This window comes from Grammomys surdaster, unplaced genomic scaffold, assembly GCF_004785775.1.
Source record: "Grammomys surdaster isolate TR1022 unplaced genomic scaffold, NIH_TR_1.0 126531, whole genome shotgun sequence".
Taxonomy (NCBI): Eukaryota; Metazoa; Chordata; class Mammalia; order Rodentia; family Muridae; genus Grammomys; species Grammomys surdaster.
Genome location: NW_021621323.1, coordinates 10189328 through 10315711, shown reverse-complemented (window position 1 = coordinate 10315711; position 126384 = coordinate 10189328). Strand labels below are relative to the sequence as shown.

The window sequence follows — 126384 nt, the reverse complement described above, 5'->3', positions numbered from 1 at the left end:
CACACACACACACACACACACACACACACACACACACACACACACACTCAAAATGGAAGGGGAGGGTAGGGTCTGGTTAGGTAGACCTTGGTGTCAAAACCTCCTTTTTCAGTTCTCCAAGTGATGGAATTATAGGTATGAGATAGCACGTCTGGCTGAAGATTCTCTCTCTTTTTGCTGGAGATTATTACTATAGTTTGGATGAGTGGAAGTCTTGGTCCTCAGCTGGGGTATTTCTGAGAGAGGATGAAAACTTAGGGTGTGGAGAGTTGGGTTGGGTGAAGGGTTGGGTACTTGGGGTATTTCCTTCACAGCCCCTTGCTCTTACTCTGCTCCTGGTGACCACAAACCTTTGCTCCATTATGTGCTTTTGTACCATGATGACCAGATTCACTTCAGGCTGCAGGTCTGGGGGCCATTTGATGTGGGCTGAGTCCTCTAAAACTGGAGTCACAACAAATAACTAAGTTATTTACTTTGACCAGGCAATAACAAACAAACTGTCTTTGGGTGCTGAGAAGAGATACCATGATCAAGGCACTTTTATAAAGGACAGCATTTAATTGGGGCTGGCTTACAGGTTCAGAGGTTCAGTCCATTATCATCAAGGTGCATAGCAGCATCCAGGCAGGCATGGGGCTGGGGGAACTGAGAGTTCTTCACCTTGTCCCAAGAGCAAACAGGAGGAGACTATCTTCCAGGCAGCTAGGATGAGGGTCTCAAAGTCCACCCCGCAATGAAACACTTCCTGTAGCAAGGCCACACCTGCTCCAACAAAGCCACGCCTCCTAACAGTGCCACTCCCTGGGCCAAGCATATTCAAACCACCACACAAAACAACACAATTATCTCAGACATTCTTATTTCAGAGAAACTTAAGAATCTGTTAGAGAAACATAAGTTATGCTTATAATTTAATTGGAATTCTATTCCAATCATTTTGAGAGAACTGGATGACATTTTTAGTACTTTTTTTTTCTTTTTAATTAGGCTTCCACGGCCATGAACAAAACATTTCTCACATGAGTATCTTACAATAACATTTCACTGCTGTTATTAATTTTTTTTATTAGATGCATTTTTAGATAATCTACTTCTGAGCTATTTAAATGGGGTCACTATTTAAATTATGCCTTATATGTCATTACATCGGAGAAATGTGTAGAGCTTATTACATTTTTTTTTTTGAAATGCAACTGAATTTTGTGTATCAACTTTATGGGCAACATGTCTATTCCTTAAGGTTAGGATATTTATATGAGCTATCATCTCCAAGTGAAATAATACCATTCTTGTAGGACATGGTGGTATAAGCCTTTGATCCCAACACTTAGGAGGCAGACCTGGTCTACACAGACAGACCTTGCCTCCAAAAACAACAGAAAGTTCTGTTTCTTTCCAAGCTTTTGTCTTTGTTCTACTCTTTTCTTGTCTTTAAAAGCAAACCTGATATTTTTAAAAAATTTTCTCCCAAATATTACATCCTGATTATACTTTCCTGTCTCTCTACTCCTCCCACTCCCCTCCCTCCTCCCCTCTCCCCCAGATCCTCCTCTGTTTCCCTTAAAAAAAAAAAGAGCAGGCCTCCCAGGGATATCAACTGAACATGACATAACAAATTACAGTAAGACTAGGATCAAACCTTCATATCAAGGTTGAACAGGGTAACCCAGTAGGAAGAAAAGAATCCTAAGAAGAGGCAAAAGAGTCAGAAACAGCCCTAGTCCCACTGTTGGGAGTCCCACAAAAACACCCAGCAACACAACCATAATGCAGAGGACCTAGTTCAGACCCATACAGTATGGGACTGGGACACAAACCCAACCACAAAACTTTCGACCTACAATCTGTCTGGCCTGTAAGATATGCTGGGGTAAGAGTGGCTCAAATCTAGTGAGAGTAGTCAACCAGTGACTGGTCCAGCTTTAGGCCTATACCATGAGAGAAAGGGAGCCCATGCCTGACACTGTCTAGATGGCCAGGAACCAGAGGCTGGACAGGCCAGAGACCCAGAATAGAACCAAAAGTGACTAGGGGAAAAATCGAAATGATTGCTAATGCTGTTCTGCTATACTCACAGATCAGTGTCTAGTCCAGTTGTCCTCAGAGAGGCTTCATCCAGCAACTGATGGGAACGGATGCAGAGAACCATAGCCAAACACTAGACAGAGCCAGGGAATCCTGCAGAAGATGGAGAAGAAGGATTATAGGAGCCAGCAGCCTAGGCCACCACAAGGACACACCCACAGAATCAACTAAGGGCGGGGGGCAGGGAGCTATAGGGACTCACAGAGACTGAAGTACCCTTTTATTATTTTAATTGATTAAGTTATTTATTTACGTCACAATCACAGCTTCCCTTCTCTCCTCACCTCCACTGGTGGAAAAGGGGAGGCCTTCCAGGGATATTAACCAGGCTTGGCGTATCAAGTTGCAGAAAGACTAGGCACATCTTCTATTGAGGCTAGACAAGGCAGCCCAGTTAGGGGAAAGGGATCTGAAGGCAGGCAATGTCATCAGAGGCAGTCCCTGTTCCTGCTGTTAGGAACATGGGACCAAGCTGCACATCTGTTACATACATGCAAAGGGCCTAGGTCTGTCCTATGCATGTTCTCTGGTTGGCAGTTCAGTCTCTATGTGCCTCTATGGACCTAGGTTAGTTAATTCTGTAGGTTTTCTTGTGGTGTCCTTGACCCCTCTGGCTCCTTCAGTCCTTCCTCTTCACCCCCTTTTGTAGGATTTCCTAAGGTCCATTTAATTTTTGGCTCTGGGTCTCTGCATCAGTTTCCACAGTTGCTGGATGAAGCCTCTCTGATGACAGATACACTAGGCTCCTGTCTGCAAGCATAGCAGAATATCATTAATAGTGTCAGCAGTGGGCTCCCTCTCTTGGCATGGGTCTCAAGCTGGGTCAACTGTTGGCCCATCCCTCAAAGTCTGCTCCATCTTTACCCCTGCACATATTGTAGGCAAGACAAATTGTGGGTTGAAGGTTTTGTGACTGGGGTGGTTTCCAAATCCTTCCATTGGTAGTCTTGCCTGGTTACAGGAGATGGCTGGTTCAGGCTCCATAGCCCCCATTGCTAGGAGTCTTAGTTAAGGTCACCCTCATAGAGTCCTGGGAGTTTCTATTGTCCTAGGTTTCTAGCTCTTCCAAGACATGCTCACCACAATCCAGTTGTCTCTCTCAATAATCTCTCTCTCTGTCCTCCCCGCACTTCAACCTTCTTGTTCCCACCCACTGCCACCCCCTCTTCCACCCTGTCCCTTCCATCCATCCACCCCTGGTGTCTAATCTCTTTCCATTTCTCAGTGAGATTGAAGCACCTCTCCTCTTCCAGCCTTAGGCCCTCCATGTTAGTTAGCTTCTATGGGTCTGTGGTTTGTAGTCTGTTTATCCTGTACTTTATGACTAATACCCACTTATAAGTGAGTACATAGTATGTTTGTCTTTCTGGGGCTGGATTACCTCACTCATGATGTTCTTTTTTCTAGTTCCATCCATTTGACTGCAAATATCATGATGTCATTGTTTTTTAATGGCTGAGTAATATGTCATGTATAAATGTACTATTCTTTAATCCATTCTTCGGTTGAGAGACATCTAGGTTGTTTTCAGTTTCTGGCTATTGTGAATAAAGCTGCTATAAACATAGTTGAGTAAGTGTCCTTGTGGTATGGTCGAGCTTCTTTTGGGTATATGTCCAGGAGTGATATAGCTGGGCCTTAAGGTAAAACTAGTCCCAATTTTCTGAGTAACTGCCAGATTGATTTCCAAAGTGGCTGTATAAGTTTGCATTCCCAGCAGCAATGGAGGAGTGTTCCCTTTGCTCTACACCCTTGCCAACATGAGCTGCTCCTTGAGATTTGATCTTAGTCATTCTGATGGGTGTAAAATGAAATCTCAGAGTTGCATTTGATTTGCATTTCCCTGGTGAGTAAGGAAGTGCTTGTCAGACATTAGAAATTCCTCCATCCAGAATTCTGTTTAGATCTGTACCCCATATTTCACTTGGGTTATTTGGTTTGTTGATGCCTAGTTTTTTGAATATATTTTAGATATCAGCCCTCTGTCAGAAGGAGGGTTGGTGAAAATATTTTCCAATTCTGTAGGCTGGTATTTTGTCCTTTGCCTTATAGAAGCTTTTCTGTTTCATGAGGTCCCATTTATTAATTGTTGATCTCTGTGCCTGAGCTATTGGTGTTCTGTTCAGGAAGCTGTCTCCTGTACCAATGCATTTAAGGTTATTCTTCACTTTTTCTTCAATTAGATTCAATGTATCTGGCTTTATGTTGCAGTCTTGGACTGATCCACTTGGACTTGAGTTTTGTGCAGGGAGATAATATAGTTCTACTTACATTCTTCTACATGGAGGCATCTAGTTAGACCAACACCATTTGTTGAAGATGCTTTCTTTTTTTCTGTTGCATAGTTTTGGCTTCTTTGTCAACAATCAAATGTCCATAGATATGTGTATTTACTTTTTGTTCTTCAATTCTGTTTCTCTGATCAACCTGTCTGCTTTTATACCAGTACCGTGTAGTTTTATGACTATTGTTCCATAGTACAGCTTGAAATCAGGGATGATGATACCTCCAAAAGTTCTTTTATTGTACAGATTGTTTCTAGCTATCTTGTTATTTTGTTTGTTTGTTTTTATTTTTCCATATGAAGTTGAGTATTGTTCTTTCAAGGTCTGTAAAGAATTGTGTTGGAATTTTGATGAGAATTTCATTAAAACTGTAGATTGCTTTTGGTAGTGTGGTGGTTTGAACATGCTTGGTCCAGGGAGTGCCATTAATAGGAGGTGTGGCCTTGTTGGAGTAGGTGTAGGGGTGGGCTTTGAGACCCTTCTAGCTACCTGGAAACCAGTCTCCTCCTGATTTCCTTTGGATGAAGACGGAGAACTCTCAGCTCCTTAATCGCCATGCCTGTCTGGATGCTGCTGTGCTTCCTGCCATGATGATACTGGACTGAACCTCTGAACCTGTAAGCTAGTTCCAATTAAGTGTTTGCCTTGGTCATGTTGTCTCTTCATAGCGATGGAAACCCTAAGACAGAGGTTGGTATCAGGGACTGGGGTATTGCTATGATAGGCCTGACCATGTTTTTGTGTAGAAGAATGTGGATTTTGGTACTTTGGATTTGGAAAGGAGTAGACTGCTTCAAGTGGGGCTTAATGGATCATTCCCGTCGGAATATGGAAGACATTGGTGCTAAGGTTGATTTGAACTGTGGAAGCCTGGGTCTAGAGGTTTCAGGGGAGAATAACTTTAGTATATGCCTAGAGATGGGTTTTGTAATATTTTGGTGAAAAATATGGCTGCTTTTTGTCCTTATCTGCCTGAGGCTAAGGTGAAGAGACACCATGACCAAGGCAGCTTTTATAAGGCAAACATTTAATTGGGGCTGGCTTATAGTTCATATCGGAAACTCTTTGCTTTAACTGTCATAAAATATATTTTCTTTAATTGATTACATGTTTACTATGAATTAAATGCCAGGTGACAGTTTACTTTCCTAAGAAAAGTAGACAGAAGACTCAGAACCGTGATTTTATTACTTCATTATTTGCTGATACAGGGTCTTACTACCTAGCCTAGGTTGGCCTTGCTCTGATGTCCTTCTGTCTCAGCCTCTAGAGGTCTGCAATTAAAGATGTGTGTGCTTAGAATAATTATGTCTCAAAGAAGTATCCCACTTTATTTTCTACTCACTGTGTTCAAGTTCTTGTAGTCTAATAGATTAAATTAGGATAAGCATATCTTTTGCCTCTTATGTTATATGATTTCACTTCTGTACCTCTGTGATTTCAAATTAAAAAGGTTTAGTTATTTCTAAACATCCTAAATCTATTTAAAGGGCCATGAATTACATTTACTTTAAGAAAAAGTCAGAAAATATTTAAGTATGAAAATTAATGATCATGCAAAATATAAGAAGAATTTACTTTTGAGAATGAAGCACTGTAGGGTTCCTTTGTAGGCTAGTCAAAAATTTGATTTGATTTTTTTTTCTAGGTTTGGTGGGCTACACTTGTAATCCTTGCACTTGGAAGTCTGAGGTGGGAGAATTGCTGTGAGTTCAATGACAACTTGGTTTATACCATGAGCTCCAGACTAGCCTGTGCTATACACCAGTGAGCTCCAGACTAGCCTGTGGTGCTATACACCAGTGAGCTCTAGACCAGCCCCTGTTACCCACAGAGAGAAAACCTTGTCTCAAAAAAATCATTTAATTTTTAAGAAACAACATAAAAAGGCTTAACAGCCTACATAGTCACACATTTTTATACACCACCAGAACAAAAAACAAAGCACAAATGAGCCATTCCCATAGGAAACCTAAACAGTCAGCATTTGCCACTATCAGACACCAAGTCCCAGGAAAGAGTGTAGTTTACAGACATTGCCATCTAGCGTCCAGCTTTAGAACTCACTCTGTAAAATTCCTGTAACCTAAACTGATTATTTCAAAACAGGTAGAATCTTGATTGAAATTTGAATTCAGAACCAGAGACCAAGAGTTTCTTTCTGCCGGGTGGTGGTGGTGCACGCCTTTAATCCCAGCACTTGGGAGGCAGAGGTAGGTGGATTTCTGAGTTCGAGGCCAGCCTGGTCTACAGAGTGAGTTCCAGGACAGCCAGGGCTATACAGAGAAACCCTGTCTTGAAAAAAACAAAACAAAACAAAACAAAACAAAACAAAACAAAACAAAAAAAGTTTCTTTCCTTCCTTGACACTTCCTCCTTTAATCTCTCCTCCCTCTCCCCCCCTCTCCCTACCTCTTTTCTCTTCTTCCTCCATATTTTGGCCTCCCATTTCTCCTCCCCCTACCCCCTCTGTAACTTACCTCCTGCCTTTCTGGAGAAGGACCTGGCTCTGTAGACCAGACCGACCTCAGGCTGTGACATCCCTGCCACATTCTTACTAACGTTGGAATTACAGGCGTGCAATACCATGCTTAGGTAAAGACAGAAACTATCAAGGAAACTGAGCCATGTTTTTAAAATTAAGAAAAGAAAATAACAGGTTACTAAAGATGTATGTTTTTAATATATAGGATGACTAGAGAAAATGCCAATTTTCCAGAATGGCTTGAGGATGAACACATAGCATGAAGACTCAATCTTTCATTTTTAACTCGTGTGTGTGTGTGTGTGTGTGTCTGTGTGTGATTGTGGACACTTGTTCATGCTGCTACATGTGTACGCTTGTGTAACATGGATGTGGAAAGCAGAGATTAATATCAATGTCTTCCTTAGTCACTGACATGTTATCTTTTGAGACAGTGTCTCTTGATGAACTCAGAGCTCATTATTGCTGGCTATCAAGCTCTAGGGATCCTCCTGTCTCTGCCTCCTTTACACAGAGGTTACAGATATGGAGCTGCACTCAGCTTCTAAATGGGCACTGGGGATTTGAACCCAGGTCCTTATGGTTGTGTGGCAAACACTGTACTAACATTCATTTCCCCAGCACCAGGAATCAAGTCCGTAAAATGATGCAAAAATAGCTTTGGTCACTTGAGTGTTTAGAGTGAGAGAAAAAAAACCCTACATTAAACGTTCATCCCTTTTAAAGAATGAGTTTGTTTACTGACCTCTAACAATTGTTTGTTGAGCATTTAGTGAGCTTACACTAAATGTAAGGTGCCTGCTTCTCTTAGCAGCCAGCAGTGAGCACGCCTGTGAGGTAGTGACCACAAAGAGAGGGAAGAGTTGCAGAGAAGGAATCCACCATTGCTACTTGAGAAGCTGATGCTTACCCTCTGCAGAGGAGAGCAGCGGGCTGCAGCAGGTCTTGAATGTGTAGCGAGGATTCTCAGAGCAAAACCTGTATGCGCTTCTGCAGAGAATGTGAGTCAAAGAGAAAAAGAAATAACTGGTGGATGTTTTTCAGGTCATGATAATAAAAATAATAATCAAATAAAAAATGATAGTAATACAATTTACTTGGATAATTGTCTAAACTTTATTACTATTAGCACATGTATGTATGTATGTATGTATGTATGTATGTATGTATGTATGTATTTTAGGGTCAAACTGCTTATTAATGTATATTCAAAGTGTCCTGTCCTTTATTTTCAGTTTGAACTTTGTACAGAACCTGAGCACGTTTGTTACTCTTTTATTCTTTTGTGAATGTCCTCTGTTATTTTGAGCTAGGGAGGGTCAAACTGTGTCTAATACCTTTCCTTCTCCTCTCTTTTAAGATTAAAAATATATATATATATTTTAAGGTATATGTGTGTATGAGTGTGTATAGTTGTGTAGGTATGTGTAAGTGTATGTGTAGGTGTGCACGTGTGTGAGTGTATGTGTGTATGTAGGCATGTGAGTATATATGTGTGTGTAGGTATGTAGGTGTGTGTGAAGGTGTGTGTGTAAGTATGTGCATGTGTGTCATGAGAGAGGGAAGGACACTTTAGTTTGGTGCCCATGTAGTCTGGAAGAAGGTTCTGGATCTGTTGAAGCTGGTGATGCAGGAGCTTGTGAGAAGCCTGTAGTGGTGCTAGAAACCAAACTGTGGTCACCTAGAAAAGCAGCTAACAACTTTACTGGCTGAGTCATCTTTCCAACCATGTATTGACATTAATTAAAGTGTGTTGATTGTGATTCCTTAGCTGAATTTCCATGCATTTCACACTCAAGGCCCAGAGGCCCCTGACCTAAATGCCTCCTCTCTGAGCACTAGCTCTTAAGATACCAGAAGGCAGCATGCACACTTCCAAAGGAAGGAAGCAACCAATGGTCTTACCCAACTATAACATCTATGAACCACATCAACCACCAGCATGACACGGTAACTGTAAGGGTACAGTCACATGCATAGCTTGGTAGTAACCAACAGCTGTTTAGTTGGGCTTAAGACCTGATTAACAAGTAGGAAATCATGTCTGATAATGGAAATTTTACTACCTTCCCAGGGTTAGTGAATTCGTGAATATTGGAGAAGTGACAACTGCTACTTCACTAAACCTGCACAATCGCTAACTACATTCTAAATATTTGTCCTTATGCCCACAGATAAATCTATCCTCTCTTCTCATCAAGGAAACTTCTTTTTGCAACAGACAGAGGCAGTTACAGAAAGCCACAACCAATCAAAATGCAGAGTTGTGGAGCTTAGTCCCAACGGCTACATCTACAACACATCTCTAGCACTTAAGGCTCAGGAGTCCCTCCAGGAGAGATGGGGCAAAGATTGTAAGAGCCAGAGGAAAAGGGAGTTTGATGTGAGATTGTACCTCCTAAGAACATCATGTCACAAGCTGCACCCATAAAGTCTCAATAACATGGCTGCCTGAACATGAGATGGACAAGGATAGCATCAATGGACAGGCTAATAAGGAAAGAAGAAAGCCCAGGAGGCCTCAACCTACACAAAGAACCATAAACAGCTAAGGAATGCTGAGATTTGTACAAATAGCCTTCCCTAGGGAAGAACATAACAATTGTCTCTGTAGTACAAAATGGTCAGCTCTGAAAACATACGTACAATATTCTACAGACTAAGCAGGTTGTATTTATGTGTTTTAGAATACACACAACACAACATACACACACACATACACACAAACATATAACAACAATTAATGAAAAAATACAATATATCTAGGAGAGATATATGGAAGAGTTTGAAGGGAATGTGATGGTTTGAATATGCTTGGCCCAGAGAGTGGTACTATTAGGAGGTGTGGCCTTGTTGAAGTAGGTGTGGTCTTGTTGGAGGAAGTATGTCACTCAGGGGGTGGGCTTTGAAACCCTCCACCTAGCTGCCTGGAAGACAGACTCCTGTTTGCCTTCAGATGAAGATGTAGAACTCTCAGTTCCTCCAGGACCATGCCTACCTGAACACTGCCATGCTTCCTGCCATGATGATAATGTACTGAACCTCAGAACCTATGAGCCAGCCCCAATCAAATGTTGTTGCTTATAAGAGTTGCCTTGGTCATGATGTCTCTTCACAGCAGTGAAACCCTAACTAAGACAGTAGTTGGTATCAGAAGTGGGGGATTGCTGTGATAGGCCTGACCATGTTTTTTGTTTGGAGGAATGTGGATTTGGAGTCTTTGGATTTGGGAAGCAGTGTAATGCTTTAAGTGGAGATTAATGGGCCATCCTAGTAGGAATATGGAAGCCATTGGTGCCGAGGGTGATTTGAACTGTGGGGACTGAGCTCAAGTAGTTTCAGAGGAGAAGAATTTCAGTATGTGGCCTAGAGACTGTTCTTGTGATATTTTGGTGAAGAGAGTAGCTGCTTTTTGCCCTTGTCTGAAGAGTCTGCCTGAGGCTAAGGCTAGGTAGAGAATTAGATTAATTGCATTGAAGTCTCAGAAAAGTCCAGCATGGACTTTGTCCTCTGGTTTACTCTCATAAAGTGTGTTTTGATAAAGTGTAGCAAGCTTAAAAAGAAAAAAAATACAAAATGTATGGTTAAAGTATTAAAGAGGCATCAGGAAGTGAAATAGAGCTAAATCCTGTGTTCAAGGAAATAAACAGATTAAAAGAATGGTGACCTTGGGGCAAGATCCACCTAGCTAAGCTTATTGTTTATGTGTCTGTAGTTGAACCAGGATAGTTATGTCACATTAGGTGTTATTACCTAGTTATTGTTTTTATTTGGACTTTTAATCTGGAATGAACTACAATCCAGAAATGGAAGGTATGCCTGCGATCCAGATCTTGAGACAGGCTTTTGATCTGGATCTTGAGAAATAGTGGCCATTCAAAGCCTCGGCCAAAGCTTGCTAGTAGATACCTTTAATCTCAGGAGACAAAGGCAAGCAGATTGCTGAGTTCAAGGCCAGACTTGGACAGGACAAGTTCTAGGTGAAAAAAAAAAAAAAAGCTTAAGTACACACCTTTGACCCCAGTATTCAGGAGAAAGAGCCATGAAGATCTCTGAGTTCAAGATCAATATACAAAGCAAGTTTCAGGACAGCCAAGCTTAGGCAATGAAGAAGTTGGAAAGCAGAAAGCTGATGATAATGTAATAGAACAAGACGACCATGGTCCAGCCCCAGCAAGCAGTAGAACTCAGTAGCTTTGGCCGTGTGGCTCTGGCTTTAGAGTCAAGAATAGAAGGGACTACTGGGACAATTGATGCTGGTTAGCCAGAGCTAAGAAATTAATGGTGATTAAGAAGAGACCAGCATTATTGAAGTGAAATTTTCTGGGAAGTGTTTTCTCAGAGCATTTAAGGAGCTGTGTTCCAGAGATAACCAAGGCTGTACCTCATGCTTGACTTGGTAATGTGTAAGAATCACCCACACAGTACTGGTTTTGAAGGCATGAAAGAGTCATGCAGACCAGAAGCTTGGCACTGTGAGGGGCCAGGGAAAGCCACTGGTAAAGGTGCAGCCTCAGTTGATGGCCCAGGACTGAAGGAGTCATGTACCACGAAGAGAGCCTATAAGAGGTTGTTGATGAAGTCTAGTTGCAGCAGAAGACTCCATCAAATTGGAGATGCTAGTACTATGGGATGATGACCAAGAACAGCAGCAGCAGTAGAGCAGAGTCAACCAGAAGTTAGAGTGCTACAGAGGGCAGAGCTGGAGAAGTGAACCAAGCTCCCTTTGGAGGAGCCCAGAAGATCATGTGTGGATCCCAGACATTGGATAAAGAAACTGAAAGTTGAAGTTGCTTTGGAGACCCCAAGATCTTAGAGATGCCAGAGCCCTGGGATACCTGCTGAGAAAGCTGCTAACAGGGAGTAGAAATAACCAAAGAGAAAGACGTGTGTTGCTGCTGAATGCCGGATCTGCTAACAGTAGACAAGCACGAAAGGAGTTGGAGATCTGAAGAACTCTTTGACGTTGGTCATGGAGCTTGGTTTTTGGTCTTGCTTTGATCCAGTATTTCCTTGCTATGATGTCTGTATGTCCTGTGCTGGAAGTATATGATCTGGAAGTATGTTGGAAGTATATGATCTGCTTTGTTTATTTTGATTTTATAGAAGATTACAGTTAAAAGATTCATGAACCTCAGAAAAGACTTTGAACTTTGGACTTTGAAATGGTGATGAGACTGTGATAGACTATGGGAATTTTAAAAGTTAGACTAAATATACTTTGCATTATTCTATAGACAGGTATGGCCCCCATAGACTCATGTGTTTGAACAAGCCAATGGGAGCCAGCGAGTGGAATGTGCTGGTTTGAATATGCTTGTCCCAGGGAGTGGCACAATTAAGAGGTGTGGTCTTGTTGAAGGAAGTGTGTCACTGTTGGGGTAGGCTTTGAGACCCTCCTCCTAGCTGTCTGGAAGACAGTCTCCTCCTGCTCTCAGTTCCTCTAGTGCCATGCCTGCCTGAATACTGCCATGCTTCCTGCTATGATGATAATGGACTGAACTTCTGAACCTGTCAGCCAGCCCCAACTAAATATTGTTGCTTATAAGAATTGCCTTGGTCATGGTGTCTCTTCACATCAGTGAAACCCTAACTAAGACAAGGAGGAAAGAGAAAAGGAGGAAATGATATATTATAATCTCAACAAATAAAGAAATGATTAAAACCCAAACCAAGCCCTCCAAACATATATTTTTTCATTATTTTAAATTGTGTATATATGTGTGTGCCTGTGGGTGTAGGTATGTGCAGAAAGAAGATGCTGGGTCCTCTGGAGTAGTTAGCTACAGATGGTCGTTAGCTGCCTGGATGTGGATGCTAAGAACTTGGAACCTCTGGAAGAGCAGCAAGGGCTCTTAACTGCAGAGCCATCTGATGATTTCTTATTGTGTTCTAGCATCCTGTCTATTTCATTACCTTATTCTGTTGTTTTTGGTTTTCTTTATTTCATTTTTGGGTCTTGTCTCTGTAGCCTTCTCTGGAGTGTGCTAACTTCTGAGTTTTCCGGTGTTTTTGATGGCCTTGAGAATTCTGAGGATTATTTGTTAGGGATTTTGTGGCGTAGCCTACTATTTGGATATGATTTATTATTATAAATATTATATTAATGGTATAATAATTCTGAAAACTTGCTTTGATCCCAGAGGATGGAGTCATAGGGAAGCGTCATTTCCCTCTACTGTATGAAGGCTGTCTACCAGCAACCGCATTGTTCACTTGCCCTACAGAACATTCTGCCTGTTTTATAACAGTCAAGTCGCCCTTTCCTGTTTTGCTTCTGTACCCCACTCTAAGGGGGAAGCATGCACAGCCCACATTAAGGGCTGGAGGGCTGTGCTCCGGCACCTTCAGATGCTCTACAACATCAACTATTTAGAATTCTGCATGGGAGGTTTCTCCCTTCCCATTTGCTACTCAAATGTTCTCAACTTTGGCCACTGGGATTTCTCTCAGTTGACACCTGTGTTCCTTAGATAGATCCTTGAAAGATGGTGGATTTATTTACTTAAATATTCTTCTCTTTCACTCTTTTCCTCTCCCATGCCTTCTCTTTCTTTCTTCCTGACAACATTTCATGTACCCCAGGCTGATTTAAAACTCACCATTTAGCTAAGAGTGACTTTGAATTTCTGATTCTCCTGCCTCCCCGTCCTGCATGCTGGGTTTTCTTTTATTTTCTTTTCTTTCCTTTTCTTTTTTTTTTTCAGTATAGCACCCAATTTACAAATGGCTGGGATTGAATTTAGGGCTAGTTGAGTACTCTGCCCACTGAAATCTATCCCCAGTCCTGCATTTTCTTATTTTCTAAGTGAAATCTGCTCTAGCTCATCCTATATGGTTTCTTCTGTATTCCCAGAACCAGCCATTTTCCCATGGATCCCTGGATCTTTTTTATTGGAAACAAGATTAGAAAGCATCTTCTTGTTTGTAACCACTGTAGCACGGGAAATCCAGTATCTTCGTGTTAGGTACTTGTTCTGGTGGATGCTACTTCTCCTGAGCCCCTCTCAGCTGACAGCCGAAGAGACACATTTTCGTATCATCCTGCATAACACACTTCCGTTTCCTCTCACCTTGCCTAACTTTCAGTTTATGGGCAGTGTCATCCACCTATTTACTTACTGTTCAATTCTGTCACACTAACGTCACAATGTGAGAACTGTTATCTGGCACTCCTGTGGTGAGTGATTTCATCACCCAGCTCCTTTCGTTTTAGTTTTGCTTCTTAAGATAAGATCATGCTATGTAACCAGGGCTAGGCCGGAACTTAATAGAGACTAAGTTGCATTGTTTAGGGAAGAATTTATGATGGTAGAATTTAAGAGTTAAAATGACTGTTATTACTATAAAGGGGCGCACAAAAAAGAAACACCCATAATAAATTTTAAAAGCAACTTTTGTTTCTATGCTTTTTCACCTGAGACAGCTAGGAGAACCCAACAAAGATAAGAAACAGTTTTTCCAGTGTGGGTAGCAGGCAGGATGGAGCGGTAATATCAGATAGTGAACACTCGTTAGAAGCCACTTTTGCTAAAAGGAATGAGCTTCCTGCCTGGTTTTACAGGGCAACTAAATTCAGGATGAAAGCTTAGCATATCTGTTTTTACTTTGTGTCTGTCCCCTTCACTGTTTAGCCAGTTTAATTTCTGCCTGTAGCTCTGTTAATCATTCCAGGAATGTCTATTTAAAACCCTCTGAGATCTAATCTACCTCATTTTCCTTCAAGGCTGAAGTTGAGAAGGGTTAGGAGTCACGGTCCTAATCCTGAAGTCATCTAACAGTAGTGCATCAAAGGATAGGTCACATCCCACATGCAAAGAAATATCTATGATGTGTAGGCACTACCCTGAGGCAGAGGAATCTTCAGGCAGCGAGAAGTGACTCTGCTCCCCTTGCAGAAGCAGCATTGAGATAATGATCACCTAAGCACTCTTCTCCTCTGCCTCCAACCTAAAGCTCGACTTAACCAATTCCCCCTCTACCTAAAGCAGCTCATATCACTGCCTGTGAGATAAAACTTGATGTCACTGTAACCTTTTATATGTTCCCCTCCCCAACATGCCACACTGATTTAATCGGCCGTGACTTTTCAGCACTATTTAAATTGGTGTACTGTGGCAGGTGATTCAGATACCCTGCTGTGGCTATAGGAGCCAGAGTCTTTCTTTTAGGTTTTTCTTTTTTCTTTCTTCCTTCCTTTCTTTCCTTCTTTCTTTCTTTCTTTCTTTCTTTCTTTCTTTCTTTCTTTCTTTCTTTCTTTTTTGGTTTGGGTTTTTGAGACAGGGTTTCTCTGTGTAGCCCTGGCTGTCCTGGAACTCACTCTGTAGACCAGGCTGGCCTCGAACTCTCCAACTCATAAATCCGCCTGCCTCTGCCTCCCAAGTGCTGGGATTAAAGGCATGCGCCACCACCGCCCGGCGTCTAAATACTATTTTTTTTTCTTTTTGGATTTTCTTTTTAGAGTCTTTCTTTTAAAACTCCAGTAACAATGGAAAAATAAATGAAGTCCTATAATTGTCCCAGCCTATTAGTTTCCCAGACCATTGTCCTGGGAGGAGGAGCCAGGGCAGAGATTAACTTTACCTGAACTTAAAGAGATGGAACTGGGGATGAAAGGTAGGGCAGAACAGCAGAGATGGAGGGAGAGAGATGAGCAAAGAGAGCTCGGAGACCACAAAGACCACCTGAGCAAGAGCAAGGGGAAGGAGCCTAATCTAGTCAGGGAACTGCCGCTTGGAAGTGTCCGAGGAGAAATGACCCAGAAAGAATTTGTACTCTCACCAGTCCAAGTGAAAAAACCTTGGTATCATCAAAATCTTCACAGGGGGCTCTGAATAGCTGGGAAGAATTAAGGTCAGGTTAATTTATAAGCACAAAGAAAAACTTCCACTCAGGTGTCTTTTTGGTTAAGAGGGAAAATATGGCATAACCTCTCTTGGAAGAGGTTTCCATAAAATGGATTTGAAATTCTATTAGGAAGCAGGACTCGACTACTGCCTGGGACATGAGTTTGAGTCATCTCCCCCCTTATACAGGTATCTGTAATGACCACGATGATTTGACAGTTATATTATGCTCAGTGGCTCAACTTAGGTGTGAAGAATTTATCTGGGTCTTGCTTTATGGACACTCAGACGGTACACCACCATACTGTTGGAAAAGCACTCATACAACTAAAAGTAAAATGTTGGCTCAACAGCATCTCTCAGGGATAATTCGTTCTTAAATTATATTTATAAACACCGGGATGTAGACACACTCGGTAGTCCCTTTTATTTTGTGGTTGTCCCTTTAGTCATCTAATTGTGGCATTTTTGATGTGCAAAAGCTTCAGCAGAGTTTAGAGGTAAGGTCCAACTCACAGTCAATGAATACTCCCAACGCTCAAGTTGTATCTAAGCACCATCTCCCTCAAACAGGAATGGAGAGCCTCTGAGGAATGGCTGGCTCCAGGTGGCACTCCCTCTCCCGCCCTTAGTCTGAAGCTTGGAATCTTTTAAAAAGAAAACAATTATTTTTTTAGGTGACTATAAACGAATAGGCCTCTTTATGATATTTTCGTAAATAACAGCCATTGACCTTTGCCCACACTTTCTTGTTTATTGTTGTCCTTATTTTTAGTCTTTTGGTCTCATTCTTGTGACTGTTATTAGCAGAATTTAGAAGTGTATTGAAACTCAGTCCTATATACTCTTAGATTAAGAATCCTTTAGCTAGAGCTATTTAGATGGGGCATGACTTTAATCCCAGCACTCAGGAGTCAGAGGCAGGTGGATCTCTGAGTTTGAGGCCAGCTTGGTCAACAGAGTGAATTTCAGGACAGTCAGGGCTATACAAAGACACCTTGACTCAAGAACACAAAAACAAACAAATGAGAAAACAAGAAAGAAATAAAAAGAAAGGAAGGAAGGAAGATAGAAAGAAAGAAAGAAAGAAAGAAAGAAAGAAAGAAAGAAAACAAGCAAGCAACCAAGACATTTTAAGCGGTGGAGGAATAAGATCAGATTTGCGTTATAGAAGTACCCGTCTGACACTATTGAGAATGAAGAGAGTGGCAGGGAAGTAGAGGGCAGTACATGTTTCGAGCATCTGTGCATGCATGTTATCTGTGTGTAATGACTCCAGTTAGATGTGGAGGAGGGAGACTGATTTGAGATCTTGTCAGTGGAGTAAGTAGGAACTGACTTGCTAGCAGTACGCTAGGCAAGCAAGCCTCAAGTGTTGAGGTTTGGTGTGTGTGTATGGGAGGCGGTGCTGGCAGTCATCAGTAGCGGTGTAAGCAGCTAAATTTTGTGAGACCGTGGATGATTATAGTTATGGTGAGCTTAAGATTATGGGGATGAGCAAGAAGGGTTCTAACTTCCAGAGGAGGCCTCCCGCTCCCAACCCCATCCTTTCATGAACTGGTCTTGGAATATATGTGGTTTCTTTTTAGGTGACATTCCGCCTTGCTTACCAGGGGACTTGGATTTCAGTCCTCTATGGGAAGCAAGTACTAGAGAAGCCCCTTTGTGGCTAGTCAGTGGTGACAAACACTGCATAGAAATTTCCTGACATAAAATGGCTCTCCAAGTGGGAAAGGAGTCACCTTATAAATACTTCCTGATCCTAGATGAGATACAGTTGATGTCAAAAATACTGTGCACTGAGTAGGATTGTAAAGCGATGAGCAACATGTAAATGAGCTGTTCACTAAAGTAATTTTTCCTTTTGCAGGGCTGGGAAACATTTCTCCAAGTCGGCCTAGTTGAAAAGTGCACAAATCGAGTCTGTGGAAGTCCGTAGGCTGGCTAGCGGAAGAAAAGCTAGAGAGCCGCAGGAGCCCACGTCAGCTTCCTCCCCTAACAGCCTCAGCTCTGGGGAGCATCTCCCACGCCCAGCTCTGCAGGCCTGGCTCCGGCTCTCTCATTGCGCATGCTCAGCATCTGGAGGCCTTCTCCAACAAACCCTCAGACCACGCCCCTCTTCCTGGGTCAAGGCGGAGCTTCAAGCATCGCTCCTGGTGATTGGATGTTGAGGTCTCGACCCCGCGCCTCTCGCTTCGCCCCGCCCTCCACACCGCCCAGACGCCAAGCTCTAGCAAAGGCGATCACTAGCTGGAGCGCACGTCAGCGCGCGCCTGGGCCCCGGGTGCAGGCCCCGCCCCTTCTCCCTGCTCCGCCCCGCCCCCGGCCTCTCTCCTACTGCTCGGCACCCGGGGGCTCAGCAGCTGGGCATCCGCGCTCCGCGGCCATGGAGATTCCTGGGAGTCTGTGCAAGAAAGTCAAGCTGAGCAATAACGCGCAGAACTGGGTGAGTGGTGGCCTCAGGCCAGAGCGTGGGCGGCTGTGGGCACCGCGGACTGCCGGTGCATCCTGCGGGAGCCGGGGGCGGGGACCCGGGCGGCGGCGGCCCGTGAAGGCGAGCTCAGGCCCGGAGCTGTCCCCTAGGCAGGAGAGGCGGAGGGCTGCGGTGGAGGCGGACGACGGCGGCGTCTCTGCACGTTCCTTGTTTTCCTTGGCTTTGCCGATGTGCTTGGCCCAGGTTTGGGTCGGTCCCCCAGTCTTTACATTTCTGAGTTGCAGTGTACTGAGAGGATAACAATGTGGCCATTCATGGATCGGGACTGCAGAACTGAGGTTCTTTGTGTCTCTGTTTTAAATTGGAATGTCTGACACAGACATACTTTTAAAGACTTGATTCCTGATGACAGTTAGGTGTGGAAAGATTAATAGTTTTTAACATTGAGCAGCGAGTGCCAGTTGGCCTCCTTGGCCAAGTACTGTGCCTTCAGAGGGTTGTTTCCTTCTGCAGTTATTCTTTAGGGGCAGCCAGCTCAGATGATATGCGCGAAGGTGGAGACCATCCAACTTTGGAGGCTGCAAAGGCCCTGGTCTTAGGTTTAGATGGATTTTTTTTTTTTATTCCGCAGCAAACAGGATCATGATGTTTAATTACAATCTTGTAAATCATTGCTTATCCTTGGCGAGTCAGGAGGAAGAAAAAATGCAGTTTCAGGCTAATGTTCCTTTGAAGTCATTAATTTACCACTCCTGCTGTCAGGTTCAAGAATTCTCCCTGTCTTCTTTCATCCTTTCCCTTAACTTCTTAGAAGGTGAGAGGGACGGTGAGATTAAAGGGAGATTAGGATGTTGGAAGGAGACAGACTCCTGGCATGGGATGGGCTCTAGTCCCGGCCTTCCCATTTGTAAATTGGATGAACTTGAGGACAGTCACTCCACTTTGAATCTCAGGTGACTGAGGGAGTAACAATGTGTCCTTCACAGGATTGCCTTTATAAGTAGAGAAGATAATGAATGTTAAAGAGCAGTGAAACCATTGCTCTGAAACCTTGGTTTTGTAACACTATTGTTGCCAACAGGTATTTTATGGGTAGGGAGGTAAGGTGACGAAATTGGAGTATTTAAAAGAAGTTTCAGTAATACTGTCTGTCTATAAGTCATTTATTTAAAAATTATTTTGTGAGTCTGAGTACTTTGCCTGCATGTATGTATATGCACTATGTGTGTGCCTGATTCCAGAAGGGCGTGTTGGATCCCCTCGCGGGCAGGAGTTACAGGTAGTTATGAGCCACCATGTGAGTGCTCTTAACTGCTGAGCCAACTCTTCTGCCCTAACTCATTTATATATCACGTTATTTGCTATGTAGAGACCCATACTAGACAGTTATTAAAAAAATGGGGCTCAGTGCTTGCTTTGCAGTTGCCCCTGGCATCTGATTATAAGGGCATATGCTTTTATGGGCCACGGTGAGTGGCCTAAGATAGGCATTTTATTGCAGTTTAGAGGCAAGGTTAGTTTGGCCCCAGAGATTTTTATGAGTTTATGGAGGACCTCATATTTCTGAAGTGGGTGGAGCCATTACATCCCTGAGTGGAGACTTGTTTGACTACTGAAGGGAGTTTTTGTTGGGGAGCAGATAAAGGTGGGGTGGAGCAGGGTTGCGTAATGTAAATGTTTGGCTAGAGTTAGGGTGATTTTTTAGGAGATTTGGAATGGAGCTAGAATTTTTAATTTTCTGAACTTTTCTTTCTTCTCTCTAAAAGAATGACCTCCCCTAACTCACTTAACTCAACCTATGGGTGTGAGTGTAAAGAATCTATGCGCTATTAATGTTAACGGTCCCATTTCATAAAACCGGCAATCCAGGAAGACTGGTTTGCAGAAGAAATGCAGGCACCGACTGTGCCATAGTGAGGATTGAGTTGGCAGACTAGAAGCATGGTTGACGTAGCCACACTGCTTAAGGTGTTCTTGTTGTTGTTTGATCCAGTGTGAACAGTTGAATGGCTAGCTAAAAGCAGCAAAGAACTGACAGGGAAGACCAGACTGGACTGAGGTGATGACCAGGAGAGAGACATTAAAAGATGGCCCTGAAGTTTTGATCTGAGAAGTTGGGAGATAAGCTGTAATCTTGTATCTAAATTAACTTGTTGAGTTTTTTGTGGTGTTTCTGTGGGTGGGGTTTAAAAACCAGGACCTTGAATGTGTACATCTGCTATTCCGGAACTCTGAGTTACCACATGTAGGGTCTCCATTTTGTAAATGAGGAAACTGAGGGACAGAGTTGTTAAGGTGACAACTGGAATAGTAAGCCTTTATCTGAAGGACAGGCTTAGTTGAAATTGTAATTTGGTGTTAAGAGAAATTGAATGACCTGTATAACTTAAAAAGAAGAAGACATTAAAATAAGTGAAAAAATATAAATTAAATGTCAATAATATGGTTTGTTTAGCTTAATATGGCCCAAATATTTTCATTTAATTTATATTTTTTAATATACATACAAGCTCAGTGCTATTTGTAATCATTTTAAATTTCTGATGCTTTGCCTTTTTTTGTACATAGAAGTCTGGAAGGTGTTTTATATTTATCACACATCTTAGTTCAGGGTAGGCATTTCACACCTGGTCTCTGGGACCTGTGCACATTGTTACAGGTATTAAATTAGGCTAGGCTAGGAGTAAAAACATAGTAGCTGATTTGAGCAGGATATAGAAAGAATGTTAATTAACATATTGAGAGAAGATTCTAAGCTTTAGACACTGTCTTCTGCTAAGGAGCAGGAAAAAGAAATGGCTTCATGGATGTCAGTAAGTAAGAGATAAGAAAATGTATTGGCGTGACCGGAGGAAGCACTTTGTTCAGCTGTTACCATATACCAACAGGTATATGATACCTGTAGAGAAAAGCCAAGAGTCCATTTTCCACAGGAGCCTCCTTTGATGTCAGTCTGAAATGTAACAAATGTCCTTCTCTAGCTGATTCAATCTTTCTTGCATTGGGGGGTCAGTTTCCATCTGCCCTTTGTAAGAGACTCCGGTGTCACCCTTTGGTAGAATCCTATCCAGCTGAACCCTCTGCTTATGTGAGCTTTATGCTGGACTGGGTTTTGTTAGGATTTGTTACTGTTCTTCCCTCAGAGAAGTCTGGAATGGAGCAGGAGATTCTGAAGCAAACATAGATAGCCTCATTCTGGTTTCCTGTTTCCCTCTCCTACCGTTCCCCATATCCTGGAAGCTCAGCATATCTTTCTTTTTACACATTATATCCTTAGGATTTTATATGTCCTGCTGCCTGGGCCGCCTGGACAGCCCCTTAATGAGGGGGCTTCAGAGCTTTGGGCTATTTGACCTTAAAGTATGTCGCCATGTGGACCTTTTCCATATTCCCTTGCTCCTGGATTGAACTGCTTGTACAGCTCTGTATGTAGTGATGCTATCCTGTATGTGTATACATATTTCCTTAGAGATGTTTTGTATCTACTGAACTCCCATGTGGCAGGAAGGCCAGAAGGGTAGAACGTGGAGTAGCCTGGGTGCTCTTGAGAACATAAATCCTTAGTCTGTTTAAGTAAGGGAATAATGGCATATAGGGAAGGGTTTAGATTGAAGTTCTGTCCTTTAACCATCTGTACGGTCATGGGCACTATCCCTGAGCTCATCCGTGCTTCAGCCCTCTGATCTGTAATAAGGACCAAACAACCATCATAGCCAGGCTAAGTTACACATGTGTCAAGGGTACAGAGCATGCATAGGTTGAAAGTTAAAGGCTCTGAGGTCCTCAGCACTGTTGAGTACTGTTCCTGCTACTATTTAATAATTAAACAACTATTGAATACCCGCTTTGTTTTTGCCTCTATTTCTGATCCTGGGCATGCAGAGGAAGAGGGCCAAAAGGAATTCTGCTCTGGTGGATCTCACCTAGAACTTGAGAGACAATCAAATCAGTGATTCAGATGATTCTTCTTTTCACTAATTTTACATTTGTCGGTCTGTTCTGTACTGCTTTGGTCCTCTCTTAGAAGGCCAGCATCCCGTTCTGGAGGTGGAAGAGGACCAAGATGGTACAGAATGACTCAGGCTTAGGTAGGACACAGAAAACATTGTCCTCCATCTAGGCTGGGACAGTTATTGGTCATCTTAAGTCTTACAGTTTGGGAGCTGATGCTACAGGAAGTGCCTAGAGGAAAGGGAAAGCTCCAATTCTACCAAGAAGCATACTTCAATGCTGACTAACGTGGTTTGCATAAATATCCTTCAGAGGCCCGTGTGTCAAAGGCTGGTTGCCAGCCTATATGCTATTGGTAGGTGGTAGAACCTTTAAAAGGTTCGGTGGGAGGAAGTCTGGTCTTTGGGAGGGCGTTCCTGAAGGGGCGGTTGGAATCCTGCCCACTTCCTGTCACTTCCCAGCTGCCATGTGGTGGGCATTTTGTTTCTCATGTCATCATCAGTACCCAGAGCAGTGGGTTCAGGAACCACGGCCCGAAGCTCCTGAATCCACGAGACTGTATTGATTTCTGTTACAAGAATGGAAAGCTGACCAATGTTTGAAAAGATGACGGTAATGTCTGGAAGGGTCTTTGTTGTATAGTATGGTAGCCACTAACCACACGTGGCAACTTCATTACAGAAAAAAAAAACCCCAGTTCCTTACTTGTACTGACCACATAACTTGTGCTGTAAGTGTAGCTAATGATCATTGCAGCCTAGAACTTTCCATCTGTGGGAGGTCTAAGTCTAGCCTTGGATTCACTGCTCTTTCTTTTCTTTTATTCTACTTCCCTATGTATTTGTGTCTTCTTACTTTCTTCCCAGGGCAAGGCATTTCCAGAGACAGTTGCTATTCTGCAGTTTTGCTTTTGGGTAGAGTGGCATAGGGTGTCTCGCTGTGTTGGCTTTTCTTTTAGTATCATAGCTTTTGTAACCTTTGAGGTGTCTCACATGTTTCTACCACAGTGAATTTTGAGGCAGATTCTCTTCTCAGTCATTGTCAACTGGGTGAGATTTTTGCCACCTTTAGGGTGGTTAGCAATTCTCCCCCTCCCCCTCCCCCTCCTCCCTCCTCTTCCCCTCCCCCTCCCTCCCCCCTCCCTTCTTCTCTCTCTTTATTAGTTTTCTCTTTCGTTTTTTGTAGCATTGAGGGGATGATGCTTCTGACATCTGTTGGATAGAGGCCAAGGCTGCTACTAAATATTTACCATCACAGGCAACTTTCAAAAATCAAGAATTACTAGCTCTCAAAAGTCATTGATGCTGAAATTGAGACTCCATGGGTGATTATGGAATTCCTGTAGCAGAGCAGTGGATTTTGCAGTGGCTGGAGGTTGCCATGTATGTTGAGTACTGAGTACTGGTTGTAGCTGTGTCTCTGGTAGTCAGGAGGAGTGCTGGGGCCGTGTCCATGTGCCTTACAGGGTTAGATATTGCTAGCATCGGGGATCTCCAGTGATGGGAATTGTGGACACAGAAGGCATGTCTCTAAGCTCTTCGAGGAGCAACACTAGTAGTAACAGTGGTAGTTGCATAGGTCTCGCACCCCCAGGTACAAGATCCTTAGTTCTTCAGGTCTTAGCAGTGGCACGTCATGCTGTGGGCCACCTGCCCCACTCCGGTACAGGGAAGGAACTACATGAACTTGTGTTCTGAGGTCACAAGTACACCGCTGGGTTAGTGAGGTTGCAGTCTTCTGTATGAGTGTGGTAGCATATTGGTGGACCACTCATTTGCTCCTAGCAGAAGGCATTCTAGAGACACCTGTGCACCTCCCCCTTGACTGTCAGACTCTAAGTCAGTGCACCTCAAGGGATTGGGGTTGACCAAGGAACCCCATGCTGCGGAATCAGAAAAACAAGGTGGTGCCAACAAGAGGAAGAACTCCTCTTTCAGGAACAGATTTTGCACAGTTCTGATGCTGTACCAGAATGCATTGTGGGAAAGACTGGAGCCAGACAGTAATAAGTGAGGGATGGACTGCACCACATCTTGACCAGGACCTGTTAGATTGTATGTACCTCCTGCCCTTTGTTTAATCCCAGATGTCCTATTAGTGTCCAGAAGATGGACTCAGGGGTCCCTGGGCCTTTCATTCCTCTTCCCATCATGGCCACACTGAGTAAATGTCCTCACTCTTCTCTAGCTGTATTGATGGTAAGTGATGGAACCTAGCGCGCTAGGGTTCCCAGACTCACACTTTCATTTAGAGACTCCAGTAACACCAGGGATGGCGAGATGTAGAAAACTTCTGTACCCAGTACAGGATGGACTTCAGCAGTGGCTCCTTTTCAGCCTGGCAGCAGGCAGTAGTGGTTCTGGAGGTGGGTTGGGCAGACAGTGTTAGGGTCTTTTCTAAAGCAGAGATTTACTGTGGACTTCAGGCAGCCCTTCTAGCTAGGTTCAAACCTGCGATGACCGAGGTACTGCTCTGTGGCTGGAATGTTGGTGTCTTGATGGTGGGGTCTGTTGGACTCTCTCATTATCTTCTCCCTGGCTCCAGGGCCAGGTTTACCTTAGGCCTTGTTCTTTGTCCTGTACACCAGGTCTTTGTCTTCCTGGGTTCCCACTTCTGCCTTGATGAATGCTTGGGTCCCTCCTTAGTCACTTAGAGTGAACTTGGAGCTATTCATTTGTTTATGATCTTGGTTCTTCCTTGTAGATAAGGTGAGCAATGACCATCTTTACTTGGCTACCTTGGACTTCTCCAAATTCAGATTTGTTTATGTTAATAGTTCCTTACTTATCAGTGTCCTTGTTTTGATAAGTCTGATATAGCCCTTGCTGGCCTCAAACTTGCTGTGCAACTGAGGCTTGCCTTAAACTCCTAACTACTTGCCTCCACCTTCCCAGGCTTGGATTACAGGTGTGCGAACTGCCACTCCTGGCTTCAGATTTATTTTTAAATGTGAAAAGTATCAATTATATGTAAACAAAAAGTTTCTTATACCCAGACTACGTTGGTTTTCTTCCAGAATCATCCTCAGTGTAGTAGACAAGAAACTACCAGCTCACTTTCTTTTTAGTGATGAGTGAGCTAGTCTCTAGCTTGTATTTTCCCTCATCTACAACTTCAGCAGTTTATAGTTTGTTAGGGAAATTTTTATGTGGTTGACCTCAAGTTTAATAAGAAAAAGCAGGAAATATTTCATTAGAACAAAACACATTGGATACAGGTTTCTTCTTGTCTAGGAGCAAAATGACTTAGAAACATCCCAAAACAAAATAGGCAAGTCAAACAGGTTTGGCAAATGGAGGACGTTTGCCTTGAAGTACCCTCTTCATTCCTTTCCAGCAGACACCTCGCTCCTTTCTGGGCAGCACTGATGGGAACTCATGATAGAGAGGTTCTCTGCTTTTCACGAAAGGCCTCGAGGCCGGTATCTGTGTCTGGAAGCTTTCAGGCTTGACATGCACAGCTGCCAAGCTTTGTTTCTTTCAGAAATACATCCAGTTTCCCATAGAGATTTTCATAAGTAATTATTATGTGGTATAATATAATATACTAATATATATAGTATAATTTTATTGGAGGTATAGCTACTAGTCAAGATAGTGGAAGAGGGGTGTAGTTCTTGTGGAATGCTCATGAAAGGAATTTTCAAATAGGTCCCTTGACCTCTGGAGGTTTTCTACCTCAGGGCAATGAGCAGTGAAAGTCAGTTGGGCAGGAGATGCTTTTCCTGTGCACATTGACATGCCTTTCCTGTGCGTGATTATGAAAGGGAAAGTGGGAAGACAGCCTTACCTTCAGGCACTTTTATAAGCGAGCAGCTGGAGAAGAGTGCATAGATGATCTGGATGGAAATTGCTTCTTTAAATACAGTCTGGAGAGATGGCTTAGCTATTAAGAGAGCTCAGTTCTCCCAAAGGACTCAGGTTTGGTTCCCAGCACCCACATTGGCTGGGTTACAGCTGCCTGTGACTCCAGCTCCGTGGGATCTAACGTCATCTTGTCTCTGCAGGTCTTTGCACACACAGGTACACTCACATAATACATAAATAAAAATTGAAAGAGAGTGATGGCTTCTGTCTATTCTGTCAGCTTTGGGGAGGTAGAGGTGGGGGGTATCAGGAGTTCAAGGCCATCCTTGGCTACCTAGTGAGTTCAGAGCCAGTCTGGTGTCCATGAGACTTTGTCTCAGAAAGATAAGAAATGGAATTATTGGTAGACATCAGCAAGATGGCAGGAATTTCAAGTGCTTGTTCTCTGGTAAAAGATTAACAACACCATACACAGAATGACCTTCAAGAACCACAGAAGTCACGTGAGGTATCATAGCATGTGAGCATAGCATAGAAATAAGGAAAGAGAAATGCAGTAAGGCAGGGGGATGATTTTGTATTCTGTGCACACTCCTGATTCAGGCAGCCCAGCTTGGAGAGAGATACCGTCCGTCTGCTTGGGACAAGGAGAAGCAGTGAACATCTGACTTAGTCTAAATTAACACTGCACTCATACAAGTAAAATCCAGCACCCGTTAAATTCCTGCAGCCCCAGTCTCCAGGTTGGTACCTGTCGTTGGCCTCCATGCCTAAGCTAGCACCACTGTAGAATTTTGCAGCCTAGATTCCAAGCTTGCCATCTTGTTAGGCTGACCGTAGCAGCTTTTGTTACTATATATGCACCAAACATTTATGGGCTCACAGTTTTATAAACACTGATGGGCATAGTCAGATTGGTGTTGATAGAGTAATAGTGTGTGATTTCAGTTCCCCTCCACTCTCATCTTCAGACAGGGATTTCTGATGGCTAATCAAGAAGATCTGATCACCTTTAAGCAGCCCCTTAGCAGTCGGTGACTTAAAGCAGTAATAAAAAAACCCTCCCAACGAAGACTAGGTCTAGATGCAGTTACCGATGGACCTTTACGGAAGAGCTAACCAGTGCTCCACAAACCGTTTCCTAAAACAGAAGGGTATGGGACACTGCCACTGTCACTCTGTGACTCCTGTGTTACCCTGAATCTAAGCTCAGAAGGAACTGAACTGTAACTAATAGTATTATTAGAAATGTAAGCAGGAACTTGGTATGGCAGCACTTTTTCTTAACCCCAGCTAGTTCCGAAATAATGACTGAGAGACTAAGATTTATTTACAACTTAAAAGCACAATAACTAGGTATTATAATTCTGTTCTAATCCTCTAATCTAATTTTGCTACCTCCCGTCTAAAATCCCCATAAAACTCTAACTTAGGACCTAGAATAAAGATAATTCTTAGGACCTAGAATCAGAATAAATGGTGGACACTGTCTATACAGGCTTGAGACATGAGATTCTTAATATAAGCATTACAATGCCATGTCTGCATGAAACCAGATAGTAGGATCGAAAAATCAGCATTTGAGAAATACAAGGAAAATCTCTACACAATGAACAAAAAACATTTGCCTATTCACAACCAAGAAAGAAATTGTAGTCCAATTTTTATCCGATAAGCAGATGAAAAAATTCTCAGTGAAATTCTTAACCAAATCCAGTGGAAGAGTATACGAAGACATTCATACTCTGTGACCAGATTGGTTTCAGTTTGGAGATGCAGCTTCTTATACAAATCAGAAAGTGCAATCAGCACATAGACTTGAGAACCTAAATTACATGATCCTCTCAATCAGTAAGGAAAAGGCCCTTTCACTAAGAGCAGCATGCCTTCATTATAGACAGCTTCAAATTAGGAAGGGAGGGATTACATAATAAACCTAGAGACAGCATTCTACTGAGTGGAGAAAAACTGAGAACATTTCCTGTAAAATCTGCAATGGGACAGAGGTACCCATTCTCTCCAGTCTTACCCAGTACTTTGAAATCTTATTAGTTAGAGCACTTAGCCAAGAAAAATCAAAAGGATACAAATAGGAAAGAAGTCAAATTATCCCAAAACAACGGTAAGGTAAACCTAACTAAGGTGGTGAAAATCCTCAACAATGAAACTCAAGAAAGAAATTGAAGAAGACACTAGAAGGTGGAATACCTCCCTTGCTCATAGATAGACAGAATTAGTTCCATGAAAATGGCTCTATTAGTGAAAGCCATGGATGTCCTTATCAGAATCTCAGAACTAGAGAAAACAATCATAAAACTCACAGGGAGGCTCAAAACGTCCAGAACTAGCTGAAGTCATGCTTAGAGAAAAGAGTAATGCTGGAGGTATCAACAGCTGATCTCATATTGTATTACAGAGCCATAGTAACAGTATATCCACTGACACAGAACAGATCAGGACAGCAGTGGAATAGAATTGGAGACCCAGATAGGAACCCAGGCACAGCACCTAACTTTTCACAAAACTGTGGGAAACATACTTTGGGGAAAAAGATATCCTGGACAAATATTTCTGGGAAACCTGAATTTCCACACAAGAACAACTGAAACTAGATATTTCTCTGACCCCGCACAAAGGTAAATGAAAAAGGGATCAGAGAGAACTTAATATAACACCTAGAACTTTGACACTGCTAGAGGAAACTTAGACTCTGTTTCCAGATAAGGTACAAACAGGTGTTTCCTTAATTCTGGTGGCATAGGAAATGATCACAAGAATTGACAAACTGGGTTATATTAATAAGATTCTGTAGCTGCCAAGATGGCTCAGTGGTTGGGTAAAGGAATTTGGTGCCAAGCCTGATGCCCTGAGTTCTATTGATCCCTGGAACCCACACAATGGAAGAAGAGAACCATATCTTTTGACTTCCACATGTGCACTGTGTCATGTGTGTGCACCCTCATATACACGAGTAAATACATGTAAAAAAAAAAAGAAGATTCTTTATAGCCAAGAAAACATCATTGGAGTGAAGAAACAGCCTACAGAACAGTCTTTGCCAGCTATGCGTCTGATGAGCTGCTGGTGCACACCTTTAATTCCAGCACTTGGGAAGCAGAGGCAGGTGAATGAATCTCTGAATTCGAGACCAACCAGGTGTATACAGTGGAACCATGATAGAACCATCCCAGATGTTCTTCAGCAGATGAATGGATGAAGAAAGCGTGGTCCATATATACAGGCCATTCAGGGCTACATAGTAAGACCCTGTCTCAAAAAGAAAAAAACGCTCCAATTTCCCACCCCCACCCCGTCTCCCCCGCCCAAATAACAAAAGAAACCAAGTGAGAGCAGTGATGGCAGGGACTCCATGGAGAGGAACCCTGGTTGACCACTAGAGGCAATGTTAACACATGTGACCGCTATGGAAGTCAGTACAGAGGTTCCTCAGCATTCTGAAAATAACTACCACATGGTGCTGCTGTACTACTTGTAGTTAGGTTTCTCTCTGCTCTGATGAAACACCATGACCAGAAGCAACTTGGGGAGGTAAGGGTATCCATGCCATCATTGAACTCAAACAGGGTAGGGATTTGGAGGCAGGAGCTGATGCAGAAGCCATGGAGGTGTGCTGTGTACTGGTTTGCTTAGCCTGCTTTCTTATAGAACCCTGGGCCACCATCCCACAGTGGTACTCAACTACTAATTAAAAAAGTGCTCTACAGGTGTGGATGCTGTCTGGTCTTATGGGAAGGCAGTTCTTCAGTTGAGGCTCCCCTCTTAAATGACTAGGTTTTGTCAGGTTGACATAATACTAGCCAACACACCACTCTTGGTTATAGAGTTTTAGACACCGAGTCAAGACATTTCATAGACATTGGGCATCATCGTTTGTGTGTGTGTGTGTGTGTGTGTGTGTATGTTGACTAGTCACAATAAGTCAGGAAATGGAACCATCCCAGATGTTCATCAGCAAATAAATGGATGAAGAAAGTGTGGTCTATAAGTACAATAGGGCTTTATACAGCCATAAGGAAAAAAATATAACTCTTACATTTGCATAAAATAGATGAAATTGATAATCATTATCTTAAGTAAAATAAGCCAGCTTCACACAAACACTGTATTTTCTCTTGCACCTAAATTTAAAATTGTAAGCACATTTCTTTGTATGTATATATTTATATATATATATATGCCTTTATTCATAGTTTACAAAACTAGAAAGTAGATCATAAAAGCGATCTTAAGGGAGGTAGAGAATAGTGAGGATTCCCGGCTAAAGGAAAGCAGAGGTGATGCTAATTGGGGGAAGAGAGAGAACTAGCTGAAGGGGCGTGTTGGAGGGTAGGTGGGGAGGGATTGAGAGCCGAGCATCATTTACGCATAGGTGTGAAGATGCCATTGAAGGTGCGGTGGTGGTGGTGGTGGTGGTGGTGGTGGTGGTGAGGAGTTGAAGGGGATATGAGGGGAGGGTGGGGACTTAGTTAGGCTTTTACTGCTGTGAAGAGGCACATGACAAAGGCAACTCTTATAAGGACAACATTCAACTGGGGCTGGCTTACAGTTTCAGAGGTTCAATCCATTATCATCAAGGTGGGAGCAGAGCAGTGGCCAGGCACACTTGGTACTGGAGGAGCTGAGAGTTCTACATCTTGATCTGAAGGCTGCCAGAAGACTGTCTTTTTGGTTTTTTTTTTGTTTTTTTTTAATAAATAATTTATTTTTTCTCAAAGCGTAATTCATTCACACAGGGGTTATAAACACAGAAAGACAGGATGTGGGGAAGGGAATGACACTGGAGTGTGGGTGTTCATGGGGAATACAGATATCTTTCAGAACCAGGTATCGGCTGGGTGAAGGTTTAGGGGACAAGTCACTATGACTCTGCCTATGACTCGCTTGTCCTTATCTAAGTTGGTATTGTCTGCCAAGGCTACCTATTTACAAGGTCTATGACTACTCAGGCTTGTAAATTTCCACAAAAGCTACCTGTTTACATTAGCTTATAGCCATCTGTTTCAATGTTTTTCCACAGAGACCCACGACTTGGTGTTAGTATACATGTATGTCAGGCCTATTGCTGATTTTAGGCCTATGGCTGATTTTAGGCCTTCAGTGTGTAAGCAGGGCTACCCCTGACATCTCCTCCCTTCTCTAAGTATAGAAGGGCTGTGGCAATTCTAAACTTGTGAAGGCGGGGATAGAGGCCTGACCTCCAGCATTTCAAGGGGACCTTGTAATGGCTCCAGTCCTTCTGTCGTTGTCCAGTGAGGCATGAGGGCCATACCCATCCCGATGTCTTTTTCCTGGAGAGGGGATACTTTTGACATCAACCCCTATGCAGTCAGGCTTGTCCCTCAGGGAACCCAGAGAGATATTTTTATCTTTTATTTATATTCCCTTGCAGTACTTAGCCTCGAAGCATAAGCAAGAATTCAGATCACCAGTCAGAGGGGGTTCTGGGTGGTCCCTCTCTGCTTGGTCTAGGGGCAGAAGTCCCCCCTTTTAGGTTGAGTGGAGATGGGTTTTGGAAACACCCTGTATAAAGTAACAACCTCATCTTGAGTCTCATGGCCCTCCATAGCTAACTTATGATAATGTATCTGAATAGGTTTTGCTACCAAATTATTTATCTGTTGTATCAGAGTTAGTCCACCTATTTGAGGGCCAGGGACCAGCAGAAAAAAGCAAAAAGAACCCAAATAATGGTCCCAAGATGGGAGGAAATAGGGTTGACAACCTTAGAGAGGCTGAATTCTTATACCAGCATTCATCTATCTCTTTCTCTCTCTGATTTTTCTTGGGGCCTTCACTGACCTATTTCATGCTCTCTTTAACCCTCCTTGTCTTGTCTATGTAAAGGCAACATTCTTCTTTAAGGGCTATACACAGTCAAGAGCTGTACACAGCTTTTTCTATTGTAACAGAGTAAATCAAGTCCAATAAGAATCCAGAAGACTGTTTTTCAAGGCAGCCAGGAGGAAACCTTTTACACTGGGCAGAACCTGAATACTAGGAGCCCTTAAAGCCCACCCCACAGTGACACACTTCCTCCAACAAGGCCACACCTTCTCTAACACAGCCACACCTCAATAGTGCCACTCCCCATGGGCCAAGCATATTCAAACCACTATAGGTAGATATGCTATAAATACATTATATCCATGCATGTATGAGATTACTAAAAAACAATTAAAAAATTATTCTGATTAAAAAATATCCAGTAACCCTCTCTCCACAGAATTAGAAAAACCAATCAGATAACTGGTAAAGGACTTCAGAAAGTCTTAGATAATCAAAGCTGTCTTACCAGAAGAAAACCGAGCGGGAAGTATCCCCCCCTTGACTATAAGGGTATAGTGATCCAGACACACATTAAACCACAGGGCAGAGTAGAGATTCCAGAATTAAGCCCACACACAGTTAGTTGAGTTTTGACAGAGGTGCCAAGAGTACACAATGCTAGAAAGATTGTTTCTTTCATTTAGTGCAGTTGGGAAACCTGATATCCCCATGCAGGTGAGCGAGCCTTGCAGGCCTGCCTTTAGGAGCTGCTATCTTTACCATTCTGATGAAGGAGACACTCCTTCTACACTCCCCCTTTCTCGCCTACTCTGTTTTCTTTTTAGTGTGGTGTGGTTGACTTCCCAGTTAAATATAAGGTCATTCAGGGTGGAAACTTTATTTACTTGACATCCTAGACAGACCTCAGTAATTTCTGGTTGAATGAATGAATGACTGAATAAGTGTGTGAGTCTGGAATATCCCAGATTCTACTCCTGGTTATGAGATGTTGAGCAAATTATTTAATAACTTTTCTCAAGTTTTTCTCAAGTTCTATAAAACTACAGTAACCAGAGTACTCATGTCACTGGGTTGCTCTGAGAATCCAATTGGCTGTAAATGTAAGATGCCAAACATTATGGAAGTGCGTTGAAGAAAATGAAAGCGATTTTAGCTTTTCCTTGCATTTAGCATCTTATATGGAGTACTGATTATGTGTTTACAAGGAACATGTGTTGACCTTTTAAAGGACCCGGGTGATCTACAATTCTTGTTTTCCCTTCCTTCTTTTTCTAGGGGATGCAGAGAGCAACCAACGTCACCTATCAAGCCCACCATGTCAGCAGGAATAAGAGAGGCCAGGTGGTGGGGACCAGAGGTGGCTTCCGTGGTTGCACAGTCTGGCTGACAGGTATGGTCAAGAGAGCAATCAGTGGGTGTGGTGGCACGGGCCTAGAATCCCAGGAGTGAGTTCAGGATCAGCCTGGACCATGTAAGTAGCAAGATTGTACCAAAGCAACAGCAATGACAAGACTAGAAGATGACCTCAGTGGGTGACTTGAGGTGGAACAGGGCCACGGGTACATAGGTGCCAGCGGGCACAAAGGAATCAGTGAAGGGACATGTAGTGGCAGGAACCATGAGGTAGGGGAACCAGACACAAGCTGCACCTTCCATGGGAACTGTGGCTCTCCGTATTCCCATGAGGTGCACAGGTGCATTGCTTGGATTTTCTAGGAAACCTGAAGTCCGAATTCCATTTACGATTTCTTCTGGCATCTCCCTCAAACATTGTGGCAGGTGGAGGGGGTCCTCCTCCCCAAATTCCATAAACCCCTGTGTAAGAGCAAATCAGCAGTGGCTGGTGGATGTTTATCCCCATACCAGGATGTCACAGTACTCTCTACAAGAGCACAAGTGCTACGTGGCCATCCTAAACCAAATTGAAACTATACACTTCCACATTCATTTCTTGTCTTATGGTTCTCCTGACTCTGATATGCAATCTCCAGGGTGGTGAAGTGTTTGTGTATAGATGTTTGCTTTTTCCTAGTCAGGAGAGTTGAGTGAATGGAAATTAGAACTTCCTGGTCAGATTAATTATATTATGAATTGACTCCCCAGTGGTTTATCATGGCTTATAAGATCCTGGAACATGGAGGAGGTAACTTTGCATTCACTTTTCATCTTTCTTTCCCTTTCCTTGTTATATGTAATTTGGCATTCGACTGTAAAAATGTGGCATGTGGCCAATATGTGAATATATCTACCCAACCATGACACTAGAATTGGTTAATAATTTTTGGAACTTATTGGTGATTTCTGGGTTATGAAAGATAGATGCTTAAGAACAATATCCCCCAGACCCCACCCCCTCAAATCATAAAGAAACCCTAGGTGCTTGTAGATATTTTGAGTAGATAAAAGGTCAATCTTAAAGAAATCCTGGGTAAGATGTTTCTGAGACCCTGGTGCTGAGAATAACGAATGCAGTCGCTTGTCCTTAGACTCTCAGTTCTAACCGCTCATAGAATTTGTTCGGACTGTTCGCTCTAGGATTGTCCGGAGCAGGGAAGACGACTGTGAGCATGGCCCTGGAGGAGTACCTGGTGTGCCACGGCATTCCGTGCTACACGTTGGATGGTGACAACATCCGTCAGGGTCTCAATAAGAACCTCGGCTTCAGTCCCGAGGACAGAGAAGAGAATGTCCGCCGCATAGCAGAGGTGGCGAAGCTGTTTGCAGACGCTGGCTTAGTGTGCATCACGAGCTTTATATCGCCTTACACGCAGGTGCGGGGCCTTTGTGCCATCAGGTGCTGCTTATGATATTGAAAGTGATTATGTTAGTAATAAGAAGTTTAAACATTGGCCTGTGTTTTGAGGCTAAATTCAACTTTTTAAAAGTTTCCCTGAAATACAGATAACTTAAAAAAATTACGTGCTGTGATTCTTTTCTGAGTAAATCCAGTTTGGGTAAAACTTGCTGTTAAAACACCCTGAGGTATAGCAAAGTTCTTGAGATGAAGCCATTGACCGAATTATTTCAAGCTTAACACACACGCTCGCATGCACACACACACAGACACACACAGACACACACACACACACAAACACATACATTTGCAAATACACATACACATATAGACAAACTGAGGCACAGAGTCCCTTTCATCCTTGTTGTCAGGACATCCAACTTTTTATCAATCATGTTTTATTGATCACTTACTGTTTCTGTGATTGTCTTCTTTTCTTCTCTTCAGGATCGCAACAACGCAAGGCAGATTCACGAGGGGGCGAGCTTACCCTTCTTTGAAGTTTTTGTCGACGCTCCTCTGCATGTTTGTGAACAGAGGGACGTCAAAGGACTCTACAAGAAAGCACGGGCCGGAGAAATAAAAGGCAAGGAATGTTTTCTTCAGTTTCCCATTGTCTAGATATGTCTTGCTTTTGTGTGTACATCTGATACCCTTTTCTTTTAAATTAGATTTTTATTTGTGTGTACGTGTCTGTATATGTCAGTGCAGGTGCCTGTGGAGGCTGGAGGCATTTGATCCTCTGGAGCTGAAATAGGTGCTGGGAACTGAACATTCTATGCTCTTAGTCACTGATCTGTCTCTCCAGCCCCCAGAACTGATAACTCTTGCCTAAGAAATTGGGAGTGAGAAATGACGTGAGCTGGTTGACAGAGCTGGGACTTGGAGATGTTGTGCTGAAAACCCACTTTATATAATTAGGTATCTAGAATTAGGTTGCCAGCCATCACCACCTCTGCTGTCTCTGTTACACCATGCAAGTGCAAGGTGGCCCACGCCTGTTGGGAAATCGCCTGAAGTGGAAGGCTCTTGATGTAAGGAGAATGTCCTGTTTTTATGTCGTAGTGCTTGGTAAGGCTCTTTACTCAGCCTCTCTAAGATTCTTAAATTTGAATTTACCTATTTCTGATTCTATGTTTAGGTTTCGTGGCCTGTTCACAGTTTCAGTGTGTGACACATTAGGCATCGAAGGGGAAATGTAGAGTCCATCTTTGCTGTTGTGTTTGATACTGTGTTAATTCTGTCAGCATTCGTAGAAACGGCATACTGGCCTTATAAAGCACTGGAGGTAGATTACACAGTAAACATTCTGTAGCGGTGACTCATGCAGGTGACCTGCTTGCCTTCCCGACAAGATCCAATAGCCTGGGACCATTGCAGAAGTTTTGAATTCTAGATTTGGGTATTTGGTTTTTGGCTCAGGAAAGATAAAAGGAAATTGAGGAGGAGAACATTTGCTATCCATTTCTTCTCTGTATTTGGGCCTGGGAATAAGCAGCTGAGGGAAATTTTGCCTGCCCTGGTGATGTCTAGTCTTACAAGCAAAGCTGATGGGGAACCTTGCTGCCTGGGGCTCGGTTCATTAGTGAGGCCACTGGCTGTGGTCACTCTCATGCCGATTCTCATGAGATTAAGCTGCCACCTTCTTTTTTTTTTTAATTGGATATTTCATTTATTTACATTTTAGATATCCCCTTTCCCCATTTCCCCTCCCTAGAACCCCCTATCCCATCCTCTCCTCCTCCTTTTTGCTTTTATACCATTTTAATTATATGCATATATTAAGGTCATTTTTTGGTTGAGGGACTAGCAATACAATAGATGCAAATAGTCAAGGAACAAGCAAGACGATAAACACAAATAGTCAAAGAACAAGCAAGGCAATAAACCAAATTCCATGAACACTCCTGTGATCACTGTTTCTAAGGGCTTATCAGGATGACCAAAGTATCTGAGTCTACTTCCCTGTCCTAGCCCAAAGTCATTGTCATGTCTGAAGCCTATTTCCTTGTCCTTGGCCAATGTCAGATTCTTGCCAAGCAGCCCCAAAGGCTCTCCGCCTGTCCCCAAGCTGCCACCTTCTTGACGAAGAAGGAACAGGCGGCCTGCTTGGAGTAACTATTGGTGGTGGGCACGATGGCAGATTGGTCGTTTTACATTTGCACATAGTTTCTGGGTGGTGGAGTTAAAATGACTCCCAGTGTTGAGAATGCTGTGTAGCATTTCTGTTCTGTAGTTCAGTTATCTCTCATCTGGCATGTGTGCGTAGGCCAGAGGACAACTGTAGGATTGATTGGCTTTCTCTTTCCACATTGCGGGTCCTGGGAGTGAACTCAGGTTGTTAGGCCCCATTCCTCACTGAGCCGTCTTCCTGGCCCTGTAGTACCTTACTTTCATTGCAGCTGAGCTGGCCTGTGGCTGTGAGGTCAGGGTAAGTGAACCAATGTGTTGAATAAGCTGCCTTCAGACAGAAACGCACATGGCACCGAGGCTGGTGGGAACCTGACCTCATGTTTCACCAAGGAGGCATGAACCAGTGTTCACTTCATTAGTATTTTTGATGACCTTATTGAACGTTACTACAGTGAGTAATGAGAATTGACTGATGTGTAGAGAAGAAATAAAGTTTAATTAGGTCTCTCTCAAGAAAGCCATCGGTACCATAATGCCGTGGCAGGGTAGCGCTTAGTAAGCCTTCACTTCAATGCAGATTGGTACAGATGAAATAAACTCTACATTTCTGTCTCCGCCTGTTGTCTGCTGACCTTTAAAGGCTTCACTGGGATCGATTCTGAGTATGAGAAACCAGAGGCCCCGGAGCTGGTGCTGAAAACGGATTCCTGTGATGTCAATGACTGCGTCCAGCAGGTTGTGGAGCTTCTGCAGGAACGGGTGAGAGAAAGAGAACAGAGAAAAAAACTGCCTGATAACTTGGCCCCTAAAAACAACCTGACTGAGTAGTGTGTACTTCAGGTCTATAAAAACCAGTAACTTCTGTATGCTACTATTTTAGCATTTTGGGGCATATACAATACATAAATATTGTTATTTATATATGTCAGTTATTATAAATGTCAGAAAGGTTGCGAGTCATAGGACCTTTTATCATTAATTTTACTACACTTACTCTGCAGTGTGACTTGATACTAGGCTGTTTAGTGGAGGCACACAGTGTTGTTAAATTCCCTTAGGTATTTGACAAGTACCCACCTGCCTCAACTTGGTGATACACTTCCCGATAGATTTTTAAGAAAGATCCGGCAGAGAGAGGGTTCCTGGTTTTAAGTACCTCTCCCTGGCTGCTGGGCATACGGAAGCATAAGAGGCACTGGGACTGAATAACAGATACATGATTCCCATGGATTTTTTCGCTTTTAGAAGTAGTTTTTCTTTCCTCTAAATTGCCTTTTACCTCTTCTCTGAGTCCATTGTCCCATAGTTCACTTTAGCTGGCTGGCCCAGAACTCACCATGTAGACCAGGCTGGCCTCCAACTTGCCTCTGCTTTCCCAATGCGCACACTGCCTGAGTTCCACTCCATCCTATGAATCAGTTATTTTATAGTTTGAGTCACCATTTAAAGTCCTGATTGATGGTTGAACTCCTGATAGGTCATTTCTGGATCTAGCTTTGGTGGTGTTGGCACTTGACTGTAGTTGGTTATCTTATAACTTTATCATAGCAAAGATTGAGATGGTTTTTTTCTTAATTAATTATGTTTATTCATTTATTATTATTTGTATGTATGTATGTATGTATGTATGTATGTATGTATGAATGTGTAGGTGTGTGTGCCATGGAACACTTGTCGAAGTCAGTAGGCAGTTTTCTGTATTTGGTTCTCTCCTTCTACAATGTGGGTTCTGGAGCTTGAACTCAGGCAGTCAGGCTTAGCAGCAATCGCCTGAATCTGCAGAGCCATCCCACTGGCTGAGATAATAGGTTTTTGTTTCTCTCTGTTTGTTTCTTGAGGAAAGATTGACCTGGTGTTCATGCTGCCATTTTACTGTCTACAGAACTGAGGATGGCCCTGAAACTTTTTTCTTCTGTCTCTTGAGCACCGTGCTTGCAGGTGTGCACCACCACCATGCCTGGTGTATGTGGTCCTGGGACTGAACCCAGTGTTTTGTGCATGGTAGTCACTCACTCTGCCCAAAGGAGCTACCCCACCAAGCTATGCCCCCCTCCCCCTTTTAATTTTGAAAGGGAAGACCAGGTTTGTTCAGTCTGTGGTCCAGGGTAGCTGTGAGTGTGACCCAACATAAAAGGACCCTCTGTAAAACTGTTACGATTCTTGTGATTTTTAGTACTATGTTTTTATCTGTCTCATTATTTGGTGGCATGGCTCTCACAGGTGAACTTGGCGGATAGCAACATGTGGGAGTGCTAAAGACCAGACGTGCTTATGCTGTGGATGTTTCTTGATGTATCTGTCATGCGGTTGGTGGAGAGGGTTGAGTTTAGTTAGTAATTACCAGCTTCTCCAGGGCCAGCTATTCCTCAGTGCTCAGTATGGGATGTGCTTGTATTTGTCTACATTGAGCTTATGCTGTTTTACTTGAATCTTGTCAGCTGAAAGTTAAATGTTGTATGTAGTCTCATTATAACTTTTATCATTTGTGTCTAACCAGCAGGTGTTGAATGTTTTATAGACTCCTAGGAAACTGCACGGATACTCCTATGTGGTCCACAGACACTGTGAGAGGCCATTTATGGGGATTGCCCAGTGCTGGTGCTCCCCTCTGTCCTCCTTTCTTTGACTTCTTCCTCACTTAGAATAGCATTCTTCAGAGTTCGTGCTTTGCCTGCATAAATCGGCCTCGTGCCTCTGCTGCTGCGTGACCCCCAGCCTCCTCTTCCTCAAGGAGGAAGATGATTATGTTGTTCCTTAAATGTCTGTTCTGTGGAGATACTGCAGTTCCAAGCCTGGGAATGGCAGAGTCCCACACACTATTCAGCCAAATACCAGGTATACTGTGTGAAGTTTTCCACTAGTGTCCTTTCTTATCCCTCATCCAGTGCTAGCCACATACTGTATCCAGATTACTCGGCCTTGCACTGTAGTTCTGAAAGGTGAGACACAGACTTACGTGTCACCTGTAATGAATGCATGTGACTTACACACTGTTTTCTGCTACTGCTCAGAGGACAGGGTCAGTGCCACTGTGATTTTGTGACCACGCCTTTTACTCTGTGCCTTTTATTTCATGATAGGTCATCTTTCTGGTTTAGTCTAAGTATTTTCTTTTTCTATATTGACAGTTTTTTCTTACTTAATTACATGTATTCATTCATTTATTATTATTATATGTATGCATATGGGTAGGTTTTTTTTCTTCATAGAATTAAGGTGGTTTGTGTTGAGAATTCCTCACAGTTTGGTTCTGAGAGGCATGCCTTTGTATGACCTGCCCTTATGTATTCTACCAAGGCATGCACTTCCTCCTCTTCCCTTCACTTTCTTCTACCTTAGTCTCTGTAGTCAGTTCATGCCTTCTTCCTAATTATGTCATCCTAATTAGAGGTTGTACTAATTATCCTTTTTATATGCATTATACTTGCCAGAAAAAGGGTGCTGACTGGACATGTTCACCTGATGTCTCACAGAAGCATAGAACAGACTCTGACATTGGCTGCATGTTATAAAGGGCACACATGTAGTGCTTTATGTCTATGAAAGTGAGTTTTTTTCTGAACTCCAGGGGGAAGTGGTCCATTTTCTCTCTCAGCTTATCTTTTTTTTTTTTTTTTTTTTTTTTTGGTTTTTCGAGACAGGGTTTCCCTGGAACTCACTCTGTAGACCAGGCTGGCCTTGAACTTAGAAATCCGCCTGCCTCTGCCTCCCAAGTGCTGGGATTAAAGGCGTGTGCCACCACCGCCCGGCCTCAGCTTAGCTTATAATGCCTTCTTTCTTGTATTTTTTTTAAATTAAAGATTTGCTTGTTTTTATTTTATGTGTATGGGTGTTTTGCTTGCACATATACCTGCACCATATCTGTGCAATGTCAATGCTCTTGGATGCTAGAATTCCCCCAGAACTAGAGTTACAGACAGTATTAGCTTCTATTAACATTGGGTGCTAGGATTCAAACCCAGGTCCTTTGGAAAAACATCCAGTGCTCTTAACATTTGAGTTTCCCTCCTCACCACTCAGTTTCTGGACATCTTCGTAAGCTATCTTTGCCCTCAGTTCTTTTTGTGTGCTATCTCATTTCACCTACACAATATCTTGGTAGTACTTCACAGAAATTGTGAGATTTGCTTATGGCTGTGTTGGATTATGCATCTGGGGATTTCACATTGATTTTTATGTACCTCTGTCCTTATTTTTAGGGGTCTTCTCATTATACTCAAAACTTCTCATCACACTGTGTCTAGAAAGTGATCTGGTTGTATGGATTTAGAACAGAAGTTTTCTCTTTTTTTATCATGAAGTAGGGTGACCACGGAGAAGAAATCCAAACGGCCTGTTACTATAATTACGCTCTCTTGGCATCAGCCTTGTTTGGGAAAAAAGACCTCAGTTATATGCTTTCCTAAGCAGATGACATCCCTGACAGCACGGGAGTATCGCTCTGCTGTGCATGGTGAATCTTGTTAACTGGAGAACACTCAGTGCCATGTATGGTGCACACTGCAACAAACACTGGGGTGTGGCGGCCAGCCAAGCAGTACTGTTGCTTTATGGACCTGCATGTTTGGTCTCCGCCACTCTTACTTAGTTTATAGTGTGTAAACAGGATGGCCATGCATAAATGAGTTCATGTTTCTTCTTTTGTAGCATGTTGTAGAACTTAAAATTACAACCAGAGGAAGAAGATACACTTGGACAAAACTCCATCTGTTCTGACATGAATTCTCTTTGATTGTTTTCTAGTAAAGTTGAATCTCAGATAAGCTTTAGGGCACATGGAGAAGTCAGTGAACACACTTCTCAGTTGGCTGGATGCACACTATTTTTCCATGGACAGGCGACTTTGGTATAATGCACACCCTGTCCAACCATCCAGCCAGGTATAGTACATGCAATTCACCTTCAGTATTACTGCAGAGAAGCTTGTGAGATTTTCTACAGGTGCTTAGAGGAGATCACATGGTGGGATCTCAAATAGATAGAGGGTGGAGGGGCTGAGCCTGTGAAGTGCAGCGGTGACTCAGAGCAGAGGAAATCAGCCTAACCAGCTCTCAATTGGCTCAACACCCCAGGCAGTGACTAGTGACCGGTGAGGCTGCAAGTTATCAACTTGCAATCAAGGTAATCCTTCTGGTGACAAATCCCAATCCTGAACTGTCCAGGAGACATCAACCATGCACTTAGGAGATTCAAAGCTCTGTGCTAGGAACTGGGGACAAAGACCAAATATATAATGGATTTCCCGTTGTGCTTTGGGTAGAGAGAAGAAGCTAGCACCACCTGGGACTTTTGAGAGAATGAGGAGCTTGAGAAGGCTGTGTTCGTGGGCACAGTAGTGGCAGATGGTTAGTTTTTGTTTTAATCAGCTTTACTCTGGGGAGACTCATTCTGAAGTGAATTCTATTTGTTTTATTTTATTTTCAGTTTTTTGAGACAAAGTTTTTCTTTTTCTTTCTTTTTTTTCCCCCCGAGACAGGGTTTCTCTGTGTAGCCCTGGCTGTCCTAGAACTCACTCTGTAGACCAGGCTAGCCTCGAACTCTCAAACTCAGAAATCTGCCTGCCTCTGCCTGAGACAAAGTTTTTCTGTGTAGCTCTGGCTGTGCTGGAACTTACTCTGTAGCCCAGGCTGGCCTCCAACTCATAGAGACCCACCAGCCTGTGCCTCCCGAGCGAGCGCTGGGATTAAAAGTGGGTGCCACCACCGCCTGGCTTTAACTAGTATTCTTCACTTACTGTCATCAAGGAAGATAAATATTTATTTTGCATGTTCTGGAAAAATGGATATTATAGCCATGAGGTCTTTTGTTATGTGAGTACTTTAGATTCTAATTTCTCTTCCAGTCTGGTTTTGTGATATAGTCACTCATAAAAATATATGTCTTACCATTTAATCAGAGGACCGTTGTGTTCTTCACTTGATTCATTTGCATACATCTTTTCAAGAACGTAGAAGACAAGCCAGCAGGAGGCTTTGTCTTTTCTTTCCACTACCCCTTGAGTGGTCACTAGATGGCCTGCTAGTATTGCATTTTAACTGGGCCTGGTAGAGCACAAGGGAGTAGGCTTCTTGCCGCTGGTTTTAATCTAAAGTGATATTTTAAATGCTGGTTTTTAAATCTACCAGGAACTCTGGATTTACTAGTGCTATAAATTATTTAGAGGTTTGTCTTCTTACAAAATGGTGGGTTAGTGCTCTAAATGGATTTTATACTGCACATAAAAAAACCAGACTTTGCAGCTCAGTTTTAAAGTGTTGCCAGAATGTCTTTTGCTCGTGCTTTGGATGCATGTAGTGGAGATAATAGAAACTTAACAGTTGCATGAAAATGTGAACGAGCCCCAGCATTCAGTCTGCTGAGCAGATCTGCCTCCAGAAGAAAGTACAGCAGATACATAGAGAAAAGCCTTACAGTATGGAAGCGCTGTCTGTTAACACACTCAGGCTTCTACAGGAAGATTCCAATGAGAGGACCAGAATCTAGTTTTGGGTGATGAGTGAGCGTCATGTTCACCAGTTTCTAAGCAGAAAACTGTTGCCCAAACAAGGATGCGGGTGTAGCATCCTTCAGTCATAGATAGCAATTAAAAAAAAAGGGGGGGCATCCATCTTTTAAATTGAATAAGTATTTAAAATTCATAGGCTCCAATATTTCTATACTTGGAGGTATGAAACGCAGTCCTCATTAAGGGTAATGTGGGAACTGGTCACTGAGCTCTGCTTGGGACACTTAGGCAGCCCGAGTCTCTGTTACTCTCACACTGGAACATGGGGGCCTCTCAGATGCCAGAGGTGCCTAGGTAAAGACTTTCTCTGTCCTGGCTAGTGATCTGTTTTCTGTTTAAAAGGAAATTTGCTGAAATAAAGTGCAGTATATGATCGTTAACACTGGCACAGTGTCTGATAGTAGGTGTGTCTGCGGAAACCCTAAGGAATCCCAGATAAAACAATCAATTCATGTGGCAGGGACTCCGCATTCTGCTCCTTAGGTAGCAAGTCTCACTTTGAGCTGGTGTCAGTCCTTTTGGGTGCTTAGTGCTGGTTTTAGAAACTGAGGGTTGGATTAGAATGTGGTAGAAACTGGCTCTGTCTCCATTTAAAATTAAAAAACCATATATATATGGGTGTTTTGTCTGCAACTCTGTCTGTGCACCATGTGTGTGCCTTGTGCCTGCAGAGACCAGAAGACGGCATTGGATCCCCTGAAACTGGAGGTACAGATGGCTGTGAGCTGCCATGTGGGTGCTGGGAATTGAATCCAGATCCACTGGAAGAGCAGCCAGTGCTCTTAGCCACGGAGCCATCTCTCCAGCCCTGTGTCTGCATTTTTAGGGTTCAATTTGTATTTCTGTTAAGTAGTTGCCTCATTGCTACACAGACTCTTCATAGACCTCATCTCCACCGATGCTTCCTGTTCCCCTTCACTCATTCCCCTTGGCTCATGGTGGCTGTGTTAGTTCCAGAAATACTAACTTTATCTTTTCAGAAGAAAACAGAAGCAAACTCTTGATCTTTTATTTAGCATTGGTTATCTGCCATTAGAAATGCATACCACATTGTAAGGCTAAAAATTCATTTAAAATACTGTTAGATATGAAACTGGAAAAGGAAGAATTTTGTTGAATGTGTGTGATGAAAAATTACTTTGGCTTAAAAATAAAATATTTTCTTGCTTGATTTTGAAAACATAATTATAGCCTCCATGTTGATGTTTGAAAGCAGCGTATGACTAAACTTGCCTATATGCTGGAACACAGTGTTAGTGAACGAATTCCTTCCCAACATTATATGGGGTCGCTTGCGTTACCTCTGCCTCTCACTAGTCACCCTGAAGGCACTCAGTTTTCCCCACAGATCATTAGTGTATATGTGGGCTGATGTGGTCTGGTCAGAAGGAGACTTTTATTTGTAGAAACATTGGCTCCTTTGCAAGATCTTGGTCTGTTCAGGGCAAACGGAGTCAGATGGCTGGGTTTCTAAGGAGGGCTTGCTCCTATTGAAGAGAGAGCCCACTCCGACAGCTTCAGCCTTGTGCTTGGAACTTTGCAGTGGGCTGGTCACACTGCTGTGAATCATCCATTTTTAGGAGTTGCATCTTGGGTTTCTGGCAGAGGAAACCAGCTAGAAATTAAAAGTATTTTGTTGTACCAGATGGAGTCGAAAAGACTTACTGAGTGCCTTTCTTCTGACCTCTCTAGATTGTTGACAGTTATCCACCAGTAAATGTGGGAGAAGGGGAGAGTTCCAGTCCCCACCACCACAAAGTGCCCTCCCCAACCCTTCCACTGTATAACACAGCAAAGAAAGAAAGGGCAAAGCAAGCAACTAGACAGTGGTTCTTCCCAGGGTGAGGCTGAGACTGGCTTTGTGGGCACCCCATGGCATTAATTCCCACACGGTGTACTCTGATCTTCAAAATGCTAAGAACTCCAAGGCGATGGAAGCCGCCACCTATCAATTGATCTTTTATGGTCTTGGAGAAACAACCTTGTTTCTGGCCTCATTTCTTAATTAGTGATAGTCATTAGTAATAGTACCTACCTTGGAGGATACTGCAAATTCTGTGAGCTAATGGACTGGTGTGAGGGGGTAAGGGTGGACCCTAGCATGTACGAGCAGCTAAGGCTGGACCCCAGCATGTACAAGTAGCTAAGGCTGGACCCCAGCATGTAGCAAGCACAGAGAGTATTAAACCATCATCATTTATTACTGGCGTGCTAAGTGCACTGCACTGCAAAGAATACAGTGGGCATTTGCTAATGTCTCTGGCCATAGAGCCCTCACTTGTAGAGGAACAGACAGACAGTGATAGTTTCTCATGCTTTCATAGGTAGGAATCAGGACAAGTGAACAAGTCCATGTGAAGCCTCTCGTCGGGCAGTGTGGATCCCTGTAAAGGTTAGCCTCTCTGTTCAGGCACCGTGCCACTTCGTTCTTACAACAGCCCTGGAGAGTGTGTGTCTGGATCCTTTTTAAGTGGTCGAGGACTAGAGGCACCAGGCTGTGAGGTGAGGAAGCCCGCCCAAGGCTGTGCATTTAGAATTGGAGCACAGATCACAGATCACAGATTGTTAGGTAAAGAATGTTCATATCATTTTCTCTTCTATCACTACAGTAGCAGTAAGAGCATCAGGAACAACTGACGTATAGTTTCCTGCTACCATCCATCTCCTTTTGGTTTGAACATGTGTCCCTTGAATTTCGTGACTAGTTTACTGACTTCTGTGTCCTTTCTGTGAACCTTACTGTAGTTTTCCTTACAGAAGCCTAATGAGTACCTGGCCTTTTATGTAATTGATACTTTCAGCGTTTATTTCCAAGCGTAGAGGATGTTGGTCTTTACGTTGCAGCTGCCAAGAATATGTATGACTTAATGTGACTTTGGGGGCTTGTGTATCCAACTGAACATGTGGAGTGTGTTTAGCTGATTGAGGTGTGTCCTGCTGTCCCTCTGGGACAGGGGTTTCTGGACTTTCACAGGCTTGGTTGAGATTGCCAACAGGCCATTCACCCTGCAGTGCACCCAAGGAAGAGAACAGTTAAACAGTGTAATAGGCAGATGACACAGAAGGGTTTAGGGTGTTTCACTGTGCCTATTCCCAACTCCTACCATCTACTCTTCACACTGAAAGTCCACATGAAGAGCAGTGGCTACGCTGCTTATCTGACTTTAAAGAGGCATCTTTTTCTTTCCTGTTGTATGTGAGTTCCCTTCTTAGGTATATTCTTGAAGTCAGGCGTTCCATATAAACTGCTGACTCGAAGCTTCTCCCCACCCCCAAATGCTCACTTGATTGTCAGAAGTAGCTCACCTTATGAGTGTATGGTTGCATGTGAAATCCACCAAGTCACCCTAGACGCAGCTGAATGAGCTGGGCAGGCTTGGCTCACTTTTTTTTTTCTTTAATGACCTGATATAATATTCCTCCTCAGTAAATACAAATGATAACTTTCTACTGGAAAATATGGAAAGTCTGAGAGATTTATGGAGAGTAGCTGGGCGGTTTGTGCCTCACACACATGCTTCCTGCTTTCCTCCTTGATTAGTGGGATGCCCGAGGGACAGGAGCCTCTGAGAAATGCTGCTGTGTTCCAGGAGTGGTGCTGTGGGCCGGGCTGGCTGTTGTAGCTGGCTGTGGTTTCAGATTTTGTTACTTCTTTTCCTGTATGTGTAGTCTTAGTCTTGGGTTTATTATGAGAGGGTCAGAGGCTTCCTTGAATATAACCATAGGAGGAGTCAGGTTTTGTCACTTGATTGAACTGGATTGTGTTTCCCTCTCTTGTACCATTGTAAGAGCAGAGTATCTGAGAAGATAATGCTGTAAGCCACTAATACTCTCTAGATTCTCATACCCCATAGGGATTGCTTAAACTGGTACACCCTGTCTTCATGTGCTCTTTTAGCATAGATAGAATAATGATGATGAATATATATATATATATATATATATAATATTAAGGTCAAAGTCCTCCATTACCCAGGTAGCCTTCGGAGCTCAGTGCAATATGGAGGACTCCCTTCATTGGAAGGGCTTCCCTTGACCTTTTTGACCTTGTTTGGGGAGTTCAACTACTCTTGCCGGTCTCTCCCTGCAGAATGCCATTGTAGCCTTGGTTAAGATTACAGGTTCACCTTCCTTTCTCCCAGTAAGAACTCATTCAGCCAGCACCTGAGATTCCGGGAATGCTTCCCCATGCTAATGAGGCATTTAGGTACCACCAATAGTCTTCAGCCAAATGACCTTTGCCTGTCCCGGACATTCTGACCTCCATCCCCAAAGTTACATAAGCCTCGAATCACCCCAAATAAAGTAGGTCAGCCTGCCTGCAGCTGGTCCTGGTATCTTTATACCGTATGGACTCACAGGGCTTCCAGCTCCCCACCTCTGCCTCCCATCCCTGGGCGCAGGGAGGGTTGTAGGCTTAGATTTTTTAAAACCTACTTTAGGGTTTTTAAATGCTTCAACCTCCCTTCTAACCCACTGACCAGAGGTAGGGGAGAAAGAAGGTTGATATGAAATGGGTGTGGTGGACCTGTGACGAGTAGTTCCTTTGGGAAATTCCACTCTTTGCTGTCAGGATACCAGCAGTCCAGTTCAATAGCAAATGCCAAACACGAATCAGTAGGAATCAGTGGCGGTGGCACAATCTAGCAGAAAGGGCAAGGCTCCACCAAACAGGCAAGAGTCAGAGGAAGCAGCCAGAATCAGCTGGAATACCACTAGAAGTTCTTTGGAGTGTTTTTCTCTGAAGTGGAAACCAATGAAGACTAGTAAAGACCAGTGAAGCATTGCAAGGTGTAGCAATGAAAGAGCGTCCTCTCACTGTCTGTGGGCTTCCGTTTATATTCTTTCTAACCATCCTGTGACCTTTCAAGTATCTGTTTTCAGCACAACAACACATGCCCTCTCAGAAGACAGCTTCCAGAAAACATCATGTGATACAACTGAGTTGTTAAAGAAACCAGAACTTTCCACTTTAGAGGGTCACTGTTATTATTATCATTATTATTGTTATCGTTATTTTCTTTTGCTGTAGAGCCAAATACAGTCAGGTGCCACTTTGAGCTCATCCCTTAGATGAGTCGTGCTCTGAGAAATGTGTTGAAGTGGTTTTGTGGCTGTACAGTCACTAGGCTACAGATACTTATGGCACTGCTGTCATACACCAGTCCCCCATTAGCTGAGGTGCTGTGTGGCATGTGCTGTATAAGCAGGGTAGGTCCATAAAGTGTTGATTCTCGGGCTGTTGGAAAAGTGCTTGCTACTCAAGCATGAAGATCTAGGTGTAGACCTCCAGCTCCTACATAAAAAACCAGGCACAAGAACACAGGCCTGTAATGCTAAGACTCCGGAAGCAGAAACAGAAGGGTCTTGGGTGGTATCTCACAGGCAGTCTAGTCAGAATGGTGAGCTTCCTGTTCAGTGAGAGATCCTGTCTCAGAAAATAAGGTGGGAGTGATAGAAGATATGCAGTGTGGACCTCAGCACACTCACATAGACACACACACGCACACGCACACACGTGTGCACACACACACACACACACATACAAGATGAAGAGTGGCTGAGGAAGACACTTGATGTTGGTCTCTGGTTTTCATGTATACTCTCACACATACATACACGCATTAACATGCACACACATACATATGCCCACAAAGAGAATCTGATTCTTTCGTTAATATTTTGGTTTGAGTTATTTTGATGATTGTTGCTTTCTGCTTTAAAAAAGAACACACTTCTTTTAATAGAAGTGCTAGCTTCCTGATAACATTGATGCTGTATAGTTATACATCATGCCTTTGCAGGCTGACTTCTTTCATTCGGTCAGTTGTAAGGGAATCCCCTCCATCTCTTGCCCTGGCTTGATGTGTGCTGACATCATAGGTTCTGTGCCTCTGTGTTCTCACTGGCCATGGGTATAAGTCCCTGCCCGGTCCTCCTCACCAGGGCTTAGTACCATCCTGTGCGGTGTATCTGTTCCTTGTAGTAGGGACAGTGTGATTCCAAGCATCTTCATAGGATTACTTGGTGTCTGTGAATCTTCAGTGAGGCTTTCTCTCTGGCTGCTGGTGATGGTTTTAGGTTTGTTTTCCTACCTCTGTCAAGCATGTCAGTGGTGCTCTAGGGACTGTATTGGCTCTGTAAGTTGCTTTGGAAAGGATGTCCATTTAAACAACCTTCTTTGAACTGATGAATACAGGTTTTGATTTTCTTGTGTCTTCTTTGCTTATTTTGGAGAACAGACTTCTGTTTGTTTGTTTGTTGTTTTTTTCAGAACCTTTTTCCTAGGTGATGTCTGTGTCCTCTAGTTCTCCCGAGAATTGCTTTCTTTTGAATAACACAGCATTGCTTGGGTACATGTATGAAAAGCCCACAGTTGGTTCTGTCTTGTGTGCTAATAGAGATGCCCTGACAGACTTGGTATTAAAGAGTTGAAGTGGTCAAACCTATTTAGAATTCTTTAGAGGACAGTAATGTGTTGGGAGCAAGCCTTGTAAAAGATCTCCTGGTAGCAGTATCTGAGGTTATGTTGTAGTATGCACATACTCTATGTGCCTGCGAACAAACACTTCTCCTGCTCTGTGCTTACATGCATAGATCTCCTGCTCTGTGCTTACATGCATAGTTCATGGAGGATGAGCAGGAAGAAAGCCTGGCTCTGTGTCATAGGTGGGTACTTAGAACTTTGAGTAAGTCCAGACTATTTCATGCGGGATCAAAAAGTACTAGTTTTCAATGATTCCGAGAGGGATTTGACACATTCTGGAATATTAATTTTATGAATAAAATGGTGTTTTAGTGACACTAAGGACAAAGGTACACATGGAAAAATGGAATGAAATGACGTCTTATATGGTTGTTTTGTGTTTGAAATCTTTGCTGCATTGTATCTCAGATCAGCTCTAGTTACAGTTGCCTGTTCTGACACAGAGTAGATTCTAGGAATTTATTCCTTCCCACTAGGTAATGGAACCTGATGCTGACCTCTTGAGTGAGGGTGTTACTTGGGGGTAGACCAACTAATATTAGGGAGGTTGAAGAGGGAACGTGGCCCTAAAGCTTCTTTTCCATTGGAGATGCTCATTTTTCTTGGTCTCTTACCTGCACTGTTGGATGAAATGTCTAATTGCCCCTTGTTGCTGCTGCAGGACATCGTCCCTGTGGATGCTTCCTATGAGGTGAAGGAGCTGTATGTTCCAGAGAATAAACTGCACTTGGCCAAAACTGATGCAGAATCCTTACCAGCCCTGAAAATCAATAAAGTAAGTTCTCTGCTGCTTTTCAAAGCAAGCAATGCAACCTTCCACAGAGCTGTTAGTGTGATGGATGTGGGGCTTAGCAGTGTGTTTGAAGCCAGGGTAGCAGTTGCAGGGTTAGGGTGTTGTGGTGTATATCACAGTTCCTAAGGATGGGCAGTGTGTTTAATGGGGTACAGTATTCCCACATTACCGTGACTTTGATTTGCCTTTAGTCACATTTGTTTAGTTTGAAATATCAAAGGACAAAGATTATGTGAGATTTGGAGGCCTAAGAGAAAGGATTGTTTCTAAAGCATTAAGAAATGCTAATCCATAATAATTAAAATGAACTTTTACTCTTTTAAAACATGTTTCCCAATTTCCTGTCCAACACTTGACTCTCCCTTATATTAAGAAAAATGGACACATTAGGAATGGTTCTGTTGTACATCTCTGCCTAATGCTATCATTAGGTGCCTTTCTTAAATAACTACTGCTGGAAAACACTGGACAGGGTGGGAGAGGAAACTGTGACAGGCTCACATCTCAGGAAACTTTAAGTTGTATAATTTCTACATATTTTAAAAACAGATATAAAAGAAAAAACAAGGAAAAGCCCACAGAGGTAAGGAATAAGAATGGAGTAGCAATTGGCTTTTCCTTCAGCCCTTCTTTTTTAATAGCAAGATTCTAGAATATTTAAGGAAGTGTCGCCTCTCAGTACTGAGGATGGAGAACTGAACTTAGCCTGGACAGAGACTCACTCCTCCATGGTGTTCAGATCTTTGGTAGGGGTCCATCTTGATGGGCTTTGTGTGGTTGAGTCTCAGATGAGTGTCAGAGATGATGGTGTAAGGCAGAACTATTCCAGCCAGCTGTGGTGGAGGAAGCAGAGTTTGTATAGACAGAGGGAAGGAGAGATCTATCTGCGGGTGTATTGGACTGCAGAAGCCTAATGCAAACTTCCTTCAGTCCAGGAATTCACAGATCTGTTCTGTTTACAGTACCCATAAGACTTGCTACCTGTCTACACTTCCTCACTCTTTGGTCATTGAAGGCTAAGGCTTCAACATAAGACATTTGCAGGAATACAGGCATTTAGCTCCTAACAGATGCCAGCTAGAGTTCAGACAAGCAATAACCACTGTCATAGGCTTTAGAGAACTTGAAAGTGGAAAAATAGTCTCCACAAACAGTTTCTCCTATGACTTGAGGCTGTATAATTCCTTGTGTCTCCTTGCACACACTGGCCATCATGCTTTGGGAGTAAATGTGAGACTCCATTTTATTGCACACCATTGGCCATGTGCTCAGCCTTCTCTCATTTGGGATCCATTGCTGACTATCATATGGAGTTAACGAGTTCTTTAGTGTTCTGAGAGGATGTACCACAAACCCAGAGGTTAAAGCAGTAATGATCTTTGTAAGATGAAGGCACTGGGAAAGAGACTTTTGGGTAAATATTTTGTTTAAGTATTTTTTTGATTTAGGATAGTGACTATATATATGGAGTTTCCAGATCTTCACTGTCTGCAGTTCTGGGAACTTCGCAGAATTGTAAAATTTCTCTTGCCTTGGAAATTAAATGTGATCCAGTCTGTGTTTGTTTGTTTGCTTTGAAACGGGCTCTTACCATATAGCCTGACTGACCAGAAACTTGCCGTATACACCAGGCTGCACTTAAAATCACAGAGACCTGCCTGGCTCTCCGTGTTTGCACTCCCAAGCCCATCTAGCAGTCTGTGTTGTCACACCTGTCTCAGAAGCTGTCTGACACACGCTGATGTTTGAGATCCTCTGGCTTAGGCGAGGCTGTCCCTTGTAGAAGTGTGTGTGTGTGTGTGTGTGTGTTGATGTGGTATAGACATGCTAGAGCTCCTTCTCCCAGAGTTCTTATTCTTCCATCTGTAGGACCCACAACCATTAGTGATATGTCTGTTTCCATTACTTTACTAATTTTTCTAATTTACTAATTTACTAATTACTAATTAGTTTTCTAATTTACTAGGTGGATATGCAGTGGGTGCAGGTTTTGGCAGAAGGTTGGGCAACTCCTCTGAACGGCTTCATGAGAGAGAGGGAATACTTGCAGTGCCTTCATTTCGATTGTCTTCTGGATGGTAAGACGGTCCTCATCTAAAGTTGAGTTGTGTGCAGAGGAAGTTGGGTGCGGCAGGCTTTCAGGTGTTTGTCACGTTTCATGAAGGTAGTCATGACCTCTCTCTCAGTAGAGTAGTCATGAAGACTAAGCTATTTTCGTTCTGAACATTTTTTAAGGGATCTCATTTCCGCTTTCCCTTCCCGTGAGTGTTATTCACTGTGGGGAAGAAGGACAGTGGGTGATCAGGTCAGAAAGTGAATCATGAAAGCACATTGTTTCCTTTTGCCAGGCCAGCCTGCCCACCGTGGTGAGCTGCCCCCTCAGGGCACACATCCCGAACCATTGCTCTCCGATATTCCTAGTAATTTCATAATTTTTAGGAATTTTATAATTCCTAGTAATTTTAGCAGTGCATATAGATTCATTCACAGCTGACAACTTTTGTCCAAATATTTTTTGTCCATGATTTTTGTTACACAGTATAATTACTTCAATATATGAATTCAAATAGGAATCTAACAGTACATTTTATCATATGTTATAGTGACTTGAACACACACACACACACACATACACATGCACAGATGAACACGGGGACACGTCACATACCTTTAATCCTAGCATAGGCCAAGAAAAGTGGATTTCTGTGAGTTTGAAGCTAACCTTATATATACAGCCAGTTCCAGGACTTCAGGGCTTAGTAAAGAGACTCTGTCTTAAAAGTCATAAACAAAACAAAACAAACAACAACAAAAAAAACTAAAGTAAAACCAAACATACACAGCCTCACAGGCTGGGAATGGAGCCTGTGCCTTGGGCTCACTGGCAACACAGTTAAGATTCATTGGAGCCACTGATTACTGCTTTTGTTTCTTGGCCAGTGACAGCTGACATTGGTTTGACTCTGACTGTATTAAGAATGTAATTAAAAAGGGCAGGGCTGGGTAAGTGGCTCTGCACTCACTGTGAAAGCAGGGACCTGAGTCCAGATTGCTACCACCTTGTAAAAGCTGGGCGTGGCTGTGTGTGCCTGTGATCTCAGGATCACGGAGTGGAAAGAGACAGATCCTGGGAGCGTGGTGGCCAGCCAGCTCTCCTGAAATGCCAGTTCAGTGAGAGACTGTGTCTCAAGGGAACAAGGTGGAGAGCGATAGAGGAGGACACACAGAGACCACCCTGGGGTTAAGCATTCACCTACTCACATGCACACAACACACACACTAAGTCAGTAAGTAATTAAGAAGGAAGTAAATGTGGGTATCTCTGTCATGTAAGTATACTCAGGGATACATACAGTTATTTAAATCTGTACAATAAAGACTAAGTTTTTCTTGGAAAGGTCAAAAAATAGTTTCTGGTCTCATTCATTTAATGGGATGTACAAATTATTTTTGATAGTGACAGCCACTTGATGCTTCCTTCCTTTGTAAATTGCTTCTTTTACATTTATAATTCTGTATGAATTTTTTTTCTCAAGGACAGTTGGATGACTTGTAAGAATTGGTATATGACATAGTATTGGTTCTTTTTGCTGTTTTTTTTTTTTTTTTTTTTTTTGACAGCATTTCTCAATGTAGCCCTGGCTGGCCCCCACTCTGTAGACCAGGCTTGCCTTGAACTCACAGAGATCCACTTGCCTCTGCCTTCCCAGTGCTGGGATAAAAGGCCTGTACCACCACACCCCAGCTTTGCTGTTTTCTTTTATTCTTTCTCCTCTACCATTCCCTCCTCCTTCATGTCTCCTCCCCTACTTCCTCCTCGCTCCCTTCCTTCTTTCCCTGTCCCCCTTTCCCTCCTCCATCTTCTCCCTCATTTCCTCCTTTTCTCTTCTTTCTCCTTTTCTTCTCTCTTTTAACTTTCTGAAATTAGTGCTCTTCTGACTGGTTAGTGCTGGGTACTCGGTGACAGTGCAGTAGTTCTTGAACATTTGCTACATTACACAATTCATAATTAACTGTGTGTGTGTTGATCTGTGCATCTGCAGTTGTTCATGCCTCAGACATGTGGTGGGAACAGAAGACAACCTGTGCCTGTCAGTTCATTCCTTCTACCATGTGGGTTCCAGGGACAGAGCTCTGCCCGGTTTGGTGGCAAGTGCCCTTAATTGCTGAGATATGTCATTGACGCTGATTCTTAAAAAAGAAAAACTGGTGTTGTTCTTTGAGTTGTGTCATTGAAGACAAGGTGACTGTACTAAGACCCAATGAGTGAGCTGTGCACGTGTGTATCCTGCAGGAGGTGTCATCAACTTATCAGTGCCGATAGTTCTGACAGCCACGCACGAGGACAAAGAGAGGCTGGACGGCTGCACAGCGTTCGCCCTGCTCTATGAGGGCCGCCGTGTGGCTATCCTCCGGAATCCTGAATTTTTTGAGCACCGGAAAGAGGAGCGTTGTGCCAGACAGTGGGGAACAACATGCAAGAACCACCCCTACATCAAGGTCTCATCTGACAGTAACGTTTGTGTTGAAATGTGGCCATTGTCTGTGTGTTAATTGTTCCTCTGGGGTGTGAAGTTTTGCAGAATTGAGACTGGATCTTAGATGAGTGTTATGAGCAGATGGTCTTGTCATTTAGGTTCATGTAAATATTTACTCAGTGACTCTTTGTAGTCTTTTAAAACCCTTGATGCTGGGGATTAAATCCAGAGCCCTTAGCATGCTAAACCTGTGCTTAGCTCTGTGTATATACCAGTGTGTTAAAATGTTTACACACAGTTAAAATACACACAGTTAAAATGCTTACTGTGTTCTCTTGTGGTCTAGTGGTAGGGAAAGATTTTTGTTGTTTGTTTTGTTTTTTTTTTCTAGACAGGGTTTTTCTGTGTAGCCCTAGCTGTCTTGTAACTCACTCTGTAGACAGGCTGGCCTTGAACTCACAGAGATCCACCTGCCTCTACCTTCTGAGCACTGAAATTAAAGGCATACACCTCCACTGCTTAGCTGGTAGGGAGAGATAGTAGTTGTGTTCTCACAAGGAAGATTTGAAGGCAGGCTGCAGTGGGAGCCTATACCAGGGCAGCTTAATAGTTTTTACCCTTTAACATTGTATTCTTGTAGAAAATCGGACACATGCTTCATCTCCCCAAAATTCCTCATTTGTTCACTGATGTGGACATGTCATCACGGAAGGCAAATATCTGCCCACTGTTTAGTGTTTTAAAGTAGACTCTGAGCTTTAGAAGAAGCGAAGTGCATGTAGGCGTCAGGCAGTGCAGTGTAGGCAAGGGCAGTTCAGCTGAGTCCTCTAAGTGTGGATCCTGTGGGCTCAGACTTCCAGATGCAGGGCCAGGTGAGTGAGGGGAGATAGAACTCGAGGAATTATGCACGAATTTGTCTGTGAGCTTGACAGATTTGCATGCACTTGATTGTCAGTGATCATTAGTGTCCAATGTTTGAGATAGGAAGACACACAAGACGGATGCCCATAGGTTACACATCACTGTCAACCAGCGCCTAGTAACAGTGAGAAAAAAAAAATGCTTTTTTTTTTTTAAAAAAAAAAACAACTTTTTTTTTTTAACTGAGAAAGTTAATAGTCATTCACTTTTTTTTTTTGTTGCTTTTCAGAAATCCATCCAAACATTATGTCACAAGTATTTTAAGAAATTACAACATTCTATTTCTTCAGCGTCTTTAATTCCCGTGGCGTTCCTAAGCCTAGCTTGGCCTTTAAGATGGAGACCAGCTTTCGGAAGCTGTGCTTAGCTTGCATAACAGTCATGTTCTTATTTCTACTGTAGCCAAAGATTTCCTATTGTTTCCTGTTAGATGGTTCTGGAACAAGGGGATTGGCTGATTGGAGGAGATCTTCAAGTCCTGGACCGGATTTACTGGAACGACGGTCTTGATCAGTATCGTCTCACCCCTACGGAGCTCAAGCAGAAGTTTAAAGATATGAATGCTGGTAAGATGAGAGAGATTATTTGGAGAGAAAGTTCCAGGAGTTTTTTTCCTAATGCTATTTCAAATATAAATAACAGGATAATGGCCATAGAAATATGAGGCAATGAAATATATAAAGAAAAGCACAGTCAAGCCTGGCCCTCTGTGGTTTAGTTTTCCTACATTCTTAGAATTTTATCTGACATTTTGCATAGGTGTGGAAGATGGATGTGAATTGGATGTTTATTATAAAACTCACACATTAAAGCTAAGTAGAACTATAGAAGAGACTTTATCAGAGCTGTTCCCTCACGCCGCTGGTGTACCTCACAGAACCCGTGTTGGAGCGATGCCACCTTACTGTGTGTAGTCCGTTACCCTGCATGTGCTGTTCACCTTTGTCTGCTCATGTGCCAAGTGCCGAGGTTTCAAAGATAAACACAGGAAGCGGCTTTATGGGTAAAGCAGACACTGAGTGGCAACAGGAAGACGTTGCTTCAAGAACAGCCACCTCACAGTGCTCTCATCATTTGCGTTTGGGACACGGTGGGACAGTGTGCTCGGAAAGGCCAAGGTGTGTTCTCTGCAGCTTTGCACTCACAAGTGCTCCAGGATTTTCTCATCAAGCATGCTACATGGGTGTTGGAAAACGATGTGCTTTGTGTCCAACGGTATCTCTTCCATGCTCAGAAGGTGCATTGTTGAGAAAAGCATTCCCTGCATTCGAGGCCGGACTGTTAGAGGCCCCAGTGTTCTGCCATTGTTACTGTATTCTGTCAAGTAGCTGGCAGAGCCCTAAGCCTCAGGACCACTCCTTGATGTGTTCTGTGGGGAACTCTGGGTGTGGCCTGGAAGAGGCAGGTGAATGTGGTTGCCAATTTGGAACCTAGTTGATCACTAACCTGTACTGAGAGGCTGCAGCCTCTGTCGCAGTGATGACAGAGCAGTGGAGGCAGGAAAGCCATGACCCCCAGCAGTCGTCATGTTGTGTAGAGTCCTGAGTGTGCATGGTGTCCTGCCTTACCATTTGGGAGTTTTCTACCTCATTTTCCTCTGTAAGGCTCAGTGACAGTTGACGAGAGCACTTATGGAACCGAATGCATAGGGTTTTATCTTAATTAATTAATCAATTAATTAGAAACAAGGTCTCATTGTAGCTCTGGCTACCCTAGAACTCACTATGTAGACCAGGCTGGTTTCAAATGCACAATGATTTACCTGCCCCTGCCTCCCAAGTGCCACCATGCCTGGTGTAGGGTTTTATTTTAGAAATCGAAATGAGGTAAGACATCTCACTGTGAGCAGCACCTGGCACACCGTACGAGAGTAAGTTATCTGGATTTCTGTAGGAGCTGAAGTTGGTCATAGAGCTTCATGACGCTGTATTGGTGTAGAGATTAGAGAAGGAATCTGTGTTACTCCTGAGCCTGCTGTATGTGGCTGGAATTTGGAGTCATATGACCGTAAGTTAGTGTAGACCTAGAGGCTTCTGATGGGCCGCACACCGCAGTGCTCAGTGGCTTCTCTTCAGCCTGCACTGGTCATTGCTCAGGCACATTTCCTGCTTGGCTCCTGCAGTTGCAGGGTAGGACCCCTCTTTGCCTTTTGAACTTTCTCTGTGAATTTGAAGCATATACTTGGCATATTAATCAGGATCCTCTAGAGGAATAAAACTCAGAATGAATCAGTCAGTATCTATCTATCTATCTATCTATCTATCTATCTATCTATCTATCTATCTATCTATCTAAAGGGGTTTATTAGAATGGCATATGGGCTGTGGTCCAGGTAGTTCAACAATGGCTGCCTGCCAGTGTAAGGTCCAAGAACTCAGTAGTTGTTTCCACAAGGGTTTTAGTTAATTCTAGATCTAGGCAAGTTGGCAAACAAGAGTACCCATCACACATGGCTTACATCCACTGATTTCTGAGTGCTACATATAATGGTAGGCTAAGTATAGCTTCCGCTCCTGCTTTCAAACACACTGGGGCTCATTTGACAGGTCAGTAATGACTGGTATTGGGCAGTAATCTGCAATTACCTTATATCCCTATAAGATTTAAGGACCTCATGACAGTTGCTTCTGGCCATTGAACTATAAAGGAAAGAGATAGCTTCTAGAAAAAATAAAGTCCTCCTTGACAAGAAACTGCATTATGATCAATAAATAAACAAACAAACAAAGAAACAGTTTAGCCTGTCCTTTCCCCCATCTGGGTGCTGTCAGTGAGGATAGCTATTTGGAGTTCTTGAAGCCATTCTATGTTCATGAGAATCCCAAACATGTGTTCAGTGTTGAGTTTCTGTCATCTGTCTCCAGACTTCATGCTTAAAGAGATATTACATGTTTAAATTATTTAAGACATTTCTAGATGGATTTTCTACTTACATTCGGCAGTAACAGATACTTCATTTCATGTATTCCCTCCCCTCTCCTCCCCTCCCCTCCCCTTCCCTCCTCTCCCTTCCTTTTCCTTCCGTTTTTCTGGTGGTGAACAGAGACACATTCAGGACTTGTTGAGACCTCCTCCTTAGTTTGTTTTCTTTTTTTGCCAAAATCTGAATTCATTTCTTGGATCAATGTTAGTCAATTATTGGCACTGTCTTATCGAGGAATTATTGTTTATAATTAGAGCCTTTCCTCTTCCGTCTGTTTTGTGCTCTTTGTGAGCCAAGCATTTCAAGTCATTTAGGGAACTTGTTGCATAACTGATTGCAACTTTGTCTCAAGTAGCTGAGGGCCAGTTATTAGCCTTATAGCAAACAACAAAGATTTGTGGTGTTATTTTGTTTACTTTTCCATTTTAGACAGAGGCAAATGAGCAACAGACGAGGGAATTTACTTTGTAGTTCTTGTTCACTCTGTAGGAAGCCAGTAACAACCAGTCTACTGATGTGGTCAAGAGAGAGAAAGCAGGAATAGTCACTCATTTTGTCTCTAGTGTCTGCTCATACCTGGTTTTGTTCCCCTCCCCGTCATCTTAAGTATTTTGGTAACCTATAGATTGTTGTCCTGTGTACATGGCTGTAACAGTTTGGTGTTGGAGGCCATTTGTAGCTGAAAGAATTGAGATTTCTCTCTTGCCTGCATCGCTAATTGGAATCCAGGTGATTGACTGAGAACCTGGAGAAAGGAGGATTTCACCAACCCAACTAAGAGCCTTCTACTCTGCACAGTGTTGTGTCCTGCTGGTTACAAAGTGAAAACGTCACCTTCTTTCTCTCAGGCTAGCATGGTGCTGCAGAGTCCTGAGTCAGTCTGTAAAAGCTTTGTTGAATTGTTGAATCACACACTGTTTTAGAAGAATGATAGAGATACCAGGAGGATATTTTCGACAAAGTCAGGGGCAACATAGGAGGCTGCTGAGGCAGGAGCAGAGTGTCTGTGAAGTCAGCATGCTTTCTTACAGCAAAGTCTTCAGCTAGAGGTGTTGTAACCAGAAACCAGATAAGAAGAATCTGTCTGGCAGGTTCTAGCCATAAGATAGACCTTTGGATAGGGTCTAAATGTAACCAAGTGTGTGTAGAGTAAGAGATGGACGCAGGTGTGAGAACCCACAAGTAGTGCTGGGAATTGGGCTGGTGATACCAGGTAGGGACCTTGTCCCTCCCTCCCTCCCTCCCTCCCCCCCCCCCCCCCCCCCTCCCTCCCTCCATCCCTTCTTCCCTCTCTCCCTCCCTTCCTCCCTCTCTCCCTCCCTCTCTCCCTCCCTCCCTCCCTCTCTTCCCTCCTTCCCTCTCTTCCTTCTTTCCTTTTTTCCTTCCTTATTTTTTAAGATGGTCTCACTCTATAGCTAGGTTGCCTTTGAACTCATGGTATTCTCCTGCCTTAGCCTCCTTGGTACTGAGATTCTATGTATGAGCCCTGTGCTCATCAGGGATTTGTGATCTGATGCTAGTTGCTAAGACAGTGCTGTGGGGAGACCCTGTGAGATGGGGCTGAGTGTGTGGGGTGCTCTGTGAGGAGGAGCACAGATCAGAGTTCTGTGAGGGACTCTGGGCATGGCGCTGTGGGCTTGTCTATGAGATGGCTTTGTGAGGAAGCCCAGTGAGGGGCTGTGGCCATGGTGTGGAGGCATTCCAGGTTGGCAAGGCTCCTACAGCTGCTTCTTCCTGTGTCCTCTGGTTGCCTGCTGGGAATTTCCATCCCTGACCCAGGAGCTCAGTACCTTTCCTCAGTAAGCCTCGAGGGACTCATCTGTCCTGTCCTAGTTCACTTCTTGAGAATAGCAGCCTGTTGTCATGCTTTGGGATATGAAACTACCAGCTTGTGAAAATGCTAATTAATATGCTTGCATTTACCCAGGTGCCCTGTTACTGTTTTAGTGATTCCTCCTTATTTTTCCAGTTACTCAGCATAAGTCAAAAAGATGAATACTTTATGGCAATCCTGATGGCAGAGGGAAGATTCTTCTAGTTCCTTCAAGACACTCCTCTAAAGCCCCCACGCCTGGCATGATGTCTAGCAGCTGTGGAATTCTTGTTCATACTGCCTTGTTGGGCTGCTGTGCTGGGTTAGGGAAAGAAAACAGGCAATGCCTGTTCTTTGAGTTTAGGGATGGTTAAAGTGGTGGTTAGTAATTTTGGGTAGGAAGAATGGCTGACATTTGGGAACACTTTGTTGCTTATTTCCTCCTCCATTCATTCATTCACTCACTCATTCATTCTGCCAGTCATTCATTCATTCTGCCAGTCATTCGCTACTGGCTTACTGCTGTTGTCTTTGGTCACTCAGCTGGTACAGAGCCTGGTCCATCTGACTCTTCGCACTAGATCCTGGCATACCATTGGACGGGTTATCACGTGACCCGTCCTACACACATCCAGGGAGTTGATGCTCAACTTGTTTTCACCATCAGGAAATGCTGACATTTGTCCCTTACATTCTAAGTAGCGGAAGACATTTTGGGAAGGACTTTTCCCATTCTCTTCTTCCCCTCTCACTTGCTGGAAGGAAAGGGCTCCACCATGTTGCCTCCTGGCTCGTGAAGAGGAGTCCAGGGTGCAGGGAGGGAGAACTTGCCATGAAGAAAGGTCCTTTTATATAGACTCGGAAGAGGAGGTTGGGAAAGCGATGAGGAATGGACTGAGTGGGTTTTGTGGAGAGACAGTGATTCTAAAGTGGGAAGACAGAATGTAGTGAATACTGAGGTGATTTCATGGTGTCCTTACCTGTGAGTTGGGAAGTCAGGCCATAGAGCCATAGCTGAGATGCCACGTGTCATTGAGTACAGGTGGTAGTAGGGAGTTGCATGAGTAGTTACTGAGCGGTATGTCAATACAGCTTCGCACAGCTCAGCAGTGAACCCTGCTGCTCCAGGTATCAGGTGAGAGCCAGGCGGTTAGACCCCGATGGCCCCGTAGAGTCGGAAATTTCACATATATTTAATGATGTAAAATCTGTGCACAAAGACTCACTGGGAGACTAGGCACACTCAAGCATTAAACCCAAATACAGGGATACTGAAATAGTCTATTCACAATTTCCCCTCTAGTTCTCTGCCTATTTCATGCTTTTTATTTTAAAGAGGGGTTGGATAAAGAGGGGGTGAGGTTAGAAGGTGCCCTGTTTAGCAGACAGTAAGGCTGGGAAGATGGTGGATGCTTGCATACAGACAGAAAGCACGAGTGCCTTTGGGATTCAGCAGGAAGTTCATGCTCGCTGTGTGGCAGAGCAGGAAGCAACAGGCTGGCTGCATGAGTGTGATCTGACAGTTCCTTGTGGAGGTCAGGAAAGGGGGCCGTGTTCTTACCTTCCGTCATGGACTGTCCACACTGTCAGCACCCTTCTCTGCAAACCGAGCTGCTGGAGTTGAGAGAACTGGTTCCTTTCCCCCATGTGTTTGCTCTTTCCTTCTCTGACTAGATTGCAGACTCCCGAGGACACAGATGCCCCACCTACTGTTACCTTGGGGAGAGCTTGTCTGAACTTAAGTTTTCATCTGTTCAGACCTTCCCTGTCCCTGTCCACTCCTCTGCTAGACTGGGGAGAGGGACAGTCATTCCGGACCCTGGGGGTGCGATGATGGGAGTCCGAGTGCATTCAGGGGAAGAAAGGAGGGCTGGGCTGTCCTGGATGCAGGATTGGGGGCCGTGTGCCACGGCTACATAAAAGGACTGGACATGGGGACAGGGAGGCAGGAATTGAATCTTGGATGATATTGAGACACCAATAGGCAGGTGGAGAGAGAGGTGATCTGAGCTTAGAGCCAAGTTCTGCTCCATTAACAGAAGTTTGCAAGTAGCTAACACAGAGCTCTGCCTAGTCCTCTTGGCATTTGGGACCTAATCACAGTGTACAGGCTATGGTATGCCAGGTAAATTGGCCCTGTGGGACAACTTGTTAAAGGAGAGAACGGAAGAGTTGGCAGAGTTCTGTCTTATATGGAGATGTGTACGGCGCTTTTATCTCTAGCTCACTGCTTTCCATACTCTCCCGAGGTGGCCTGGTATAGTGTAGTCGGGCTGATTTTCTACAAAATGCCACAGGTCACTTCACGTACTCACAGCCTTTATTTGGTACAAATATCCTTTCTAAGGGGCATTCAGAATATAATGTCATTGTCATGTGCCCTGTGCCCTCCATATCTGACCAAAAGGATGATTTTATGTTCCTGGGACAACTCACCCCCTCTAGAAAGCAGGGATGCTACACTTTCATCTTGGCTGGAATTTTACTTTATTTCTTCCTGTCTTATCTTATTCTACAAACTGTAGCTAAATCTGGCAGTCACAGTGTCGTGGTACATAGCCAGGCTTATGGGTTCAGGTGCTGTCCCTGGGCGATTTTGCACTGTAGCGTTAGGGTGAAAGGTTGCAGCAGAGCCCTGTGGCTTGCAAAGCCTCAGATGCCTTCAAGGCTTTCTAGGGGTCAAGTTTGCTTTGATGTGTGGGCAGCAGTCTCAGTAAACTGCAGAAGTGAGGGTTATATAACTGAATTTAAAAGCAGTTCTGCCTCGATCCCCCAACATGTGCCTTCGCTTTTAAAACATTTTGTTGCGGGGAATTTAAAACACATGCAGAGATAACAGTCTCACTAGTCCCCATGCTTCTGACTCAGCTTCTGCGCTGCCAGCTGGGGTTGCTGGGCTTTCATCTGGGCCATCACTTGCCCTCTCTGAGTGCTCTCTCCATGTTCTGAGTCAAATCTCAGTTCTCATGTCATCCCATCTAAATGGCTCAGTATGCATCTCTATAACAGTGAAGGCCTCCACGGCGCAGCCACGGGACTGCTGCTCCGCCCACGAGGTCAGCTCACTTCAAAACTGTCAGATGTCTAGTGTTCAAATTCTAGTATTTTCTTTAAAACAAGTAACTCTTTCTTCAGTTCATCTTAAATGTAATAAGCTCTACAAATTGTGATTTGTGTCTGTCTCTCCTGTCTTAGTTTTCTGCTTTGCTTTAAATTTTTTTTATTATTTTTAAGTATATATATTTCTTATTAATTATTTCATTTATTTACCATTTCAGATGTTGTCCCTCTTCCCAGTACTCCCTCCATGAACCCCCCACCCTGTCCCTATCCCCTTTGCCTCTAAGAGGGTGCTTTCCCGCCCACCCATCCAGTCCTATCTCACCCCTCCAGCATCCCCCTTCTCTGGGGCATCAAGCCTCCTCAGGACCAAGCGCATCCCCTCCCACTGTGTCCAGACAAGGCAGTCCTCTGTTACATATGTAGTGGGAGCCAAAGACTGGCCCATGTGTGCTCTTTGGTTGGTGGCTTAGTCCCTGGGAGTTCTGAGGTATCTGGTTAGTTGATACTGTTGTTCTTCCTATGGGGTTGCAATCCTCTTCAGCTCCTTCAGTCCTTCCTCTAACTCTTCCATAGGGGTCCCCACCTCAGTCCAATGGTTGGCTGTAAGTATCTGTATCTGTCTCAGTCAGCTGCTGGTAGAGTCTTTCAGAGGACAGCCATGCCAGGCTCCTGTCTGCAAGCACAACATGGCATCAGTGGTAGTATCAGGGTTTGGTGTTTGCCCGTGGGATGGATTCCAAGTTAGGGCGATCTCTGCATGGCCTTTCCTTCAGTTTCTTCTCCATTTTTGTCCCTGCATTTCCTTTAGACAGGAACAATTCGGGGTCAAAAATTTTTAGATGGGTGGGTAGCCCCATTCATTAACTGGGAGCCATGCCTATCTACTGGAGGTGCTCTCTTCAGGTTCCATCTCCCTACTATTGGATGTCTCAACTAAGGTCATCCCTATTGGGTCCTGGGAGCCTCTCTCATCCCTGGTGTCTGTCACTTTGTAGTGGTTCTATTCCCCATCTTCCACCCCACACTGCCGCATATTTCCATTCATTCTCCTAGCCTTCTCTCCTGTCTCCCCCATACCTGAACCTGCCCCTCTTTTTCCCTTTTCCTTTCCTCTTCCACCTAGGTCCCTCCTTCCCTCTGCCTCCAGTGATTATTTTGTTCCCCCTGCTAGGTGCAATTGAACCATCCTCACTTGAGCCTTCCTTCTTGTTAAGCTTTACATGGTCTGTGAGTTATATCATGGGTATGCTGAACTTTTTAATTTTAAAATAATTGAAAAGTTATAGAAATATTCCAAGGTTAAAATTCTTATACATTTTAACTCAGATTTCATATTATTGACATCTTTCTGTTGTTGTTTTTATGTCATCTTTGTCTCTGGGCGTGGCTTTCAGACACAAAGGTCTTATTGTCCAACAAGTAAAGGCAGTCTTTAGCCTGCCTGTGCTGGGCTCATCACCTCAGAACAGTACCATTGGTACAGTCCTCCTGGCTCTGAGTTCTACCCAAAGGATGCAGTTTTCCTTCCTAGTGAGATCCTTAAAAATAGTCTGTGTATGAGTGTTTTGTTGTGTGTATATAAGAGTACCATATGTGTGCCTGGTGCCTCTAGAGTCCAGAGGTACCTGGAGTTAAGGATGATTGTGAGCTGCCCTGTGGGTACTGGGAACTGAACCCTGGTTCTCTGACAGACCAGCCAGTGCCTTTAACCATCGTAGCCATCTCTCCAGTTTCTCGTCTCCCAGTGGGGTCCTTTATTATGGTGAGAATGTCAGCAGTTCATTCTCTAACTTGCTGTCCCTTCTGATCCAGAGTCCAGGGTAGGTGTCTTTAGTTTCCTTCAGTTTGGAACATTTAGACTTTCAGAACTTGGAAGTTTTACAGAGTGCGCGTCACATCATTTTCGTTATGACTCAGTGTGGCTCATTACCCATTTCTTCATGACTGCCGTCATCACACGTTTCTGTCAAGAATGCCGAAGGACACAAGCAGCATTGTTTGCATTGCTAGCATGTGGCTTACAGTTCTCACCTATCCTTATGATGAGTGAGGTTAGCCTTACCAAAAATATTAGTCTTTATCACTTTTCTCATGTGAGTTTGAACTATTTTGTACAATTCCTCACAAGTATTTGGAGGAGAGGTGTTCAGGATATATAACTACTCCATTGTTATCATACTTTTGCCTGCCTTTTAAAATTCTCTATGTGTTGGCAGCTGAGACCAGGGCCTTGCTATGCTAGGCAAGCACTGTAACCCTGAGCAACACCCACCCCCGGTGCTGCCTGGGGTGCTGCCTAGCTTGCCTCAAATACTGCCGAATGGTGGCACTCTGATTCTTGATCCTCTGGTCCTGCCTCTGTAGACCTAGCTCACCCTGGATAAAAAGTACTCAGGAGTAAAATTGTGTCTTTACTGAGAACATGCAGACGCTATTATCACTGTTCCCTAAACCATATGGCATACTGCATGCCCAGAGCACTGATGTTTTGCTCTCCATTGGGAGTGACTTGAAGACACTGTAAAGAATGCAGAAGCATGTGCTTATGTTGACTACAAATAGGATGCCATTGCATATAAGGAGCTACAGCATCCTGTGGTTTGGTACTCGAGGGGCATCTTGGAATCAATTCTCCCCGTATCTCAGGGGCTGGTTACATTCTCCCCCATCTCTCTCCCTCTCTCTTTCTGATTTATACACTCATATACATATCTGTGTATCTGTGTTGCTGTACTAGAAACCATAGAAATACACTAACACTTTTAATTCTAGCCCACACCATGTAATCTGTTCGGTCTTTTTCTATTCTGTATGTAGGTCTTCCTTTTATGGTGAAAACCTTTGTCAGTTCCCCACTGTTTAGTGGCTTGTCTGCACTATGTCCTTTTATGTTAAATTGTCCAGGCAAACAGGCTGCCTTCTCAGCCATGGACCTGTTGCCTCTAATATCAGCTAGTCTGTGTTTCCCTAACTTCTGGCAGGCCCCCAGGTGTAGTAACTCAGACCAGTCTAATAGTACAGGTTACTCAGAGGAAGGCCAAGGAAGAGCAGCCAGGGAAGAACACTCAATGGTGAGAGTCAGGCTAGAGCCACGTTTGAGCAGTACCTCCCTAAGTGAAGAGAGATGCCTGTGCTCCTGCAGTCGGCAGCCTTCAGTGCTCTAAGATCCGAGTCTAATTAAGTTAGGAAGTAAAAATGCCTCTTGGTCTGAGGTGAGCTTTAAAGCTCGGAGATGGTTAGGATCCTGTATGTCCCTATGTAAAAACAGAATTTCCAACGTACTTTAAAAGGTAACAGCAGTGATCAGTTCTGGACCACTCCTCCAAGCTGAACAGTGTTAAGTGCTCATATGCTTCAATCAAGACTTTTCCGTACCTTGTACCCAAGGACACATCGCATCCTTTTTGGATTAGAAAACAAAAGCCTGCTGATGTTTGAAAAGTAATTTGAGAATGCCTAAGGATAATGATAATATTCCAAACATTAAATATTAAAAGATATGCCATGACAACCCCCCCACACCCCCAATTTTAGTCATTTGTGACAGTTCTCTGTGCTTCTGTCATGGCGAGAGAGGGATCAGAATTGGAAGTAGATCGAAGATGATGTCCATTGTGAGAGGTGTTATTGGAGAAGTGAATCAGCAGTTATTACTCTTAAAAATGACCTGCATTTGGTACCCAGCATCCACGTCAGGCAGCCTACAGCTGCTTGTAACTCCAGCTCCGGGGGATCCTACACCTCTGGTCTCCAAGGGCACCTGCACTCATGTGCATATACTCTACGCAGGCGTACACAACTGCACATAATTAAAAATAATAAAGGTAAATCTTTTATTATTTTTAATAAAAGCAAAAATGAATAACAGTAAAAAAATACTGAGTGTCTGAGTCCAGCCATCATGGTGGGGTGATGGAGCAGGTGTCCAGAGAATGGTAAACACAGGGCTCATATGCCACAGTTGTTTCCCTGTTCTGTGAAATTACTCCATATCCCAAAGAACCCTGGCTTCTGACACGAGGTCCCCTGGTAGCCACACATGGAGGAGTGCAACTGGGATTGTAAGCAGACAGTGGCTAATCCATTCGATTCATCTTGTAGCTTTCACCATTTGAATAATAGCAGTGGTCCCCGTAAGTGAGAGTGTTGCTGGTATATTGCAATCCTGAGTCCAGAGTCAGAAGACAACTGAGTGGCTCTGTTCTCAGAGTAATCTGCATACATGTGGGTAGCAAGTGAAAAGGGAAGCCGTAGCTCTCTTCATAAGCTGTCTCTTTTTATAAAGCCCTTGAAAATGAGTAACCCAACTCAGGTCTTTAGGGCCATTGGAGGATTTGATGGGTCATTGACACACTGACTTTGACTTTACACCTGTTGAAAGCAGTTGAATATTAGGACTGAAAGAAAGCCCGACAGTTGTCATTTCCCCTGAATGCAGGAGTAACCACCCTGAGTCTGTGGCACCCGGATCACATGGCCTCCGGTGAGCAAGGGCTGTTTTTACTGAATTGTAGTGTATGTCAGCTGTCTTGGAATGAGCAGTCACCAGTCCATGGCTTTACCCATTTGTGATTCTCAGCTCGTGTGTTTGTTACTTGTGAGCATCAGCCAGGAAAAACTGGCTTGTCCCATGCAGGGTGATGCTGGAAAGCCCTAACTCTGGAAATTCTCTTTTCAGATGCTGTCTTTGCATTTCAGTTGCGCAACCCAGTGCACAATGGACATGCTCTGTTAATGCAGGACACCCACAAGCAGCTTCTGGAGAGGGGCTATCGGCGCCCTGTCCTCCTCCTCCACCCTCTCGGTGGCTGGACGAAGGATGATGATGTCCCTTTGATGTGGCGTATGAAGCAGCATGCTGCAGTACTGGAGGAGGGTATCCTGAATCCTGAAACAACAGTGGTGGCCATTTTTCCATCTCCTATGATGTATGCTGGGCCAACTGAGGTAGGCTGCTCTTAAGATACCACTGTAGTACTAAAACCATTCTTGTGAACACTGTATTATCACCAACTGACCTATTGACTGTTCCCTGATGCCCGGATGTGTTCCAAACATTCAGCATTGCTGAGTTCTCATTCTCCTGTGTTTACACTAACAGTGTGTTAGCATATGGTTGTTTTGTATCCATGAGCCCAGGTCCAGATACAGTTATAACACCGATGTTGTTCTTTTAACAGAGGCCCGGAGCAGTGTGATTTTTGCTTTTTCTAAAATTTTCAAGAGCTAAAGGGACTTTAGGGTACAAGCCAGCTGTTTTCTTTTTTTTTTGTTTGGTTTTTTGTTTTTTTCAAGACAGGGTTTCTCTGTGTAGTCCTGGCTGTCCTGGAACTCACTCTGTAGACCAGGCTAGCCTCGAACTCAGAAATCCACCTGCCTCTGCCTCCCAAGTGCTGGGATTAAAGGCGTGCGCCACCACTGCCCGACAAGCAAGCTGTTTTCATTGTACAAATACCTGAACTAATTACTCATAAACAGAAGAGGTTTTGGCTCATGGTTTGAGTGCTTCAGTATGTAACTGGTTGGTCTTGTTGCTTCTGGGCCTGTGGTAAAATAGCACATCATGGTGGGATGGAATGGCAGAACAGAGTGTTTGCACTGTGGCCTGACAAAGGGAGTGGAAGGGGCCAGGGTCCCAGTATTTCCCTGAAGGTCAGGACCCTTATGCCCTCCCTTCCTCTTAAAGGTCTCACTACTGCCCAGTAGTTCCACACTAGTTATGAAGGAAGGATAACTTTCAAGGACCAAATAATTGTTTCACCTCTGATCTCAAAGAATTTCATGTACATGTATCCATCTGAATGTGAAATGCATTCAATATTTTAGAAAGGTATCCAGCAGGACATTAAATTCTTAAAGGGTTTACTTTTAACTTTGTGTCTCTATGTATGTCAGTTGAGGTTGTGTGTATGCATATGAGTACAGGTGTCTGTGGAAGAGGCCAGAGGTACTGGATTCACTCTCCGGAGCTGAAAGTACAGGCATTAGTTGGTCACCCAACATGGGTACTGGGAACTGAGCTTGAGACTTTTAACTCTTCTGGAAGAGCAGTACTGGATCTGAACTCCTGAGCCTTCTCTCCAGCTCCCAGGAGGCCATCTTCATTTGGAGCATGACTGAATCAAGAAGTAAATTTGCTTCTTGATATGGGGACAGGGTTTTGGAATTCTCCCCATGGTCAAATAGAATGTTTGAGATCTTTTTGTATCCATATGTAAAGAAGATGAAAATTATGTTTCAGTTTCAAGGTAGAGTAGAGTAGATTTTCAAAATATATTTGCTGAATGAGTTAATAAATCAACTGACCTCAGAGGTGGTGGGTGGCAACTTCCCAGGCAGTCTTTTGTATTTTCAAGGTAAAAATGGCCTGCACATTATCACGGCACTTACAGTTTTCTGAGAGGCAAACTCTTTTTTAAAAAGATCTAAGTAGTTTTAGTGATACAAACATCTGAAAAGATAGTCTAAGACCTTTGACTATTTGGGATGGAGCCTAAGAATCTTTATTGGAGCTCAGTTTATTGGGTTGAACTCTCTGTTACCACTTTACACAAGGAAAGCAGCGAACAAGTCAGGAGTCGAGGAGATAAAAACAGCTGGCTCTTCTTTTAGTGAATCCATGTTCACTAATGTGTTGAAATGTTGTGTGTGGTAAGCGTCCCATGATGCTCCTCCTTCTGTTGGAGTAAGGTGTTGGGTAGAGTTGGCCCCCGAGGGCCCTGGGTGTTGGCCATATCTCCATGACTTCGGTTTAGTTCTTGCATTTCCCACATTGTTTCGTAGTACCTCTAGCTGGGACCTCCTCTAGAGGTGGTGGAACCTGGGAGAATCAAGCTGATAAAGAGGTGGACTAAAGTCTCATGCAACAGCCAACTTTACTCAGACCCCCAGACAGTTAATACTCTGAGGGGTAAGAGAGGTCACACAAATAAAGCTCTCATTAAGTTCAAGATGTATTCAATCACAAGGACCAGCTGCTTGTGACAAGAACAGGTTTTTCCACAGAGGCATATAAAGGATATTTAAAACATTTAATTGAATAACAGCAGCAAGCAATAATAAATAATCTGAAATATACTCACTCCTATCCACTACACCGGGGAGGTGCACGAAACACATTCCAAGAACAATTCCATGTTTTGAAGAAACTGAGGTCACAAGATATCTGTGGAGTCTCACAGAATTCTCTTTACAAGACTCCATTTCTGGACTGTGTTCCAACAGTATTGATGACATGAGCCTCATCATTTAAGCAAGTCATTTGATCTGAGGTTGTCTAGAATGGTACGACATTGTCTAGTTGGGGAATGACCCAAATGAGGTTAGGCCAGTGTGCTGGCTAGTTTTCTGTCAACTAGTTTCTGTCACATTGTAGTCATTTGGGAAGAGGGAACCTTGATTAAGAAAATATCTCTACCAGATTGGCCTGTGGACAAACCTGTGGGGCATTTTCTTGACTGATGATCGATGTGGAAGGACCTAGCTCACTATTGGCTGTTGGTCCTGTGTGTAATAAGAAAGTAGTATGAACAAGCCTCAGTAAGGCCTCTGTATCAGTTCCTGTCTCCAGGTTCCTGCCATGAGTTCTTGGCCTAGCTTTCCTGAGTGATGGACTGCCAGCTGTGTAAGCCCATATCTTCCCAAGATACAGTGTTTATCACAGCAATAGAAGCCATAACTGTAACAGGCAGGAGTAGGTATATGAGCAATGACCTCATTAAATTCCATCCAAGAAAATGAGCCTCTTGTTTTGGGACCTGTCTTGTTCGCTCTGTGATTCTTATGTTTGAAGGTGGGGTTGATAGGAGATTTTATTCAGTACGTTAACTAAAAATGCTTTAAACAAAAACCAAGGATAGGAGGATTTGTAATGAAATAGGCTGTGATAACAATCAGAAGAGCCTTCCTTGAGTTAGACAGGGTTTTGGGATCATGGACTCATGTATCCCAGGCTGGCCTTAAACACAAGATGTAGCTAAAGCTATCTTTGAGTTCCTGGTATTCCTGCCAGTACCTTCAGAGTATGGGAGTACTGGGATTGCAAGCCTGCTACACCATGCCTAGCTTTTGACTGGAAAGATCTTATGCCTTAGGTTCTGTCAGTTGTGCTTCTGAAGGAAGATGAGGAAGTGAGAGTAAGGGCTAGAGAGATGTCTTGAAGATGTGTCTGGATCCCAGCACATACTTAAAAAAATGGGCACTGGATGGTTCTACATGTGACAGTAACCTAGGCGCCATGGAGGGTGGAGACAGGAGGATTGCTGTAGCTTGCTAGATGCCAGCCTAGCTCTAGATTCAGTACAAGATGTCATAAAGGAATAGGACAGAGAATGATAGCGCAGACCATCCAACATCCTTCTCTGCATTCTGTGTGCCCATGAGCTTCTCCCTTCCCTCATCATAGATACACACAGCCACTCACATAGGCATACAGACACACAGACATAACACACAGACATGCAGACATATAGATTAAGTGGATTGGTCTGATGGTGCTTGTATTCTAATGTAAAGTACTTGTTCCTCAAGATGTGGGTGCTCCCAATGAGCAGATCATGTACTCAAAGTGATGCCATGTGAACCTTCTCCCCAATTTAACTGATCAGTGAAAGCCTGTGATTGGGCAGTGGAGGGAGTAGCATGGCATTGGAGGCTCAAGTAAGGGGCTTTCAGGTAGAGAGACTGGAGAAGAAGATTAAGGAGGAAGAAGCCGCCATGGACCAGATCCACATGACAAGTAACAAGGGACCTATAGCTGGAAAATAAGTTAGTATAGACCTAGGTCTGCCTAATCTAGGATTATGACTTTAAATAAAATACCTGGGTTGTGAGTCTTTTATACGGGCTCATTAGGATAGCAAATTCCTAACACACACACACACACACACACACACACACTCACACACACACACACACGCGCACACACGCATACACACACACACACACACACACACACACACACACACACAGAGTAAACACACAAAACAAAGAACAGTGAAGATACCTAAGGTCTTTCCTCTTTGCAAGGCACAGTTGCATAGTTGAGCAGTTGGTGGTGAATTCATCCCTTCACCCATACTGAGTTCGTGGCTGAGACATCCCTTACAAAGAGATTAGCATAAGGAGAGCACACATATTTACCAAATTCAAGTCTTCCATGACACGAAAGCCTTTATAAATAAAGACCCAAGGAAGGCTGGATATTGTCTGTGCAGGTTGAGTGGAAGGAAGGGAATATGATTGGCTACTGCTAGGCCTGGGGACTTAGAAAGGCCTGCTGTTTACGTTCCTCTCTGTCCCCTTCTCTTCAGAGAAAGGAACATTTCTTTCTTCTATGTCAAGAGAGCCTTACCGCCAACTTTAGGGCAGGTCAGCTGGACTTGAAGCTTCTTTGAGGAAGAAGGAAGGAGGAGAGAAGTACGCCCTTCTTGGTTCTGGTGCTCTCAGGTGGTGAGATTTTGCAATGGCCTGTCCTGAACCGGCTCTGGCTCACTTACTGGCTCTGGTCACTACCCATAAGAACAAATCTAGTGAACATAGTGATGATGCAGGGCTGTACTGAGGGCTGCAGCCTGAATCCGAACCAGTTTGGCACCAGCTTCCTTTGTAATCTGTTAGACATCTGAGCTGGGTGTATGTGCACGTGAGTGTTTGTTTGAAGGATGTACAGTAAGATTAAGTATTCTATATTCTGTCTGTACATTTTCTAATTTGTCTTATTTTAATTTCATATTGAACTATACATAGGAAAAAAGGAGACATTTTGTAGGTATTCGTTTAAGCTAAATTTTCCAGAATAAACCTTAGTACACACCTAGCATCCAGAAGCTCTTGCTCCTCTTCCTGCTGAGCTGTACCTGTCCTTCCCACAGGAGTCTCTGCTCTCCCTTCCTGTGAGGTCCTGGTTCCTCACGTTGAAGGTTGTGTGCCCTGGATACCAAGTGTCGAGCAAGAGAGTTCAGGAGATCCATGAGAGCCCTTGCTGTCACCCTTGGAAGGAAAGAGAAAGGAAAGAGAAGGAAGGCAGACAGGCAGGGCACAGGGAGAAGTCCAGTCTCTGGTGTTAAGTATATTAACTAACTGGACTCTTGAGCCACCACTCTAGGTAAGGATAACCCATGTAGATAGTTTGCATAGCTTGCTCAGAACCACACAGTGGTGAGTGATGGAGATGGAGTCTGAACCTCTGTACCCCAGAGGATTCTGGGAGATCCTTCAGAGATGCCCTGAGTTGCATAGAAACAGGCATCAGCCATATTGACTAGTCATTGGCTGCCAAAGAAGATGCCTTCTTTGGACCTGCTGCTCTCTACAGCAGGGTTGTTTCTGAAGACATCTGGCAGCTACGGGGTGCCTGTTGGCTGCGCTCTCAGGACTGAATGCTTACTCCACTTTCCTAAGTGACCTGCGCTGCCACAGTAACAGAATCTGATGAGATGGCCTTTTACGTGTGGCTTCTCTCACTTTACTTCCCCTGGCTCACTATAGTCAGTGGTAGACTGCTCACTCTCAGTCTGTGGTGTGTGACTTCCTGTAACACTGTTGAGCATTTTTTGGGCTCTGTTCCATCTGATTTTTGCTGTGAACTGTGTGGTGATATAGATTTCAGTACCTGTCTTTTGTGAGTCTCTGTTGGTTACTGTTGAGTAGAATAGCTGGATAGGAATGTGTATTTGGTCATAGGAGAGGTCTCCAAGCCCTTTCTAATACAGATGTGCCAATTCACAACGCCAGCATTGTGTATCCTCACCAGCTCTGGGTTGTCTGGCTTGTTAGCCACTATGGCCCTCTGATCCTAACTCTTTAGCCATATTCTCTGTAATACTGCTGTTTCTTAACCCATCTTAAGGATCTTCGTGTTGGATCAATTTCACTAAAGAAGGAATAGAAATTGATTATAAATGACCGTAGTTCTAGGTAGTGATTAAGAAATAAGATGTCTTAGCCTACTGAAAATTTTGTTATGTGTATGGGTGTTTTGCCTGCATGTGTGTATGTCTATCACATGTGTGCTTGACGTCCATGGAGGTCAGAAGAGGGTGTCAGAGCCTCTGGAACTGGAGTAACCAGCGATTGTGAGTTAATCTGGGTGCTATGGCAGAGCAGCCGTTGGTCTTAAACATGGAGCCATCTCTCCAACCCCTAGTAGCTCATTTTTACTGAGCTCTCACTGTATATACCAGATGATTTGCATATGTTGTTTGTTTCATTTTTTGGTTGTTTTTTGAATTGCATATGTTAACTTAGCTATTATAAGGACACTAAGAGAGCAGGTACTGTTATTATCTGTTTACAGAGGAGACCCATTACAGAGGCTAAACAGTTGCTATAAGTCAGTAGAGCAGGTAGTAAGCCATGGAGATGGAAATTGCACCCTAGTGATCTGGTCCCAAAGCCCTGCATTGCAGTCTGGTCTCTGGTATTGTTTAACATTACAGTAGTTGAAAACCACAACTGGGTATGTTTTGAAAGGGGACTGGAAATACATTCATAGACGTTTTAAAATAATGAGTTGACATGGCTCTGGCATACGTATCTTAGAGATGGAGTTTCCTATTGAATAGTTTTCATATCTGCTTGTCATAGTCCAGAGCGGGAGTTTGTGCTTTCTTTGTATAATCTGTATTCGGATGCTTTCTAAGATTGGGATATCATCCTCATATTATTAATGGTACATGCCTGTGGGTTTTGTTGTGTTCTTAGACAGTATCTCACTATGCACCTTTGGCTTAGCTTGGGACTCCCTATGTTCCTATAGCATCCAGGCTGGCCTTGAACCCAGAGATGTGTCTGTCTTTGCCTCCACAGTGCTGAGATTAAAGGTGTGTGCCACCACGCCTGACCCTTCTGTGTTTGTGTTACTGGTTTTATACGGACTAACTAGGGTAACTGTAAATCGTACATCTCACTATCTGGCTGATACCAATATGTAAAAGCGTGTCTTATTGGCTGCCTGAAAAAGAGTAATGACTTTGCTGCAGGCTCTCACCATCCGTATCCTGACTCTACATAAAAGTGCTGCCTCTTAAGAGTGATTCATAAATCTGTGTTAAAACCTTAGAGCTTGGAATATGGCAGAGAGCCTGGGATGACTTGCCATTCATAGGCTTCACGTCAGAACGTAGCCCTTGGCCTGATTCAAAATGCCCTTGGTGTCTAACTATAGAATGCTAATAATACAAAGAAAGTAGAAATAACATCTTTGCGTGTCTGAGTACGAGTCACACACTGAACTGTGGCTCTGCGTGCATTATGTAACCCAAGGACTTTATCCTAATTCTACCCATGAGGTTCCAGAGAGTGTGTAACACAGCTGAGGTGTGTCAGAGAAACCCAGAGCTGAGCAGTAGTTAAGGTAGTGAAGTCAAATTGTACCCAGAAACATTGCAGTAGCAAAAAGGCCTCAGTGTAGAACCGAACTCCACTCTGAATATAGCCTTCCCATTGGGGATTTATGGATGGGGGGCACAGTGCAGTCAGTGGACATATTACTGAGAAGAAACAGAAGTGAGGAACTAGTGAGGTTAGCAGACCTCCAGTAGGCCAGGACACACAGATGCCACCTTGAGTGGCTAGAGGACCTAAAAGGTGCATGGGGTATGCAATCAGCAGATGTTTTTTTCTATACAGCTGGAAGACCAAGGCTAGCAGGCTCAAGGGCAGCTGGCCAGAGTTAGGCCAGCTTTAAATCCAGCAAGACTCACAGCTGATGCCCACCGGCCTCTATGGCCTTTGTGACTATGTGGCCTGCCCCTTGGGCTTCATGCTCTTTATACAAGAGCACACTGCTGCCAGAGGTCTCAGAGTAGCCCTCCCCTGATGGTGGGTGGGAGGGTAAAGATGTCAGGCTCTGTGATGCATATTCAAGGCTTGGTGTTCTGGGCACCTGAGTCCACCCCTAGGTCTCTGGCTGAGTGTGGGCAGTGAATAGAGATGCATGATTGAATCAGCATGTTCCAGGTTTTGTTCCTGAGCAAGGGGCAGTTTTAACTTTTCAGCCTTTGATGAATAAACTAAAAGTTGTAGCAGTTGTTAATATTTTAAGTAGTTAAATGTTTCAATGTTTATGACCTGGCACGATTTAAGCGGCTTATGAAAATCGACCCATTCTTCTTGGTCTCTTCTTCCCCTTTCTTTTTGAGGTAAGGTCTTGCTGTGTAGCCCAGGCTACTGTGTAACTCACCGTGTAGCCTAGGCTATACAGTCCTTTTTTCCCTGCCTCCCGAATTTGGATTCTAAGAGTGCCGCCATGCCTGGTTCCATCACGCCTTTCCCTGTAGTGCTTCCCTTATGTGCTTGGCTTATTTACAGCCCTTAATTGAAGACTTTTCTTACAATATTAATAATAAAAAACCTCTCGTTTTTCTAGTTTTTCCAGTGACATCAGGAACAAAGCTGCCAATAAGACGTATTTGCCAAATTGTCATAATAAAATACAAACAGTGATTCTCCTTTAATCGTTCTCTGGGTTATTTAGAAGGCATTGGTACCAGATTTGTTTCCTTAGCACAGATGCACTTCAGAACAATGAGCAGCTGGTAAGGCTGTGCGGTTATCAACAGGATGTTCCTCATTTTCCAGTCTATAAAAATTTAATGGCTTGGTTCTGAAATTCCATCCTAGGAATGGAGTGGGAGCCGTGAGGGGAAGTATTTACTTTCAAATGCTTAAAATGGTGTGAATATATAATTTTATCTATATGAATAATTAGTTGGCAAATTGAAAATCAGTTTTTCTCTTGTCATTAAATACTAAATTTCCTCTCCTACGGATAATTTTGCTTTCCAAGATATGTTATGTAAAAGTGTCAAAAAAAGAAAAAGGATGGATTTGAGACTATGTAACTGACAGCCATATTCTGAGCATATGAAGCTGTAATGAGGATTACCATTTAGGTTTTTCCCTTGGGGAGGGGGAGGGTAATGCATTGTTGGAGATGGGGACTTCTCTCTGTCAGCAATGTTATTCTCCAGTTGTTAAATGACTCTGTGTTAGAAACAGATTCTACGTAAGGGAGCAGAGACATGTAAACGGGGGCAGTTGGAACACACGGCTGTGTGGATTCTTGTGTATTTCCTTAATTAGGTCGTATTTTACACCAGTATCTGGCAGCCAGTACAGTGTCCACTGGGACCTGAACCTGCCCTATTACTCCTTCAAAAGGCCCCACATCCTCACTTCTGTCCAAGGCTCAGCCTCTATCCTGACTTGCAGATTGGGGTTTGAGCTCTGTGAATAGCTTATGTGTATGTAAAATCTTACACACAGATGTATGCGCATCCTTATATCTCATAAGCAAGTAATCCATAAATATATGCACATATATATTCATGCCCAGCTATGATTTTGGCTCGAGGGCCTGGTTTTAATTCGAGCTCCCCAAGAAGATACGGTAAATTCGTTGGGGCTTCTGACTGTTAGGCAGTGATGACGTGAGACATACGTGGAGGTGCTGCTCAGTGGGGCAGCTGGCAGAGATACACATGCATTTATTCTCTATGGTTTCTCAGTAGTCATCAGAGCATAGTTTTCTAAGATGCAGACATCTATTCTAGGTCCAGTGGCACTGCAGGGCGCGGATGGTGGCCGGAGCCAATTTTTATATTGTTGGACGAGACCCTGCTGGCATGCCTCATCCGGAGACAGGGAAGGACCTCTATGAGCCAACCCATGGTGCCAAAGTGCTGACGATGGCCCCCGGCCTGATTACCTTGGAAATCGTTCCCTTCCGAGTTGCAGCTTACAACAAGAAGAAGAAGCGGATGGACTACTATGACTCTGAGCAGTAAGTTTGACCCTTCCCCAACCAACCGAAGCTTGGCTGCCTGAGCTGGTTCTAGGGTTCAACACGTTGTCTGGTCTTTATAACTTCTCATGGGGGGCTTTGTTGGAGCCATCTCAGGAAAAGTTACATCAAGGAAGCTAACTCTCATTGGCCTAGAGTTAGAAGTGAAAGTAAACACTGGTCTCAGCTGGATGTGGCAGTGCATACACTTTCTCATCTCAGCATTTGGGAGGCAGAGGCAGCTCCCTGAGTTTGAGGCCAGCCTGTTACACATAGTGAGTTCCAGGTCAGGGAAGCAAGCAAACAAGCAAGCAGCCCCCTCCCCACCCCTACCTCCCCATATAAATACATACATACATACATACATACACACACACACACACACACACATACACATACATACATACATACTTATGCATACATACTGGATCTAGTTTCAGTAAATCTAATTTCAGAGTTGGTGCTTTGGGGGACTTTGTTGTATGGTCCCCAGGGGCATGTTCATATTTATATGTTTGCATGGTTGCTAGCAACTTTCAGAATCCGTGATTGGAGGTCCAGACCTTGTTGCAGAAGATCTTATTCCCAGCTTATCAGAAGGGTGAGGCAGTAGGATCACAAGGTTAGGAATAGCCTAGGAAAAGTGGGGCGATCCTCTCTCAGAATAAAAAGCTGAAGGGCTGGGATATAGTTCAATGATAGTTTCTTAGCACACATGAGGCCTCGGTTTTAGTTTTTAGTACAGCCAATATGTACATTGATACATATGTATGTACATACCTACATATATGCATCATGGTAATATTAAGTAGGTGTCTGATCTTTTGGATGGATAGAACTGTAACCATTCCTGTCTGTGGATGATGTCTGTGTAAGCTTAAAGTAGCAGTGTAAAGCTAAGTTCCAGGGTCTAGTCCTGTCTTAGCCACATGACCTGAATTCATTTTTCCCTGCAATTCCTGGGATACTTGGTCAGTAGAATGGGGCCAGAAAACAAGGTACTTCTTCCTACTTCTTTCTATGGTTCTTCAACATGATCTTAACAGCAAGTTGGTTATTCAAGACAGGATCTCACTACATAGCCCCAGCTGGCCTGCTACTCACTGTGTAGATCAGGCAGGCCTCGAACTCGGGATCCTTCTGCCTCTACCTCCTGAGTGCTGGGATAAAAGGTTCACGCCATCGGCTGATGTTTGTATGTAACTTACACATGTGAATGTTGTTGATAGCCTCTTAGTGTCCCTTTTTAGTATAAGTTACAATTCATAGTCAACAAGTAAAACCAGTAGTTTACATAGAGTATAATCAGTTTTAATTTATGTCTTATCAATTTTAGCTTCACTGACAGCGCTAATTGAAAGTTGACACTGGCTTAGACACACCCATTCTGAGTACCCCCTTTCCCATGGGTTTCTACATGGGCTTCATATTTAGGAATAATGTAGACCCTGACCCTATGTCCTCATTTACTGTGACCCATTTTGCCACAGAGGAGACAGAAAAGGAAAAAGAAATCTTGTGAAAAGTTAAGACAACACTCTCTTATTTCTAAAAGGCATATAAGCACACATTCTCAATCCAGCACTCGGAAGGGAGAGACAGGAGGCCCAGTGGTTCAGGGTCGGCCTTACTGCATAGAGAATTGGGGACCAGCCTGGGCTACATGAAACTCCATCTCAAGAAGTTAAAGATAAATAAGTAGTAAATGGTTTACTCTTGGCACAAAATTGCGTTCCTAACCATGTGGGCTTGTTTTTTAACCTTAAAGATGCCCATGTGTCTGTGTATGCATATACACATCTGTACATGGACATACATGTATGTATGCAGAATTGCACCATCACATAGTACAGCTCTAAGGAGATAGCATAGAGTCTTCTAAAAGAAGAATATTAAAGAGGATGTTATCAGTTGTGATAAACTGTGTTACCTCAAAAGGCAATGGAAGTCTAAGTAGAAATGAGAGGAAAGTGAAAGTTTGGGCACAGCCCTGCTCTTTTGGGTTAAATTTATGTAATGCACCATCAGAGAGCCCTGCTTAATCTATGGGGTGACCTGCCTGTCAGCAGTCCTTTATAAGGGTCTCAAGCTCCTGAAGGGGAAGGGCCTCCTTGTAGACTCGTAAGGCACATGGTGCTAGAGGCAGGTACGTTTTGCTTTTTACCCCAAGTCTAGTTTGTTTAGTTTGTGTACAGTATTCCAGAACTTCATTTCATGAGAACTGTGGTGAGCTTTGCTTAGTGAGTTATGTAGTGGCAAGGATGAGCTAGGAGAGAGAAACAGAACCATTCTGCCAGCCTATATGCTTTAACTTAGCATAGTTTCCATGTTGTGGCATTAAGAAGATTGACACGGGCCTAGGGAGACAGATCATGGTTAGAGACGCTTGCCGTGCAAACATGAAGAGTGGTATTTGATCCCCAGCCCCTGGGGGGAAGGGGCTCCCTGTGCGGTGGGGCTGCACCTGTAGCTCAACGTTTTCACAGCAGGCAGCTGCTCTTGCAGAGGACTCAACTGTGGTTCTTAGCACCCACAGCAGGTGACTTGTAACAGTCTATACCTCCAGCTTCAGGGGACATCTGACACCTACACACATACAGATACACATGCGTAATTACAAATAAATCATTAAAAGAAAAACAAAACCCTGGCACGGTGGTATGTACATAGGCAGGTCCCTTGTGTTCCCTGACCAGCTTAGCCTTTTCTAATCAGTCATCCCAGGCCAGCAAGAGTCCTCATCTCGGTAAGCAAGGTGGATGGCTTCTGAGGAATGATACCAGAGCTTGACCTCTGGCCTCTGCAGCCAGGTACACACCCACACACATCTGCACTTGCAGCTGTATACATATGAGCCCCTCCCCCTACACACACACACACACACACACATGCACACACGCACACTCTCTCACTCACACACACACATACACACGCATGCACACATGCATGCTCTCTCTCTCTGTCACACACACACACACACACTCATACACACACTTGTACACAGAGAAAACCAAGGACAATAAAAGCACATCCGTTCTTTTCCAGCTCATGGGCTGACATGTCATCCCCGTGGTCCCTCTGCGTGGTCACTGCTTTAATCACACACAGGACCCTCGAGCCCATCTGTGTGCAGTTGATTAATGTGCTGCTAAGGCCCCTGATAACTTTGATGTCTGACTGAATCTGTGTAGTACCGCTTTAAGTTTCTCTTTTAATCATTTAAAAGCTAAATAATTACATCAGTTCTCATAAGATTTTCCAGAGATGAATTCTATGTTAGTTGCATGAGTAGCTCATTTCCTTGGAATTTTTTTTTTTTGAGTTACCAAATCTTAATAAGTTAGCTTTAAAAATGCCTTAGTTTTAAATTTTTTTCTGTATTTGTGTTCAAATATAATTAAGCTGATGGGAATATGTTGGAAAGTGATTAAAATTTTGTGAGAAGGCGATCGACTTTGATGTGGTGAGAAAACAGTTATTAATTATGCACACATGAGCTCGTCCATGTTTGATTAATGGATGTTGCTCAGTGCCAGCTTTTATGTAATTAATGATTTTGTAGCTCTTGGTCTGATTGAATAGTGGTGTAGGACAAGGCTTGGGGAGGGAAATATCCTGAAGATTTCATGCAAGATAATTATTGATAAGTACTGTGATAAGAGTCATCTGTTTATGTTTAGGAAGTCAAGAAAACCGTGTTAGCTTTGGAAGGGGCTCAGAGACGTCTAGTTGTAGGATTTCAGTCCCCTTATGGATATTACCAGCTATTAGGGGATCGGGTTTTTGGCCTTATTTTCTCTTTCTCTCTTTTAAAGGGTAAATATGTGTATTCTGGTGGACAAAGCAGAATTATTTAGATTATAGAAATAGCACACTCTGTAGAAGGAGCGTACATGAGTACAAAGTGCCCACGGAGCTGAGTAAGTGAAGGATCAGAGGGCAAGTCTTCCTGGGCTGACATCATTGCATCTTGGCAGAGTTTGTTCCTGTTTGTAATGATAGAGTGCACTTTACCTGAAGGACTGCTAGAGAGAGAACACTCGGCCATTGAACTTGCTGTCTATAGAAGACACCCCCTTACCATCTAGAAGCACCCTTGCTATCTAGAAGCCACCCCTTAACCACCTAGATGAAAAACAGTTCGGTTTTGGGGATGATGGCTGTACCCATCCTTCAAGATGTCTTTCGATTTCTTTCCTTTGTTTACTTTTGGTGGCAAGCCCACCTAGTACGATGGCTTCTGAGCTATGACTCTTAAACCTGTGTGTCAGTGTTCCTCTGTTGCTAATTATCAGTTTTATATTGCTAAAATAATAATCTTTATACAAAACAACATGTGTAGCTGGTTAGATCAGAAAACCAGGTTGTTTGTCCTCTAGCCAGGCAGGGCTCTTCTGTGCCTTCTGTCTCTGGAGTCTCCTTCCCTGGTGATCCTTTCCAGAAGAATTCATTTTCCTGAAGATGTGGGATTGAAATCCCTGTCTTCTAGCTATTGGCTGAAGCTGGCACTTGCTCCTAGAAGGGACTTTAAGCCATTTCCTGTGGCTTCTCCATCTCAACATGTGGCCTTCTGCATCCCACACAAATCTCTCATGCCTCAGATCTCTCTCAATCCCACCCACTCCCCACTTTTCTGTTCTTTTTTCTTTTTTTGCTTCTAGCTGGGAGAATTCTTACATAATTAAAGTTTACCTGAGTAATTTTATGGTCAACTGACCAGCAATTTGCATTGCATTACCAATATACCCTTTGTGGTATTCTTACAGTGTGCTGCAGTATACTGTGCTAGTGCCACCATGGGGCAGAGGTCAGTAGGACCATCTCTAAATTCTGCCCACTACTGCACTAGTGTGAGATTCTTGCTTCCATTTTTGATATACATTCCCATGCTCAGAATAAACATTACTCCCATAACTTATCCAAATTCTAAATTTTGTTAGTTACTCATTTTTTTCCAGTCATGATGTTCACTGTTGATCATTAAGATTCACCTGGGAGCATGCCTATGGGAATGTCTGGTTTACATTAACTGAGCCCCAGCCTGCTTTCTTACAAAGCACATAGAGCCATCAGCCCAGGGATGGCACCATACACAGTGGGCTGTGCCGTTCCTGCTCCCAACAGTCACTAATTTAACAGATGGTCTACAGGCTTGATGTTATGGAGACATTTTCTTTTTCTTTTCTTTTTTTTTTTTTGTTATTTTGTTGTTGTTGTTGTTTTTTCGAGACAGGGTTTCTCTGTGTAGTCCTGGCTGTCCTGGAGCTCACTCTGTAGACCAGGTTGGCCTCGAACTCAGAAATCCACCTGCCTCTGCCTCCCAAGTGCTGGGATTAAAGACGTGCGCCACCACTGCCTGGCAATGGAGACATTTTCTTAATTGAGGGTCCCTCATCTCAGATGGCTTTAGGTTCTGTCAAGATGACATAAGTGTGGATGCAGTGGCTGCTTCAAGCTCTTGCTGCCTTGTCTTCCTGTCCCTGATGGACTGTACCTTGAATTATGAGCCCAAATGAACCCTTCCCTCCTTAGGTTGCATTGGTCAGGGTCTTGGATGACAGTAATAGGAAAAGAAACCAAGGCACCATTGCATAGCGCATTGAGGTCTCCTTTGTTTTACCCTGCCCTTCACCTTCACATGTGTCCTGGTGATTGAAGTATAGCTTGAATGCTTACCCTTTCCTGTTTGCTGCACAGTCCTTGCCATTCACAAGCCCTTCTGTCAGGATCCTGGGAGCCGACGTTTTCAGTCGTGCTCCAAGTACCTTGTGTTTATTGGCGGTGCTATTTTTCCTGTTAAGTTAGACTGTAGCTTTTTGTGGGTCTATCTGTTACCAGGATCTCTGACCACCCATGGCTCCTTAGTCTTTGTGGTCTCTGTAAAAGGAATTCAGAAGGGAGGACAGGTGGAGCTGGTGGCATAATGCACAAAGCGTTCTCAGTGGTGAGAGGGCACTGCCCAGAGGTGATTGTGTTTACCTACATGCTTAGGGAGGTTTTCTACAGTTTGCTAGAGTTTCTTGAACAGATGGCTTTCTTAGGGGCATTTTCCTGTTCAGGTAATTGACAAGGCCCATTTGGATTAACTCTTAAGAAAGAGGATATATGTATGTATGTATGTATGTATGTATGTATGTATGTATGTATGTATGAAAGCAGAAAGCTTCCTGTTAAACAGGAATGTTAAAATCTTCCTGGTAGTTCAAAAACTTAAGTCTCTTCACAGAGGCAGATGCAGCTAAGATCCTATTCTGTGGACTAAAAATTATGTGGCAGAGCAGATTAAAAATTTAAAAAGAAAAAAAAAAGCCAAAAAAGGAATCTGTAAATACAGCCAAGGCCCCCTGCTAGCAGTTCATGGAAGCTAAGGAGCTAGGGTGGAGAGTTGCCTTGGGGTGAGTACTTGGGAAGTCCTGCACTTCTCAGCAGTTTGGGATTGGAATGTTGAAGACTGCGTGAACTCAGGTGCTGGCTGGGCTGTAGTTCAGTAACATAGCACTTGGCTGGCAAGACTATCACTCTGCCTACAGCCCGCAGTACTGTAAAAATAAATAATAATAAATAAATAATGCCAATTAAAAGAGCGAGGCTCTAGATGGAAAACATATGTTAATAAATTTAGATTCAAGGGCGACATAGTGGCACAGGCCTTTGATCCTGGCACTCAGTTGGCAGAGGCATGTGGATATCTTTGAGTTTGAGACCAGTCTGGTCTCCATAGTTCTAGGACAGCCAGGGCTACATTGTGAAACCCTGTCTCAACACCTACCGCCCCCAAAAAGTTAGATTCAAAATAATTAAACTTAAAAGAACTCCATGTGTATGTGTGTGTGTCTGTGTGACTGGCTGTGGGTATGAGTGCAGGTGCACACATTTACTGCTGCACATGGAGAAGTCACAGGACGACCCCAGGCATCACACAGTCCTTGCCTTTCAGCCTTGTTTGAGACAGGGTCTGTTTGTTGATCTGGTTAGCACTGCTTCCAGGGAGTCTCCTGTCTGCTTCCCATCTTAGCACAGGAACACTGGGATTACAGATGTGGTCTACCATGGCTGGCATTATGTGGGATCTAGGAGTTCAAAATGAAGTCCTCACACGTGTCTGGCAAGCCCTTTACTCACTGAGCCACCTTCCCAGCCCCCTGATTAAACTTTTCATGTATTTCATTTAGTCTTTGGTTAGAAAATAATAAGAAAAAAATAATAAATAAAATTGTCATATATGATGCTGTCCAGTGCATTTTAGCCTCTGAAAGAAAGCCATTAATGTTTATCTGGTTTTGAAAAGATCATTTTAAATCATAGTCTTAAGAATGTTTAGTGTTTTGATGTGTTTATAAATGACATGCTTTCAAGTTGGATGAAAGATTAATTAGAATAAAAATTAGATCCACTTACAAGTCACCACCATTAGTTTTATTCTGTCAAGGGAGAAATTCCCTTTTGCTCTTCTGAATTGCTGATCATCTAATTTACATCCCGAAAATGCTGGTGAAAATGCTGGTGAATGTGACGCTCATTGACCCTACTCTTATCCGAGCGAATAGCTCATCCTTGTAGCTTTGCAGGCTGCAGATGTGGACTGAAGCACAGCAGATGGTTATGAAGATTTACAGCAAGTGGCCAGAAGTCATCGTGCCTCGAAGCCCTTCAAGCTGCTGGCCACATGTGGTTATTGTGTCAATGGTCCCATGGAGGCTGCTAGCTCACTCTACCCTCCCTGATGTCCCAGCCCTTCCCCTTTGTTTTTAAGAGTGAGCATTTTGTCTGTCTGTATGCTGTAGATTATAAAGGATCTGTAATCCAGTGGCTCTGAAAGGGGAAAAAAAGGCAAATGTACTTGGAATTTCTTCTTTCCAGGTCATGTGGAGGATTAACTTACTGGTATTATAAAAGGACCCAAATTAAACTACTCTGTAGTGAAAGGGAAGGGCCTTTTCTGTTTCTGGAAGATTCCCGATTACTCATAGGTAAAGTTTAGAGCTAACTTTAGATCATCCTAGAAATTTCCCAGATTCTATTTTATTAGAATTATTTCTATAAAACCATCCTATTGTGAAACTCTGATTTAATTATAGACAGTGACTCTTGGGTCAAGTCCCTGAGCCTGGCCTCTAATACAAAGCAAACTTATTCCATAACATCAATAGACAGGCTGGGATGAGGCCAGGGCAGTGTGCCAGGGTGGAGAGCCACCACTGTGTGGAAGCAGACTCCCATCTCCCGAGATGAAGAGATGCCCGCGACATGCAGGGCAGGTGGTGTGAAGTGGATTCAGGAAGAGGTACCCAGGCACCTTGGCTTAGAAATGCAATTTCAGAAGGAATGCAGGCAAGTCTGGATTTTGGACAGCTTAGCATTCTAGAAGGAGGAAAGGACTTTAATTAATCTGGCTTTCCCCTTCAATCACAAAGTTCAGGCAGAGTCTTCCAGGAGCAGCTTGCTTACTTATTTATAACCACCAAGAACCAGCAATTCTTGTGTATGACTTGGGCTCTCTTTCCTGGAAGTAAAACTTCAATTTTACATAGGCAGAAGCTGTTTCCTCAGGGAAGTTTTTTAGAGAACTGTATGCAGCCCTCTCGGAACAGAGACAATGCTTTGCTGCCCGATTCTCAGCTGCACTACAGTTTTCCCTCAGGTCATGGTGAGCTGGCTTAGGGCTCAGTGCTATTCTCTGGCTTGAAGGTGACTTGCAGCTGATTGTGCTGACAGATGCATTCCCACACCCGCACTGGTGGCCCTCAGAAGGCAGGGTGGCACCTCTTTGAGAGGGTGGGAACCATCATTTTCTAGCTCCCAATTGCTGTCCTGCCTGCCTTTTGCACTTAACTGTTGTTCATCCCCCTTGGAAAAGCCTTGTCCCAGAGCTTCTGCCGCATTCTCTTCTCCAGCTCCTGTGTTCCTGGCTGTGCCCCCTCCTTTCTTTCTTCTCCTTTCTTTCTGTTTTCCTGACATTTCTTCTGTCTGGATACTTGTTAAGTATCTACCTTCCTTTGGAACAGATCCCGCCTTTACCCCACATGGGTCATTTTGGTTGTTTGCCTCTTTCCTTCGTCATCATGGATCATTTCTTCTGAAGAAACTTCTGAAAAAAGTTCTGATTTGTGAATGTGAGTTGTGGTGGTTGCTTTGCCCTGGGCCTATCCATGGCTTTCGAACTTTAAGTCCTTGTCTCTGCTTGCCATTCTGGTTTTCTTTCCATCCGCTGGCAAGTGCTTTTCCTTAGCGCTGGGTCTTCCTTCTTTTGAATCCTTATTTTCTCAAATTCACTTTTCATTTTAGTATTGAAAGTATATAAATTTTGTTGCCAATATCTTTCAATTTACATAAGAAAGGAGAGATAAACTTTATATGTATTAGCCACAGTAGCCAATCCATTTAGAGGCCAAGTGTCCACGTGTATGAGTGTTTGGCCTTCATGTATGTCTATTGTGCACATGTCTGTTGTGCACAGAGGCCAGAAGAGGGTGTCAGATTCCCTGGAGCTGGTGATTCACAGTTATGGTTGTGAACCTCTATGCAGGTGCTAGGAATTGAATCTGGATTCTCTGCCAGGGCAGTCAATACTCTTAACCACTGAGCCATCTCTCTAGCCTCCAAGTTTACTTTTCCTATAAGACATTGAACACAAAGAACTGGGAGATGAACCCCACATTTAAGCAACTAGATGGTTTGTTTTTGATGCAGCATTTGGCTAATGCTTCTCTTTCATAGGACATCCTTGCTCATTTCCTATAGTCATTTAAAAAGTCCTCTGTCTAAGAAGGAGAGGTCTTAAAATATCGGATGCGGGTGCGGGTGTGTGTGTGTGTGTGTGTGTGTGTGTGCGCGCGCGCGCGCGCCTTCTATCTGTGAGGTAGTGCTGGAGAAGTGGAAGAGCACCTAGGCATGGCAAGTTCAAGGGGAGGCAGTGTCTTCTGGTAATGGTTAGAATGGAACTATGAAACATCCATACCAGTCTTCTTGAAATCCTTAAATGGATCAGAGCATTTGTATTCACATTCTCTGTGTTCCAGACCCAAACTTGCACATGCTCCAAAGGGGAGTACATTGCTCAGGGCCACTGTGTGGAGTTGGGTGTCTCAGTGATCTAACAACAGGTAGAAGTAGACATAGGACCAAGGGTCAGGTGGTCTTAGGAAAAGACAGTTGTGGTAAGGAGATGCCAGGTGGTGTCAGTGCTTAGAGGCTAATAGTAAGAATGCTGGCCAAGACCCCTATCCCTGTGAGCATTCTGGACATTTAGCACACACACCAGAACAGCAGAAGCCGCATGTGCAGTGTGATCACGAAGAAGGTTCGTCTTTTGTGTGTGGAGACTATTTCCAGTAAAGGACCGACTTAGAGCCCTTGTGTGTTGGTTGTTCCTGTGTGTGTTGTACGGTGTCCCAGAGGCATTTAGATTTTCAAATTAAAGCTTTCTAAAATGTCATGTCTGTGCTAGGCAGATTCAACCTTGTGTTTCTTAAGGATAAATAGTAAATGAATCCAGGATGAGAGAGAAGGCTCAGTGGTTACAAATACTTGCTGCCCTCCAGAGGGCCTGAGTTTGTTTCCCCGGCAACCACATCAACCACCTGTAGCTCTGATCCTATAGTGTTATCTTTGGGCTGCTGCAGACACAGCATGTATGTGGTGAATGTAGACATACACAGGTACTCACACATATACATTAAATACATAAATCTTAAAAGAAATGCAAATTCTAACAGCATTTCCCAGGGACTAGGGGAGAGGTGATTAAGACAGGAAGAAAGGGCCTGACCAAGAAAGGGCAACCAGAGGTTACCAGAGGGTTTCAGAACTGCCCTGTGACCTTGCAGTGGCAATTCCCTGAACCTGAGGAGGTGATTATCTGGGGCTGAATAGTTACTCAGAGAAAAGAGGACAGCCAGGGAGGCCTGAGAGTCATAGTGGCCCCTTTCTGGCCATTACCTCTCTGTGATAAACAGTACGCCATGCTGGGCAGGATGTCCCTGCGGGGAGGGATGAGGTACAGAGGACACAGAATCTTGCTGTGTTATTTTTTTTTACAATTTTTGTAAAACATTAATTGATCTCAATAATAATTTCAATTTGTGTTCATTCGTTTGTCCTAGCTCTAAAACTGAAGAATTGTGCTGTGGTTTAGCTCAGTGACAAATGAGACACATCACCTACCTTTTCTCACTGGTCTAGTAACCTAAGATAAACTGAAGGAACAAATTCCCCCTAAGTTTTACCGTAACTTTGTAAAACAGTGAAGTGACTGGCCCTTTTCTCTTTCAGCCACGAAGACTTCGAGTTTATTTCAGGAACAAGGATGCGCAAGCTGGCACGTGAAGGCCAGAAGCCTCCAGAGGGCTTCATGGCCCCCAAGGCCTGGAATGTGCTGGTAGAATACTACAAGTCCTTGGAGAAAGCCTAACCTGCTGAGCTCAGCACTCTGCCTGGGACGCATGGCTGAGTAACAGAGGGGACCACGCAGTCACCGACAGCCCTTCTCTGTGGTTGTCTGTCTGGACACACTTCCTGAAGTCAGGCCATTTCCCTCTGCGTGCATCAGTTTTGGTCTGCCTTTGAGTTCTGTTTCGAACTAGTGTAACACCACTCTGGTTCTAATGTATCTTTTCCACTTATTGTTAATATTCTTATAATACGATTTTAAATCTTCTCCTTTTTATATTGTATTTATGCTTCTGTCTTACGATTTTCCAAGCTGATTTATTAGTTATAACCAGTAATACACATCATCTGTCTTTTCATTCTTTAAGAGAGGGGGGAAAATCACTAAACATTAAAGTTGGCTAGACCTTGTTTGGGGAATTTTACAAATTTTACAAACTATCTGTAGCAATTAGGGTTTTTATTTTACATTAAAAATGTAAACTGTTGACTCTCTCCCTTGCAACCCTACATGTTGAGATATTCTTGCAATCTGTGTTAAGTACTGAATGAATGCCTTGATTCAATAAAATTAATTTTTAGCTTATTTATGTTTTGTGTGCGTATATCCCTTCACTGTGAAAAAAATTCAGTGTGAAGAATTTCTGGCAGAGATGGACTGTGAAAGCATCTTTAACTTCTAGGCTCTGGTACCCAGCTCCCAGTGCCTTGACCTTTGCTGAAGTTCTGTGTAGCCGGAACCTGTGCTCCATAATTACAAGTGGGAAAACTAAAAAAGGATTCTCAGTCCATCTGAAATCTCAGTTCTGCAACATACGTCTCCAATATTCTTAAACCCCAAGATTGGGATGGTAATGGAGTGTCACTGCTTTGAAAGCTGGAGCCACCGTGCAAGTCATAGCTGCTTGAAGTCAAGAAGGTTCGCTAGTGCTTTACCTGTTCCATCCCCGTGGGCAGACGTGGCCTTTGTTTGCTTTGATCATTCAGATTGTGGTTGTGAAGCAGACTAGGAGGAGAGCAAAACTGCTGGAAGCTTGAGAAGAGGAGCCCTTCACCCTGGAATCTGACTGAAGTCTTTTGCCAGCAAGAGAAGCAAGAATCCCAGCTCATGGGAAACTGCTGAAGAAGGCCTTCCCTCCTCACCTCAGACCTACAGTTTTACATGTAAAGGACTTGTACCAGAACCTTTACACAAACCTACTGGCTTCTGGTTTTACTTCATAAGATTATAATGCTGTCAAAGACACCTTCAGAGCCACTCTTTAATCCCACTTGTCAAAGAAAACAATGAGGGGAGTTTCAGTAGCCTTTTGAGGTGTATTTTGAGAGCCACCAAAACGGCCCCTCTGGTTTGTGCTAAGCTAATTAACAATGGCATCCCTTGTGCAGCCCATACCTACACTTTAGTACGTCCTGAATTCCCTGAGAGAAGTTCACATCCATGTATCTATCTGCCACTTTGTCTATGACAGAGGTTTCAAAGGGAAACAGCATAAAAATAATGTTCACATGCTTGTATGTATGTTCCAGATATTTAGGAGGCCAAGGCAGGTTTACAAGAGCAACAAATGAACATAAAATCAAAGCAAGACCTTGCCTCAAAAAATGTCACACACCGTCTCTGAAGTTTCTGAGAATACAGAGAAGCGTCTGCCTGTGTTACCTGCTGCATCAGTGGGGCAAAGTTGGTTTCACAGCGCTACGCACATGTAATGAAGGATCTGAAAAGACTCCTTCCACCACAGGAAGGTCGCTGGAGCCGCCAAACTTCAAAATAATGCTGCCAAAACCCTTTTAAAAGTTAAAATTTTGGAAAAAAAAGATGTTTTAAAAATGTCATCCATAAAACAGCATTGGCCTTGGGTGGTGTACACACTTAAAATCCTAGACCTTAGGTCTTGGAAGCAGGAAGCAGGAAGACTGGGTTTAAGGCCAATCTGGACTATATGGCAAGTTCCAGTTTGGGGTTGCCCAGAGACCATGTCTCCAGCAAAAACAAAACAAAATGAAAAACCCAACAAAACCAGAACTGAAGTGGAGGAAGAGGAGAAAATAAGGAGAGGAGGAGGAGGAAGAAAAGTCTCAGCAAATCATTGATCTTCCTTAGGGTTGACGGGGTTACAGCCTGCTATCGGATGCCATGGTGGGTAATGTACAAATTCTGGGAGCAAGGAATTTTACGTATAAATGGGTAAGATGATGTAAATTGTTTTGGAATAATTGTTTTTTGGGGATGGACACAGTCCAAATTCAAAGGGCAGTCACTGGACAAACATCTTCGTAGAAGTAGTTTTGTGCCTAGTTGTGGTTTGGCAGACTCTCTTCATGAGCATTTTTGATATCGGGCAAATATGTGTGAGGACCACCCTCTCAGCCCCGCTTCATAGGTTATCAATTACATTTTCTTCCGACTTAGTAAATCGGTTCATTTTGATTCTGATAGTTTTCATAGTCCCCTTTCCATTTGTGACCAAATTCACAGAATTAAGATGACATGCCAGAAAGAAGACTAACAGATGAATCATCATCTGAAAAGTCACCTTGTAATTTATTAGATAGCTATCCTGGGCTCCTGCCCACTAGAAAGATGATGTGGTAAAGCCATGACTCCAGACCTCATTCCCTGGGGCTTAGCCACCTACTTGTGTGCTTTAGAAAGACACAGAAGAAACAAAAGCAACCAATAACTTCCACCAGCTCGTAGACTGACATGTGTTTCTAAAGCTGATAAATGTGGAAATTTTATTCTCCCCCTTCCTAGTTTATAAAAAGAGACCAACCCGATCTTTAAAGCATCCAGCTCTTCTGGGGAATGTTTCCTGCCAAGTGGTTTCAGAAATCTAAGTGCCTTTTAATCTATTCATCAACTGGAGACAGGAATGGAAAAATATTTTTTTTTTTTTTTAAAAAAGGAAGAAGGAAAAGAAAGTGTGATGGTCTTGGCAGAAGCAAGAGTGTCTTAAATCTGTCTGCTCTCCTTCCATGGTGATAATCAAGACCACATATTTGAGTTTTGTTTCCATCCAAGGGGGGAGGTGCAAATCCTACCTGTCTCTTGGAAGTCAGCCTTAAGATACTTAGTCAGGAAAAATCTGGAGGTTGTGCTTCCGCAGATGGCCTATCTTTATGAACACATATGTATCCAGGAATGGTAGGCTCCCAAGGTAAGGAGTGTACAGTGTCCTTCTTAGCCTCCAGATCTATTTACTCGTATTGCTGCTAGATGCCATTTCTGATTCCACGTGGTCTTGTTCCAAATATAATTATCTTTGTCTTGCAAAGACCACCCAGCCCACCCAACTCTCAGTTATTTCCCTGGACTGAAGTGAAATCTAACTTCCCTAAAACTACATATTTGTAGATTGTAGTTCTCTTACCTTACCATCCTGCCTCCCCAGATTCCCAAGGAAAATGGCAGCAGGGTTTAGGATCCGGCACTGAGAAGCAGTTGGAGTCAGAATGTGGGCTTATAAGTCCTAGCTGGGACACTGAGGGCTGGAGACCAGACTGAGCCAAAGTGAAATCTTGGCCTAGGCCCCTCTGAGCTGGCTCCCCAGCCTTTTCATGCCAGTCAAGGAAAGGGAGTCAGAGCACTTGTTTCTCAAGGATATATATATATTTTTTTCATGTAAGAGACATCCTAGGAAGGCTTACTTTTGCATCTACTGGTTGTCATGAATTTCTGCTCAAAATGATCTGTATGACAGCGTTGTGTGTCGGGGTGGCATATTCTTGTTCTGCACACTGATAACACCGATGTAGACAAATGTGGCCGAATACAACTGCTCTCCCTTTGAAAGTAAACAATCTGAAGAAGGAACTGGAAAGAGCCCGGACCGTTAGATTGAGTGATAGATACATTGAAATTGAGCAACACTGTTTAAAACCAAGCAGTTAGGAAACTAGAAAATGGAATATAACTTCGGGACAGGAAGGAAAAACCAAAATGGGCCAGCAAGAAGAGTTCTCTAGAGCAGTGGTTCTCAACCGTCCTAATGCTGAGCCCCTTTTTATACTGTTCCTCATGCTGTGGTGACCCCCAGCCATAAAACGATTTCATTGCTGCTTCATAACTCTAATTCTGCGACTGCTATGAATTGTAACGTAAACATCTGATATGTGACCCCTGCAAAAAGGTCTTTCAAATTGCATGGGGGTCGCGACCCACTAGTTGAGAACCACTGCTGTAAAGCCAAGTTTCTAAAGTGACCTAGCCTGCTGCCTGGGTTTTCAGATGTACAACAACACCATCACATTCTTTTGTACACACAGCATCTCTAACAGCAGCCTTTAGTTCAGATAAAGACTTCATGTCCTCAGCAGCTGGGACTACTTGATATCTGACCCTTGACAGGAAGTCTGCTGACTTCTCTTCTGGCCCAAGAATTACATCTATAGCGTGAGATCCTCATATCAGACCCCCCCACCTGTAAAAGAAAGAATCAGACTTGGAGGACGGAGTGATGCATACAGTTATTAGTTTGCAGATATCGCCTTTCTGTTTCTCCAACTCACTGAGGAACTGCGGAAGTGGAGGGAGATGGCAAAGGAGAAGAGATCAGAACTTTCCTACAGGTTTGTCACCGCAAAGTCATGCACAGGTATCTCCTGTTCTGTCACTGGGCACCAGTGACAATGAGGCTGTCTAGCAGGTCAGTTAAGGATAGGGCATAGACGAAGTGCTGCCTCTTGGGTCCATGGGAGCTCTTTCCTCAGCTGACCAGAGCTTTTAAAGCATTGTGCTGCTATAGCAATTCCTGTAACGGGAACTAAAATCTTGTAAGGATAAAGCATAGTATGAGGAATAAAAATAAATATAAATTTTAATAGACAATAATCCTAGTAGGAGGCTTTTTTTCCCTTCTACATTTATAACGTCTGTTTAGGAAACTACTGATGTGCACGCGTGACCATCAGAAGCACTAAGTGTGGGGAGCTGACAGGTCACCGTGCCTGTGAAGAAGGAGAGAACATTCACTTCTGGATTTCATGAGTTCTCCATTTTCATTTGAATCCTGTGTGCTATATGAACATTTTTTATACCTTAGTTCCTTTAAAAACATGAGGATAATGTGAACCCAATTGCTAATCTCTCAGGGAAATTACAAGATATGTTTATGAGGTATATTGTGAAGATATTGTCTATGAGGTATATTGTGAAGATACTGTCTACAAGGTATATTGTGGGTGGGAGAAGCTCAGAGTATCTTATATTTTTGACTTTGGAAGAAGAGAGAAGGAATGTTGTTTGCTTTACTCATATTTCTACGGATTAAAAGTATGATGCTCAAAGTTCACGTGCTTTTCTTCTCCTACTGACAGAAATAACCAAAGGCAACAAAGAGCTTCAGTACAGAACACAGTGTAAAGGCAGACTTGACAACCCAATTCAAATTCTTTTTTATTTGATGTGTATGTTTGTCTCCCTGTATTCGTAAGAGCCATGTGCATGCAGTGCCCTCAGAGGCCAGAGGAAGGAAGGAAGGCAGGCCAGAAGAGGAATATCAGATTCTCTGGAATTGGAATCAGAGATAGTCATGAGTCTCTATGTGGTGCTGAGAACCAAACCCCAGACTTCTCAAGAGCACCAAGTGCTCACAACTACTTAATTCTGTAGCTCTTGAAAGGTCAAGTTTGAATGGTTAAGATTACATTAAAATACTTTGTTTTTAATTTTTAGAAAATGATTCAGAGTGATCATTCCCATTATGGTAAACCTGAAGGAGACCCAGAGATGATATACTCAATCCAGGAATGTTTGTTTATAGTAGAGTTTGCGTAATATGTTACACTTTAAAACAATGTGTACTTAATCTGTTCTAGGACTTCTGTCCCAGGACCTCAGGCATAGTAGGTATTGGATCATGCTTGCTTCTGCCCCTGTGGGGTTGTCTTAGTCAGAGTTACTATTGCTTTAATAAAACACCATGATCAAAAACAAGTTTTACCAGAAAGGGTCAATCTGGCTTACACTTCCACATCTTAGTCCATCAAGGAAGGAAGTCAGGGCAGGAACTTAAGCTGGGCAGGAACCTGGAGGCAGGAGCTGGTGCATACACCATCCAGGAGTGTTGCTTACTGGCTTGTTCTCCATGACTTGTTCAGCCTGCTTTTTATAGCATCCAGGACTACCTGTTTAGGGGTGGCTACCCACAATGGGATGGACTCTTAAGAAAACCAAGGGTTTGCCTATAGCTTAGTCTTATGGAGTCATTTTCTCAACTGAGGTTCCTATCTCTCAAATGACTCTAGCCTGTGTCAAGTTCACATAAAACCAGCACAGAGGTCGATGCCCAGAGGTATCTTCTAGTCTTCATTTCTCCTCAGTTACAGATGGGATCTTGACTTTGGTGAGGTTGGCAGTGTACCAGGGACTAGAGCATGGGTCATAAGGCCTTGTCATGACAAGCTTGCCTGTTCCCAGCCTTCATAGCTATCCCTGGCCTGTGACCATGGGCCCTGATCGGCCAAGGAGACCTACAGAGGACTCTAGTGTTGTGGGAGCTCTTCAGTCCTCATAAAAGGGGCCAGAGCTCATCACACAATGGTTCCTTTTGAAAACTGCCTCACTGGTAGGCAGATTCAAGAATACTCCCTCAACAAGTTCTACAAAAGGAGAGGTGAGGGATGCCGTGGAGCAATTTCTGTTGAGCTGTGCACAAGAAGGGCCTAGAGAAATGCTTGTTAAACTGTCGCCTTGACTCATTTCTGCTATCAATACCAGAACTAATAATTTTAGATCAAATTTAGGATTGTACATTTTAAATACATGCTTTGGGTCATTCTTATGTACAGGAAAGTTTGCATATTTAGTGTCATGAAAGTTGACATTAGGTTTTTTTTGTCTTGTTTTCAATAAAAATATTTTGATTGTATGTGCATTTCAATGAAAGACTTTAGTAAGGTTTGGACTTGACTTTCAGCTACAGAAGTGAGAATTATGGAGAAATTAAGGCTTGGAATAAAGAGACTAAAGGCTTGATTCTTTGGGCATTTTGAGAAAGATTTTAAGTAAACTTCATTTTAAGCTAAATCCAGGAAGGAAGCTAGGGTTTTGATAAATCTCTTACGATAAATGTTCAGTTTACACAAATAATCTCGGGGATTCCTAAAGTCTTAAAGGTCTAAATGATCTTTTTAAAGATAAGAATGATATCACCAATACCAACAGCAGTAAGAAATCTATCCATCTATCTATCTATCTATCTATCTATCTATCTATCTATCTATCTATCTATCATCTATCTATCTATCTATCATCTATCTATCATCTATCTATCTATCTATCTATCTATTATCAACATCTGTCATCTATTTATCTAACATCTATTGTCTGTCTATTCATATCTACCTATCTACCTATTATGTATACCCACATGTGTGTGAGCCCTCAGATGCAGAAGTACATGCCTATGCAGGTTAGAGGACAGTTTTGGATGGGGTCCTCTCCTTCATTTTCTTGAGTCTGGGTTTTATTGATGTCTACTGCTGCACTGTATATTAGGCACAACCTCATCAGTGTGTTTTGCAATCACAAGTAGGGAGATGATCAGTATGGCAATGTTGATAGAATAACTAGAGAGAGGGTCTCCAGAGGAAAGAAAAAGGGGGTCTTTGGATGCCCTGCTGAGACACAGACTTTGAGTAGATGTTGTGTTTGGAGCTTCAGGAAAGGAATCAATTAGATGTTGTTAGACTTACCTTGTGGAGAGTTTACCTATAGTGAATAAGGAAGTTAAACCATGTAGGGCCATCAGATAGATCAGAGCTGTGAAGTCCTGCCCCATACTTGCTTTTCCTCCTCCTCCTCCTCCTCCTCCTCCTCATAATCATCGTCATTCCCTGCTCTGTGTGTGTGTGTGTGTGTGTGTGTGTGTGTGTGTCTGTTGAAAGCACTATCCAAGCAAGTTCTGACAGGTTAGGGTAATTATCCAAGATCACAAAACCATTAAAACGTGCATGTCAAAACTAGATTTAAACTCAGGGTCCTGAAACTTGGCACCTTATCTTCAGGTGCTCAGAGTGAGGTCTAGTTCACATGGATTTTCTGAGTCTCATGTTTGGAGCCAGGGGAACTCCATGGTGCAGAATGTAGCAGTTTTCTAGGCTCCTGGTTAATGAAAAGCACCTCTGATGGCAGACAGGGATTTCCATGCTCTAGAGGGGACCAGGGGTCTGAATTTCTCAGAAGGCCCCACTAGCTTAACAAGAGCAAAACAGATGCATGCAGAGTCTGATAGGGCCCCAACTTGAAATGTCTTCCAAGGTGCCGGTGCCACAACTCATTGGCTGAAACAAGACACAGGCCATCCCAGAATCAAGGGAAGAGAAAATGGTGTCTTTGTTGATGGCAGAAACCAAACAGCCACGTAAAAAGTCATTCGTATTGCAAAGGAAAGGAGGGAGGTAATTTGTTGTGTTTTCTTTTCATTTCAACAGGAATCCCATAAGCCAATGGGCCTGAGGAAGAGCCCTTATTCCTTCAGTTCCTGGAGTTCTAGCCCAGCACTTCTCCTATATATGGTCCAGGAGACCACTGTCCTTAGATTTATAGAAACAGAACTATCCATTTTTCAGTGAGACTGAACCTCTGGTACCATGGAAGTTTCACCTCATTTCTCGAACTAAAGAACTGGCAAATTGTCCAACCTAGAGATGTCTTTTCCATCTTTTCAAGTCAAGGGAAATCCCCACATAGGCTCTCAAGCTTGAATCCTTTTTCTGTGATAACAACTGGCTGTCAGTCATAAACTACTACTCACAGAGTCAGATCAGGGCCTCTCTCTGGTTTGTATGCTGCAGGGTGTGATCAAAGTGGAGGTGGGACTGTCCTACCTCTAGAACCGTCAACTCACTTACAGGTTCTGGTGGCTCCAGGTACCCCTTGCTTACTGCTCAGCTTAAATGTCTGCCTCCTCCTTTATGTAGGCTGTGCCTTTCTTTTATTCTATCTCTCCTAAGGACAGCTTATTGAATTTAAATACTTGTTTGGGCAACATAAGATGATCTTATTGTAAGATATAATTGCATTTATAGAAACTTTTTTTTCCCTGCCCAAATAGGTCATATTCTTAGCTTCCGAGGAAGAGATTCCAGTCAACGAACTCCAGGATATTAAAAGGATTAGGATCTTTCCATAGAAAAGCCGAAGAGTATAGAGTCACAAGTGGCTAACAGTGGGTAGTGTTGGGAATTCTGTCCTGGCCCTTAACATGCCTTGTACAAAGGCAAATAGTACAAAGGTTGTGGATTGTTCTTTGCTAGAGTTTAAAAAGTGTCTTACCTTCTTGTCTTGCTTGCAGTTCTTGCAACAAAATTATATTCTTCCTCTATCATCAGGATAGACACTGCTAATGTACCCATCTCTACCTTAGTGGCTTGACAGAGGAACTGCCAAGAGAAACTGACAGAGAAATAATTCCTGAATTTAGATCAACGCATCTTTCTGTTCTGCGGCTTTTCACTACATGGATTTTCCTGGGGATTTGTTCAGTGGTAGAGTGCAAGGTTCTGGGTCCAAGACTTCCTGAGAACAGCAAACAAACAAAAACAAGAAAATCCTCCCAGGTCTTGGCTTCCTCACTGGCTGTAGAGGACATGTAGAGGGCCTTATCGCAAGATTGGAGAGTGGCTGATGTCACTTCCTACAGGTTCCGTCAGCCATTGTCAGACACGTGACTCCAACCTAACTTCAGGGAAGGCTGGGAAACGTAGTTTCTCTCAGTTCTCAAGAAGAGTTACAGGGGGTCACAGAGTGTTCAGTTATTGTTTATCACAACATTCAAACAGTTTCCTTATTTTTGAAAATATTGAAGATACAAGGGTTGATGAAATGATAAAATATGTAAATATAGAAATTGGGACAGCATGAAGATGATAGTCAGAGATAGCTTGTGCTTTAGCCTGCGAGCTTAAAGTTATTTTTAGTACCATCCAGCTGAAGACTGTGTTTCTTAATCTGACAGCTCAGGATTCATAACATAAATCAGTTTTTCTATGCCTGAGCCAAACCAAGCATTGAAGCTGGAATTCCTGTTCAGTTTCATTTATGTCATTTACCTTTGTCACACTCACGGTGGCTTTCCCAAGCACAGAAACCCCAACTGACTGCCATGCCAGCCATTGTCACAGTATTTCCTCAAGACATACACAGAGAACAATCTGAAAGGGATCTCCCACCATAGCATTGCCAAGGGACTTTGCTTTTTAGCTCATACATTGACAGTGTCCTTGACGGCTAAGATGGAGTGGGTCTGATTGGAAACTTACATCTTCAAGACCCTGAATTAGATGCCCTAGCTCTTCAAAAAGAGGCAAATCTAAATGTGTTCTTAAGAAGTCTTTTCATTTCTCAATTGTCTTGCTGATTTAATGAGAGATTCAGGGGTTGGTGAGGTAAAATATCTGAAAGCAGTTCACTCATAGTTTCTGGTACATTAAACAGGATTCACAAATGTTCACTGAATTCTCTCGTAGTTGTCCTATGTCTCCTAGTCAGAATCTGTGTCTTCCTCTCAGTGGGGGAAAAAGGTGATCTGGGTTACGGATACAGAAGAAACATCAGTTAAAGGACATCAGCCTGGTCTCTCATCTCTGTGCTATGACGCTGAGTAGTCGGTTCATTCTGAGCATGTGGAATTCTAGGTATATTTATAACATTAAGTAACACCAACTTTAAGCCAGCCTTTGAGTCTTACAGAGATAAAGACTGTGGGTGGGAGGCTTATTGTCATAATCTGTGGAGTCTATTTTGGGGTAAGGGGTTGGAAGGGAAAGATAAATCTAAAGCATGCCAGATGATCTGGCCCTGAGTGGTACTAGGAACTCCTTGGCAAAGAGCACATCAGGGCTTTGGGGGCTCGTCTTTGTTCTCTCAGATCCACTAGCCAAGGAAGATCTGAGCAAGAAGGATTGGTCTTGTGCCTGGAGCTCTCTCATCAGCTTTTTATCATATATTTCTACTTTCATCCATCTGGGTCCAGACTGTACATGAGGAAGAAGTAGTATCAAAGAGAACCGTCAGCATCCTCTTTAGTCAGTGTGGAAGGCCATCAGCATTTGCCCAGTGATCTTGAGGAGTTCTTGGTAAGACATCTATTCTCGTAGGAAGTAGAAGAAAAGAATAAGGTCTGCCATTTTAGAAAAGTTCACAGAGGTCAGCCAACATGGCCTTTTCTACACTTTTCATCACAGGAGGTAGAGGGAAGTTTGAGGTGAGAAGCGGAAGCGTTTGCTTTTGCTACTCCTTGGATTCCAAAGCAGTGTTTTTCTAGCCTCTTATACCCAATACCAGTCTTCTAGAAAACACTAGTTTTCTGCACTTATGTCCATACAGGCCAGAATTTCAAACCTGGGGTGTGTGAATAGCCTGCATACATTTTATGCCCCCCTCAAATTATTAAAAAACTCCAACCTGTGTATTTGTATGTATATTTGTGTGTGCATCTTCCTGTGTATTTTAATAGATTCTCACATGTGTCTGTATTGCCGCTGCCGCTGCCTCCACTGTCAACATGCTAGAAGTCTCTGGATAGCATGACGCAGCCTGCTTGCATTGGATTGCACCATTGGACATCCATACTGTATTTTCTAGAAGAGGGTAACCACTATTAATTGTAACTGACCTTGTTTACACAATTCCACACAGATGAATGGTAGAATTCAATGAGGTTTGGGATTCAGAATTGGCAAGAAGGCTTCAGATACTGATCGTTCATCTTTGTGATCACGTGACTTGGGCCAAATTACTTAAGTATTGCATCTCCATTTCTTCAGTTTCTCTAGGAGTTCTTCCTTTTGCACTTCACAGCAAGCTTTAAAGAAGTACCCACCCAACCTTTATTTCCTATGTCAACAAATGTTTCAATATCTTAAATTCTTGATTAGCATACAGGGTAACAAACTCTACGCTGAACTATAAGCAGACTTTGGTAAGTCACAGTTTTATGTAAAAATTCTGCTAAAACCACACAGCTGTGCATTGTAAATTTTCAGTTAGAAACTGCTAAGTTTAGAAAAGTAGAGAAGTCAGTTAAGGCAAGAAGAAATCAGTTGCAGTCTCACTACAAATGCTTCCAAGTCTTGGCTTCATGAATAGGTTCTTAAAATATGCAGTCATGATTATATTCTATGTTTCTTTAGTTTTGATAGTGTGTGAATATACTTTATTTTAGCTATTTCCTTATTGTTGGGTTTTTAGGTTATACACATTTTCAAAATACTAGTGATTTGTGATTGCTCATTAGAGATACGTCTTTTGTTTCTGAGATAGCATCTTTCACTGTAGCTTACCCGTCATTGAACTCATGTCAATCCTCTTGCTTCAGCATCTCAAGTGGCAGAATTACAAGCATAAGCCATGAGGGGTAGCTGGGGATAAATCTTTTTAAAGAGTATAAAATGCTTGTAAGGTAGATTCCTAAAAGCGGAATTAGTATAACAGAGAGCATTAGCCCATCTTTAAAAAAAACATATAAAATTGTTTTTGCAAATATTTTTTTCTAGCTTTCAGATTTTTTTCTAGCAGTCAGATTTCTACACAAGTAGAAAATTACACATAGCCACAAGCATAGCTTGTTTCTTTTTCATTTATTTTTTTAATAACAAAGTAAAGCCCAGTTTACTTATACTGCCATTGCTGGAGCTGTGCCCTCACATCCCCACTGGTCAATTGTCCCCTGTCACCCACCTCCTTCCTTGCTGGGAAAACCACAGTATTGCTTTATTTATAGTTTTATCATTGAAGTATACACCCCTCTCAATACTAGCTCAGTTTCTTTTGCTTGTAAAACTTTATATAAGTGCAGTTGCATGGCATGTGTACTTTGGTCTGACTTTTAATGTTTGGTTTTATGTCTGTGAGATTCATTGATGTTTGATGTAGCTGGCAAGCTTTCGGTGACTCCAAATGTGGGTGACATTACACCCTGGGTCCACTCTCATCTCACTGTTTTGCCTAAAGGGGTTGTTATATTTAGGAGCTCATAAAAAAGCACAGCTTTCATTCGGACATCATTAATCTGAATGCGTAGGGGAAACAAGTATGTTTTGTATGTGGGCTTCAGTTTTTATGTGATGTGTGTGATAGGGAAAGTAGCTAACATACGACATATGGAAGATATTCTGTTCTATAGATACTGGTATTTTTATTATTTTATTTTATTGTTTGAGACAGGGCTGTCCTGGGACTTACTTTATAGACCAGGCTGGCCTCAAACTCACAGAGATCTGCCCGCCTCTGCTTTCCAAGAGCTGGGATTTGGGGAGTGTTATTATACCTGGTTTATATGTTCTTTATTTTGAAGACCAAAGGTCATGTGCGTGTGTGTGTGTTTGTCTCTTTGCTTACATATCTGTGAAAACTTTTTCCTTACAGAAAGAAAAAGGAAGAAATACTTCTCAGAGTAGATTGCCTCTGACTCATTCTTTTTTTTTCTTTCTTTTTATTAAACATTTTATTTTATTTTTTATTGGATATTTTATTTACATTTCATATGTTGTCCCCTTACCCCATCACCCACCCATCCGGGAACCCCCTATCCCCTTACCCCTCCTCCTTCTTCTCTGTGGATGTAACCCCTACCTACCCCCCCACTCCCACTTTCCCACCCTCAAAATTCCCACCCCCTGGGGCGTCCAGGCTTCATGAGGTCAAGGATCTCATCTTCCACCTATGCCCAGCAGGGCCCTCCACTCTTACGTATTCAGCTGAAGCCCTGGATCCCTCCCTAAGTGCTCCCAGGCTGGTGGTTTAGACCCTGGGAGCTGTGGTTGGTTGGTATTGTTGCTCTCCTCATGGTGCCACAAACCCTTTCAGCCTCTGACTCATTCTAATGCCACTCATGCTGGTACACTTAGGTACCTGGATGAGGGGAAAGGTCATGGAGGCTCTGACTTTGCTAGATTTATAAGCCCGTGTAGTCATTCTGCTTCCTTTCTGTAACAAAAGATACCACTCTTGCTCAATTCATTAGAATATACATGCATATATAATTAAAAGGCTTCCAATTACAAAGCACTGTAAATGTGAAGCAAACATCTTTCTTATTTTTCGAATGGCTTAGACAGATCCACCTTTATGAACTGGTTTGTTTAGAAATAGTTATACCTTTCTTCATGTCCCAGGGCCTTTTATCTCATTCTCCTGTGACTCTGAAGGGTGATTCTTGCTGTTAGAATGTTTCTTTAGCAACATCAAAGTCTAAGTTAGAAGTGCTACCAAATGAGGGTAGTAATTTTCTGGCCACATCTGTGGTGACCTGGCCTTTCCTTTGAATATTTCATTCTATTCAAAATGCTACCTTAGCACATGTTAATGTCTGTCCATGTTTGACAGCGAAAGATGGGGAGGTGAGACTCTCTGCTCATTATAGTATTTAAACAAGGACCACACTGCCAGCACAAGGCACACAGGAAGAGACCAGAATCATGACTGGATTCCCAATTCCTGCCAGCCCGCAGCTGTGCCAGCACTTGTTACCACAACTACTGCCATCCTTGGGATTATGGGCAATGTGACAAATGTTTTCTTCCCCATTGAACCAATACAGAGTCTGCCGTCTCAAAAAGGAAAAGGAGAAATATTGTGATTCTCATGAAATGAAGTACCAGGGTTTAAAATTAAAACATAAAAACATGCTGATTTCAAGAAACTTGTTTTTTTTTTTCCTCCCACAGACTAAGCAATTCCCAGGAGATCCTTGAAATTCTTAAAATAAAATTCACAGAACCTCAACATCTATCCTTCATTTCTGAAATTTATGATTCTGTGCAAAGTACAACTGGGGGATGATTCTCCACGCCCTTCATCAAAAGGCATAGAATACATCATTTCACGATGGAGACACATTCTACAGAATGCTGTATTAGGCAATTTTAACCTTTTATAAACATCATAGAGTGAACTCACAGAAACTAAGATGGCTATGGTGTTACTAGGTGATCTAACAGTATTGGTCCTAGCCACTGGCATTTAAGAAAGGAAAATTTTAATATTTAGAGAAAGGCATTTCAAGGTATCTTCTGGTAAACTCTGAGAGGAAAGACAGTTAAATCACCTGCAACTTCACCATCTGATCCTATGTCCTACATATTTTGAAATTTAATTAAGGAGATTGTAGACCTCTAGGGAGAGAGGAAGTTACCAGGAAATGGTATTGAGAGTAGGGAAGCCTTCATCCATTTTATTTACCATAGATAGGGTTACTTCCCAGCCCACGTGTGCCTCTTCCAAACATCCATATCTTTAAGAATGTAAAACAGTATGTACTGAAGAATGACTGGCTAGGGGAGAGATGTAGAAGTTGATTGACATTGTAGAGTTACATTTTTTTCCCACGAGTATTCTGGGTCATGAGTTGTCCTGTGCTTTGCTTCTGTCTCATGTACAGATAACGCTAGAGGTTAGGATAAGACAAGCTGGGTTTGGTTTGTCCCATTACTCATTGCTGGTTGGCTATCAGTGGCATACCTGCCTGGTCATCTATGGGATGGACTAATATCTGTTTTTGATACTGAGTGAGGCCGTGATTTCCCTTTTTCTAAATATATTTTAACTTCTCCATACCAAACACTCGAGATACTCACTTTATTCAAGGATCAGCTATCCCTCAAAAGCAGTAATTCAGTGAAGATACTACTGTGCCTGCCACTTAGCAAGCACCGAGTGTGACACAACCATACATGATCAGTGACTTGTGGTCCATCTTCCATCCTCTTCCCACCCCCTGTGGCCTTTGATTTCTGGTTCCTAAATCTCTTTGTTCCTTTTCCTCTGGGAAACTTCTTTTATTCATACCATGTTTTGCAAAGATTCTTTGGCTGGTTACCCATGGGTACTTTTCTCTTTTTAAACCCAGTGATTTTGAAAGAGAAGATGAAGAACCGTCCCTGAGGTCTGAACAACAGGGTACTCTGTATGAAGATCCATGTTGTGGAGACCTGGTTTATCCCAGATATACAAAGGCAACATCTTAAAGGGCACACAAGCACCTTCGTGTCCCCCCACCTCCACCCCTGTTCTGGAGGTTGTAGTGTATGACTCATGGCTACAGATGATGAGCACAGGTCATGCCTCAGTGAAATGCTTCCTCAGGAGACATGGTGTCTCCTCTGTCTGCTAACAAAAATACATCTGTCTGTAGTCCATGTGGCTGTCCTGCTGCCAACAGCAGAGGTGAAAACTAGGTCAGTATGCCAGAAGAATTCCAATGGTCAGAGAACTTAGGTAAGACGAAACAAATTAATCAACTCATCAAACCCCTTCTTTCGGGAGATGGAAGGATGTAACAGTCTCCTGGGTCAGGGATCATTCGTTCTGAGAACCCATTTTCTCATGAGCTACTTGTGAACACGGCAGCTCATCCCCAACACTCCACCAAGGACAGCTTTCCATTCTCAGCACTCCAATTACAGTTCCTGTCACACTCTCTCTACATAGGGCTAGATGTAGCGTTTCTGAAGGGAGTCAGCAATCCTCTGATATCGGCAACTAGATGGGCCTTGTACACTAGAGTTATAAATAGTTGGATTTCTATAAATATATTGTATAATACGTACTTGTGCTTACTTGATTTCTATTCACTTATTTTTAGATGGTGTCTTACCTTGCTGTCTAAGCTGGTCTTGGGCTTGTGAGCTCAAGAGGTTTGGTTTTCTTACCTCAGACTCCTCAGTAGCTTTGGACTGTTGGTAAGTGTCATTCATTGCACCCAGTTCCAGTCATATTTTTTAAAAAATATTCAATTAGATTTTTTTAATTATGTGATTTTCGTTTGATAATTTTAAATTTGTTATTCTGATATTAAATAATGCCTTTTGACTTCCATACAATTTTGGCATTAGAAAAAGCAATAGCTTTAAAAAATATATAGTTTTAAGTAAAGTTTTTAACTTTATATCCCAAGAAAATAATTACATTTTATTTATCTATTTATTTATTTATTTGGCTTTTAAAGACAGGTTTTCTCTGTATATCCTTGGTTGTCTTGGTCCCTGTTCTCTGTAGAACAGGCTGGCCTCACTCTCACAGTGATCTGCCTGTCTCTCCTACCACCACTAGTCTACATTCAAATTTTTAGTTATCAGATCATGATGGTCAATAGTTCTCAACTTTCATAAAAGATCTTTACTCTAGCAGCACAGTGATTATACAAATTTAATTGATCCATGGATAGAATATTCAGGTATGATAATTCAACCTAGGCCTTTAAAATATCTCGCCAGTTTTTTGGGTGTGATAAAAATCATAGCTTTCTTCAATCTTCTCTATGTCATTGCTACAGAAGTGTTTGTCATTTAATAGGAGCTGACTCTTTCTCAACTTGGCCTTCAGGTACACAGCAGCTGACTTAATGCTATCCAGGGACCACAGGAGACCTCACAGAGCAATGCTGGAGTAAGTCTGCTCTGTGGCTGTAAGCAGCAAGAAGAAACTTTCTGGAGTCATGATTTGAGCATAAGAACCTTTTCCAGATCTAATGATGAAGAAGTTTATCTTCTTTGTGCTGAATAATTTTATGACAACTTAACACAAGGTAGAGACATCTGAGAGAAAGAAACCCCAATTAAGAAAATGCCTTTAGAAGATCAGGCTGTGGGCAAGCCTGTAAGGCATTTTGTAGAAGTTATTCTGGTTCACCCCCAGCCTCATGCTCCCAGAAATAAGACCCAGACTCAAAATATATTTACAAATACCTTGGCCATATAGCTAAGCTCTTCACTGACTAGCTTATAACTTAAAATAACCCATTTATTCTAATCTACATTCTGCCACATGGCTTATTACCAGTGCTCAAGCGGAATATATCTTCCCTAGGGTAAACTGCTTTTTGGCAACAGAAAAAGTATTATTTTTCAAATTGAAATTATAAATATACCTTATATAGATAATTATATCTATATCCCCCTTTCTCTTTATATAAATTTAAGATTGATATATTTTAAATTAATAAGGATGTTCTTACTTATTGATACTTAAGATTGTAAAGTGCTGTATCTATCAGCAGAGGTCACTCTCTGATTTCACAGTTTTGAGGGAGTTTCTGTCCCAGCTCTGAACAGTCTCAGACTGCTGTCTGGGGGTGCCTGTCTGCTGACAACTCAAGCCCATGAGTCCTGCTATGCTTGGCTAGGCTGTAGCTTCTGGGCTCTAACCATTCCGCAAAGGTAAATGTAGGGGATTGGTCTGGTGCTGCTATGTATTTAAATGCTAAATACTAGCCCCCAAGATTGGTTCATTCTGGTTGCCCCTGATGAAGAGATCCTCATGTATACCAAATGATGCTATGTAAACCTTGCCCCCCAAGTTACCCTTGATCCATTGATAAAGATGCCTACAGCCTTGGCTGGGCAGAAGTGAGGAGGGTAGAGTAAAGATTCCCAGGCTTGAGGTCTCAGGCAGGAGACCTCAAGAGAAGAGGAGGAAAAGGAAGATCATTGCCATGGGGTAGTATGGATCATGAGTACATAGCCTGATGGAGTAGGAACAGCCTATCATGGTAAGTGATGGCTCAGAGTTCACCACAGGGAAGCAGACAGAATAGCATAGAGGGTTGATGTTTTCCCAGCTCTAGTGCTTTTAAGCTTATTATAAATCTAAAGGATTTTTGTGTCTTTTATTTGGGAACTGTGTGGTCTAAGTAGGGTGGAAACCTCTAATAGATAGACAAAGACAACAAGGGGATATATAGCAAACCCCAGAATAATAATAACCACAGTACATTTTTCTAAATTATTGATGGTGGAGGACCCAGTTCATTGTGAGCCCAAACATTGAGTTTGAAGAGTTTTTGAGATGGTGTGGAGAAGTAGAACTTCATTTTGGGATGTCAGCTGAGGAGGAAGGTCAGCTGGGTGCTTTTTCTGCCTCTCTGAGCTAGCAGGCATCTGGCTCTCGAGTCTTTGTAAATTGAATGGTTGAGACTTTCTTGTTTGGTATTAAAAATAATAAACCACTTAACCCACTTAGTAAGCCTAAATCCCGAAGACCCCTCCCAGTGTTTGATTCTCTGATTCCTCCTCCTCCTTCCCCTAGTCTTCCTTGATCCCCCACCCTATGCTGAACCTAGGATCCCTCCCAGGTACTCTATCACTGAGGTACAACCCTCCGTGACTGGGTCCTTCTTGGGTGTAGATTCTGATTAGTTACGTTTTCTCACTCATTACTTAAGGATCATGACATAGCTCACAGATCGCATAGTTGAGAGCACAGTGCTACTGCTAAAGCATGTCCATTAGCCTCACCTTTATGATAACACTGGTGTTGTTTAATAGTTCATGGGAAAATTCATTCAGTACCCTAAAGTTCCCACTGTTATGCTGGCTGAAGGATAACGCTAAATAAAGGAACAGACTCCTGACATTATTTCTGTCCTCACGCTGTGAAGTTTTATGGGTCCTTGCTGCTTCTGATTAAGGCTAACAGGGTCTCCACATTAGGTGCGAACAGTTCTCATTATTGGGCATGGGTGATGCCCGGTCAAACGAGAAGCAACTGATAACCTGTCCTTATCACTTCTTCACGCTTCTGCTTGGTGTCTTGCCTTATGGAGGGCGAGGGATGGATGTTTAAACTTCAAAATGTACAAACCACAGGACTCAGTTCTTTGAATGTAGACGAATACTCTGTTTTGGCAGCATTGCTATTGGTTACGAACAGCGTGCATTTATATATCCAAATGACATAAAACTAAAAGAATTTGTCTCTATAAATGTGCTGACTTTCATATCTAACGTCTTGTTAGTGCTATCTGAAGAAGTCAGGAATTTTCTTTGTAGTTGGAACAGATAACCCTAATCAGAGTACTGGTAAGACTATGCCCAAATTTAAAATAATAAAATCTAAACTCAATTTAATATGACAAGTTCATAGTGAATGTCTTTGATGTCTTTCGTTTATGAAGATTAAAATGCTTTGAAAACACGAGAAGACATTTTCAAGATGGTACTTATATCTCATCTCAATACATTTGTGGAGCAGCCTATAAAGTTCATCATATACATGTATGTAAAGCAGCGTGTTTAGTAATGACTCATATATAATAGTGTCTGCAATGTGGTTTCTATTATCAGCATATTCCTCATCTGCTAGTAACTTTCTCCAAATTTAATTTTTTTTTTTTAGGTTGAAATTTTCCATGCCTCATTTAAGCTCAAAGCTATTTAAAAATTAATTTTTTAAAGTCTCGGGACAGTTATTGGGCCTAGCATAGAAACTACTTCTAGTTCCAGTGAAGGCAAGAGAAGAAACAAAGAGAAGTCTTTGTGTATAATGGTATCACATTTATGCCTGTAACTGGATCCCTGAAGCCCACATAGTCATAGTCCAAACTTACTATGATTACTGCATCCTCGTAAACCCGTGCCTACAACCACTGCACCTAGGTAGCCCACACCTATGGCCACTGTGTTGAACTCATATCTGAAAGCAACTGCAGTAGGCTACGGGAGATCTGGGGAGTCCTGATCATTGCATAGCTAGTCTTCTGCATGGAAACAGAGGTTATAAACATCCTTAGAGATTAGATGCCCAGGACATCGCAGTGCATCTAGTCAGCTGGTAATTGTGATGAATCGTAGCTCAGGTCTCTGCTACATCCTTTACTCTTCTCCTTTACTCTATCGAGCAAATAAAATAATTAAAAAAAATTCAGAAGTATTTTACTTCTGTAAAATGTGGGCAATTTTAAGTCTTTTCGATGCTTTTTATTGAAAAAAGACACCGCTGGTGTTAGTTGTAGAGCAATATTGTCACAGAGGTCTCCGAGCTAGTCTGCAGGCTCTATTTTTTGGCCTTAGATATCTATCTATGTATGTAGTTATGTGTGCATCCCTCACCTATCTGGGGACAAAAATATATGTGCCCCAGGAAGGGCTTCAATTGCTGAAGCTCTTTGCTGTGTGAGGAGAGACAGTTATTGAGGACAAACAGAACCAGAGGAAAGAAACCATGGGTTCATCTCCTTCTGGACCCACATAAGAAAAATGACATCCCTTCGTCTAACATTTTCTTGTGTCAAGAATCTTTACCTCACACGTGATTTAAACTTTATTTTTGTCATATGCCATTAAAAACTCATCACTTTTGAAATCATGTAGCTTCGTATTTACTTTTTTTTTTTTTTTAAAAAAGGACAACTATCAACTTGCCCCAGGGCTTTTAAAAAGATGACTTATTACTTCTGTCTTCCTGAAGGCATAGCCATGTGTGTTGCTGAGTTTGTGTCTGTTTATTCTCTTCCTGTAGGTCCCCCATGTAGACATATACATATATATCCGTGTAGGTTCACAATTTCCCTCAAGAAAGAAAGAGAACTTTGTAATGAAAAGCAACATTTTCTGTGGCTTTATGCCAAGGTACTGGATCCTTGTTTTTTTTCCAATTGACTTATCTTAACAATTCTCTGTCAGGCAAAAACCTCTATGAATTTTGTATGATGTCTCTTCCGAGTACCACATCTGTCTCTGCTTGTGGGGCTCAGTTCTGGGTAACTTTGTCTCTTAGACCCTCTCTCATATTCAGTGACAAACTGGAATCTGTTGTTCCTGGGGGGGGGCATAATTAGCAACAATAGCAATAAAACAAGAGTTTTTCTTCACAAGAATTTAATTCCTGGAGAAGTTTACTGGCTTTCTTTCTAGTTGGAGCCTAGCTTACCCTTTCTTTCCTCAGTTTAGTTAGACACAGGCTGTCAGGCATGATTTGATCAGGTTTAGGCTTGAGAAGGTAGAATACATTGTCTGTTTCCTTTCATCTTTAGAATGTGGACAGAGCTCTGGGTTGTCTGTAACTGAACTTTGGTAGAACTTTCTAGTATAATTGGGAACATTTGGCAACTTACTGTCTTGTGTTTTGTGGCTTAGCTGGGGAAATGTGTTTTGTGTGACTGAGAAACTGACTTTTAAATATAATTTAAATGCAATTAATTCCTATTTGAGTAGGTGCATGGCCAGGGACCACTCTGTTTTCCATCTCAAGAGTAGAGAATTTAAGTCTTAAAAACTGTCCAGGGATTTTTGGCGAAATGACTTTTAATGTCTACTACTACCAACAAACAGCTCCAAACCTAATGACTATAAACAGTATTTTGTTGCTTTTTCTTAGAATTTTGTGGATTGGCTGTGCTCAGGTTTCACCTTAGCTCCCTGCTGTGTAACAATCAAATGTCAGGTAGGGTTGGCTCCGTCTGCTGTATTCCTTGGACATATGGCAATAACGACTTTCTACTTTAGGCCAGGTCCCTGGAATGCTTTGTCTGGACCACGCTGGGGCTATCCTGGCATCTTGTCTCCAGGGAGCTTCTGTGCGTGACTACTATTTTTGCTCATAGCATGGCAAACTCAGAAAGTTAAGATTCTTACAAAATGTCTAGCTTCCCCATTGTTCATGCTTGAAGAGTTGGGAAGCTACTAATGATGTCATGTTTTTCAGGCCTAGTATGACGGCTGTGATGACTGTTCAGAGCAATGTCTGTGTTTTAGAGGAAATGTCCTGAACTTCACCTGTGCATAGGAAAGAGATAAAAGAATCATGCCTGTGTATGGTTTTTACAGTTTGTTTGTAGTGGTGTGTTCCCTTAAGTACAACCAGAAGAAAATGTAAGAGGCAAAGCAATTGACTTCTCTGTGTGACCAGGATTTCACTTGCTTATCTGGTAGCTAAGAAGTGAGCGGCAAGAACAAAATCTTCTGTGGTTCAGTTATATATGAACAGAACCGGGGATGCCCCAGTGAGTATAAATGGGTTTTTCCCCTAAAAGTGCCAGTCGGGGATCACTATGAGAGAAGCAATTGTCATTAGATTACAGTCATTTTCAAATTATTGGGAAATCAAATTCTGAATATAATACCTCCCCACAGTACATGTATTCCAATGCATGTGCATATTTGTAAACATAACAACATGTATTTAACCGTTATTTATTTAGTTAATATAGCATCAATGCTTCGTTCTTTCTCCCCATGTGCATATATGTGTATTGAGTATTATTGTACTTAGTGTGTGTGTGTTTTGCACATGTGTGTGTATGGTGTGTGATGTATGTTATGTAGAGGCCATAAGGGACTGTCACATATCTGTCTTCCCCTGTCTGTTTCCACCTTATTTGTAAGGATTTTATTACACTTATTAATTTATTGATGTGTGTGCACCCTGGTACCTGTGTGGAGGTCAGAGGGTAACTTTCAGGATTCAGTTCTCTTCTTTCAGTATGTGAGTTCCAGAAATCATTCTTAGATCTCATCAGGCTTGGGAACAAGCACCCCCCACCCACTGCTCCATCTCACCTGCCAGCCTCAGTGTTATTAGTTTAATGAAACTTTTTCGTCCTGCTGTGTTTAGTGTCAGGCTTTTTGGCGTCACACTTTTTCTTAAAACAATGATTAGTAGCCCTATGTGAATAAATATTCCCCCAGTCTCTGTGGGCACTGCAGAAGCCTGATAGAACTCTGGATTTTTCATGTGGCTCAACAGAGAAGTTTGCCTGTTTGATATGTGTTTCATTTAACATTCAGAACATACTGGTTTGGCAACAGCTGTCTCCAACTTTGAAACATCTGCACGGTATCCTGCTCACAGCCAGTGTTCACCTGTCATCTAGGAGAATTATGTCTAGGTAACATGGCTTCTGTCCCCCAAACGAAGCTTGCATTTCCAGGACTTCTGGGAATAATTTGTCTTACCATTTGGTGTTAATCAGTACTGTTCATGGGACACCATGAAAAGGTTGACTCTAGGTGTCCTCATCATGGGGTGGGTTTGCACTTGCCTCAGATGGAAGAACTTTGGCTCCTTCCTGGAACTACCCCCATCCCAGCTGCCCTGTCAGAGGCCTCCCAGAAGACATTTAGTGATGCTTTGATTTGCATTTCTGCTCTTTGTTTCTTAGATCTTTGTGGTGGAGAGTGTTTTTAAGGTAATCAAATACAACAAGGCTTTAAGATCTTCCTCGAAGAAGGAAGTCTGGCTTTGTAGGGCTTATGGATGCTCACTGATCAAAGGAATACTCTTCTTACTATGGTTTGGGGGCCCCATTAAGGGGTGACTGGGATCCTGATGATTCTTCTTGCTCTGCTGTCACCTCCGTTCTGATCACACAGGAAGTCATGTACCGTACTCCCATAGGTTTTGCCTGGGTCTGCTTTGCATTGGTCTGCTTTGGTGGCTGTGGCTGTGGCTGTGGTTGAGGCTATGGCCTCTCTTTAATGACTAGTAGCTGTGCCTTCTAGCACCAGGTAGGACCTATTTATTTATTTATTTATTTATTTATTTATTTATTTATTTTTCTACAGAGAGGAAGGAGTGGATAACAGATGTGTTTTGGAACTGAGGATGTTTCCAGGGTGGAGGTGGCATTCTCTGGAAGCTAAAATGTGATCCGCACAGCCCACACCTCAGGAGGTTGCACTACATCGCCCTGTTCCCAGCTGCATCAGATCAGCCACAACTCACCCACTCTTCCTCTCGTTCAAGACGGTTTTTATCTACTACCAACGAGAACCCGTTAAGTGTTGTCTGGTCAAGTTCTGCCCCGTTTCCCCCGTTGCTCCTCACTTCCGTTCGCAGACATTGAAAATCGAAACTTTGCTTCTCAGAGGTATCTCTTGTGAACCCTCAGGCACGCATTCATCTCCTAAATATCCACAAGCAAGTGACATCATCTCTCCTCAGATCCTCAGCGCCTCTGCACACCTACCTCTTTCTTCTCGACCCTTCAGAGCAAACACCAGGTTTCGTTTCAGTATCACGGCTTTCTTGGATAGCCTGTGTGTCATGGATTTGTCCCCTTCCCATGCTCCAGCAGTTCATAGATGGGATAGCCATTGGAGTGGGATGTCAAAGCCCTGGATCTGAGTCTGAGTGTTCGTTGAGTTGATCAGCCTGTCAGCTCTCCCACAAGCACGCCGCCAGGGACAGCTCTCCAGCACTGCCTAGGCTAACTCACCCAAGTTTCATACCTAGCAAGGGACCGGGCCAGCTTTCCTGCTTTTATGCCCTCACCTTTGCTCCTGCCACCAGGGCCAGCTCTACTATGCTGCTGCTCAGGCAAGGGGCAGGGTTGTTCTTCTAAGTGCTGCAGCCAGGGTGTCGGGGAGGGCCAGCTCTCCCACTCTCATGACCTAGGAGACAGCTCTTTTGTACTCTTGTCATGGAATCTGCTCTCCCATGCTATTCAGAGGATGGGTGGGGCAGCTAGCTCAGCACAAGTGTTCAGGCATCAACATGGCCTCAAATGGCAGCTCAGAACAGGGACATCTGCTTAGTCTTTGGTGGTAACATAGGCCTCGACATCAACACAGACCCCCGGCTGTGATAGGACCATAGACATGGCCCCCTGGCAGCAGCATGGCCGAGGAGGTGTCAATACGGCCTCAGGTGACCACACTGGCACTCAAATCAGCGTGTCCCCCTGTGGCATCACGTCCCTCAGACATCCACATGGTCGCAGGTGACAGTCTAGACTATAGACAGCCACATGGTCTTTAGTGGTAACTCATGCTATAGACATCGGCACAGACACCAGCTACAGCAGGATCATGGACCCAACCATGGCCCTTGACAGCAGCCTGGGCCCAGACATAACCATGGCACTGGTGATTGCACTGTACTCCATAGAAACATGTATTAACAATGTGTCAACCCCCCCAAATTGTTGAATATTAACATTAATTTCAAGTTATGCAACAAATACCTATTAACTCGAGCAAACTTATAACAAACATTTTAATTTAATTTTAATTTTAGAATATATTCTTGTACACATTGACTTTAATTTTAATGATAACTATAAAAAGTATTTATGAAGCAGTTTATAGACCCATAGTGGTGACAATGCCCAAGGTACTTTTAGACAGCACTCATGTACAAAAGCAGTTGTATGTTGAAGACAACACTGAGGACAGAGCTTTTATTCTGTAGATAGCTTTGTTCCTTATTCCATACTACTGGACATTGCTTTGTGTGAGTTCATGCCGAGCCCAGCCTGGCTTACATGAAAGGCTTCATTGGCTTTTAATAAGCCACATGGTAAAAGCATCCACACAGATTTCTTCTGATACCTCCAGGCACTGCTACACAGCTGCTCTTCATGAACAAGAATAGCCAGTGAAATCCTAGGATGTTGTTGCTAGAAAGTAGTTTATAACCAGGAGAATGAATGAGCGGTAGGCAAGAATACATGGAAATACATGGGGTGTGTGGGTCCATGTTTTACACACGTTTCACCACCTGCACTGCTGAGGGCAATACAATACTGGGGGTGATTAGCAAGGACCAGCTCTGTTCCTATGGATGGAGGTTTTGGGAGATGAGATGGGACCACCACCTTCTACACCCATTAGAAATGCTTCAGACATTGTCCCTCACTGAAGCCACTGGAAGGACCTACATAGACTGGATTAAAAACGCAGTAGTGCAACACTTTGTAATGCTGTTGTTTCTTTACAGTTTCCATCTTCCCTTGTATAAGAAAAATATTTTCCCCCATTACATATATTAAAATTTTGATAATGTTGAGACTCAGTTCCCGTGATAGCCTTTATAGGGATGCATTAAAAGCCAAGCCAAACCCATGATCCAAGCAGAGGATATTTCCAGGTGTATGAGGTCTTTTTGCCTTTCTCTAAGCTTCCGTGCAGGACTCGGGAGTTTCACTAGCTCATTCAATATATAAGCGCGTAAAAATAAAGTGAAGTAGAAGCCTTTTGGGTGATTTTCATATTATTCTGCATGTCACACTGAGGCATCCTGATCATAGCTCACATCTGCTTTAGAGTCTTAACTTCTGCTTCATCATATTTCGTACCCTTTGCCAGTGCTACACGCAGTCGCCCTGTTTTTTTTTTATCTTCTCTGTTATTACCCCTTTAACCTTTTCTTTTACCTTGTTGCAATGCTGACATCAAAGCCTGGACTCATGTACACCAGTTACATGCAAAGCCCGACTCTTCTCTTGTCATATGAAGCATGACCAACTCAGATCAATAGGCATATAAAAGAGATTTTACAGCAAATCTTTCAATCAGTGATAGATGAAATTTTCTCTGTTCTTATACTGTAATATGTTAGAGGTGATGTCTTATTTTCATTTTCCTATTCCTTCTCTTTCTTTCCCTTTCTTATCTTGTATTTTTCTTGTATCTATTATATATTTATTTGTTTTTACATTTTATTTTTGAGTCTGTTGATTTTTTTCCAGGTTTTAAGAACTAAAATAAATTCTTTAAGAGGAGTTTGCAGTGTGAACCCATTGTTTGTTTATTTTTGAGATAGAATTTTGAGAACCAGCATAGGCTTGTCTTGAACTTACTCTGTAGCCCAGGCTGATCTCAAACTTGAAGTCTTCTTGCTTCACCATCATGAAAGCATGATTTTTAAAAAATATAGTGGGTTTTTTTTGTATAGTTTGGAAAATAAATGATAATGTAATTATATTCAAAGTACATCAAGTGTCTCAGCATACAGGATATAGGACGGTTTGCTTCTTCCCATGTAGCCAGCTGTTGATATTTTTGTCTTCTTTTGAAGTTATACTGTTTTAAGATAGGGACCATGCATAAGAGACAGGAAACACAAGGCTGACCATCTCCTCAGGGATCAGCCAGATATAAACTCCACCAAAGCTTTCAAGCTAAGCCCTGAGTGCTTCTTCAGGAAATGTCTTTCCAGAGGTGGGAATGATGAACAGCTATCATGGCTTTGAATAGAGACTGGGAAGAGTGCTTCAAATACTTCAGGATATATTGATACTATCATAAGCTGTCAAGGGATGTTTGAACATAAAGACATGCCAAGATGCAAAGAAACACTTCGAGGGTTGTGTGGGTTCTAAGCTGATGGTGTTGTGTAAAGTAGAGATTGGTATCAAATAAAAAAAAACTTTTATTCTTCTCTCATACATTACATTCAGACCACAGTTTCTTCTCCCTCAGTTCCTCCAAGTCTTTCCCCCCACCTCCTCTTTTCACCAGATTCTTCCTCCGTTTCCTTCTCCCCACAAGAAGAACAGGCCTCCCAGGGATATATCCTGAACATGACCTAACAAAGTACAACAAGACTGGGCACAAACCCTCATATCGAGGCTGGACTTAGATATTAATGACTAGAGCCAGCGATGTGACATCTAGTGAGGAAAGTGGGGCAGGCTAAAGACCCTATGGGAATGAGAGCTGACAATTCCTCTACTAACTTGCTTCTATCATTAAGATTAAAGAGACAATAAGGGCCCTCATGCCTCACTGGACAATGACAGGGGGACCGGAGCCATTACAAGGTCCCCTTCAATTACGGGAGGTCAGGCCTCTATCCCAGCCTTTGCAAGATTAGAATCGCCATGGTCCTTCTATACTTAGAGAAGGGAGGAGATGTCAGGGGCATCCTTGATTACACACTGAAGGCCTAAAATCAGCCATAGGCCTAAAATCAGCAATAGGCCTATCATACATATATACTAACACCAAGTCTTGGATCTCTGTGGAAAAACATTGAAACAGATGGCTATAAGCTATTGTAAACAGGCAGCTTTTGTGGAAATTCACCAGCCTGAGTAGTCATAGACCTTGTAAATAGGTAGCCTTGGCAGACAATACCAACTTAGATAAGGACAAGTGAGTCATAGGCAGAGTCATAGTGACCTATCCCCTTAACCTTCACCCAGCCGATACCCGGTTCTGATGATATCTGTATTCCCCTTGAACACCCACGCTCCAGTGTCATCACCTTCCCCATATCCTGCCTTTCTGTGCTTATAACCCCTGTGTGAATGAATTACAATTTGAAAAAAAATTATAAAACAAAAGGGACAATAGGGGATGGCCTCCCTGCTGGTTTCTTTTAATACTTAAAAAAAAAAAATAAAAAGAAGAAGAAACATTACTAAGTATACTAGAATGTATATACTGTTCTGAAAGAGTTTGTAGGAAAAAAAATTTCTACAATAGCAGTATATTTTGAATGTGTTTTGTTTTCTCCAAAACATACATTGGTATTTAATCATTATTTTGAATGTTGAATCATTATGGTGAAGTATTAAGAGGGAGAAAGCAATGTGACTATAGAGTTTAGAGGTGAAGCTTTGAGGATGTGCTTAGTATTTCATAAGATCATAAAAGGGGAATCCCAGGGTTGAATGCTAAATGTTTTATAAGAAAAAGGAGACATACAGACAGGCACACAAAATCTGATACTGCCTTGGTACTCCATTAGCAATAAATTACTACTATCTACTATCTGCTAGCCTGTAAGTGCCCTAGCTATCAGAGTATGGATCCTGAAGGACATGGTGCAGGTTGGATTAAAGATAACACCAACTGACCAACAACCAACCAAACCAACCAAATAACAAAACAAAACAAAACAAAACAAAACAAAACAAAACAAAACAAAACAAAACAAAACTCAAGCTTATACAGAGGGCTAAATATTGACCTGAGGTCTGAGAGACTCAATGTGAGGAGAATGGAGGATGACAGCCTTGGAGAACATTACTTTTGAAAGAAGGAAGACAAATAGAAAATAAAAAACAGGGCTGAAGAGATGGCTTAGCAGTTAACAGTACTAGCTGCTCTTTCAGAGGTCTTAAGTTCAATTCCCAGCAACCACATGGTGGCTCACAACCACAACCATTTATAATGAGTTCTGATGTCCTCTTCTGGCATGTAGGTATACATGAAAATAGAGCATTCATTTATATAAAATAAATAAGTAAATATTTAAAAAAAACAAAAAAGACTCTCCCTTGTAGCAGAGATAGAAAATGAGGCAGTAAAAGATGGAATTAGTAATAATACAGGAGTAAAAAAAAAAACCCACAATCAAAGAAGTTTTCCATTCAAGAAACTAGACATTACTATTTTGACCGAACAGCCTGATGTTAAGCTGGAAATCCCAATGTCTGATAAGATTAGCAGATGGTCTTTCTAAGAAAGGTGCTATGAGAATAAAACAGAAAGATTTTTAACTGGTAAACATTTCCTCCAAAAAATTGGTCAGACAGCAGAATGTTACATCATATCAAATTCAGTTTCACTGGACAAGCATGGACTTTAAGGCTTCAGGCTGGGTAGGTGACTCAATGGTTACAAGAGCATGTACCGCGATGGGACATAGGCTCAGGTCCCATCACCTACACCAGATGACTCACACCTGCCTGTAACTTCAGTTCTAGGGATCTGACACCCTTTGCACCTGGCAGATTCTTGCACATACATAAACTCACACGTACATGTACACGTACACTTGTACACACACACACACACACACACACACACACACACACACAAATAAATATCAGTAGATCTTTCAAAAAAGAAATGCAGTGTTATCCAGATGAGCCTCTCTTAACTGGGAAATAAAAAAAGGACTTGCTAGCAAAAAGACTAACTTAGAACATTTAGAAAACTTGATTATAGTTCCAAGATCAACCAGGGCTGGAGGCATACTGAGAGGAAAGGATGTGAATGTTACACACACATACACACAGACACACACACGCACACACACACATACACACTTGCGCGTGCATGCATGCACATAGTGCATATAGAAAGAGACAGAGGAGGCCAACATGGTCCATAAATGGATGCAAACTTATCTTCCCTTTGAAAAACAAGAGGGGCTCATGGCTTTAATTTTCTGCTGACTGTGAGAGATGTATCTAAGACAAAACGATTGAAAATGCTGAAAACTGATGAGCTAATTTATGCCAGGCTGACCTGTCAGACAAAGCAGATTTTGTACCAAAAAGAAAAAATAAAAGAAAGAAAGAAAAAAGGATTAATTGAGGCAAAAGAAAAGCTGAGCCACAGGTTACAACCACACACAGTAGTTTAGAGCATCTTCATGTCAAACAGCACAAATGTCAGTGCTGTAAACTAGAAACCACAAAACACAAAATGAAGAATATGCTGGAACATACGGCCAATGAAAAAAAGGTAAGTCTGTCTTCAGTGACTACAGAATATATACAGAATATTATACATTGGTAATAGAGAATTCCCTTTTCACATTTTCATGTTACATTCATAAATAAATTATATCTTAGACCATAAAGGAGATATTGATGCATATATTCATATAGTAACAATGTTATAAACAATATTTCCAGATCATAATGTGTTACAATTATGATCTTAAAATGATTTAAATCTCAAAAAACTCTTACATGCTGATATTAAAAGATACTTTAGTGAAAGGGGAAATACAAACAGAAGTTATAGAATTTCTGGAAAACAATAATGAATCCTTCATAATAACATCTGGGAGTTATTTTAAAGCAGTGACCAGAGGGAGAAAGGAACAGACTGAAATGTCTTAATAAATGCAAATAAAAGATAAAAATAAAGTAAATCCTAACAAAAATATCCAGAAACAGACACCAAATCAAATAAAAAGAAAGCACGTGGAAGGGTAGGGTAAATTCAAGCAAAATTTCAAAGTAAAGACCAAATAAACTTTGTATAAAATCAATAAATATCCTTGATTTTCCTTGGAAATATCATTAAAATGCAGAGATCATTGGCTAAGTCAGTGAAGAAAATGTATAGATCACAAAATGAAAAATTATAGGGAGAAAATAATTACAGAGAAACTTCCATATCATAAAAGATAAATGTGAATATCTCTAAAAATAACCTTGTAAACAGATTTACTAAACTTGATCCCAGTAAAATATCTGGATATTTCAATAGGTCAATATTCACAGGGGAAAAAGAGACACCACGGAAGGAGTCCACAATGGAAAGAAGAAAGGCCTTAAATCATTCGCAGAAAAAATGTAACACAATCTTAAAATTAGGATACAGAAAATCAGGAAAATGAGGATAATTGCCCAAATTGTCCAAATTCTTTCAAAGAAGTGAGTCAGCTTTTGCTAAGTTGACAAAGAGTGGGGTACATAAATAGTGACACAAAATCATCATAAAATATTAATGAGTAGACTTCATCACATCAAAACCCGATAAACCAGATCAAGTGTGATTTATATCAAAATTCAAGAAGACCTTGTACTAGAAAGTTTATTAATCTTGATATACAAAAGGTTGGTTTTGACAAATAGCCTTTGACAGATTTTCATTCCAATAAAGACACTATGAAAAAAATAGGAATAAAAGGTTAATGTAATAAATCCTTATTAAAATACCCAAATAAAATTTTCATGGGGGCCTAAAGACTGAGTCAGTCTGCCATCTCCTATATTATTGGCATTAAAGTGTTAAGCAATGTGATTAGGGAAAAGAAAGCAGAAATAACAGAATCGGAAAGGAAAAAGAGCTAGTAGTAGTAGTAGAATAGTTAGTCTTCAGTCAGTGATAAAACTAACTCATGCACCGAAAGATTCCACAAAACCAAAGGCCAATATGAAGACTTTTAAATAAGCTCCTTCATCCAGGAGCTAAATGGAAGAGAAAAGTAATTTGTAATGGTAGAAAATACTGATAATATGCTCAAGGTAAAGTAGGAAATGTACAAAACCCACAAGAATCATATGTACTATGAAATAACATAATGGAAAACCTTTTTATCCAGACTTCTATGTATCATCACCTACATATCAGTACAGTGTAGAAAGCAGTGAGCCCAGCAAATACACCAACATGCTGCAGGTCATGTGCAGGTCAAGTTGCTGCTGAGGTTCATGCAGAGTAAGACACAAGAATAGCTGAGAAAATTGAGTATAATGATGGATGGCAGGTGTCTTAGTTAGGATTTTACTGGTATGAACAGACACCATGACCAAGATAACTCTTAAAATTAATTTAATTTAATTGGGGCTGGCTTACAGGCTCAGAGATTCAGTCTATTATTACCAAGGTGGGAACATGGCAGCATCCAGGCAGGCATGGTGCGGGAGGAGCTGAGAATTCTACATCATCTGAAGGTTGCTATTGGAAGACTGGCTTCCAGGCTGCTAGGATGAGAGTCTTAAAACTCACACTCAAAATGACACACCTAATTCAACAGGGCCACACCTACTCAACCACCCCTTCTAATAGTGCCACTCCCTGGGCCGAGCGTATACAAACCATCACAGCAGGATTGGAGAGAACTCAAATGGTTTTATATGAAGAGGTTTTTAATTAATTAATTAATTAATTAATTAACTAGCTAATTAATTAACTTTACATCTTTACCACAGTTTCCCCTCCGTCTTCTGAAAAGGAGTTTTAATAGTTAAGGTTTTTATTAATTAAAATTATATAGTACTGGGGCATGAGTACGCAGGCCAATGGAATAGAATGGAAGGCTCAAACGAGACTCAAGAATGTGTAGAAGTTTACCGCTACATAAAGCTTGTATCTGAAATCTCTTGGCAAAGATAGAAGAAAATAATACTAGGACAATTGGGTAATTCTTTTGCAAAAAAAAATATGTTACAACTATCCATCAAACCACAAACAAGTATAAACTTGGAACTGATCAGAACTAAAAGTAAAAACAAATGTAAAGTGTGTGTGTATGTGTCTGTGAGAGAGAGGGAGAAGGAGAGGGAGAGGGAGAGGGAGAGGGAGAGGGAGAGGGAGATGGAGAGGCCCATATCTAGGGTGAGTATTTCCATTTTAATTAAATTAATTTAGAAAATTCTCAGGCACACCCAGAGCCTAACTTCCTTTAGATAATTCTTCATAGATCTGCCCAATACTTGTTTTATGAGTGATTGCTTCTAGATCTCGTCAAGTTGATGGTTAATATTAATCTCCACAAAAGCAAGAAAGGTAAGCCAGGACATAACAAAATCCAATACTTAGGACCATGCCTAAGAGTTGCAGTTTTGAAGAATAACAACACACACAAGATCTGGAAAAAATAACCTGTGAAAAATAAGGGAAAAGCTAAAATAGAAATCTAAGAAGCACCATCCCCAACACTGTTAACGCTGAGGAGAAGGTACTTGGAGTTGTTTCAGAAGGCCATGTTCAGCACGCTCTCACTGGAGTCCCTTGACTGATTTGGGACTGGGCACTGCGTTTCAGCTCCTGTGTACTTTTAGGTCCCAGTCTTAGACTGCCCATCCCTCCTCATTACTTGCATGACTTCCTTCTCTCATGAAGAAATCTTACTCCTCCACCCTCCAGCTTCAAATTTTTTTCCTGTTTCCTTGATTCTTCTAAACACATAACTGAGTAGACATTTCTTTCAGAACTCTTTGATTGTGTCCCATCCCTTCCCTCCACACAGGGAAGTGTTGCTTTAGAGTGTGGCCAGAAAGGTAAATCTCAATGAAACAAAACTAGTGATTCTGAAGCAGATGTTTCCACACACAGATAATTTAATTAATGACAAAACAATGGCCTTTTTTTTAGGATTTGTATATCAGTCTTGGTTAGGAAGCAAAGTGTTACTTGTCTTACTTGAAACCCTCTATTTCAGAATAGCAATTGTTGTAGCAAATATTTGGGGAATTAGCTTAATGTAGAATCGTGTATGGTGGAAATACTGGACCAGATGGTAACTGGAGATGCTTGACTCGTTGGCCAAACTCTCCACATACAGGCCTTTACATTTTTTTCAATTAAAAATCCAGTTTGTTTTTCTCTAGCCCATGACTTTTCTTTCAAACAGTTGAATTTGGTAAACTCTCAATGTGTCTTGTTAGACACTTTTTGCCTGTAATTCTTTAAAACCATGTGTGACTTAATCCATATGCTTTTCATTCATTTACAATCAAATCATCAAAACACAGCCTTAAAGAGCTATTTGATTTCAAAGAACATTTTTTAATAAGCATTTAAAGCCCTTTGAGAAATAAAAACGGGATGCCACATCTTTCTAAGCGTAAACACAGCACAACCCAAACCACACTCAAGGCCAGAGAAATCCAAGCTTCGGAGTTCTCATTTTTTCCCATTCTTGGCTAAATGAGCCATCTTCTATCTCCCTTTAACTCCCAGCGAAGCGTGAAGTGTTTTGAGACGAGGAAATAGTACTTTTCAAATTATTTAAAATTTGACTTAGCTACTATTGAGCAGCTCCTGCTGAGACATGAAGTCCCAGCAACTGAGAGAGTTCAAGAAAAGCCTTATTTTCCTGAGTTTAGATTCCACTCATCTCGAAGATGTTGGAAGAGAGGTACCAGAAGTTCCTGATGGCTTGAAGATGCTTGTGTGTATGAGAGCTGGCCTCTACTCTTAAAGTTGCTGTTCAGATGAAGATGCTTACGGAGGCTCTGATGTGCCTTGCTTGCTATGAAGCTGTCACTCACAATGACCACATTGCACCGTGTCCTGTAGGTGTGGTGTGCTTCTAAATTAACACAGGGCAAGAGAAGTTATTAAAAGTTTTGCTTGGAGATGCAATATCATGTTAGAACTCTTGTGGAGAAATCACTGTGAAGTCAAAGAAAGACTATCACATGGCCTTCATGGAGTCTGGCTAATTAAAACACAGATGATGTGTGTTCCCCACTCCCCATCTCATAAAGGAATGCTGAGCTCGGGATGCAGAATGGATGGTTTGGTTTGTGGAAAGAGGATGTGGCTGCCAGGACTTCAAAGAGATTTAAAAATTCTCTTTAAAGGCAGTAAGGGGGGGGGAATAAAACAGACTGCTGAGTCATGCAAGAAGATAAGTCTTGAATATGAACTTTGTCTCATCCTCATATTAATTCAACATCAATCTTCTTTCAACATATCATGGCTCTGTTCATTTCTTCTTATGTTGACTTATGTTGGTTGGGATTACTGAGAGAAACAGAGCTGACAGGCTCACGTATCCATGGAGCCTGAGAATTCCAGGCAAATCTATTATGAGATGTCTGCAATTTGGAGACCTGGGTAAGCTGATGGTACAATTTCAACTGGCAGAGCAAAGAAAGACTACAGCGTGGATGAACTGATACTCACCCAATGTCCACAGGCAAGAGAAATCAAGTATCTCCACTTCCTTCCGTGTTTCTCATTTATAAAATGTGTGGTACTGGGATTAGTAACAGCAGAAGCAGCTAGGAACTGTTTGGCAGTTTTAGTTCTCTATCACTTGCCAAACAAAGTACATAGCCACAGGGTAAGGCAAGCCATGTATCCTTAACACTCTTTCCCAGTCATCTATCAGATGAGAAGTTTATGAACTTCTGCCCAATAGTTCCATTTTGTTCTTTCATCTTTACTATTTTTCAGCGAGGTTATGGTCAACACAGAAACTTGCTTATACCAACAAGTCTGTACTAAATATTTATTATTATTTTTTTAATAGCTGCATTGCACTCTATACACAGAGATGTTTCTTCTCTTCTTTGGAAGGGAATGGTTTGCCCACTGCCCTGAAACTGCCACTGGAGTGGGAATCTGCTTCCTTACAAGAAGGACAATTTCTTCCCTGAACTTCCTGGCAAATGCCTTTAGTAATCACTGGCCCCATGCATATACAACCTACGGAGGCCATTTGGTGTTATTCCCAGTGGGAGCAATGTAGACATGGTACTCATATACGAAGTACTTATTTTTTTAAATTAAAAAGGTGTGGGGAGAATCATGTCACTTTATCTTGTCTGTCCCTTTGGCTCATTAGGTGTATGTACAGCCAGTTCAAATAGTAGTAGTATGTTACAGTAGTATGTCACAGTAGTAGTATGTTACAGTAGTAGTATGTTACAGTAGTAGTATGTTA

General features: G+C 42.6%; 1 protein-coding gene across 1 annotated transcript; it reads left to right on the top strand.

Moving 5' to 3' along the window:
- The first annotated feature begins 17942 nt into the window (after positions 1–17942).
- On the top strand, positions 17943–90372 carry Papss1 (3'-phosphoadenosine 5'-phosphosulfate synthase 1). Its single transcript, XM_028760394.1, has 12 exons — positions 17943–18150; positions 32979–33093; positions 34239–34474; positions 34945–35083; positions 37271–37389; positions 50284–50397; positions 52382–52493; positions 54710–54915; positions 56245–56380; positions 68292–68560; positions 78169–78398; positions 89670–90372. Exons 1-12 carry the CDS (start codon positions 18091–18093, stop codon positions 89806–89808), a joined length of 1875 nt encoding a protein of 624 aa, XP_028616227.1. The 5' UTR covers positions 17943–18090; the 3' UTR covers positions 89809–90372.
- Positions 90373–126384: the final 36012 nt, after the last annotated feature.

Coding starts and splice junctions, on each gene's coding strand:
- Papss1 (XM_028760394.1), top strand. CDS start 18,091: ATGGAGATTCCTGGGAGTCTGTGCAAGAAAGTCAAGCTGAGCAATAAC. Junction 34,475..34,944: donor TTATATCGCCTTACACGCAG/GTGCGGGGCCTT, acceptor TCTTCTCTTCAG/GATCGCAACAACGCAAGGCA. Junction 68,561..78,168: donor TGTATGCTGGGCCAACTGAG/GTAGGCTGCTCT, acceptor CATCTATTCTAG/GTCCAGTGGCACTGCAGGGC.